The following is a 144,179-nucleotide window of genomic DNA, read 5'->3' as shown; positions in this document are numbered from 1 at the left end:
ATAAGAATGAGTTAAATTCATTCAAATTGCTGACCTCCATTAAGAATAACAAAGGAACTCATAAGGAACAATAATTGATCCTATTGTCAACTGAATAAACAAACACTAATCATAGCAGTATGTTCCGACTCACTCAAAATTCTCTGAATATCTGTCAGTCAGTTCGCGAGCGCTCCTTGTTAGAAACATCTACCACTGCAGTTCTGGGGAACAGTAATCCGATGGGTTTCAACGCAATTAACGTGTCTTACGTACAACTGCTGTCATTGCGCAGCTTTTTTGTTTGATGTATGTAGTTTGTTCTCGGTAAGTTCAGCCCGTTCAAGTGCTGTATAATATAGTACAATGGTGGCACGTCCCTCGTGGGGCGTGGTAGACTCGGTGTTCCCAAAAACGTCGCCGTGGTTTGAATATAGGTCAATGCGTATGAGATTTGTAAAATGGAAAATCACGTCTCTGTGATTCGGATATCACCTAATGATCACGATAGCGATTGCAAAATAAAACTACAAGATATTGAGTTATAATCAATCAATCAATCAATCATCGATGATCTGCATTTAGGGCTGTCACCCAGGTGGCAGATTCGCTATCATTCCTTTTCTTAGACATGCCGTGTCAAGAAAACAAGGTAAAATTATTTACGTTTCGCAGAGAACTTTGCTCTGCGTCCTCAGAAGAAAATCTCGACTGTTCACAAGCACGACAAAAATCCAAAGGCTCACTATAATGTCTACAATTATACAATTACGGACCTTTTCTTAAAAGTATTCGAAAAAATTGGAAATTTTCCTTGATAAATTGTTCCCTTGCTCTTCGTCCCCTAAAACAATATTTGCCCCAATTTGTCTCTTGAATTCCAAATTTACCTTCATATTATGGTCTTTCCTACTTTTGCAAGCTCAGCTCAAGCCTCCACCTCTAACACGAGTTGTCTATGGGATTTCTGAAGTAATGATAATCGTGTGCATACATCTTAATTTGATTCTATCTGGCTGTCTGCTCGTCAATTTCGACGTTCTATTTTACTCTAGGCGTACTAGATGGCAAAATGAACCGAATATCTCTTGGGCGTATATGACTGAGATTTAATGAATTTTATCGGGTAAACACTAAATGTGTCACCAGAGATCTTGTACAAGCCGACATTGTACGACATGGAATGTCGAATGGACTCATCTCCACCCTTCAAAAATCCGACTACTTCTGCCACAGGTCCTCAGAGGCAAGTGTGTTCTTACGACAATGTATAGGGATATTTCTTGATCTAAAAATCCATCTCCACTGTGGAGGAATCCTAAACATCTGTTGTTATTTTGTGACAGAGTCCAGAACACCAATTGAGTTCTCTATATAATCCTACTCCTCCACGAATTTTAATTTCGCGCCGTTCATTTCTTACATGTGAGAATTATGTTTACCAAGGGAGTTGACTTCGTGGTTTAAGTCGAGCAGCTGTGAGCTTACACTCGGGAGACAATATTTTACATTCAATAATTATTTCTTTTATTACCATCTCCATATTTGCTATAAGTACTATATTATTTTTTAGATATTTGTTGTATTTAAAAAATTATATGTATGTTCATTATTTTAAATGTTGTGGTTACGTGTAAGAGAGGGCCTTGAGCCCTAACTTCGCAACGAATAAAGACGACTTGCTTGCTTGCTTGCTTGCTTGCTTACTTACAATGGGTTCCAAACCCAGATGGTTTTGCGTGGTTTCCTATTGTCAAATCACTTCGTTCATGGACGAATCATCCTCAACAGCGCAATATGAACACTGCGCAGAGGTTTGAAATCAAAACATTCTGTTGTGGGCTACAAACAACTTCACGAAAGCAAAGCTTACTCTGCACCAACAACTGAATCGGTACCCTCAGTGCTAAGTGAGGTAGAGTAGTTAGCTCCACACCCGACTACCTTTACCCCTAGGAGTTAACCTGGTGCTCGTTTCTCGTGTAAACTGAATGAGCTTCAAGGTCGTGTGCCTCTCTAGAACTGGAAATCTCGTAGGAACTGCGCCGGCATTTGCGTGGAAATGAAAATGGGAAACCGGAAGGAAATATTCTCAGGACAGCCGATGGTGGGTTTCGAACCCACTCGTCTTCCAAATGCAAAACTTGGCTCCATATAGGCGTAAAGCTTGGACAACTGTTTTATTTATAATACATTATCTTTCGATAATATGGTACCCTCTCCCTGTATTGAAATCTATTGACTTTTCATCATAATTTATGTTACTGTTAATTGAAGAAGATTTATGTATTTTGGTGATGATATTACATAATTACTACTTTTTTTCTTCTTTCAGGTAAGAATATCACAGTGTGCTGATCACTTTTACTTCCCTGCTGCTTGATCCTCTGTATAGCAGTCATATGGCATCTTCCGGTAAGGTTTATTCGCATGCAATTATCTACAATTCTTAAAATATGGATCGGTGAAGTCTGGTCATCCTACTCCTGGATTATTCAGTGGTATTTAAAAGGTAAACAAATTGAGGAGAACCTCCAGTTCATATTACTGGACCCATCACAAACAGAAAATAGCTAGTTCTCTGAAGGAAATCCGGGGAAATTGCTGAATGGTATAGACAGAGTCTTAAGGAAGGAGTAAAAGATGAAAATTCATAAATCCAAAACAAGTGTACAAACGCTACGTTACAAATCAAACAAGTTTTTGACTCCTATGATTTAGTCGAAATGTGGCTCAAGGTTTCAATTATAGGCACCTTCTTGTGGCTTTATCATACACCATATAACAATTGTAATGGAGTGCAGTCGAACGAAGTCGGGTGATGCGGGAACTGTTAGATTATTAAATGAAGTCTTAAATGAAGTAGGTGAATATTATTACTTGGGTAGTAAAATTACTAACGATGCCAGAAGTATGGAGGACATTATATCTAGGCCAATTTTGCTCACTTCGAACATTGATATAGCAATCAGAAAGAGTCTCAATACATCTTATATCCCATGTTAATAGAGATCTGAAAACTACGATTATTTGCGAATTGACGTAACTCCAACGTGTACTTACTTCCAATTATTCCCCATTTGTCTTATATCCGTTTTGACCAATCCGGCTCCCTGGTGGTTACCTGATATTACGCAGAAACAGCTGGCAGAGGAATGGTGTTTGTGACGTATGCAGATCGCATATTTGAAAGGGTTGGAAAGAAAGTAAGGAAAACTGAAATATTTCTGGAGAAGTTGCCATTGTGCATTCTCTTGGCAGGGACTGGCATCTGTACTCGTTGAACACATTAACTCAAAACTGCATTTTAATATCTCAGAGTTGAAATATCATCATCATCATCATCATCATCTGTTTACCCTCCAGGTTCGGCTTTTCCCTCGGACTCCGCGAGGGATCCCACCTCTACCGCCTCAAGGGCAGTGTCCTGGAGCTTCAGACTCTTGGTCGGGGGATACAACCGGGGAGTATGACCAGTACCTCGCCCAGGCGGCCTCACCTGCTATGCTGAACAGGGGCCTTGTAGGGGGATGGGAAGATTGGAAGGGATAGGCAAGGATGAGGGAAGGAAGCGGCCGTGGCCTTAAGTTAGGTACCATCCCGGCATTCGCCTGAAGGTGAAGTGGGAAACCACGGAAAATCACTTTGAGGATGGCTGAGGTGGGAATCGAACCCACCTCTACTCAGTTGACCTCCCGAGGCTGAGTGGACCCCGTTCCAGCCCTCGTACCACTTTTCAAATTTCGTGGCAGAGCCGGGATCGAACCCGGACCTCCGGGGGTGGCAGCTAATCACGCTAACCACTACACCACAGAGGCGGCGAGTTGAAATATACTCAGCAAAATGCAAACAAAATATTCTGCAAGTCCACATTTTTGGGGCTGACAGGGTGTTTTCTCACATTAGTGAATAAAGGTAAAAAGTAGTAGTCTCTCAAGCCCAGATAAGAACAGTCAGACCACCCAGTAAAACAGGAGAAGGTATAATAATAATAATAATTTCGTGTGGCTATTTCTAGCCAAGTGCAGCCCTTGTAAGGCAAACCCTCCAATGAGGGTGGGCGGCATCTGCCATGTGTAGGACACTGCGTGTTATTGTGGTGGAGGATAGTATTATGTGTGGTGTGTGAGTTGCAGGGATGCTGGGGACAGCACAAACACCCAGCCCCCGAGCCATTGGAATTAACCAATGAAGGTTAAAATCTCCGACCCGGCCGGGAATCGAACCCGCGACCCTCTGAACCGAAGGCCAGTACGCTCACCATTCAGCCAACGAGCCGGACACAGGAGAAGGTAAAGCCTAAAAATGCTTCTAAACAAACTCGACATAGCGGAAGACCAACGTGAAGTGCATTTTAAGCAAGCAATAATGATAGTGACAGTGATGGCGATGGTTGAAGACGATGCATTCCATGTTTTGAATATTACTTTAAAACGTATTTTGCTCATGTAAGAACCGTAATAAATGGTGTACTTCCTTTATGATCAATGTTTTAAAGTGGTGACGGTGGTGAGTATTGTTTAAGAGGAAGTACAACTAGGCAACCATCCTCTATATAACACTAATCAGAGAGAAAAAAAGAAAGGGATATGACACTTCGAAAAATGAAGGTATCGGTCAAAGAAAGATAAGCCCACGAAGGGCGTGAAAATAAAAGAACAAGATTTGACTAAGGGAGGTCGGATAGGATAGGTGGAAGTGAGCAGCCCGGCAGAAGTAAGTGGAAGCAATACCAGGACTCAGCCAAGGACCCGTGGTCGCCAAACCACGTTCCAAAGTTCAGAGACCCTGGGGGCTCTTTTTAGTCGCATCGTTAGTTAGATAATCATTGTTGTGTTTAAGCAATGTCAATGTTCATAAATGTTACTCAAAACATATGTCAATAAATGATTTAGTTTCTAAACATCCTAACACCAACTTTCATGAGAAAATTACGACCTTTTGCACTGATAAGAAATTTCTAAAGTACTGTGTCAAGATGTGTGGAGAAGTAATGAAAGAATCTACATGACATTCATAATAGCATCTAAATGTGTCAGAAAATAAAAAAAGCGTGATTTCTGAAGTTTTGAAGCTCTTCAGTTTCTGTTGTTATCTTTCTTGATGTCTATTTTTTACAAGATGCTTTACGTCGCACCGACACAAATAAGTCTTATGACAGCAATTGGACAAAAAAGGGCTAGGAGTGAAAAGGAATCGGCTTTGGCCTTAATTAAGATACATCCCCCTACATTTGTCTGATGTGAAAGCGAGGAACCACTGAAAATCATCTTCAGGGCTGCTAACAGTGTGGGTCGAACCCACTATCTCCCAGATTCTGGATACTGGCCGCACTTAAGTCACTGCAGCTATCGAGCTCGGTGACCGATCTGATTCAACTTCTTGTCGACAGCACATAGCCTATATTAGCCTAAATCATATAATTAACATATAACTGGGTGCATAATTTGTAGCTGTGTACTTCGGTGGACAGTAAGTTGATATATAGCGGTATTAATTCAAGAAAAACTAGTGTGTGTTTCACTTTTCTGCTGATATAGTGACAATAACAGCAATATTTGCAAAAAATTAGGGACATGAATTTTCTTCCTAAAAATCGCGCATAAATTGGCTTCGATTGGAACTCTGTAATTTCGTGGCGATGTTATTTAAACAACCAAAAATCCCGCGCGTAATTATATTCAGTATTTTTGCTAGGGTCTTTACGTCGCACCGACACAGATAGGTCTTATGGCGACGATGGGACAGGAAAGACCTAGGAGTTGGAAGGAAGCGGCCGTGGCCTTAATTAAGGTACAGCCCCAGCATTTGCCTGGTGTGAAAACGGGAAACCACGGAAAACCATTTTCAGGGCTGCTGATAGTGGGATTCGAACCTACTATCTCCCGGATGCAAGCTCACAGCCGCGCGCATCTACGCGCACGGCCAACTCGCCCGGTCTATTCAGTATTTTAAAGTCCTTCTTTCACCTAAGCTTGTGATGCTTGTTGTTTAAAGGGGCCCAACATCTAGGTCTTCGGCCCTAAGCATTAATTAATATGCAACCTAAAAGCCTTTCAAGTGCTCCGTTCACTTGGGCATTTCGTCGTCTGTACTTGAGGTGGTGGTGGTGGTGATTATTGTTTTAAGAGGAAGTACAGCTAGGCAACCATCCTCTATATAACACTAATCAGAGGGAAAATATGGAAGGGGTCCGACACTTCGAAAAATGAAGATATCGGCCAAAGGAAGACAAGGGCCACGAAGGGCGAGAAAATGAAAGACTCCCTAGCCCTCGCAAACCTAATAGCTTCGGGGTCGGAAAAGAACAAGAGTTGACCAAGAGAGGTCGGATAGGATAGATGAAAGTGAGGAGCCTGGCACAAGTAAGTGGAAGCAATGCCAGAACTCAGCTGAGGGCCCCGTGATCTGTACTTGATTAATCCAGTGGGTGAGTTACGTCAGCGCTTTGTAATCGCGCAGGACACCGCCCGTTTGCTCCGCTCACCTTTACATGGCAGCGAGTCCACAACAACGTCACATCGTAAATTCTGCTTGACACTGCTCGGACTTGGAACACGTGTTGAAGTTTCTCGTTGCGTTAAGTTGCAATTTGGTGGGCCCGTCAGTCTGCGAAACGTCACTGCGTCAGTGATCGATCAATTAGGGAAGGGAGTACAGATTCCGTGTTTATACCACATCCATCACCCGTCTGTCAACTGCTTTGAGGTCAGCGTCGGTGGTTTGACACTCCACCGAGCAAATCACATCTTAAGTTTCCATTCCAGTGGAAAAAATGTTTGAATGATGGGGTTAAAGCGATTGAAGCACAACTTCACGTCCATAACTAAAGACAGAATTAGTTTCGGACCTTTCTCTTTACAATAATGAGTGGTGGTGGTGGTGGTGGTGGTGGTGGTGAAGGTGATTTTTCTTTAAAGAGCAAGTACAACAGGGCACTAAGACTAATCAGAGAAAACGTTGCAAGACGTTTGACCCATTCAGGAAAGATTTTACCAGTAAAGGAAGACAAGGGCCACGAGGGGCCTGAAAATGTGAGAGATTTCTTAGGCCTCGCAAAACCAATACCGTCGCGATCGGAAGAAAAAGAGCTGCCTAAGTGAGGTCGGATAGGAAAGATGAAATTGGGGAGTCTGGAACGAGTGAGTCGAAGCAATGCCAGACTCAGCTACGGGAATCGTCTAAAGCAAAATTAACTTTAAATACATCATTCTCTAGGAGTGCGTAAACATGCCCTGCAAACAGATATTACTACAGTACGGTAAGGTTCATTTTCCTTCTCACACTCACATAGGAAAATGAACTCGACGAAAATTGGTCTGATGCACTGCTGGGAGGCGTGACCAGTCTTAATGAAAATAGTGGACGGAAAAAAGCATTGTCCCTTTCGCGGTTTTGGCTCCCCAGCAACGATGTCTTCTTGAGATCTGTATGTATGTATGTATGTATGTATGTATGTTGAGTGCTCAGCTCCGCCATCATCCATCATAAGTGGTCCACACATCACTGACGAGGCGTGTTAGGGAAACGAGGAGTAAGGTAGATTCCCGTTGGTTTTCTCATTGAGCCAGAAGTTGCTATTACATGTCAGTCTACCAAGCCCACTGAAATACTTGTACCAACAGACCTGTTGAGCAACATTTTCACACCATTCACAACAGGGACTGGCTGTATAAGTAATGGCATTACTAACATCACTCATACCCCGGTCACTTTCATGATATCAAAGCCAAAGATGAAATTGAGGCAGGCGAATGAAAGTAACGAATTTGCTCTAGTGGTGGTGGTGGTGATTACTGTTTTGAGAAGAAGTACAACTAGGCAATCATCCTCTATATAACACTAATCAGAGAGAAAAAGGGAAGGACCGGGCGAGTTGGCCGTGCGCGTAGAGGCGCGCGGCTGTGAGCTTGCATCCGGGAGATAGTAGGTTCGAATCCCACTATCGGCAGCCCTGAAAATGGTTTTCCGTGGTTTCCCATTTTCACACCAGGCAAATGCTGGGGCTGTACCTTAATTAAGGCCACGGCCGCTTCCTTCCAACTCCTAGGCCTTTCCTGTCCCATCGTCGCCATAAGACCGATCTGTGTCGGTGCGACGTAAAGCCCCTAGCAAAAAAAAAAAAAAAAAAAAAAAGGGAAGGGATTCGACACTTCGAAAAATGAAGGTATCGGCCAAAGAAATACAAGAGCTGCGAATGGCGTGAAAATAAGACTCCCTAGCCCTCGCAAAGCTAATAGCGTCGGGGTCGGAAAAGAACAAGAGTTGACCAAGAGAGGTCGGATAGGATAGATGAAAGAGAGGAGCCTGGCACAAGTAAGTGGAAGCAATGCCAGGACTCAGCTAAGGTTCCCGTTGTCGCCAACCCACGTTCCAAAGTTCAGAGCCCCTGTGGCGCCTTTTAGTCGCCTCTTACGACAGGCAGGGTATACCGTGTGTGTTATTCTACCGCCCCCGCCCACAGGGGGAGGAATTTGCTCAAGCCTAGACACAGTGAAGAGTGTAAACACTAGAGTCTAGTCAGCACCGAGCTCGATAGCTGCAGTCGCTTAAGTGCGGCCAGTATCCAGTATTCAGGAGATAGAGGGTTCGAACCCCACTGTCGGCAGCCCTGAAGATGGTTTTCCGTGGTTTCCCATATCCACACCAGGCAAATGCTGGGACTGTACCTTAATTAAGGCCACGGCCGCTTCCTTCCCACTCCTAGCCCCTTCCTGTCCTGTCGTGACCATAAGACCTACTGTGTCGGTGCGACGTAATGCCAATAGCAAAAAGAAAAAAATGTCTAGCCAGCAATGAAACATAAACGTGCATTTCTCTCGTAGCATTTTTCAATGAATTGTCACGTAGCGAAAATCTGCTCCTATCCTAACACTAAATAGAACGAAAGTAAAATGTTAACTTAACACACTCGTAACTGTTCCATATTTTTAAGCATTTCCGCAATGAATGCGTTGCATTTAGTGATTGTCACCGATATCTGAATGTTCACCGTGTTAAAATTATACCGGGTAATGAAATCATATATTCACCGTTTATGGAACATTTATGAAGTTTTATTTACGAGTTATGGATGGGGCATCATTTATGTTAACTTACTATTAGAACGAAAATATATGTTGTTAATTATGGCTATCAGTTTTCCAAAATAGCACACAATCCTTTACTTTTTTTTTCATTCTAAACTCACTCATTAGCCGAGTGGCCAGTTTAATAGCGCCAGTTACCGCACAATTGAAATTCATTACGGGACATAAATCATCCCGTAACACAGTCGTTAGCGGAGTTTGTCGTCTTCGTTGTGAGCGTGTGTTTGTGGTACAGTTGTCCAGATTTTAGTATTCCTCCATATATGATCACATTAAGGGTAGCTCAGAACGTTTATTTATACGTATAAGTGTCCGGCATACACTAGTGACGAATTGGATGTCGAATAAATGATTTTCTCAGGATTATTATTACCTGCAAGTAAGTTACGTCAGAATACGAATTTCGAAAGCTCAGAAGTAGGCTACAGTTGCTGTCAACATATCGACAATGGTTGGTGTGTTCAACAAAGAGGAATACACAGACATAATATTAATCTATGAAGAATCTGGGTTGGAATACAAACGAAGCTCGCAGACGGTATGCACAACAGTTTCCATACGACTGCCTGCCTTCTATACAGGTATTTTGCCGAACAGAATTACAGTTAGGAGCTAATTGGTCATCCAAAGCTCATACCACATGGAGCGTAATGTCTGCACATGTATAAATAAATGAGTTTAGTTTCTGAATCCTTGGCGTATTTCCAGACTCACCCTTTTACAAAAAGTATGAAGTAAAATGACGGACATTTGTTTCAAAATATAGCACGTTGTAGCGCTCCCTTGAAAAACAGCGATTAGGCATCCCATTCATCATTAGTGCATGCGGAAAACATATAAGTAGAAAGTACGGAGCTAGAGGGCCACCTAGCATACTAGCATGATATACAAATGTCAGTGTGCCTCAGCTCTTCAAAGTACCGCATAGCAGGCTAGTGTTGTTATATATTTTTTGATGAGGCTAATGGAAACAGCATTTGTAAAGACTTCCTGGTGGCAACCTCGCTCCTTTTGGGTTTTGGCCGGGAATTCCTTCCTGACATAATTATGATATTTCAGTTGAAAAATTCAACCGGGGATAGACTCGGAATCGAACCTTTGTCTTCCGGATTTCAGCAGCTAAGCGTCTATGCTAATCACCTCCCACAATCGCAGTGATATTACTAGATCCTACTTAAAATAAATATTTAACGAAATTAATTACTCTCACGCCCGATGGATTATGATACAGATCTTTTAGGTGGTTTTTGATCTGGTAATCACCTAACTGGGCCGGGCTGAGTGATTGATTGGTTGAATCGCTGGCCTTCTGACCGCAGCTTGGTAGGCTCGATCCTGGCTCAGTTCGGTGGTATTTGAAGGTGCTCAAATTCGTAAGCCCCATGTCGGTAGATTTACTGACACGTAATAGAACACCTGCGGGACAATATTCCGGCACCTCGGCGTCTCCAAAACCGTCAAAAGTAGTTTGTGGGACATAAAAACAATAACATTATGAAAATTCACCTATCTGGATGTTATATACAGCAATGTTTTAGGATAAAAGCATTCATATTGGCTTTCGTCTCCCTAACATGATATAGAAATACCATCTACTATTAGGCTGTTGTTTAATCTCCACCATTACGTTTCCATCAGGAGCATTGCCACTGATTTCTTTAAACAATGAATGTGGATTATTTTTCTGACTCATTTGACGCATGTCTCCTAATAAGACAATAGTTCCAATACAATTCTCTCCACAACAGCAGCAACATCTGAAGGGATATACGCGTGCTTGAAAAAATGCATTAATTGGAAGGTAAATTATTTACACTGAAACTAGATAATTCAATATTCTTCTGCTGCTTATATAATCGTGCCCGCTCCGCGGTGTAGGGGTAGCGTTCCTGCCTCTTATCTGGAGGCCCCGGGTTCGATTCCCGACCATGTCAGGGATTTTCACCTGGATCTGAGGGCTGGTTCTAGGTCCACTCAGCCTACGCGATTACAATCAAGGAACTATCTGACGGTGATATGGCGGCCCCGGTCTAGAAATCCAAGAATAATGGCCGAGAGGATTCGTCGTGCTGACCACACGGCACCTCATATTCTGCAGACCTTCAGGCTGAGTAGCGGTCGCTTGGTAGGCCATGGCCCTTCGGGGCTGTTGCGCCATGAGGGGTGAGGGACTTGTATAAACCCTTATAGTAGTGTGTCTGCGACAAACAAACGAATTCAGTAGAGTATTTATATTCTACACCTTTCCCATGGTGGTACACCATAAAATATGAAGACTCTAATTCTGATTTGGATAGCATTTTCCTTGAAATTCAGTCACTTTTATAGCAAATACTTGTTTATGCAAAAGCCAAGGAAAGGGATCTATTGCGTTACGAGTGAGATGCTAACGTAATTTCGAATCGAGTAAATTAAGTGACTGTTGCGTACAATATTTTATTTCATACTATCCTAATTTACTTATATAAATATTTAATTAAAATAATTTTTATCCGTCAGTATGTAAATCATCTACGTTTGACTCATGCTGTGACGCTTTAAGTTTGGTTGTGTATGTGATGCTATGGTCCGCCTCCATGCTATAGTGGTTTGTGTGATTAGCTGACACCCCGGAGGTTCGGGTTTCGATTCCCGTCTCTGCCACGAAATTTGAAAAGTAGTTCGAGATCTGGAACTGGGTCCACTCAGTCTCGGGAGGTCAACTGAGTATAGGGGGTCTGTATTCTCACCTCAGCCATCGTCGAAGTGGTTTTCCGTGGTTTCCCACTTCTCCATACCAATGCCGGGATGGTACCTACCTCAAGGACATGGGCGCTTCGTTCCCTCCTCCTTTCCCATCCCTTCCAATCTTCCCATCCCTCACAATACCCCTGCTCTGCATAGCAGGTCAGGCCACCTGGGCGAGGTACGGGTCCTCCCCAGTTGTATCACCCGAGCCAAAGTCTTACGCTCCAGGACGCTGCCCTTGAAGCTTTAGAGGTGGGGCCCCTCTCTGAGTCTGAAGGAAAATCCAGCCCTGGAGGGTATACAGACTAAGAAAGTAATAAAGATAGGCCTATGTGTTGAAATGAAACATACAAGAGGTATGTATTTGGAGTTACATGGCAATAAAATATTAAAATTAATGTTACATGAAGCAGTGATCAGTCCACTAAGCTACCAGAGTCGTAAGTATGGCCATTCGGTCCTGGATTAATAAAGGGAGTACGAATTTTATGAAATACGGCAGGGCCTCCCAAACGCCCAAACTCTCACGCGTGCAACTCGAAGCGCAAGTGTTCCGTGCACTGTGCATCGGTGCCGCTCGGCTTGGTTCGGACCAACGCTTCGTCTCTGGGCTACTCGGCTAAGCTCGGCTCAGCTCGGCTCTACTCGGCGCAACTCAGCTCGGATTTGGAGCGCTACGAAGCAAGTGCGGAAGAGGGAGAAAGGGGGAGCGAGCGAGACAGGCGTGAGGAAAGAGAGAGTAAGCGCTATTGCTCCAAATAGAGGAGTGGGGGATTCTGCACTCTGGTCAACCAAGCGAAGTCGTCTTTTGCACCGTACACAGTGCATGCACCAAGCGCATGCACCCTGAGAGGCCCTGATATACTGTGATATATGCGATATTTATCTGTTGAAAATGGTTTAATCTACACATTAGTCAGCACTGTGACGGCGTCCGATTACTTGAGCTAGGAAGGCAGAAAAGCCATTTTTGGCTGCAATCAGGTGTAAATACAATTCAACGACGTTAAGTTTGATGTTCGTTGATTCATAATTTTGCTGACTATCCGTGTTTACATTATTGTAAAGTGGAATTCAACCAATCAGAGGCGATTTCTAATGAAGCACTGTGGAAATCAACTAGAGTAGGGTAAAGTATCGTTTTCCGTATTCATTACAGTTCGGAAAGAAAGCACTTACGCCCTTGTACTTCTCCTTCGGCCCTTTTTTCTTACCTGTCCTGTAATTTCGATTTTCTTCATTCTTTCGTCGCCTGTATTCTTATCTACTCTCCTCATTTTTTTTGCAGTAATTCACTTCCGCCGTTCGACAATCAGGTCAATTATCTCCTGCGTTAACCATTTATTCTTCACTTGATCTTGCCTTTCCTCGTAACTTTTCTTCAGCGGCTCTACTGATCTCATTATTCAGGACTGTCCAGTCTTCTTCTATTGTGATTCTTTCAGCCGTTTAATATAGTCCTTGTACAACATGTTCCTTGAAAACTCTCTTTTCCTTCAACTTGTTTACATCTCACATACTTGCATTCCTTCCTTCGTTCCTTCAATTTTTTTCAACTTCGGACGGTATTTCATGACCGCTATTTTGTGGTCAGAGTCCACGTATGCTCCTGGAAATTCAGCAATTCAGCACCTAGTTTCATAATATCTGCCTAATCATAATGAAGTCTATTTTATATGTACGACTGTCTCCAGGTATCGTTCACCTACACTACACACTTGTCCTTTGTGGTTTTTCAACATAATCACTGCAGAATTCAACAATCCAACTTCCTCTTTCAGTCCTTTGTCCTAGTCCATATTCTCGTACAGCACTGTTTCCTCTTCCTTCGCCTACCACCGCATTTCAGTCCCCCATCACAATCAGATTCTCATCTACTTTTCACATATTTTATTAAATAATCTATTATTTCGATTTCTTCGTCATTGTCTGAACTAATAGGCATAAAATTCTGCGCTATTGTGGTGGACATTGGCTCAGTGTCTACCTTCAAATCAATCCTTTCTCTATGCTATACATAGTTACCCGTTGCCCTATTTTCTTAGTGATTTCAAAAGTCGCTATTTCAACATATGGAACGTACACATGATCGCCCATGGTATCTTTAAATGATTACATATTTCTTATCTGGAATGCATCATTTTAACAGACACTCCTCAATTCTGTAGACGCCTGCCCGTGCAGACCATGAAGGCCCTTGGAGGAGTGGAAGGTAAAGGCTTCCACCATTGTTAACCTCGGCACGTGATGGGATAGAGTGGTTAGAGCTCTACGTCCGGCCGCCTTTGCCCCCAGGAATTAACCTGGTACTCATTTTTGGTGTAGGATGAGTGAACCTCAGCGCCATATGCACCTCCGGAAGTGGAAATCTTGTTTCTTAAATTTTACGACTTCCTGACGGGGATTCGAACCCACGTCCTTCCGGGCGAACCGAACACGCCTTTACCGCCTCGGCCAGGCAGCCCCTTATACTAACTATATCTAGCATATATACATATCTATTTCCATTTTCAGAATTTCTAAACTATAAAAACGATTGAAATTTCTAACATTCCACGTTCTGATTCACAGAATGTCAGTATTCATCTCCCTAATGATTGGCACTTATCGTGAAGATGCAAATTGAGGACTATTTTACTTACACGATACTTTTATCCCAGAGGAAGCCTTTGGATCGTGAAGGGAGAACTGCATGTCCTTGGGAGTCAGTTACGGCTGTGGTTTTCCGTTGCTTTCAGTCATGTAGCATTTTCGGCATAGCTAAACCATGTTAAGTATTGTTACAAGGTCATACCAGACCACCCTTGCAACTTCCCATAACCCAATACCCTCCACTCAATGAACCATTTGTTAGTCTGGTCTCTGGACAGATACCCATCCGATATGATTGCACCTGCGGCCCAGCTACCTGCTCGTTGAGATGGACAAGACACACCACCGAGGTAATGTCACATGGTTTACAGGGGAGGTGTAAAAAACGAACATAAATTAGGTGGATGATTTACCGTGGTTTCTCATTTTCACATCAGGCAAATGGTGAGGCAAATAGGGCTGCTTCCTACCAGGCCTAGGCTTATCCAACTTCACCGACAGTCTGTCTGAGTTAGAGCGACATTAAAACCACAACCGGTTGTAAAAAGAAAAACATAATAGATAAACTAAATAACTAGATTTAAATGGTGGAAATAGTTTCAGTGTTAGATTATACATTAATTAAAATAATAAATTACCTTCCCACAGCTCAAGGCTGCTCTGTAATTGTTAACCTGGATAGTACAAGTGTCATGAATGAGCCCGATGGGAATTAACGTCGCCTACGGTTTGGCAACAACATTAATTAGCTTAAACGGTGTCTCCTGGGGGCACTCGCTGAAGGAATTTACAACATTACAACAGTACATTAAACTAAAAATGGGAAATAGCACTGGTAAAAAATAGGCGGGTAATTACTGACCATGTAAACTATACCGGAAGTCCTGCTCTTCTTCTCCTAAGCACAGTGGTAAGACTACTGATCTTCGAATTTGACGGCTACGACTTCCATTCCCACAGGGTCGGGAATTTTAACTGTGTACGTTCAATTCTTCTAACTCGGGGGCTGCATTTTTGTGATCATCTTAATGCACATCTTCACACTACAAACCACCACAGAAACACGCAGTAGTAAAAATATCTGCCCTCGTAAGGTTGGCGTCAAGAAGGGCCAATACAATAACATAAGGAACACGAAGAATAAATTGGGTTTGAACACAGTGCTACTAGCTACACTAGCATTGCTGTACCTTGATTCAGTCTCACTTACTATACTACCATCCTTGGAGAATACACATCCTACATACTTGTTCAAATAGATGTTCAACAAACATGACACAGAGCGGATGAAGCAAGTGACGATTACAGCATGTCACAAAGTGGATATAGCAAGTCACAATTACAGAATATCAAAACGTGGATGTAGCAGTGGCGAATACAGCATTTTATTAAGTTCATGTAGATAGTGAAAATTACAGAATGTCAAAAAGTTCAAAAAGTTGATATAGTTAGTCATAACTATAACACGTCACAAAGTGATAGCAAGTGACATTTACAACAAGTCACTGACTAGGTGCAGCAAGTGATTATTACAGCATGTCGCCAAGTGCAAGTATCAGGTGACAATTGTAGCACGTCACAAAGTGGGTGTATCAAGTAACAATTACAGCATGTCACAAAGTGGATATATCAAGTGATATGCATATACAGCAAGTAATATTTACAGCAAGTCACAGAGTGGATGTATCAAGTGACACTTACAGCATGGCACAATGTGGATGTATCAAGTGATATACATATACAGCAAGTGAAATTTACAGCAAGTCACAGAGTGGATGTATCAAGTGACAATTTCAGCATGTCACAAAGTGGATATATCAAGTGATATGCATATACAGCAAGTAACAGAGTGGATGTATCAAGTGACAATTTCAGCATGTCACAAAGTGGATATATCAAGTGGTATGCATATACAGCAAGTGACATTTACAGCAAGTCACAGAGTGGGTGTATGGAGTGACAATTTAAGCATGTCACAAAGTGGATATATCAAGTAATATATATATATATATATATATATATATACAGCAAGTGACATTTACAGCAAGTGACATTTACAGCAAGTCTCAGAGTGGGTATATCGAGTGACAATTACAGCATGGCACAATGTGGATGTATCAAGTGATAGTTACAGCATAGCACATTTACAAAAAGTCACAGAGTGGACCTAGCAAGTGACAATTACAGCATGTCACAATGTGTATGTAGCAAATGACGCTTACAACATGCAACAGGCAACGGCCGCTTCGTTTCAATTCCTACGCCTTTCCTATCCCATAATCGCTATAAGACCTATCTCTGTCGGTGCAACGTAAAGCAAAATTGTAAAAAGAAAAACATGCAACAAAGTAGATGTAGCAATTGACAATTACAGCAAATCAAAAGATGGATGTATCAAGTGACAATTACAGCATGTCACAAAGTGGATGTATGAAGATGCATATCAAGTGACGTCACGAAGTAATGTTGCTACATGTCGATTACAACATGTCACAACGTGGTTGTAGCAAGTGACAATAGAGCATGGCACAAATTAGATGTATCAAATGACAATTACAGCATGGCACAATGCGGACCTATCAAGTGACATGCATGGACGGCAAGTGACATTTATAGCAAGTCACAGAGTGGATGTAGGGAGTCACAATTACGGTATATCACAGAAATTTTGAAGCAAGTAACAATTACGGCATGTCATACGAGCCTAAAGTGAATGTAGCACGTTACAATTACAGCACGTCAGAATGTGTATGTAGCAAATGGCGCTTATAACAAGTCACAAAGTGCTTGTAATAAGTGACAAATACAGCATGTCACAAATTATTGGATAGATCAGTTGACAATTACAGCATGGCACACTGTGGATGTATCAAGTGACATACGCCTACATGGACGGCAAGTGGCATTTACGACGAGTCATAGACTGGATGTAGGGAGTGACAATTACGGCATATCACAAAACTTTTGTATCAAGCGACAGTTACAGAATAAGCTAAGGTAGATTTGCAGCCAGACTTCCCCTTAAAGAGTCACCTGGAGAGTTAGATATCAATAAACTGTATCAAACCGTACAGGGCTACTCATCTCATTGAAAGCGCTGTTGACACATAGTTTCTGAACTCCGGAATTAGTATTAAAACTGTATGTCCGTCTTTACGGGGTAAGGCATGAGGCGTATGAGTTGAGAGGAATCTTCGTAGCGACTTTTTAGGGCGGTATGCCCATTCTTGCGTCCATCTTTATCAAAGGAGATGAATTGAAATGAATGACGTGATATATGATAGTTGGAAGGAAGAAGATGTGTCAGCACACAGCCTACTCCTGCTGAAGAGCACCAAGGTGTCTGCTCTCGGCTTAACGACCCCATCCGATGGTCGCATCACAGTCAACAGCGTCATATGGCATTAATCCAAATGAGCACTACGGGGAGGTTTGAAAATGAATGCAGGCAGAAACTGTACACCACCATCTCTCCTACCCTCCGGCTTCATGTAGTCCTATTCTTGTTGACAGCCCCTCTGTGAAGTTCGTAGGATGACAGTCAGAAACATTGTAGATTCCTGTGCCATGGAATGTGACAATGTGATTGGCCTCTTCTGCCAGCACTGAGTGCGGCTGAAGTACGCGATATCACTTTTCATTCCGTATGATGTGTCAAAAACTGAGCATGCTGGCTTCGCGGTTTGTGCTACGAAGTTGCGAACTTGCTACTTGCTTTCGAGAGTTTGCGGGTTCCAACCCTAGTATAGGCAGTTCAAATGACGGTTTTTCATGCTTTCCCATTTCCACACTTTAATAAATACGATAGTCGCTTCTTCCCCTTCCCCAAGTCCTGTCGTATCCCGTCGTCACGGTAAAACTTGTCTGTTTAATTGAGACATAAAACAAATATCAAGAAAGGAGGGTGTACGATAAATCTCAAATACTTCAGTTGACGCTGCTTAACAGCGTTCAAAAAATAATTCGAGATATTTGCATGGTTTTGTAAATATTCATGCAATAATTAATTACCCGGGAACTACGGAATTATACGAACAATTGCCCTGTTTATGATGTAGACAAAAAATATCATACTCTAATCATACTCTACGCTCTTCAGCTTGTCACAACTAAGTTAAATTTCAACAATTATAAAATAATAATAATAATAATAATAATAATAATAATAAAATAACAATGTAATATGGCTTCAGAAGAGGATTGATGGTGGTGATTTTTGTTTTAAGAGGAAGTACGGTACACCTAGGCAACCATCCTCTATATAACACTAATCAGAGAGAAAAATGGAAGGGATCCGACCCTTCGGAAAATGGTATCGGCCAAAGGAAGACAAGGGGCACGAAGGGCTTGAAAATGAAAGACTCCCTAGGCCTCCATACGTAATACCGTCGGGGTCTGAAAAGAACAAGTGTCGACCAAGGAAGGTCGGATAAGATAGATGAAAGTGAGGAGCCTGGCACAAGTAAGTGGAAGCAATGCCAGGACTCAGCTAAGGGCCCCGTGGTCGTCAGCCCTCGCTCCAACGTTCAGAGCCCCTGAGGCCCCTTTTAGTCGCCTCTTACAACAGGCAGGGTATACCATGGGTGTTAATCTACCGCCCCCCATAGGGGGGAAGACGACTTATGCAGGTCTTTCGAGCTGACGCCGTATAGGTGACCTGCGCGTCTGTGATGAATCGAACTCGGGACTCTTGGGTACGCTAACCATTTAGTCATGGAACCGGACAGAAAACAAAATATGAAAGTGAATAAGAATAATGTATTCTGAAGGAATTCGTTAGACGTTAAATTAGTAATAATAATGACGTATGGCCTCCGGAGAGGCCTGGTGCAGGTCTTTTTCTAGTAGACGGCCTGTTAGGCGACCTGCATGTCTGTGAAGATGAAGGCCCTACCTAGGATGATTTCTAATGTTGAATACGCCACACACAATCAGCCCCCGAGCCATTGGAGTTAACCAATTAAGGTTAAAATCCCCGACTCGGCTGGGAATCGAACCCGGGACCCTCTGAACCGAAGGCCAGTACACTGACCATTCAGCCAACGAGTCGGACGTTAAATTAGTTAAGCTTAAGAATTACGTAAAGAATGAAATTAATTAAGGCGCGAACTCTATTTAGCTGCAATAAATTAATATGGAAATATGATAAAATAAATTCTCGTAAATAATACGTTTTTACCAATCTGAACATTATTTCATGAATTGCACTGAATATATCTTTTTTTGTTTTTTAACCAGCATTTCACTTGCTGAACAATGAACATTTAAGATTTTGGAACGTGTATCTACTTCCTCCTTAAGAAAGGCAAAGTAAATCTAAATTTTCGAAGGACTGTATTAATTTTACAACTGTAGTATGGTCGAATGAAAACATATTGAAGTCTGATCTTGTCCTTCCTCTTTGGCTTTGAAAATGAATAATACCCCTAGAAGATAGGGGTAAGGAATGAAGGAGATCGGAAAAGTTCGATGTCAACAAATGGAATGGAAGGCAGATTGGTTTGCATTGTCTTTTTTGAGGTTCAAAGGGATTTTGTGGAAACGTTTTATGTAAATGATGAAGCCGGAGAGAAACCGAGATCAATAAATCAGCAGCAATGTTACATCCCCTTTGGCGCCACATTGCTCCAACTCACCCCTCGGCAAAACTCGCCAACCCCCATAAACCAGCCACAAAAGTAATGCAGAAGAGGGGGCTATGGCGGAGTGTTATTCTCAGAAATGGAATAGGCGAATCTTAAATCATGGCTGTACAATTCCCCTTCGTCAGCAAGATTCATGCTTCATGTTACATCCATGAAAATAGCTTGAGATACAGAACTTCTTATATTAACTAAAGCTGTTCCACGACGAAATATAACCAAGCGAAGAAATACGGAGTGACTCACGATGGGTATCTACCACTTAGGAAGTTTCTTTGTGAAGATGTTCTGAGTAAAATACAGGCTGTATCCGTGATGATGATTCAAACTTTCAGGGATGATGAGGACGTCAAGTAGGCCTATAAATTTGAGATAAGGAACCATATTCCGGAAACGGTTGAGTTAAAAGTTGCATTAAAGGTTATATTTTCGAAAATAGCAAAACTTAACAATTTTCACATAGAATTTCAAAGTTTGACCAATAACAACAAGTTAAAAAAATCAGGTACAAGATCAGGAAAAGCCAAGATCTAGAGATAATTTACCAATCTGGGCTTCAAGCCCCAAGTTTTACAATTTTTTGAGCTCACAGCTCATAACCACATATTTACAAAAGGGCAGAAATCCCCTAATAACATAGAGCACTAGCTCCCACCTTGCAATGTCAAGCCTCTCTGAGGCACATTTCCAATACCAAAGAGCTGACCCGCTCTCAGTTTCCCAAGCCTATTAAAGGTAATACCCGGCTTTACACTAAATTGCCATCAAGGCACAGCTTACATCAAATGAAACGGGGTATCTCGTACCCAACCTACTGGGCCTCAGTGGAAAATGAACAGATTAAGTAAATGGCCCAAAATACCAAGATGAATGGAGGCGTTGCTTGCACTCCTACATGAAGCCTTTTAAAACCTAAGAGGCACTAGGCCGATGAAACAGGGGCTATTCCCAAACTATGGAGGTGACTCGTATAAGAAAAATTTAAGACATTACAGAAAGGAAGAAAAAAATCACTTACAAAACGTAGTCACCTCAAACTAGTATGAAGGGGAGCTCGAGAGGGTAAAGCATTCTCTATCCCCGAATTACAGTTAAAGAAATTTGAAGTTTTACAAAACGATGAGAGATTACATGTTTATTATATAGCAAAGGTTTTGGACCTTCCCCGCGGATTAAACTGCTGAGCTAGCAAGAAATAAAGATGTTATGTGGCCATTACCTTGTTGAAGAGCTGCTGCCGGATGAAAGAGGCGCTTCCCGCCTCCTGCTACACTTCCATACACTATGCTAGATGTTGTTCGAGTGGCCGGGAGACAGGAAAATCAACAGTTTTTATACTCTCGGGGAAGATTCGAGACCTTTCATGAATAATTAAGACCCACCTACAGGCGTTTATTGGGTAGCTTACAGTTACACATCAAAATCGAAGAAGAAAGACACGACTGGTCAAAAATTAATTACAGAAATTCTGGATTGGCTAAGTTCAAAACGGGCTGAAAGAAAAGATTTATATTGCCAACCCACAAATGAAAGAACGAAATTTAGTAAAGAACAAACCTATGAATACAAAATTTCTTCAAATGTTGGAGGCACCGTTTACCTGCACAAGTTTCACCAGCTGCTCCATTTACAACAAATGTTCGAAATGGTGTCCCACTGCGTCAATGCAGACATGGCATCGTCGCAAAAAGTTCTGTCGTAGCCGTTCGAATATCCCCGGTGCCGTTTGAACAGCGTCGCAGGCAGCGAGAATACTTGCCAAGAGAACCTCTTCAGTCTGGCAGGTGCCTCGCGCATATGCAATGTACAGTACAGTCGGAGGGAGATATCAGACCGACTTTTGTTTTAACATTCGACTGCCGGTGTAGGGGAAACGGCGTTGGTCTACTAATTCCAAGTTAACGGGTTCAAATCCGTCAGAGGTCGGTGGCTTTTAAGGGTGTTTAAAGGTGACAACCCCATGTCGTTGGATTCTGGCAAGTTAAAGAATTATTGCGGAATGAAATTCCGACACCCCGGCGTCTGTTAAGAATGGACGGACGTTAAACAACATGGATTATTAATAACTTTTCACTAGAGCGTTTCCTGACTACGGCTTCTTATCTCAAATTGATCCTTTTGCCGTCTTCCATCATTCCTGAAAGTTTGTAATATCATCACGGATACATCCTGTATGCCATAAAATCACGGATCACATTCTCAACACCTTAAGGCGTACGCGAATACAAAAGTAGTTATAGTTAGTCGTCATCCTTTAGTCTGGAGAACAAATAATAAAAAGAAATAAGCAATAAATATGTAAAAAATAATTGACTAAAGCATGCCCATACGTGCCTCAGGTGGCAGCGCGCCCGGCTTTCATCGTTGAGTTCCGTGGTTCAAATCCCGGTCACTCCCTGTGAGATTTGTGCAGGGCAAAGCGGAGGCGGGACAGGTTTTTCTTCGTGTACTCCGCTTTTCCCTGTCATCATTCATTCCAGCAACACTCTCCAATATCATTTCATTCCATCCGTCAGTCATTAATCATTGCCCCGGAGGAGTGCGACAGGCTTCGGCAGCCGGCACAATTCCTATCCTCGCTGCTAGATGTCACTTCATATAAAATATAATATAAAATTTAGAAATAAAATGGGAAGGAAGAGAGAGTAATCCATGATAGGGTGCTTCTTTTATAAGTGGAAGGAATGTCTTCCACCGTCCTTAACCTCAACACAAGTGGGTTGGAGTGGTTACCTCTATGTCCAGCCGCCTTTGCCCCAGTGGTAGAGTTTCTCCCTTTTACCACGAGTCTCCGGCTCCAATTCCTCGCACCCTGACATACACAGGCTTCGTAGGTGGCCAGTAGTCAACTTGACTTGAGATGTATGTTGTAATTGGAGAAGGGATTACTATGGACAAAGTAGTTTCGTCAAAATGGTTTTTTTAATTTTTTATTTGATAATATCTGAATCCATTCTTCTTCACTTTTGATTCAGTTAATTTATTACTGTAAGGCTCTTCAGTATGCTGAAACTAATTTTTAGTAAATATATTTATAAACTTGAAAGAGAAGACATACAGTATGGTAACAGAATTACACCTGCAAAATAAACAACTTTATTTAGAATAGAATAGGTACGCCTCTGTGGCGTAAAGGTTAGTATGATTAGCTGCCACCTCCGGAGGCCCGGGTTCGATTCCCCGCTCTGCCACGAAATTTGAATACTGGCACGAGGGCTGGAACGGGGTCCACTCAGCCTCGGAAGGTCAACTGAGTAGAGGTGAGTTCAATTCCTTCCTCAGCCATCCTCGAAGTGGTTTTCCCTAGTTTCCCACTTCCCCTCCAGGAAAATGCCGGGATAGTACGTAATATAAGGCCACGGCCACTTCCTTCGCTCTTCCTTGTCTGTCTCTTCCAATCTTCCCATCCACCCTCCCCACCATAAGGCCCCTGTTCAGCATAGCAGGTGAGGCTGCCTTGCGAAGTACTGGTCTTCCTTCCTAGTTGTATTCCTCCGACCCAAAGTCTCACGCTTCAGGGCACTGCTCTTGAGGTGGTAGATGTGGGATCCCTCGATGAGTCCGAGGGAAAAACCAACCCTGATGGGTAAACGGATTAAGAAAGAAAGAAAGAAAGAAAGAAAGAAAGAAAGATGAACAGAATAGAATACTCCCTTCCCGTAGTTCCGGAACGCCTGAAGCTCGAGAGAGAGCATTCTTATATTGCAATTCGTTAAATACGGTACATGCATTACATTTTCCTCCTGAAATAATTAATACTCAGAGAAAATTACTCAGAGATTATTATTATTATTATTATTATTATTATTATTATTATTATTATTATTATTATTATTATTATTATTATTTGCGCAGAATGGAAAGCCAGTATACACCATTATAATATTTGTAATCCCTTACTCCACATTCAGAGTACGTAAAGAAGTTACTTGAAGAACATGATATGGCACTCCACAGACTTGATATATAAAAATCAAGTCTTCCCCCGAAGATCGACGGAAGAAAACTAGGTGAAATTATGAGAAATCGATCCTTTCACTCGTGGTTCCAGTTGCCACACGAAGAAAAGTGAGTGGTTTTATATTCAGACCGCTCGAAACCAAACTCCTGAATGACTCATAAACCACCTATATCCTCTTCTGAATACATAAATGCAGTCAGATTGCTTCCCGGTAAGTTATTCTGCAAAACCCGTTGCCGCCAAAATGGCTGCAACGAGACAGAAACACTTGGACGTGGGCTGGGATTCTGCCGGAGCACTGAACTAATGCGCAACCACCGCCACCCCCGTGTAAGATCGTCGATTGCTCAAGACTTGAGACAGCGTGGATGGTAGGTGCACGAGGATGTTGGCTGCATCTCTACCAATGACTCTAATCGGAGTGCTAACATCATAGCCAACAACAGAAAGGACAGTAAAACAATGATCTTAAATCCCACCATTCGCTTTCAAGAAACTCAAATCATGCTCGGGATATGGACCTAGAAAAGCAAGCTACTGTATTTATGTCCCGTGCTTGCCTTACCTGTCAGCAAAGTATAAAATACATATCGATCGGTGGCTTCTGAGAGGCCTGCTATTCGGAGCAAGAGACACCCTCCCTACTCAGAGTGGTGATGGTGATTATTGTTTTAAGGGGAAGTATAACTAGGCAACCATCCTCTATATAACACTAATCAGAGAGAAAAAAATGGAAAGGGTCCGACACTTCGAAAAATGAAGGTATCGTGTGCGGACATTTCAATTTGACGCCATCTGGCTGTCTGCTCGTCAATTTCGATGTTCCATTTTCTTTAGGCCCACTAGATGGCAGAACGAGTAAATTGAACTTGGGCGTCTATGGTTGCGATTTAATGAATTTTGTCGGGTAAACGCCAAATGTGTCACCTGAGATCTTTTACATGCCGACATCGTACGACATGGAGTGTCGTATGGACTGTTGTGCGCCCTACAAAAATCCGACTACCTCTGCCGGGTTTGAACCCGCTATCTTGGAATCCAGAAACCGACAGTCTACTAATGATCCACAGAGGCAGCTACCATTAGTGCTAATTGAAGGCGATTGTAAACTTCAACGGTTTCCCGCAAAAATCCCGCAGAATGGCAGCTTGACGCTTCTCTCTTTCTGCGTAAGGAACAACCATGAGTTTACAGGAATGATGTCGAAAATAGCGATACGTTACTTCTCTGATGTCAAGTAGCCAAAGACGTTGCCATGGTAACTTGTAGGTTCGTTGCCACTCTTCTACAGAGCACCAAACCCGCAGAAAATAGTAATTTTCTCCGCCATTTGAAGAGTAAAGAAAATTATGGAAATGACAAAAAATATTTAAAACCAAGGGATGCTTCACATGTAGTCTACAGATTTTAGAGAAAATCAACAGTGTATGAGAGAATATCAAATACCTCGTTTGATCTCCTTATAAATCTCCAGTCAGTTCCGTGACTTTTAAATCAAATACAAATGACAACTCCTCCTGGATGAGTATACTCTAAATATGAAGTTTGGTCGAGATATATCCAGCTGTTTTACCATGGTGGTGGAACAGACAGGCAGGTAGACAAAGCTAAAAACAACTGATTTGGTCCTGAGTTGATCTAAAACGGAAAAATATCTGACGAATTGGCAAAATATACTAAATTACAGGCATCGGGCCCCCCTACAACTTTATTTATATAGATTTAGAGGAAACGTATAGTACATAAGATAGATAACAGTAAACAAGGAATACATACGGTGTATATCAGTCAAGGTGCCATTTTAAATTCCATGAAACAGGAAGCCACTTTCGTTCGGTCCATGATATCAGGAGGTGTTTATATGTGTGTGCGATGCCCAGCCAAATCTACGGCACTCATAAATCTGAAATGTTTGTCATAGGTGGACACAGCATTTCACAGATTACGCACGGCTGTGTCAAAGAGCAATTATTGCTCCAAGAAATGAAGCTATCTGCGTCATCAAGAAGCAAATTTTGCAAGAATTACCCGGTGTTCTACAAATTTACAAGTCAACATGATATGTTACACAGACGAGACTGTCAACTGCACGACAGAGCATTTGAACAACTTGGAGTCACCTAGAGTACTGTATAATATTTTGGAGCGGGCGTTGTGACATCGATTATGCTTCTCGGGATTATGAATTCTCCTTCCCTCTGCAAAGGAACACAACTCTCAGTAAAGGAATTGATGCCGAATAGTATTGAAGTCACCAACATGACTGGACATGCCACGGACGAAGTTGTATTCATTCCTCGGATTCAAATCTTCTCTTCGGATATAACGTTTCAATTTAGATGGAATTTCCCGTTTGTTTTGAGTTTCGCTAAGCGCAAGGCACAACGAAATTGCCTAAAGTTGCAGGACTCGATCTTCGGAAACCGTATTTCTCCGATGGTCAAATGTACGTGGATTGTTCAAGAGTTGAAAAGGCAAACACACTGTACATCTTAGCTAGAAATGGGAGGATGCTAAATACAGTTTATCCGGAAGCTCTATATATAATATTGTCTTAGTGAGCTTGCCTCCGGGAGATAGGGAGGTTCGAACCCCACTGTCGGCATCCCTGAAGATGGTTTCGCATTTTCACACAAGGCAAATGCTAGGGCTGTACCTTAATTGAGGCTACAACCGCTTCCTTCCCACTCATAGATCTTTCCTATCACATCGTCGTCGTAAGATCTATCTCTATCTGTGCGACGTAAAACAAAGTGTAAATATATATACTTTAAAATCATTTATACCATCCACCAACCCGATATCTTAAGCATTGAAAGTAACAATATTATTAAAAATAAAATAATATATTCCAAGCGATTTGTGTAAAAACTGTGTACTTTTAAATAAGTGGTTGAAAAACATCTAACGGTTGAATTAATAAACGCGGGAGAAGCCGTGGGTATCCGCTAGTAAAAATTATACAATAAATCTACTCATACGTGAGGAAAATAGCTAATAATTCGGAGAAGAAGGATTGCATTTTATAGTCACAAGGAAAAATGAGCCCAGAGAGATTGGCATATAGACCTTGACCTTTCTTCTAGAAAACAAAGTCAAGGTTACCTGGTTCCATGATATGGAAATAAACTTACAAGAAGTTGGTATTACACGTAAGATTAATCGAGATTCGGAGCATCTCAAGGAAAGGAAAAGCCTAGGCTTAAAACAGACGAGACCTGCGCTGAAGCAAATGTTAAATCCCAAGGATGAAAGGAGCTAAAATAAAGTGGTGGATAGCTCACCAAAACGACAGTATTTCAACTTTTCTGCTGTTTGTAAATTGGGCAAGTCCTTCCAAGGCTACCACAAAATTGACTTGTCAACTGCCTGTCCTTGCTTACTGAGAACCTTGCGGTGTTGCATAACAAGGCCTGTTCCCGGCAAGTCGCCAGCATTCCTGTGGATATGCCGATCGATCACAGGCTCCTAGAACAAAGATAAACGACGCCCCCGTAACACCTGGTATGCTTTATCAAAACACAGAGCGCGCCCTATCTAAATTAGCAAGTCTGGCGCAGGACCGCTGGTCCTATCCAATTTATACATATTTTATGCTACCACGAGCACTGAAAGAAAAATGGCTTAATAATGTTATTCCCTGATAAATATACAGGAAGGGTAAAAAAAAACACATGGTGCGCTTACACCGCAATTTATAGATTATGGGTTTTTTCATCCAATCTCTTTTTCCTCTACAAGAGCTTTGAACTGATATTTTTTGACCGAGGGGAAGCACAAATTTCCGGTATCATGGCGATGTCAAAAGCATACCTTCTACTTATCTACCGCTATCCCGTGCCTGGTCGCTCGGTATGAACGTGTTTTTGTCACGTAAATCCATTCCGTGATTACCAAGTGTTAGTGGATATCGTCGTACGACTCGTTGGCTGAACGGTCAGCGTAGTGGCCTTCGGTTCAGAAGGTCCCGGGTTCGATTCCCGGCCGGGTCGGGGATTTTAACCTTAATTGGTTAATTCCATTGGCACGGGGCTGGGTGCATGTGTTGTCTTCATCATCTCATCCTCATGATGACGCGCAGGTCGCCTACGGGAGTCAAATAGAAAGACCTGCACCTGGCGAGCCGAACCCGTCCAGGGATATCCCGGCACTAAAAGCCATACGACATTTCAATATGTCGTCTAGCGGAAGTACGGTACAGCACCAGGTTACCATCTTGCGACTTAACCATTGATATTTAATTTCCTTATTTTCTTCGTGCGACTTTCGGAGAGGCCTGGTACCAGGAATTTCTAGTTGACGCCTTATACACGATCTGCGTGTCTGTGAAGATGACTATTTTCAATTCTAATGCTGGAGGCGGCACGCAACCCAGCTCTCAAGCCATCGGAATTAACCAATAATGGTTAATATTCCCGATCCGGCCGGGAATCGAACCTCGAACCCCATAGATCAAAGGCCAGTACACTAAACATTTAGCCATGGGACCGGATAAGTGTAAATACGTGCCCTCACTCCGACGTGGTGCGGCTCTTTTCAGACTCCCCCCACTCCTTCTATAGAGAGCATATACCCTTTTAACCACATACCATCACTCCCGCCTTACATTCCTGACAGTACCGGGAATCGAACGTGGGACCCCGATGATGGCAGATAATAGTGTTAACCTTTACACCAGGGAGGTAGGTAAGGGTTATTCTGCCCGAAGGCAGGTCCGAACCTCCGCAGAGGTATTCCTGAGCCGGAGTTTACGTGCGGTAGGGTGGCCAGTTCCTTTCCGCTCCTCCATTCCCTTACCCCCCACCAACAGCGCGTGGCAACCCATCCAACTCCTGACCACGCCCAATGTTGCTTAACTTCGGAGATCTCACGTGATCCGGTGGTTCAACACGGCTACGGCCCTTAGCACCAGGGAGGTGGACATTAATAATAATACAGAGCCATTTCCGTCCTGGAAAATATGAGGCAGCATCGCACGGTTATTCAACCAGATCCCTGGCCAAAAAAAGAAAAAATCTGTGATTCAAAAGAAGGGGCAAAATATCCTCAGGAAACTGACAGAAGTATTTACTTTCCACCTGATGTCCAAGAAGGAGTTACTTGCGAGAATCGAAAAGATCACCATCACATCGAGAAAGAGAAGATTGAAATTGTAATCACATCTAAAGAGGATGAACCCAAAGTGACTGACTCGCAAAATACTCATTTTTCAGTAGAAATGGAAAATCCATCCACGCTGGCTGACAGAGGTACATAAAGAGCTATGTGAAGGTGGCATGAAATCCATGAAATGAAATGTCGTATGGCTTTTAGTGCCGGGATATCCCAGGACGGGTTCGGCTCGCCAGGTGCAGGTCTTTCTATTTGACACCCTTAGGCGACCTGCGCGTCGTGATGAGGATGAAATGATGATGAAGACAACACATACACCCAGCCCCCGTGCCATTGGAATTAACCAATTAAGGTTAAAATCCCCGACCGGGCCGGGAATCGAACCCGGGACCCTCTGAACCGAAGGCCAGTACGCTGACCGTTCAGCCAACGAGTCGGACCATGAAATCCATAAAAATAACCTACTAAGTGTCGGAACATCCAGGAGGAAAAATGACAGAGTAGAAGCTAAAAACAGAAAAGCTCTGGTGAGCATGTAAACAAATAGATGTAAGACTGAGAATAAATGACGTCATATAGAGTAGCTTGGCTATTCATATAATAATAATAATAATAATAATAATAATAATAATAATAATAATAATAATAATAATAATAATAATAATAATAATAATAATAATAACAATAATAATAATAATAATTCACCGAGGAATGGAAAGCATAAAATACCTAGATTTCTCAGCTCACACAGATGACATAGTGATGATACCCAGCAACGACATAGAAACAGCGAAGAATAGGGTTGAGAAGGCAAGCAAGACTGGGCTGCAAGTTTTATACGAGAAGACACAGTTCTTGCCCAGCATCAAATAAGCTCCCAACAGCTATAATTTGAAAGAAAAGAGGATCAAGAGAGTAGAGAGCTTCATCTACTCGTAGTTGGGAGAAAGAATACAATGGAACGAGTCAGAAAACTATGCAGTTCGAAACCGATGTGAGAAGAATGGAACTAGCCTAACAAGTGACGGAGGACACCTACAATCAAAAGGTTGGAGCTAAATTAAGATATACTGCGACAGCCGCAAAACCGGAATACTTCTACGCAGCAGAAACATTGGATATGATTGGAAAAAGTGGGCTGCAATACATTACGAAGAGAGAAATATATAAAAATGCTTAGGGAAATTCTGGGTTTAAAGATAAAAATTAGATAATTGTCTCGTGATAAGCGTGCATACGTACATCAGATAGAAAAAGATACCAAAAATTAAAAATTGCGTTTCGTTGTTACTGTGGACACAGCCTATGCAGAAATACATTTTTTTAATTGGGGTAACGTACAGACTAAACTCTTTATATACTGTAGACAGGCTTTCATGTGATCCATAAAAGCCGAGTTATCTTGTTTAGAGAAGCCAGAAATTTGTTTTATTTGAGTTAAGTTGTGAAAAGTGACCGGAATTGGAATATGACACGTCATAGAAATACGAGCTCTAGAAAGAATTATGTTTTCTCACTTCCAAACTCGGTCTAAAACGACCGCACTTGTTCGCAAGATCCCTCAAGGTAGAACCACGCTATCTTGATCACTATACCGGCCCCGTCACATTTCTGCTCCTCAGTTAACTGAAATGAGCCTTCCTGGAGGTTCACTTCACGACACGAGTGCAAGTGAGCGCGGATCATTATGTGAGAGTGCTCATGTCCCTAACAAGCTGGTGCTTCAGACACCTCGCACCACAAAACTGGGTTAAGTGCTGTCAACACGGCTCCGTCCAATCCCTACATTCACATCGAGAAAGAACCGTGTCCGAGTTTCACATAATTAGGGCCATTTATTATAAACCTTTAGAAACAAGAAATATTACATATGGATTTTATCCTATTAGTTTCTGGTAGAAATGTTCAACTTGTCATTAAACGTTTGTATGCCAACACGAATTTTATGTTAATACTATCAATTTCCTTCTGGCTTCACCCGGAACGTATCATATTGTTAATTAATATACCCAGGCATGTACTTGCAAAGTTTCGAGACAATGAAATAATACGCATGAATTTTTTAATTTTTTTAGTTCCGTTTGGGCCTGCTACGGACTACGTGGTTCTTATCTCTAGCAGCTTTCTTCTTTGACCAGTACTCCTTCTTTCTTGCACTGTGAATGTCTTTTCGCTCCTGAGTCCATTTCACACCTCCTCCTGGACGTACTGTTTTTTCTGTTAGTGACTGGAGAGAGTTTGATGTTCTGATCAATGTTCTGTACCTATTCCTGTCCTAAATTTCACTGGGAGCAATGTCCAATTCTTGAAGGTCTTTTCTAACGAGTCTTGCCCACTTGACATTACTCGCTTTCCCTCTAGAGATGGTGTGGAAGATTCTGGAGGTGAGCCTCTGATTGTCCATTCTCATGACATGACCGTAGAAGTTCAATCTCCTCTTCCTCATAGATATTGTAATGCTCTCCTATTGTTGGTACAGTTCGTTGTTGTGCCTGATTCTGTACTTGCCTTCTTCTTTAATAGGGCCCATGATTTTTCTCAGGATCTTCCTTTCCTTCAGCTCCAGTTTTCTAAGTTGCCCTTTTCTTACCATGTTATTATTATTATTATTATTATTATTATTATTATTATTATTATTATTATTATTATTATTATTATTATTATTATTATTATTATTATTATTATTATTAACAAATACATCGCAATTGGGAAATATCCCGGTGGCAATGATCACTTACAGTAGTGTGATAATAAAGTTAAATGTAAACCATAATTACCCAACAACAACAATAAACAAACAACAAGATTACAACAAGCAATACCATGGAAAAAAATAATACAAGTAATCCTACTAGTTTAACATTCTAAATCCAGCATCATCATATACAATTTCACATACAACTTAAGTATTTCCAGTGCTTAACACTACGGCTTACAATACTATAGATTGAGCTTACTGCTAGCTTAACATTTTTTTTCTTAAAGTTATTTGTTCGGGGCGTCGACCAATGTGGATCTCTTGTCCCTACTGGCACCATATTGTATGAAGCTGCGTGTTATTGGAATGGCGGTAGTGTGGAATGTTGTGTGTGAGGAAAGGAACATTAAGGACGTCATAAACTCCCAGTCCCCAGGCCAGGGATATTAATCATTACAATTAAAAACCCCTGAACCGGCCGCGAATCCAAGCCGGGTCCGCGTTACCCCGCCGGACTAGCTTAACATTACAAAGTGATAATAAAGTAACTTTAAAACACAATTACCCCTTATTATCGACAACTTTCCCTTCTAAAATTTGAACAATATAGAAACCTGGCAGTATTAATCTTTCGAGTATTACTTATCTTCACAACTCAATTTCCTATCCTCTTTCCACCAGCATAACACACGCTCCGGCAGTACACTTGCTATCACTCTCAGCAGGTCAGCAGCATTTAGCCGTTCCTTTGTTGCAAATGGAGCTAGAATATGGAATTCTCTCCCCCCACAACATTAGAGCCATAGGTAGGTAAGGGTTGTTCTGCCCAAAGGCAGGTCCGAACCTCCGCAGAGGTATTCCTGAGCCGGAGTTTACGTGCGGTAGGGTGGCCAGTTCCTTTCCGCTCCTCCATTCCCTTACCCCCCACCAACAGCGCGTGGAAACCCATCCAACTCCTGACTACGCCCAGTGTTGCTTAACTTCGGAGATCTCGCGGGATCCGGTGTTTCAACACGGCTACGGTCGTTAGCTTAGAGCCATAAAATCCTTAAATTCCTTCAAGTTGTCTTGCCGTGAGCATCTCCTCGATGTGTGCCGCCGACGTGTGTGTCTGAATGTATGTTTACTGTGCTAATGGTATTTTGTGTCATTCAACTTTTAATTCCTAACGGTAGTTTAAAGACATGACTAAGAATATTTATAGAGTTTATGTTATTTTGTTTCATAGTTTGTAATGGTAGTTTTAAGATAAGATTATGAATATTGCTCTCAGATGTACAATGTTAATGAAGTGTGGTTAAGTGTAAGGGAGGACCATCAGTCCTAACTTCGCCACTACAAATGAAGGCAAATATAATATAATAATAATAATAATATAAAAACAAGAACTACAACAACAAGAGTACAACAAGTAATTCCATGGAAAGAAAATATTACAAAATATACTACCAGTGTAAAATTCTACATCCAGCAGCATCATATAAAAATTCGCACACAACTTAATTATTTACAGTGGTAATTGAATGCAGTAGTCTATTGTATCACGAACAGGAATGCAAAACTATGGTCTATGACTAACACGAAGTCTGTATAGGTCCAAATAAACAGTGTCAACAAAATAAGTCTGAAAGCAATCACTCAATACTCACATCGGACGATAAAATGCTACCTTGAATTCCAGAACAAAATCCGCCACCTATATCATTTGGTACTCATTTGTGGAACAGACGTTAATTTTTCAGAGAGCGCTACATTTCATCACAGATATTCCTTGCTATATTAAGTTTCATCTTGCATCATAGAGAAAACTTTGCCACCTACAAGGCCGTACCCAGGTGGGGTAGGTTAGGGGGATTCAAACACCCTCCGAAATAAAAACGAACCTGACAAATTTAAACAGCTTACAATAAATTAGAAATATTATACAAATAAGCCATTGCAAAATAAACAAGTGAATTTAATCTACAAAATCTGCGTCATCCCTAAATGTTTCTCTGTGAATATAGTCAACAAATTTACTGAAAACATAAATAGAAATTTTAATTTTGGTGAGATATAGGGATTTTTTTATCTTCGTATTACACTCTGCACCATACAAATCGATTTCAATTAACACATATAAACAGGTACATGTTATCGAACCGCTAGAGGATTTTTAAAAAGTAATCAATTCTCTAAATATTTGAACACTTACAGTGAAACTTATAGGTTTTTTTTTTTTTTGCTTTACGTTGCACCGACACAGATAGGTCTTATGGCTACGATGGGATAGGAAAGGGCTGGGAGTGGGAAGGAAGCGGCCGTGGCATTAATTAAGGTACAGCCCCAGCATTTGCCTGGTGTGAAAATGGGAAACCACGGAAAACCATTTTCAGGGCTGCCGACAGTGGGGTTCGAACCTACTATCTCCTGAATACTGGATAGTGGCCGCATTTAAGCGACTGTAGCTATCGAGCTCGGTGAAACTTATTGTTACCTCCATTTTTAAACAAATCTTTGTGTCGCACTGTACGCACGTGTTCAAGCGTGATCTTCCCGCCAAGAATTTGCCTTTCCACTCCACCCGTTAAGTTGTAAAAGGTACTGCCTCTAAAATTCAAACTTTTCTTTCCGTAAAACATATTTGAAAGTAAAAATATATTCGTTACTATAGCTTTTGTTTTCGGACCCCCTCCCCCAAATCCTAACCCCCTCCGAACAAAATTCCTAGTTGGGGCCTTGGCCACCTGTATGCAATCATTTGATACTCATTTATGTAATTAAGGTTAATTTTTCAGATAATAAATCGCTAGTTATTTATTTGTACTTCCTACAATGATAGGCTGCCTGAACCTGACAAAGTATGCCACAACACTTAAATAGTGAATACATGTTCAAACATGAAGAGTTTCCCGGAGTTAATCCTTTTCCTATGAAATACTATAGAGGTGATTTATAAAAATGTGGACGGGGATATTCTTTGCTATTTTAAGTTTCATGCTATTCGTCCGTCCAGTCTATCCGTTAAGAGTTTTGGTACCAAAAATTGCATTAACACATAAAACTTTCTACCCGATCACATGTTATGACCAATTTTATGAAATCTATGACGATATCTACGACCATTCCGGCTCATTTATTTGACCGAGGTTAATTTTCCAGAGAATATATCGCTAGACTGTATCGTAGAGAAAAATTCAGGGAAGTCACAACGAACAGTTCAGTCCTTTATCTCTGTATTAGGTCTGACCACATTCCCTGCTGTTACGTCGTGGGGTTTGGTAGGATTAAGATGACTTACTATCAATCAATCAATCAATCAATCAATCAATACTGATCTGCATTTAGGGCAGTCACCCAGGTGGCAGATTCCCTATCTGTTGCTTTCCTAGCCTTTTCCTAAATGATTTCAAAGAAATTGGAAATTTATTGAACATCTCCCTTGGTAAGTTATTCCAATCCCTAACTCCCCTTCCTATAAATGAATATTTGCCCCAGTTTGTCCTCTTGAATTCCAACTTTATCTTCATATTGTGATCTTTCCTACTTTTATAAACGCCATTCAAACCTATTCGTCTACTAATGTCATTCCACGCCTTGTCTCCGCTGACAGCTCGGAACATACCACTTAGTCGAGCAGCTCTTCTTCTTTCTCTCAATTCTTCCCAACCCAAACATTGCAACATTTTTGTAACGCTACTCTTTTGTCGGAAATCACCCAGAACAAATCGAGCTGCTTTTCTTTGGATTTTTTCCAGTTCTTGAATCAGGTAATCCTGGTGAGGGTCCCATACACTGGAACCATACTCTAGTTGGGGTCTTACCAGAGACTTATATGCACTCTCCTTTACATCCTTTGATCGTATTCCTCTTCCTAGCCTTTTTTCCAATCCCTTCCTGTATCTCTGCATTAGGTTTGACCATATTCCCTGCTGTTGCGCCATGTGGTTTGGTAGGATTTGATCGTATTCCTCTTCCTAGTCTTTTTTTCCAATTCCTTGAGGTCAGTGTGGAAATCGCCCAGGTTTACGCCATGACACCCTTCCCATATGGAGAGAAGTATTCACCATTGTGTCTATCTGTGGAGATTGGTATTGTGGTATGTTGTGAGTAGATCAACAGATGTCTCGATCAAGGTAGGTTTCCACTCAAAAACCCAAGTACTGGAAAGAATGTAACTTAATACAGAAGAAGACAGTTTCACATATGCTGCATGTATGGTCGCTGTTGTAAGGGAAGAGGCATTATCTTGTCGTTGGGCGCACTTTTAGAGACATTCTGCTTGTCTCGAGACAACAAGCGGCGCCATTATTTATTTAAGGTTCAAGATCTCTCGGAGAATTTCTCTCTTTTTCTTAAACAAGTTGCGGAGTTAATTCTTCCACTGTTCATGAGGCTCAACTTCGTTACTCAAGTCACAATTTGATTGCTTCTTTTTAACGAGTGGAAAGAGAGAAAAAGTTCTTTCTTTATAGCTCTCAGCAGAATGAAAGAGTTTAGAAGTAAAGATAAAAGAAGTGGGTAAAGTTGAGGAAAATGTCACAATGTGTAACAGGTAGATTATTCTGAACTAGAAACAAGCAATATTTCTCTTCTAGAACAGTCAGCTTCTAGAACGATACTGATAAAAATGTATAATAAGCTTATCAGAAGGGGGTGATAAAATTGCAGAGGTTCCCAGCCCTCTGTATTTCTGGAAATGCTATAAATGTTCACTAAACCTTGAAGAACCTTGGAACTGTGATAAACCAATGAATTGGCTATTTTGATATTTTACTCCATTTAATAAAACTTAATCAACTTTGCAGAGTATTTCACGAAAATTTAGAATTCATTGTTATAAAACACATACAATAATCTATAATTGTGAGTATTCTCATTCCGTCAAAACTAACGCAAGTTAAATGAAATAAGAAATTACCTTAAATAGGTTTAAAAACAGATCATATCTGAAAATTATATAACTTAATTAAATCATAATGGCATGTTTCATTCTATAAAATCACGATTTTGTACGTTAAAATTGTGTGCACATTTTCTTAATAGATAATTGTAGTAATGTTTGAAATTATTTTAATAATGTACCCCTCCTGTGCCTCATCACTCCTCATTGGTCCAACCAGGACCACAGTTTCCTGTGTGTAATATTTTTAGACCACTGCTGATATCGGTAATTTGGTGGATGATATCATCTATATGTTCACAGAAGGCTGAATGTCCTTTGTGTCTAATTGGATTTGTGTTCTTTGTACCTGGTGTAGAAACTAGGTCTTTTCCGATATATATATGGCATTAGAATTTGGTTCTTGGCATCTGAATTCGTGTATTCTTGATTTTATTTTAGAATGCTATTTTAAAACCTCGATTTTATAATACATTGGCTATTTTATTCATTTGTCGTTTTAGGGTGAGGGTTTGTGTAGGCTTATTCGTTCTTTCCTAAAAAAAACTGTCTACTTTGTTGGTTGGATGGATATTTTCTCCCGCGATTGGTTTTATTATTTTAATTTCGTTCTTAAATTCAGTTTTGTACATCGGTATGGTGATAGCTGTGTGTATCACTGTATTCAGCCCTGCTCATTTCTGTACGGTCGGGTGATTAGAATCCTTGTCTATTCGGTGTGATTCCTGAACTTTCTGTATGAGAGTTTATCTTTATTTCTACTGATTGTTTTGTCTAAATAATTGAGCTTCCGATTTGTTTCTAGTTCCATTGTGAATTTGTTTGAACTGTGTACAGAGTTTATTAGTATGTCTAGTAAGTGCTGTCTGTGTGTTTGTGACATCATTGTCATAAATGCATAATAGGTCATCAACGTATCTGCTCCAGCGCAAGATCCATTTGGAACGTTGGTCAATTTCAATGTTGTTGGGGAACATGTTCACTATTATTCCTGATAATTGTGAAACCATAGCTAATCCTTCATTTTGATCATATATTTTATTAATGGGCATAAGCATCTTTTGGTTTAAGGTAGTTTTTAACAGACTGATTAAGTCTTTCGGTGAATTGTTTTCTTTTAGGTGTTTTTCTATAAATTTAACCCATTTTTCTATTGGTATATTAGCGTACATGTTGGTGACGTCAAAAGGTATCATTATTGTGTTTTCTGATATTTTCAGTTCATGTACTCCTTCTGTTAGTACTAATGAATTTTAATCGACCTGCCGTTTTTGGTCTATATATTTTCTTTTATCATGAGTAGATTTTAACATTGTAAGTTGATTGTTTTTTATTACCTTTACTATTGGCCTGATGAGAGTGCTCTTAGTGTTGGAATCTTGAAATTTGCGATGATAAGTTTTCTTTTTTCCACTATAGTGAGGAGAAAATTTGGCTTTAACCACTGTGAAACACTTCACAGTAATGAATTATTTAAGTCTAAAATGAAAATAAATTGCTTGCACTATAAAAAACATAATACATTCATTCAGCAGATAGAGGTATTCAGTATTTTATTTCACAATTTATGGATTTATAAGCAGCTTTATTGTGACATCGAAAACCAGTATTATGGCTTCCACAATCAGTTTCTTAACACCTCTATTATTAAAAATAACTCTCCACATAATAAATCAATGAAAATTTATCAAGGTACAGTTCTTTTATTGGTTTACGTATTATGACCAATGAGAACTACAATTTCTTGTTAAAGATATTAAAGAGAATACGCGTTTGAATTCATTCATAGTCAAGTTGTGTTCACATAAGTAACGATACAATGTACAAGTTCTTACTGTGATAAAATGGCTCTTCAAAATGTCCTAACAAGCAAATTTAGTGACAAGTTACTAAGTTCTAAAAACGAATGTCCAGTTCAGCTGAAGGTCACTATATTTAACTTGGGTTAAATTGGAAATAGTATTGTACAGTATATGAGTCGAATTGCAATTCGTATATTTAAAAAATAGGACAGTATTCATATTTTCCTAGTCTTCATACGAAAGGAATACTTTATGTTTATAGGAAAGCAATTCATGTAAAGAAATGTAAATTATTACTGTCTCTGAAACACACTTTAAAGATTAAAACGTAGTCACATAGGTAAACAGTTTTTCAAAGTAAAATTCTATTTGGGCCGATGACCTCGATGTTGGGCCCCTTTAAACAACAAACATCAAAATTCTATTTACACTAACAGATCAATGTGATATTTTGGCCTGTCTCTTGGTCTCAACTATGACAAGCAAACGCATATCGAATCATCAGAGAAATTCACGTGCATCGTCCGATACAGAGAGAGTACAGTTGAATGATCACGGTTCTTGAAATATGTTATGCATTTTTTCGGAAACCCAGATTGGAATCACTGCTATGGTAGAAGTAGACAGGACATAAGTACAAATTAGTGGAAGCCAGGAAATCATTTCTTAAAAAAATAAATGCACTTACTTCAAACATAGATATGCAAATTAGAAATATATTTATGAAGAATTTTATGAGGAGCATTGTAGTGAATGAAAATAAAAACATGGACAAGTCTAGCGCAGATGAAAAGAGAAAAAACCTTTTGAAATGTGGTATTTCATATAGGCGTGTTGAAGGAAGGATGGAGAGATCCAATCCCACAAGAAAATATGCGGAATCGAATATATAAGAAGAGAAGAATTGATGAAATTTTACCAGAAAGAGAGACAGACATCCAGGACTTGTTCGGTTAATTCTTGAGTATAAACGAAGTTAAATAAAACTATGAATAACATTATAACAAGACATTGTTACAAAGATTGTCAACAGGGGATAATATTACATGAAATTCAAAACAATTAATTTCTTGATAGCGAAAGAAGGGGGATTCAAAGAATTCTATTAAAACGAGAAGAAAACACCACATCGCAAATAAAAGTTACTCTCGACTAGTGTAATGTAAAAATTACAACACGATTACAAATCACCAGTAACACAAATATTTCCAATACCACAACACTATGATGTAGAAATTAATATAAATCTATTGGGTACTGGGGTCCTTCCTTGAATCATGGTACGCTTTTGGTAATGCTCAAAACAGCTATAGGTAACGTATTCCAATTATTAGTTTACCTATTTTTATTATTCATTTATATATATGCGAATTATGAAGCCCATTAGGACTACGCAAAGTACATAGAGGCTTGCATTTGCCTTTCTTTGCGCCTATATTTATTTCGTTCTCTTACTGTGGGTTTCCGTTCTGTCCTCAGGTCAGGTTGTTCCAGTCTTCTCTCTTGGTCAGTTTGCCATTGATGTATTTTGGATCTGAAGATTACCCTATCTTTTTTAAATCTGTTGGTGTATTTCTTGCCTGTTTCAAATCGGTTTCCATTTCATCGTGTCTGTTCTGTCTTTACTCTTGTTTTCCTAGAATTCGGCTATTTGCTTTATAAGCCTATCTGGGTGCATTATTTTAATATGTCCATAGAATCTTAACCCCAGTTCTTTCATGTCCTTGTGAATATTTGCGAATTGTTTGATTCCGTGTGTGTCTCTGAGTCGGTATTGTCCGTCGGCGAGTTTTGGCCCAAGAATTGTTCTTATGCTTTTGCATTCCTTTTTTCTCAATGTTTTCAATGTCTGCTTTCCTGTTCAAAATAACACTTTCCGAACCATAAAGACATTCTGGTTAATGACTGTATTGTACTGTCTTGGTTTTATGTGCATGGAGGTACATCTTTTGTTGTAGGTATTTTGGGGTAGTCGGTATGCAGTTTCCATCTTTTGGCACAACACTGCTTGAGACCCTGGGTTGGGGGCCCTCAACCCCGACCAGCGCGTCCCAGTGGCTGATAGGGGAAGTTTCTGAAGATATGTAGGACAGGCGTGAATAAGACGTAGCCAAATTAGCACCCGCGGATCAACTGAGGTACAGGAAAAAATGTCGTCAACGACCTTGGAGGTAGAAGAGGACATATCCCAATGGCAGAGAGGTCGGAATAACCAACTCAAATCCACTTCGCGTCTGACTTGCAGAAAGCGACAAAGTGGCCAGCGTCCGATCACCAGAGGTGCGGCTTGAAATTCATGTTCTGGAACTAATCTCTCCAGTCCTAAAAACTGGACTTTGGTCCGAACTTGTGATAATCAGTATGTTCCCCGAAGTGGTATCCGATCCACTGCTGTCAAGAACAGTACAACCAGGCTGTCGGATTCTGTGGAGTCTGGACTGACATGCAAACAGAGGAAGTCAGAGACTTCTGGCCAACTTCGCCCAAATTATTAGTTTTGTTAATTCGCTATGCCCACCCAAGAAGCGAATTCGAGCTTATTTTTTCTTTTATTCACAGCATCTCCTGATTCGTTCATTGAGTTACCTTTTTCCTTTCTTCTGGCCACCCTATATATTTTCTTTCTGGTTTTCTGTGAATTTTCGTTAGATTACTAGGCTTCTAGACATTGTTTAATCTTGAATAGTTTCCTCGCTAATGCTAATTTTTGTACATCTAACTAAACAATTATTGTGGTTTCTCAGGGATAATGTTAGGTTTAGAAGTTTCTTTGTCAGCCTGTCCTTGTCCATTCTGTGTACATGTCCGTAGAATTTTGATCACATTTTGCTAATTGTACCTGTGATTTTTTTTCTCTAACGAAAATTTCCTGTGGTTTCTTTTTTATCCAAATTCCACTTTCATATTTCGGTCCTAGTTTGTTTTCTGAGAATATTCCTGACTTTTTCTCGATGTTTTTATTTGTGATCTGCCACCTCTTATCAGAGTTTTGATGCATTAAGTGCCTTTGCTATGATGACTGTGTTGTAGTGTAGTAATTTTGCATTTTTAATATTTATTTTTGTAATAAATGCTCCATGTGATTTTGTAAACTCTTTGCAGGTAAGCAGTTCTTTTTTGTTTGATTCCTAATTTGTCCCTGCAACCTGAATAATTTCATCTAGATACTTGAATTTATCTACTCGGAAAGTTTTTTTGTATTTGATGATTAATTGCAGATTGACGAATTTTGATTTTGTTCCTTCCATATATTGCGGCCAACGGTCGTAGCCGTGTTGAGACACCGGATCCCGTGAGATCTCCGAAGTTAAGCAACATTGGGCGTGGTCAAGATTTGGATGGGTTGCCATGCGCTGTTGGTGTGGGGTAAGGGAATGGAGGAGCGGAAAGGAACTGGCCACCCTACCGTACGTAAACTCCGGCTCAGGCAAACCTCTGCGGAGGTTCGGACCTGCCTTCGGGCAGAATACGCCCTTACCTTACCTCATATACTTACCTTACCTCAAATTAAATTTGGAATCCGGTTTTGGCAGCTCTTTCATGTTTTTCCATAGACTGGATTTCTTCTTGAGCCGGCCCCATGGTGTAGGGGTAGGGTGCCTGCCTCTTACCCTGGTTCGATTCCCAACTAAGTCAGGGATTTTTACCTGCATGTGAGGGCTGCTTCGAGGTAAACTCACCCTAGGTGATTACATTTGAGAAAGCTGATAATAATGGCCGAGAGGATTCGTCGTGCTGACCACACGACACCTCGTAATCTGCAGGCCTTCGGGCTGAGCAGCGATCGCTTGGTAGACCATGGTCCTTCGCGGCTGTTGCGCCATTCTTCTTGACTGTTGTTGGAAAGGATGGCAAGATCATTTGCCAAACCTAAAGTAATCGAGGTGATTTTTGTTTTTAAGAAGTCTGCCAATTTTTATCCCATTAGTTCATTTATTATTATTATTATTATTATTATTATTATTATTATTATTATTATTATTATTATTATTATTGTTACGGAGTTTTCCGTGGTAGGTAGAGGTGAAAGAAGGTGCGGGTGTGAATAGGTCTCCAGCTACGAAAGCAAAATTAATTTAAAATTTAACAAGGTTATATTTTCTTTTCAAAAACAAAGAAATAACAAGCATGGCAGGTACAAGGTAGCAAATCAAAAAGGGTAGTTACAATATTTACAGGAATTGGGCTTCGCGCCCTGATTTTACACTGCTTGGGCAATCAGCTCAGTTTTACCCCAAACACGAGTTTTAACAGAGGGGCAGAAAACCCCATTCATACCTAGGAGCCCTTGCTCCAAATTACACAGAAAAGCCTCCACGAGGCATACAACACTCAATTTTCAAAAGAGCCACTCGCTCTCAAAATTTAAGCCTCTCCCAGGCCACACCAAACTCCACCTTCAAGTTGTCCTCACTGGACATAGACACAGGGGTAAAATACCCAACCTACTGAGGTCTATTAAATAAAAATGGGCAATTACATGACCTCTAAAATAACAATTTGAGAGGAGGCGATCTTGCACTCCTAATACACTTGTTTTTAAAAACCTAATCTGGCTCTAGGCCACTAATGCAAGGGCTAATCCCATACTACCGAGGTGACTTTAGAAAAGAGCAATTTGTTTTACATTAACGAAGAATAGGTTGAGAAAATAAGTTCACCTCAAGACAATGTGAGTGGGAGCTCGAGAGGGTTAGCACTCTCTATCCCAATATGCAGCTTAAAAGAGAATAGAAGAAAAGATCGTTACATTTTAGGAAAAGGTTACATGGAGGAACGCTTCGCACCCGCCCCGAGAGTTAAACTGCTGAGCTAGCAAAGAAAGAATTTATTAATCGGCCATTACCTTATTGATGACCGCTGCCGAGGAAAGAGGCGCTTCCCGCCTCCTGCTATGTACTTTATACACTGAAAGATGGAACAGAAGTGGCCCGGAGACCCTAAAATCAGCAGTTTAAATACTCTCGCAGAAGGTTCTAGGCGTTAGGGGAATGAAAACACCCTCCCGCGATGATTTTATTGGTAGATCAATAAACCCCCTACACAATACTAAGAAGAAACACATAATTGGTGGAAAATTAATTCAAGAAATTCGGGATAGGCTAGATTTAAAACAAGGGGAAAGAAGGGGTTAATATTGCCAACTTAACCAAAGACTGAAAAAAATTTAGCAAAGAACAAACATTTGAAATAAAAATTTCTCCAACAAAATAGTTCTTTGACTCCGCACTAGGTTGCACTATTGTTGATCTTCAGTAGTGTCCTCTAGAAGAGAAAGTTCACACTTCTTACTTCAAGCGAAACAAAACCACATCAAAAATGACACAGTTCAAAAACTCAAAATTTTCCACGTGGTGACATCTTCTGAGAAAGTAGAGAATTAATAGCGTAGATAAAGTTCAGACTTCCTCCAGCAGAGGAGTTTCAACTGGCGCACATTTTAAATTAGCGGAGTGGAGGTGTACCGCCCGGTACAATTATTATTATTATTATTATTATTCGCTGGGGCCATCGAGGACCACGTTCAGTCCTGTTACATTTGGCAGTGAACTTAACTTTCTTTTGAGCCCAGAATTCCCTCATTCTTTCTGAGTGAGCCTGCTTGCGTACCTCCCTCCAAGCGATACCGTGTCTTCTTTTCGGTTGTTCGCCTCGGTTTAGTCCATTCGTCTCTATCTTTCTTCGAAAATACCTCGGCCAAAGCCATCTTCCGGTTTGATCTGCAGCACTTTAAGGTCTTCTTAGGTATTCCTAAACCAAGTCATTGTGGTTGTATATTTTGAATCAAACAAGTGAAAGAGCTGTTTGGTCAACCTGCTTCGGTCCATTCGTTTGAGGTGACTGTAAAATCGTGCCGGTCCTTTGCGGATTGTATCTGTAATTTTCATATTTTGTTATAGACTTCCTTATAGATTACTTTTGGTTGACCGGGCGAGTTGGCCGTGCGGTTAGAGGCGGCGGCTGTGATACTGCATCCGGGAAATAGTGGGTTCGAATCCCATCGTCGGCAGCCCTGAAGATAGTTTTCTGTGTTTTTCCATTTTCACCCCAGGCAAATGCTGCGGCTGTACCTTAATTAAGGTCAGGGCCGCTTCCATCCAACTCCAAGGCCTTTCCTATCCCATCGTCGTCATAAGATCTATCTGTATCGGTGCGACGTAAAGCTACTATCAAAAACAAAGGCTTTTGGTTGAAGCTATTCTTGTAGTTGGATCCCATGACTCCCATAATTATTCTGCGCTCTTTTTTTTTCTCCAGTTCTTCGAGTAGTCCTTTAATGGCATTTAGTGATAGTTTCGGGTTCACACATAACTAATGGCTTCATAACCGTTTCATAGCGACGTACCTTAGTATTTTTGGGAAGGAATTTTCTTGTTGTAGATCGTGCGTGAAGTTTGGTAGGTTATTTCAAGTTTGCGTATTCGTTTCCTAAGTGCTTTGTTGTCCAGTCTATTTTTCATGATATCTCAGCAAAGTACTTAAATTTTTCTGCTCGACTGATGTCCCCGTATTTCTTCCGAAGTTTTGGTGGTGTGTCTTTGATGTTAGTCATTACTTCTGTTTATCCAAACGATATTATTATTATTATTATTATTATTATTATTATTATTATCATTATTATTATTATTATTATTATTATTATTATTATTATTATTATTATTATTATTATTATTATTATTTTCATTGGAGGTACATGAACATTTACTAATCCTCTTTTATAATTTAGAAGCAGAAAAGTATATACCCAAACTATACTACGAATCTGATTGCAGAATTGAAGCTATTCGCCGATGTATTGAAGATAAAGAATTGATAAATCTGCCCCAGTACTGACAATGGGGAAATTATACCTAGCTAGCTCTCTAAATGATTCCAGAATAAAGAAAGAGTTCCAATTTGGCTTCCGACCTGAGCAAGCGAATCTAGCTGGAGTCGCGGTTCCATTATTCAATCTCTACACAACGTCGATCCAGAAAAGGCGGGTTACAAGGGCTGTTCGTCAAATATTGACAACCTCTTTCGTGAAATAGGTCTGTCTTTCAGCCTTGCGGCCGAGTTTTACACTAGTGAATAGAATTGTTAAAGCGAGCAGAGAGAATTTGCTGTTAATAATGTAACAATTAAAGTCGGTAGGTAGACAACGAATATCTCTCAAGGTCTCTAGGAATATTGTATAAACCGACGGTAATATGACCTCGTAACTGAATGAGTCATGAGTATCAATCACTCAATCAGTTAACACTGATCTGCATCTCCCGTCGTAAATTATTCCAATGCCTGACTCCTGTACTTATAAACGAATACTTACACCAATTTGTTCTCTTACTTTCCAATTTTATCTTCACATTGGGACCTTTCCTACTTTTAAAGACACCATTGAAACGTATTCGTCTACTAATGTCATTCCACGACATCTCTCTAATGACAGCTCGGAATATACGACTTTGTCGAGCAGCTCGTCTCTTTCTCCCAAGTCTTCCTAGCCCAAACTTTGCAACAAATCGAGCTGCTTTTCTTTGGATTGTTTTCCGGTTCTCGAATCAAGTAATTCTGGTGAGGGTCCCATACACTGGAACCATACTCTATTTGGGGTCTTACCAGGGTGTTATATGCCCTCCCCTTTAAATCGTTACGACAACCCCTAAATACCTAAGTAATCATGTGCAGAGATCTGTGCCCTTTATTTACAATCTCATTTATGTGATTAACCGAATTATGGTATTTCCTCATATTAACACCTAAGTACTTACAGTGATCCCTATAAGGAACTGTCACCCCATCAACGCAGTAATTAAAACTGAGAGGACTTTTATTATTAGTGAAACTCACAACTTGACTTTTAACCCCATTTATCATCATACCTTTCCCTGCTGTTCACCACACATTATTGTCGAAGTCTTTTTGCAGTTGCTCACAAACTTGTAATTTATTTATTACTCTGTACAGAATAACATCATCCGCAAAAAGCCTTATCTCTGATTCCAGTTCTAGATTGCTTGATTACTTATGTCTACAGTCGATTGCCTGGATTAATGGAACTGTATCACAGCTCACTGTTGGTTATATTCCTGACTTGCCTTGCTGTAATGCTAACTTCAGAACATTGAATATGAGGTGTCACTTTGGCTGAAAAGAGAACAAAGTCATCAACATCAGCCACTATCAATCCAAAGCTCGAAGGAGGCCTCTTCCATTGTTCATGATCCTTTGCCCGCTCTTAGCAATTAGCCCGCGCGAATGACATGGTCTCATCGACCTGTCTGGTGAGGTCTGCCTCCAGGTTGCTTATTGACCAACCCTGATGGCCCTTGGCCTACCAAGCGACCGCTGCTCAGCCCGAAAGCCAGCTGATTACTTGCCTTCAAACTGTTTGAGATCCTTATGGAGAAGACGTTGTCTTGCCGGCCGATCAGGCGCAACATCTTCCAACTGTTGATGTCAATATGCCACTTCTTTATATTAGACTTACGACAGTATAGAAGCTGTATGTAGTACTCGACACTCACGTGACAATCAATTAGCATGTACCAACTCTCCAGCTCCAATATTAAGGCACGCAGTGTAATTCCATCTTTCGGAGATGAGTGGTGGCAGAAGAGACAAGACACATTACAACAATGGTCAACGTAATTTATTTTTGATCAGTTTTAGGAGCTTTCACTTATTGTAGACCTTCATATTTATTTTTCTTCCGACTCTGTGATATTAAGGTTTCTTATTTAAAGTGAGTCCTTGCTTCTTTCGTCATTCCCTATTCTCTTATCATTCAATCGATCGTTCCTTTACGATTTTTCCTCATCTTTATGATCATCCTCACAATTTTCCTTGTCGATATGGACCGATGACCACGTGGTTTTACGCCTTAAGACAATCATGACAATTAATTCTGTTATAATAATCGGTACGTTAAACTGTACTTAGACATAAAGGGTCGGAAACTGTATTTATAACTTTTGTTATGTTGTACTTTCCGATAGGACCAATAACGTAGGGATTTAAAAATTAAATTTTAAGCTCTTTCCCTTAAATTACTATTTCGTCCAATGCGAATAAAAGTATTTGTATCCAAGACTGTAATGTCTTATTCCCTACATACCGATTTTCATCAGATAATGTTCACAAATTTTCTCTTGGTTCCACGCTGATATGGACTTTGCAACAACAACAAAAATCGAATTCGAAAATCATGAATATCTTTGTTATCATAGCCGGTACAGTAAAAATATTTTTTTTTTCGCTATTGGCTTTACGTCGCACCGACACAGATAGGTCTTACAGCGACGATGGGAGAGGAAAGGTCCAGGGCCTTAATTAAGGTACAGCCCCAGCATTTGCCTGATGTGAAAATGGGAAACCACGGAAACCCATCTTCAGGGCTGCCGTCAGTGGGATTCGAACCCACTATCACCCGAATACTGGATACTGGCCGCACTTAAGCGATTGCAGCTATCGAGCTCGGTGTGAAAATGAATAAGACATATATGATCGGGAATTTAATTCTATATAACTTTAGTTATGCAGTATAAATAAATAGAACACTCACCTGAACTACCATTTCACTCAGCGCGAATAAAATTATTATAGCCTAGATTGTAATGCCTCATACCCCGACTTTCGACACCGGTTTTCATTGAATTGTCTTAGGCTTTTTTCTGGTGATGCGCGTACATACATGGTCAATGAAGTGTTACCTTGTTGATCATTATTATTATATTTTTCGATTATTGGAGGCCTAACTGTACGTACAGACAGATAGACAGCGATGACGGAAAATTAACATGTGCATTTCCTTCTTACTGTGGACACGACCAGTGCAGAAATATCATTATTTTTAAATTCTGAGCAATGTACGGACAAAACTCTCATTTTATATAAGTTATATATATTGTTAGTCCCTGTCAATACTTACATTGTGGGAAACAGATCATCCGTTGCACATCTTGTTCAAGAAATGTTTGCGGTGGTACAGTAGTTTTAAGTGATTCTCCCAGTACAGGCACCTGGAATCCGTGGTCTACCTCCCACAGACAATTCTGGGTAAGTTGGGAATTAATGTATCTGACACTCAAGAAGAATGGTGTTACTGTCCTGATGCGATATCAGAAATTAACTCTTCTGAATTATCCCTTGGCTCTAGTGTCGTGGATTCGAATTCTTTCGAGTTTGCTGTAAAATCTTCAAAAGGTCCAGGACGTACAGCTTTAAATGCTCGATCAAATCAGATCCTCCTCTTACACTTCCGTTCAATTGGGCTGGGAAGACTTTTGAGTAAGGAGACAAGATGCTCTACTACGTGGTATGTTTCCAGCTGTCAGTCGTGAGCTGGCTTGGAATGACATAAGTAGAAGAATAAGTTTGAATGGAGCTTTTGAAAATAGGAAATATCATAATATGAAGATAAAATTTGAATTCAATAGACAGATTGGGGAAAATATTCATTTCTAGGATGAGGAGTAAGGGAATGGAATAAATTATCCAGGGAAATGTTCGATAAATTTCCAAATTTGTTGAAAATATTTGTTTAAAATATTTAAGAAAAAAGCTAGGTAAACAACTGATAGAGAATCTGCCACCTGGGCGACTGCCCTAAATGCAGGTCATTGATTGATTGATTGATTGATTGATTGATTGATTGATTGATTGATTGATTGATTGATTGATTGATTGATTGATTGATTGATTGATTGATTGATTGATTATGCACTCTCTTTAGAGGTCACATATAGTTACCAGTTCGAAAGAATGCGTGTCCTCACATCAAGAATTTAATAACACATGTCCATGCACACGAAACAGGAGCTTTCCCACAACGAGTCTGGAGCTTGGGTTTAGCTTGCGCGTCACTACAGAACCTGTTGCGTCAGATTGGATACTGTAGTGGGATAGCTTCAACATCAGAGAATTTGGACGCGTATTGTCACTCTTTCATCTCAAAATATCTTATGACCAAACCCCACTCCACTCTTGCTGTCTGCCTGTTACGCGTTCATCCCAAAATCAGGTTGGATCCTCAAATATCACCTCCGGAGTTTAAGTTTGTAGCAAAACCGATGTCAGCGCCATAATAACGCATACAAGTCATGATGAGAATTGAGGAAATTCACCACACTTTCCTCACGAGACTAGAATGTGCTATTGCAGCACAAGTGAGACAATGACTCTTCAAAACACCCAGATACACTATTTGTACCCTGAATAACACTACACAGCACCAGTCATACCTCGGCAGCTTTCATACTGTCACACCTGACGTGTCGGTGAAACGTATGTTTTCCTCTGACCTGTGTAAGATACAAATGTAAGAATACTGTATCTACCTACCTGGCTACGTAAAACATTAATTGATTAATAATAATAATAATAATAATAATAATAATAATAATAATAATAATAATCTCTTTTATACAGTGTGGTCGGAAATAACGTAAGCCGAGTATATGAGCGTTAGAACGTTGGTCATACTGATAAGTAATTTGAAAAACGTACGTCGATATATCACACCGTTCTCATTTTATCAGCTGCTGAAATTAGCCAATCAGATCGCTTTGCGGGCAAATTCAAATTGGCTTTACAAGGCAATGTTGATAAATCAGCACGTGGCTTGGTCGGGCTTGAGAGCCATGCCGAGAAAGGATCATCCAACACTAACACGCGGTAGGTTTCAGCTAGTGCCACCGTAGTGTGCTTGCTATACGCCGAGCCTAACATCAGGGATTTCCTTGTTCAAGTTCCTCCCCTGGAGAAGTTTATTTCTTCTATTGGCTCTCTCAAGCCGGCCATAAGCCAGGTGCAGATTTAGCAACATCGCCTCGCAAAGCCCATCTGAAATCCGCGATCTGATTGGATGACTTCAGCAGGGACAAAGGCGCGATATATCGACCTTTTTTTTTTAATTACTTATCAGTGTAACCAACACTCTGACGATCATATACCCGGTTCACGTTGTTTCCGACCATCCTGTATAAAAACGAAATTCCTGACTCAGTCACTTATCACTAATTCAAAGATTTGGCACAGGTGTGCCTAATAAGCTAATTACCGGGCGAGTTGGCCGTGCGCGTAGAGGCGCGCGGCTGTGAGCTTGCATCCGTGAGATAGTGGGTTCGAATCCCACTATCGGCAGCCCTGAAGATGATTTTCCGTGGTTTCCCATTTTCACACCAGGCAAATGCTGGGGCTGTACCTTAATTAAGGCCACGGCCGCTTCCTTCCAACTCCTAGGCCTTTCCCATCCCATCGTCGCCATAAGACCTATCTGTGTCGGTGCGACGTAAAGCCCTTAGCAAAATAAGCTAATTAGGGAAAGTAAATATGTTTTATCCTCATGTTTTGTGGTAAATGTGGTGAATCGGAGGTAATCACCCAAAACAAAATGTCACTAAATTGGACTCTTTCCACAAAGGTAGAAGGCTGGAATTTGGCACTAATGTCTCTTAAAAGCTAGTTCATTAAAGTAAGGATGTTTTATTCCAATATTTTGTGAGTAAGGGGATGAAATGGGGTTAGCTGTCTTAATTAGAATATTTAATTCCCACATTTCCAACGAAGCTAGAAAGCTCCAGTTTGGCACAGATGTATCTCAGAAAGTGGATAGGAAATTTAAAGGTATTTCGTTCCGATACTTTGCGACTAAAGGGGTGAAATTGGGGCAAATATTCGAATTAAAATATCATTATTTCTTACACTCCCTACGAAGGTAGAGTGCTATGCATTGCCACAGGTGCCCCTTATAAACTAGTTAGGAAAATGAACGATATTTCATTCCGACATTTTTTGATAAACAGGGCGAAACTGGAGTAACTACTCTGAACACAATGTCAATAAATTGCACACTTCTCACAAAGGTAGAGGACTGAAATTCAGCACAGGTCTTATAACCTAAGTAAGGAAAGTAAAGATGTTTCATTACGATATTTTTTCTTTCTGAGGTGTAAAAAAAGGGTAGAGTAGATTCCTCTAATTACAATATTTAATTCCCGCAATTCCTAAGAAGCTAGAGAGATTAAATTTGGCACAGGCGTTGTTTACAGTTTAATTAGGAACATTAAATATGATTAACTGTGTTTTGTGGTTAAGGGGGTGAAATCAGGATGTACTTACCTAAACAATAATATAACCAATTCTCACGCTTGCCACGAAGGTAAAGGCCTGCAATTTGTCGCAGGTGTTACTTACAAGTTAATTAAAATGTGTGTCGACACCTTATTCCTGTCCTTGGTACGTGGTTTGGAATGAGTCAAAATGAATTTCTATCGTATGTTTTACGGCCGGCTGCCCTTCCTGACGCGAATCTCAGTTGAGGAACTAATGAACATTAAATTAATGATGGTGAATGAGAGTGGTCGAAGGATGTGAAAGAAATCGGCTGTGTCCTATGAATAGGAACTGTCCTCTCACTTGCCTGCAAGGGAAAATTGGAAACCAGAAGAAACCATTCTCAGGACAGTCGACGGTGGGGGTTGAACCGACGCGTATCTCAAATGAAGAACTTTGCTGCATAGCCGTAACGCGTTACACGCCTGGCCATTCCGCTCTGTTCTTATAAACTCATTATAATCAGTAAAGGTACTTCATTCCGATGTTCTGTGGTTATGAGAGAAAACAACCTAGTCAACAATGTAACTGATTTTCATCTCACATTTATTACCAGGCTAGACGGCTGAAATTTGGCGCCAGTGTTTCTTTGAAGGTAATAAAGAAGTGTAAAAATGTTTAATTCCAGTATCTTATGAAACTGCTTCATAAATTCTTTTCATGCATTTCGATGTAGATAATCCGGTGAGTTGGTTCTACCAATGCCCTAGAAGAAGCATAGCGGTCATCTTTTTTCCTCCGTGTCCGGCTCCATGGCTGGCCTTTGGTCACAGGAGCCCCGGGTTTGATTCCCGGCGGGGTCGGGAATTTTAACCATGATTGGTTAATTTCGCTGACACGGGGGCTGGGTGTATGTGTCGTCTTCAACATCATTTCATCCACATCACGACGCGCAGGTCGCCTACGGGAGTCAAATCAAAAGACCTGCACCTGGAGAACCGAACTTGTCCTCGGACACTCCCGCCACTAAAAGTCATACACCATTTCATTTCCTTTCATTTCATTTTCCTCCGTGGGTGCTTCTGAAGGGTGCAAAAACTAATACAGTTATTTACTTAAAGTATGTACTTATTAAGAAGTATCTACGACAGACAGTATAAACTTGTAGTTTATAATATGTTGCTGAATTTAGTGTTTTTTTTTGTTTTTTGTTTTTTTGTTTTGTTTTGTTTTTTGCTAGTGGCTTTACGTCGCACGGACACAAAGATAGGTATTATTGCGATGATGTGGTGCTTGTAGTTTCTGTGTGAGTTGTATGGCCTTGCCCGGAACGGTATGCGGTGGTGGGCAGGACATGACCAGTGGCGCTCAGCTGATAATGTCGCCGTTTGCCCAAACACCGTCACTGACTTCACGTGTTGTTCTCCGTTCTTCTCATATCCGGCCGCTTTTCTTTGTGAGCAGTAATTAATGACGGTACCACTCTTGATGGCTCTTTCCGTTCCCTTTGATGCCGACTGGGATCTAATAAGCATCACCTTCCGAAAGTAAAATTCCCCTTGAGAAATGGTAAACAAATATTCCTCGTTAACATCTAAAAATAAAAATTTAACGCAATATCCCCTGAGAATAACATATATTCAACTACTAATAATAACGGCACTGATAAACATTTAAAAGGAGGGAATAAATCGCAGACATTCTTCTCTCCTTTTAGCATTGTTGATTCCCATTTGTTTTACACAGCTCTTGATTCTTATCACTGCAAACGTGAAGAAACGTATTAAAATAATGTCTGTGTCTACAAGGAAATGTTTAAGACCTAAAACCGCAAATTCAAAATTGCTCCCGTGTGAGTCCAGGTTGTATATAACTTAATCAGACGTACACATTTCCGAAACGTTTAGATTTTTATGGGCAAACCAATATTATTTCTTACCAGTCTAAGGAAACTAACCTCGACGGAGTCTTTCTGAAAGGAGATAAGATTGGAGAGTATTGGGGTAATTCCGTTCAGTCTCCAGTGCACTGCTCGCTGGCATTAAATTTATGTACCGGATGAATTGTAAGGGACGGACCGAAAATTCGTCGTGTAATGAAATTGGTGCTGAGCAGCCGTACTATTTGAGAATTCAGCGCTGCACCTTCCCCGTTCGTCGTGAAAGGCTCTCGGCTTGGGACGTGCAGAATGCTGATTGCACCCGTTGGAGATACCATAGAGCTGAATTATTGAAGACTACCGTAGCTACTTTGAGATAAACTCCAGTGAACACACAGTATCATCGTAAACGGGTCTCATCGCCCAAGTTGCTGAATTCAGCGAAGCAATCCTTTGTTCCTCAACAAATAGAATACTTCCTCGGTGAGCTGGAATTCAAATGTAGAGGAAAGAATCTGAAGGTAATATTTATTGCCCAAATCCTTTATATGACCAAGTGTATCTCTCTTTCTATCTCTTGCACTACATCACGTATCTCTAACGTCTTTAACCTTCACCGTTTCACAAATAACACAAACTGTACTCAACTAAAACAGTCCTTAATATTTATCTTCCTGGAGGAATACGCAAGGAGCTGAGATCGGACATTCTTGTGTCTAACAATCAGAAATATGTATATTTTATTTCTCTCTTTTAGCTTTAGATTCATAGGTTCTTGTAGTCTAAAATAATAAATAGGCTTAATGTTTTACTTTCTTGCTTATTATATAATGTATGTTTTAAATCTACTGAATTTGGTATCTGTATTTTAATTTATCTAAGTTTAGTGTTTAATTTAATATTAGGTAAGGTAAGGGTGTATTCTGCCCGAAGGCAGGTCCGAATCTCCGCGCCAACGCCCAATGTTGCTTAACTTTGGAGATCTCACGGGATCCGGTGTTTCAACACGGCTACGGCCGTTGGCAATTTAATATAGTAATATTATAAAAATGTAGTTAGTGTGTTCATAAATCTGTATTGTATTATATGAAGACGCTACTTAAAGGGGCTTTTCAGCCTCGATTGAATGCAAATTATCAATAAATTAATTTAAATTTTTAAAATTTCAATTTTCTCTCTCGCTCTTATTCCATATATTTATTTATACCTCAAAAATCTTTATAATTCTGTATATGGCACCGGTGTTTACTATAAGGCAATAAAGACGTGTTAAAATGTTTAATTCTAGTATCCTATGATACTGCCTCATATTTCCATGCTTTTATATGTAGATAATCCGGTAAGATGGTTCTACCAATGCCCTAGAACAAGCTAGCAGTCAACTTTTTCCTCCGTTGGTGCTTTTGAATGGTGCAAAAACAAGTACTGTACAGTCATTTAATTAAAGTATGTAACAACGTTTTAAGAAGAATCTCATAAAGACAGTAGAAAGGTTATTAGGAACACCTGTTCCAAATTTCAACCCTCTATCTTCGAATTAGTGATGAGTGACTGAGTCAGGGTGGTCAGAAACAAGGTAAACCGAGTATATGAGCGACAGAGTGTTGGTCACACTGATAAGTAATTTGAAGAAAAAAGTCGATATCTCGCATAATTCCGTTATATTAAATACACTAGAGACAATACGCGACACTCAGCGAGATATCGAGGGACAGCTATTAGAGCTCTCTCTAGCGGGTACACCTGAGAACTACTGATTCTGTCATAAGAGCACGTGTATTTATGTGTGAAGTTTTTGGTGCTATTTATGCGTTTTCAGTGAGTTGACGTAATTAAATAGTAGCGTGTGTGTCATTCCTTGATATCTCCTCTCAACCTGAGGGAAAAGGTATGTGCTGTGTTTGGCTGCAGTAACTGTGAAGTAGAGAAGAATGCGCGGTCTTTCTTTCGCTTCCCTCGTGACAAGAAAATGTAAGTAATATTGTGTTTGCATATATATTCATCCAGTGATAAAGAGATTTTTATATTACTTCATAATCTTCTAGCCGGCTCGACCCATATTTTAACTGGCTTAAAATGTAATACGCAGACTTTATCGTGCAGCAGTTAATCTTCAATACCGATGTGTTGTTGTAGGTGTGATCTGTGAGTTTTGAAATGTCACAGAAGTGATTTGGATAAGGTGTACAAGAAAGAAGGGAGGTTACGCCTATATAAGTATTATAAGATCTGTTCAGATCATTTACAGGCCAGTGACTTTAAAAATCTTCGACTATACAGCCAAGAGTATCTTACATTTTTACTATAATTGTACGTAAATATTCCTCAAAGCATCACTACCGACAACATTTTCATACTTTTCTTTCTGTCATCCCTCTTCTCAGATTAAAGCCTGGATTTTATAGAATTTCTTTCTGTTAGTAGGCTTCATGTTAAGAGGAAAATTGTCCAGCTTTTAAATGTTAGTTCATTGCATCATGTGTATAAGAAATGTGCCGATATTTTTATTGATGAGTGTCTTAATGTGATGATACAATGTTTTTTAAATAGAAAAAAGACAAATCTAACCGTAAAAGTTCAGCCAGGAATGCTAAAGCAAAAAAAGTAATGCATAAATGAAAGATCAACCCATTTCACAGCAGTCCATTTCACAACTCGTTTATATGTCTAATTTCAGTCTTTAAATAATTACCTGTTCAATAACTCTTGATTTATTTCTAGACGTAATTTATTTATCCATTTTCGCATACGCATTTCCGTTGATATTCGAATTTAGCGCGACTTTTCAGGTTAAGTCACTAGAAGCGCCACCGTCGAATTGTCTCCCATTTTAACAAGGCTAAATCCTTAAGTGTCGCCTATTGCCTCTACTGTATTTGCTAAAATCTACTAATTTGGGGAATTTGCACTTCTGTGATGTTCCGTCACCGCCACCTGTTGCCGGTAAAACAATATCGAGAATACAACTGTCGTCTTCATCACGATTGACATTTTCATCATCATTAGGATTACTTGAACTCTCACTTTCACTAAATAAATCATTATCACGATACAATTCTCGTTCAGTATAGTAATTTAGCAAAGAACACGAAACAGCACGTGATGAGAAAGCCATAGTGTGAACAAACGGCAGCTAGCATCGTTCTTTTGTCTGTAGCTCGGCAATGTAAGGAGGATAAATACTTAGAGCAGCGTTCATTTTCGGCTACAATCAAAACAATTAATGCAAAGCTGCACAAGCCCGAGTACGTATTCGGGCTGGCACCATGCGCCGGTAATGCGCAGCCCGAGTGCGTACTCGGGCAGACAGCGAAAGAGTTTAAAGCGTGGATGAGAAAAGCTGAAGTACGAGCTGTTTGAAGACAGGTGACTAAGGAGGCCAAGGTTCTACATCGGGTATAGAGGTGACTAGTAAATAAGGTTCTAACTGAATCAGAAGTACAGTACAAAGTGCAAACTAGATTTCTATGTCTTCACGCAGAAATGAGAATAGAACATTCTCTCATTGAGCTGTAGACAATATTCCTTGAACCGAACACATCAGGTAGGGCTCAACACCTCTTAGAGTGGGCGGGAGGTGTGGAGAGGCCTTCATTAGGATGGCTGGCCACATTAGCTGCGCTCACTCGAAACACAACGGGATGGCTGAAATTAACTTGCCCTCTGTTTACACAGGCCGCTTTATACACCCCACTCTCACACTCATTGTTTTCCAGCTGGCGAGCGTGCCGTACGCCGTAATAAGAGGGGGCAGCCTCTCACTCACTCAGCTACACAATAAGACTAACTGCCTCTCTCTGGAATAATAACAATAATATATCATTCTTACATATTAAGTATTATTTATTTAACCAGCCCCGTAGTGTAGAAGTAACGTGCATGTGTCTTGATCGGAGTCCTCTGGTCCAAGAAAAATGATTATGATGATGATAGTCTAATGATGATGATGATGACGACGATCATGGTGGTTATTTAAAGGTACCTAATATCCAGGTTATCGGACCCTGACGGTGGTGGTGGTGGTGGTGGTGGTGGTGGTGATTACTGTTTTAAGAGGAAGTACAACTACGTAACCATCTTCTATATGATACTAATCAATGAGGAAAAAATGGGAAGAGTCCGACACTTCGAAAAATGAAGATATCGGCCAAAGGAAGACAAGGGCCACGAAGGGCTTGAGAATGAAAGACTCCCTAAGCATCGAGTGCTCTAATACCGTCTGGGTCGGAAAATAACAAAAGTTGACCAAAGGAGGTCGGATAGGGCAGATGAAAGTGAGGAGCCTGGCGCAAGTAAGTGGAAGCAATGCCAGGACTCAGTTAAGGGGGCCGTGGTCGCCAAAACACGTTCCCAAGTTGAGAGCCTCTAGGGGCTCTTTTAGTCGCCTCTTACGGCAGGCAAAGGATACCGTAAGCGTTATTCTAACGGGGAGAGGTACGAGATGAAGGGAAATGAAATAATAATTAGCTTTAAAATTTACCTGTTGACTAGGATTTTAAAAATGATGACGATGAAGAAATTACTATGAGTTTAAAATAATCAGTGGATTTAATTGGCATTGCCTTATTTTCCTATAGATTTACAAATAGATCGAAACGTAATAAAACTGAAGTGAAATCAATTTAGTTCAAAATTTCAAACCATATTAAAATATACAAAAAGATAGGATACCTCAAACAATATTCAGAAGAATAAAAGCGTAATTAACAGTAAAAGTAAAATATTACACATTCATTCCTAAAGACGTAAAAACAGGCCACTATCCCTCATAAAACGGATGACGAGGCCTAGTCACTGCTCGTCATCTCGTAGAGAACGGCGAAGATCGGCCATTCCGCGCACTTCGTAAGGATTACTACTGTTAGATGACCGCCGCAAGTAAACACTAGTTGGGAGTGGGTCTCACTTCAGTAAGTAGGAGTGTGTTGCTATACCATGGCCGATCTTAAGTCGACATTATACCAATGCTCCTCTGCGATAAACTCGAAGGAATGTCTTCCATAACTTCGTAGTCCCCTTAATTGTCCTCAGCTTATTTGAAAGGCCTGCCACTCCAACTCCCTATGGGACATTACCAAATGTCTCAGCTGAGAACAAATATCACTGGCTGGAACCTTGTAATGCAACGGGGGAAATGCAACTGCAGGTTCAAGAAAGGAAGTGAAATTAGCTTGTGGTTTTTCGTTAAGGTTGACACCGTGATTCCGTGATCAGTTGTACTTTCAGTTGTACGTGAAATCCGAAACACAACTATGTGAATATATTCATATTTTTTTAATCCTCGTACCTTAACAGGGATTAATACCAATGACAGAAGCCAATGACAGTGCACTTCACCACTAACATGAGTTCAATTCCCTGTCATTCCAGGGATTTTGATTCTGGACTGAGGACTACAACAAGCTTCACTCAGCCTTGTGAGGCCAACTGAGGATTTGTGTGATGCAAGAGGCAATGATCCCGGTCACCAATTAGACTGAGGAGGTGGTGGTTATTATAGTTTTAAGAGGAAGTAAAGCTAGACAACCTTCCTCTATTAACAACAATCGGACAGAATAATGGAAGTGGTTCGACACTTCGAAAAATGAAGGTATCGGCCAAACAAAGACAAGAGCCACGAAGGGTGTGAAAATGATAGACTCCCTACTCCTCGCAACCTAATAGCGTCGGAAAAGAACAATAGTTGACCAAGGATGATGGGATAGGATAGATTAAAGCGAGGTGCCTGGCGCAAGTAAGTGGAATCAAAGTCAAAGTGTCCCGTTGTCGCCAACCCACGCTCCCATGTTAGGGGCCCATGGGTTCCTTTTATTCGACTATTACGACTGGTAGGGAATACCACGGGTGTTATTCTATCACCCCCACTCACAGGAGGATTAGACTGAGGAATCACCACGCTGACCTAGTGGAACTTAAATATCTGAAGACTAGAAAGCAGTAGTCTTGGCAGGTCAAGAGCCTCAATGGCCTATATGCATTATAGTTTTATTGTGTATTTATTTATTTATTTATTTATTTATTTATTTATTTATTTATTTATTTATTTAAACATGAATCTTAAAGGAACTTACTTTATTTTTACTGAGGATTTGGAATATTATGATCTGAAGAATGTCCAATCTGCCAAGAAAGTTTGACGTCTTCGTTATGGAATCAAGAATAATAATAATAATAATAATAATAATAATAATAATAATAATAATAATAGTGAAGTAACATAAAGTTAGAACCTTCGAGGTTGGCGGCCCATTTAAGTTCCGCAGCTACGCCAATGGGTTCACTGATCAGGCGCTCTCAGCAGGATACAATTAATTTCCGGTTCCTCAATATTCTGAACACATTTCTGTGAACTGAGAAGCAAAACTTCTTCTTACAACTCCTCGCGTCAAATTATTCAACCAATGAAAGTATTTCTCTCCCCCCCGTTGAATATCAGAGTGTTCCTGATAGGTAATAGAATTGACTTAAGATGAGGTCATGAAATATGCACTGGATGCGAGGTCACTTGGGAATTCAAGCGGCTTCATTTCTATCGCTGCATCCCCTTTAATTTATGGTGAAGTTATTCCACCCTCTTTTCTATCTCTTCTTCACTTTCGTGCCTTTCCTTATTATCCCGCTGCGTTCGGAGCAGATGTAGACCGCCGACGTAAGTCAACTACTCGTAAATCAAGAAATGTGCATGAAGAGGTGTTCCTTAAATGACCTAAAGATAAGTAAATATTAATCATTTATTTTAGAAAAACAATTTAAGTAACCTTTTTCCTGGAAATTTTGAGTTAACGGTGAAGTCACTTTCTATATATGTATACTCATCGTCATAATTTTAAACATAAAAAGCATACGTTCGGTTATTATTGAGATTTTTAGACGGCCATGGAATATGATTCTTAGAAAGTCATTGTTTCTACACTTAACAGCCCATACATGGAGAATGCTAAAACCTACTCCCAGATTGTTCTGATATAATAGACCTTGAGTTGGTGGCGAAGGTATTACGAGAAAACTGTGGCATCTCTTGAGCATCAGGAATACGAGTTCCAATTATTCAAAATCAGCCAACATGTTTTCGCATACAAAACGACACTTCGTATCACACAATGCTCTTCCTGTCCGTTATTTTCATTAAGACTAGTCACGACTTCCAGCCCCGTAAGGATATGCAGTCCGTCAGAACAATTTCCATTGTCTTCATTTTGGTATGCTTGTGTACAAAGGAAAATTAACACAAAGAAAATAATTGTTCTGATGTATTTAATATCCACAAGAGGCTGGGAAGCGTGACCCGTCTTAATGGGCATCATGGATAGGAAGAGCATTGTTGTTCTTATTGTTGTTGTTTTGTTGTTGTAATTCATAGTGTAAAATTTTTAAATACTTAAGGTACGTGTAAATTTCTGTATGTTAAGCTAGTTTTAAGCTGAACCTGTAGTACGGTAAGCCGTAGTGTTAACCATTGGAAATACTTCAATTGTGTGTGAATTTGTATATGATGCTTCCGGATTTAGAATGTTAAACTAGTAGTATTTCTTGTAATATTCTCTTTCCATGGAACTGCTTGTTGTAATCTTCTTCTTGTTGTTGTTGTTGTTGTTGTTGTGTAATTATGTTTTATATTTACTTTATTATCACACTACTGTAAGTGATCTTTGCTACCGGAATTTTCCCAATTGCGATGTATTTGTTACTAATAATAATACGAGGTATTGCTTCTTAGGTGACGATAGACACTTCAGCTTCGTTGTAAGTAGTGACAGAGTGATCACTATTTGTGGCCTACGGTGTCCTATGCTCCGTATACAAATTGTTGATCAGGTTTTATTCCTACCTGAAGGGCATTCATGGAGTGGAACAATTAATTTGTAGGAAGTAATATATTAGATTTGTACTTACCATATTTTTCATTTTCATTGCTGTTACTGATTTGTAGAGTTTCTACTGTATGTTTAAAATTATTCCTTAATATTTTTAAAATCATTATTAGCTGAACCATGTGTTTATTTCAGAAACAACTTTAGTCGACGGTTTTTTAAAGGTAAAGGGATGGTTTGAAGTGTGGAAAAGCTAATGGAGCTAAGTGCCACAAAAGTAGTTTTTTGATACTCAACAAAAACTGTTTAAACTTGAAACTAAAGCGGTATTATAGCTGAAAACTCGAACTCATAACCTTAACCATTTGAAGAGCCAGGGCCACCTCGGTGGATTGGGTAGTCAAGACCCAGACAGTAGCACAGATCTCTCCCACAAAACACTCGCATGCCCTTAACACACAACGCATTCCCCTCCCTCGTGAGCATCTGTACTAGTTCCCCCCCAACCCCACCCCACTCTAAAAACTCGTCTTGCACTAAAGCTAAATTCAACCTCACTATACCCCAATCGTATGCGGTGGAACAAGAAACATCGTATTTGAAGCTAAGATGGCTCGTCACCTCCCACTCGCTGCTAGTTGCTTTACGTCGCAACAACACAGATAGGTCTTATGGCGACGATGGGATAGGAAAGGGCTGGAAGCGGGGAGGAAGCGGCCGTGGCCATAATTAAGGTACAGCCCCAGCATTTGCCTGGCGTAAAAATGGGAAATCGGAGCTTCCGATAGTGGGTTTTGAAGTCATGATCTCCCGAATGCAAGCTGATAGCTACGTGACCCAAACCAAGCAGCCACTTGCTCGGTTGACGACAATTATTCGAATCCCAGCCAATACATATAGGATTCCTAAATGAAAATCCTCGTCCCTCTGGTTCGGATTCTACGTAAAACTGGAGGTTTCGTGGCCCTGATCTCGGTTGAACAGTCACGTAAATCTATAAGTTTGCTTGTTTACTTTAGAACTTGGCTGGCGGTATAAGTCCTGATGCCACGCACAAATTCAAGTGAAAATCTCTTCCAAACATGTTAACATTCGAACCCGAGACGTTTGAATTTGAAGATGTCAGACTGGACCACTGAATTTCTGTGACAGAGCTGAGAATTGAAACTCACCCCTAACATAATGGTGGACATGGTGCACATTATATTCAGCATTGGTACGTTCCATGCAGCGCACTATCCTCTTGAACTTAAATTAACTTCCACGCGTTGGTGTTTAAAGAGACTGACGGACATTCTTTCTTTTAAAGTAACAGTTGAGGAAAAGACGAGATAACTTTCCGATTGCGGCCCTCCGGTTGTCTGACTTCACAAGTAAGTTTCAGTGTTTTATAACAGAATGGAAATTTGTTCGCTAAATTTAGAATGACTTGTCTACCAGGAGTTTCTCTTGAGGCAGTGTTTCACAACTTCTATAGGAAAAGTTGTTCAGTTAAACTTGAGAATATATAACTGCGAACAATTATTTTCTGAAGCTGAATCTTACCGAACGTATCGGTCCTTACAAAGTACTTGTCAAAACATTAGGTTGGAATTAACACCATGTTTCTCAGTATGTCACTTTGCAAAGTAGAGGTTGAGTCACATGCCATGAATACAATATACGTAGTAGTCGTTAAGTTCGTGGACTGGCCGTCTGATGTCGCAGTGGTGCACTACAGTGGAGAGTTTGCACCACAGAGTGTTGTCGTGACAGTTCTTCGCTGCTCCTAGGAAGAGACAAATGCGTGCATTTAAACAAAACTACGGTCTCTGTTGTGAAGGGTAGTTTAATATCAGTGACGGAACTTGGGGATGTAGTAGTTTGAGCAACGGGCAGATTTCAAGATTTGACAAAAATTAGGCAAAAATCAGCTAGCGAAACGTTTGATATGATCAAATCGAAATCCCTCGGATCACCACGACGGTAAAGAAGACGCGGAAAGACAGGTTGAAAGACTATATGTAATCCTTGAACTATTACCGGTAGCCCACGATCATATTGACTGCGGTACGTACATATGTGTACAGTGCGTTGCCTGCACTGTAGGCGTCAATCCAAGAAGTTATTGACTGTAGTATATGAGTGTACGTCGTATTGATTGCACTGTAGGCGTCAGTCCACGAAGTTATTGGCTGTAGCAGTATTACACAATACAAAGACCGAATAACGGGGTGGCAGGAAGTGCAGTGGTAATAATATAAGTGGAGCGAGGCGAAACGGAAGAACTTTTGAAGCAGGACAATGAGGAATTTGGCGAGTTCCTTCGAAGATGCTGGAAGCAGGCTAACAATGGAGAGGTGACTGGAATGATCTGGAAGTGGAAATTGCGAGAATATTCTGCTCGACAATTTAAAGAGCGAGAGCATGTCAGTCACGAGTCAGTGACGAGGAATTTGGGACAGCGTAAATCAGAAGACTAGTGAATGTCATATTCTAGTAGACGGCCTATATGCGACCTGCCATGTCTGTGAGGGTGGGGCCCTGCCTTAGATGACTTTTAATAATGGAGGCGGCACAAATACCCAGCCCGCGAACAAGACGAATTAACCAATTAATGTTTAACCCCCGGTCCGGCCGGGAATCGTACCCGGTATCCTCTGGTCCAAAGGCCAGACCGCTAATTTTTTAGCTATGGAACTGAACAACTAGTGAGGCAATCAGCGGTTGACTTCTGCATGGCGTGTGAGTCGAGTTCCTGTGTTGTCGGGTGAACTGTTCTGAGGTGGTGGTGGTGGTGATTATTGTTTTAAGAGGAAGTACAACTAGGCAACCATCCTCTATATAACACTAATCAGAGGGAAAAAGGGAAGGGATCCGACACTTAGAAAAATGAAGATATCGGCCAAAAGAAGACAAGGGCCACGAAGGGCGTGAAAACGAAAGACTCCCTAGCCCTCGCAAACTTAATAGCGTCGGGGTCGGAAACGAACAAGAGTTGACCAAGGGAGGTCGGACAGGATAGATTAAAGTAAGGAGCCTGGCACAAGTAATTGAAAGCAATGCCAGGACTCAGCTGAGGGCCCCGTGGTCGCAAACCCACGCTCCAAAGTTCAGAGCCCCCGAGGCCCCTTTTAGTCGCCTCTTACGACAAGCAGGGGATACCGTGGGTGTTATTCTACCACCCCCCCACAGGGGGAAGAACTGTTCTGATGACGACAATACACTGTGAAGGGTTATGTTGGAAAGCATTTGTGAAGTGAAACTCCCAAACTCAAGTGTATTTTTAAACAGTAGTTTAATCAATTTAGTCTGTACTTAAACATGCTGCCTATGTGAATGGCCAGTTTAGTTTTAAGGAACCTCATGACCCGCGAGAACTGGTGTCAGGAGTGGGACAGAGTTGGAACACAGACAGTATGGAACTAAATAAAAGTGTGACAATGCACTTGCCTCCACGGATATTATAAAGAATTCGTTATTCGTATCGTATAAGGAAATATATTTTATTTCATACTATGACGTAATTGCCTTCTTCCTCTACTCAAAGGAGTACGGAAAATAACATATTACCGTACTGTAATTACCTTCTGTACTGTTTTATTAGACGTCGTCTCTGATTGGTTTAATTGCAGTCCATTATAATTTAAACACAGATAGTCAGAGGGATCCTTAATCAGAGAACATCTAACTGAACCTTGTTGGATTGTTTCCTCACCTGATTGCAGCACTGTGGTTCCGTACTCAAATACACAAACAATGGCGTCTCTGCCTTCCCGGCTCAAGTAATCCACTGCCATCACAATACTAACTACTGTATAGACTAATCTATTTGAAATAGATAAATATCGCATTTATCACAGCATATCATAAAGTTCGCATTACGTCCATTAATCCACGGTCAGAGGAAAACGTTTACGACTCTGGTAGCTTAGTAGACTGTTCACTGCTTCAGATAACATTTAATTGTTATCATTTAATACAAAGTAACTCCATGTACACAACTCTTATATCGTCCACAGGAAGGCATGAACAACAAAACAAGAATACGACAATGCATGGATCAAACATGAAAGATTTGTTTTGCAACGAATCAATATTATTTAATTTAAGATAACCAATTTCTCCATAGCATGAATTAAAATATTGTACCAACCTGCCACAAAAAGCTATATTTTACGTAACGTGTGAGGAATTTCGAAACGAGTAACGTAAATGTATATATATTGGATCGTAAATCTTCCTTTGCCCCGAAGGGGAGTGATCTTACAAAGGAGAGGACTCCAGGGCTGTTGGAGAGAGGGGAGGGGGCTTGCTGTGCTAATTGGGTAATTAGGTGGCCAAATACGATGACGTTATTATGACAGAACATGTCTTGTGCAGCGGAGCGTGTGAACAGCTGACCGCAGACCGCAGAGAAGCCAACTCCAGCGGCCTACTGGACCTGATTGATGTTACCCTGCTCTGAGGTCGATAAGACGACCAGTGATTATAGTTTTAAGGGGAATTACTACAAAATCACTATTCCGTAGATTAGAGACACAAAGTTTGTGATAGGTTTGATGGGGAGGTACACGTTTCTCGAGTGTATATAAGTAAAAATCATTTTTGTTATTACTCAGCTATGGCTAAATCTATCTAAAGAATGTTTGTACGCTCAACCCACATTTGTTTTCATTCATAATTAAGGCTGAGATATTTGCGCAGTAATAGGTTAGAATGCAAACTCCTTTGGGTAGGTGGCCGATGACCTCGATGTTAGGCCCCTTTAAACAACAAGCAAGCCTTTGGGTAGTAGGAAGTATCTTCTAACACGTTCTTCCGTAATGTAGTGAGAGAAACATAAATTCTAGGGGATCAAATAGGCTGGGCCCCAAGTGTTTATGCAAATCACAAAGCAGACTCTTGTCTGATATACTTCATTCGCTTCAGTAGGATTGAATTCTAACTGCGCTCTATTCATAACACAGTATAATGTTTAGTTATTAAAGAAAGCTACTATTTATCTGATGCCTTCGCTGGCGAGATATAGTATTTACTGTGCACTATGTCTTCTGGTATGGGCTAGAATAAATTTGTTACTGTCATTGACCTGTCTCAGTCTCATCCTTGGCTTTAACAATATGAAAGTGACTGAGGTATGAGCGATGCTAGTAATACCATTCCTTATGCAGCCAGTCCCTGTTATGAATGGTATGAAAATATCACTCATAGGGTCGGTTGATGCGTGCATTTCAGTGGGCTTGGCAAACTGATATGTGAGCAACTTTTGGCTCGGTGAGGAAAGCAACGGGAAACTACCTCACTCCTCATTTCCCTAGTACGCCTCTTCAGTGATGCCTAGGCGATCTATGACAGCTGTTGGCATAGCTGTGGAGGATCAAACCAGCCTTCGGGCTGAATACCCAACATACACTTTTAAACATCAAACTTGTAAACTGTCCACCTCTGTGTAGTGGTTAGTGTGATTAGCTGCCATCCCCGGGGGCCCGGGTTCGATTCCCGGCTCTGCCAAGAAATTAGAAAAGTGTTACTAGGGCTGAAACGAGGTCCACTCAGCCTCGGGAGGTCGATTGAGTAGAGGAGGGTTCGATTCACACCTCAGCCATCCTCAAAGTGGTTTTCCGTGGTTCTCCACTTCTCCTCCAGGTAAATGCTGGGAAGGTACCTAACTTAAGGCCTCGGCCGATTCTTTCCCTCTTCCTTGTCTATCCCTTCCCATCTTCCCATCCCCTCCACTAGACCCTTGTTCAGCGTAGCAGGTGAGGCCGTCTGGACAAAGTACTGGTCCTCTTCCCAGTTGTAGTTCCCCGGCTCAAAGCCTCACGCTCCAGGACACTGTCCTTGAGGCGGAAGAGGTGGGATCCATCGCTGAGTCTGAGGGAAAACCAACCCTGGACGGTAAAGGATTTAAAAAAGGAAGAAAAAAATTGATAATTCATTTTCTTTATCTGAATTAGGTCTCAACAATAATTGCACTGAATATCTACATGATTTCTTTTTAAATTAAGACATATCAAGGACAAACACTATGGTCTCTAAGATATTCGTTTCGAAAATAATTTTTTCTCTTAATAGTTACCTTCCACATCACATATTTTCACTTTTGCAAAGCATTTAATTAAGTGGAAGAATCCGGAGAATTTTGATTATATAATTAAAACTGCCAAGCACAATTTGATGCAAATTAATTATAATGAAAAAATTGGATAAATGAAGGTAACGTGCGTATGACAGAATGGGAAGTAGGAAGTGTCATATATGGACATTTACAAACATTTTTGAATCAGTGGAGATAATTATTTTTTCACCACATGAAAGATAAAGGATAATATGGAGAGATATTTTAACCCATAAATGTGTACATCCATCATAATGCTCCTCGGCCGAATGGTCAGCGTAGTGATCTCCAGGGCCAGGGGTTCCATTCCCAGACGCGCCGGGAATATTAACCCCTTTCTTTTAAATTCTACTGGCTCAGAGAATGGGTGTTTGTGTTCGTATTAATACACGTGTCTTCATCTATACAGAACATAACACGCCACACTATCGACCAACAGTTAATATATCCTTTCACGAACGGTCGGTGTGAGGAAGAGCACATGGCGTAAAACATCGCCAAATTCACGTCAAGTGCCGATCCCAATAAACTGAGGAAAATAAAGGAACAGAAAGAAGAGAAAGGAAAAACGAACCTCTCTGTTAAGTGGAAATATAACCTGATAAGGGATCAACAGGGCAGAAGTGTCGATATTTTGCTGATTGTCTTCAACACAGCTTTTGTACAGACTACCGTACCTCGTTATTACAATTGGCTTTACGTCGCACAGACACAGAGAGATATAATCGCGACTATGGGATAGAAATGTGAAGGAAGCGAACATGGCTTTAATTAAGGTATATCCCTAGCATTTTGCCTGGTGTGAAGATGGGAATCCACGGAATACTATCTTCAGGGCTGCCGACAGTATAGGACAGAATACACTATCTCCTGAATAACAACCACGTATCCACTTGCTCAGTACTATACTTCCATGTTCCCACCAGCATATGTTACGAATTAAGCTCCATTGTTCTACTCTGAACAGAGTCATCTTGAATATAATTTCCGTGAAGTATATTTATGATTTATTGTTTTAGGTAGCAATACAATGACATAACAATTTCCTCTTAACTCTAATCAGAATCAATAAAGATAGAGGTCTAGCTCTTAGAGAAACCAAGGTACCGTCGCCCCTTTGCGAAAATCATATGATTAAATATACGTCTCCTGGTCATGGCCATCCATCAACGGCTGCTCATTTCAGATGGCAACCAGCCATAATACATAGCCTCGACGGTTGTTAGGTAAAATTGTCTGACCATGCATCCATACCTTCCATCACTGTCTGCACAGTTGCTAGGTAACATTGTCTGACCATCCATTCATATCTTACATCACTGCCTGTACGGTTGCTAGGTAACATTGTCTGACCATCCATCCATACCTTCCATCACTGTCTGCACAGTTGCTAGGTAACATTGTCTGACCATCCATTCATATCTTACATCACTGCCTGTACGGTTGCTAGGTAACATTGTCTGACCATCCATCCGTATCTTACATCACACACTGCATTGTTGCTAGGTAAACATTGTTTGACCATCCACCCATACCTTACACCGCAGCCTGTACGGTTGCTAGGTAAACATTGTTTGACCATCTACCCATACCTTACACCGCAGCCTGTACGGTTGCTAGGTAAACATTGTTTGACCATCTACCCATATCTTACATCACAGCCTGTACGGTTGCTAGGTAAACATTGTTTGACCATCTACCCATACCTTACACCGCAGCCTGTACGGTTGCTAGGTAAACATTGTTTGACCATCTACCCATACCTTACATCACAGCCTGCACGGTTGCTAGGTAAACATTGTTTGACCATCTACCCATACCTTACACCGCAGCTTGTACGGTTGCTAGGTAAACATTGTCTGACCATCCATTCGTATCTTACATCACACACTGGATTGTTGCTAGGTAACATTGTCTGACCATCCATCCGTATCTTACATCTTTGTCTGCACAGTTGCTAGGTAACATTGTCTGACCATCCATCCGTATCTTACATCACACACTGCATTGTTGCTAGGTAACATTGTCTGACCATCCATCCGTATCTTACATCACACACTGCATTGTTGCTAGGTAAACATTGTTTGACCATCCACCCATACCTTACACCGCAGCCTGTACGGTTGCTAGGTAAACATTGTTTGACCATCTACCCATACCTTACACCGCAGCCTGTACGGTTGCTAGGTAAACATTGTTTGACCATCTACCCATACCTTACACCGCAGCCTGTACGGTTGCTAGGTAAACATTGTTTGACCATCCACCCATACCTTACACCGCAGCCTGTACGGTTGCTAGGTAAATATTGTTTGACCATCCACCCATACCTTACATCACAGCCTGCACGGTTGCTAGGTAAATATAGTTTGACCATCCATCCATACCTTCCATCACTGTCTGCACGGTTGCTAGGTAAACATTGTCCGACCATCCATTCATATCTTACATCACTGCCTGTACGGTTGCTAAGTAACATTGTCTGATCATCCATCCATATCTTACATCACATACTGCATAGTTGCTAGGTAAAGATTGTTTGACCATCCACCCATACCTTCCATCACTGTCTGCACGGTTGCTAGGTAAACATTGTTTGACCATCCACCCATATCTTACATCACACTTTGCACGGTTTCTAGGTAAACATTGTTTGACCATCCACCCACATCTTATATCACACTTTGCACTTTTTCTAGGTAAATATTGTTTGACCATTCACCCATATCTTACATCAAACTTTGTACGGTTGCTAGGTAAACATTGTTTGACCATTCATCCATACCTTACATCGCAGCCTGTACGGTTGCTGGGTAAACATTCTTTGACCATCCACCCATACCTAACATCACAGCCTGTACGGTTGCTAGATAACATTGTCTGACCATCCACCCATATCTTACATCACACTTTGTACGGTCGTTAAGTAAGATCGTCTGACCATCCATATCTTACGTTACTGAATGCACGATTGCTAGGTAACAATATCCGATCGTCCATCCATACCTTACATCACTGCTTGCACTGTTGCTGGGTAACATTGTCCGACCATCCATCCACACCTTACATCACTACCTGCACGGTTGTTATAATTACAAAATATGTGGTTTCTTTATATATGTAGGGAAGGGTTGGTTCTAGGTCCTTAAAAAATGGTTTTTCCGTAAGGACAAATCAAGTATTGTTTTAGCACCGAGGGGCTTAAATTACTGAGGTTAGTCCGGTCCTTCTGTGAAAAGTTCTATATTTTATCGATTTCCTTCCCCCTTCCCCTAATCATAAAACATCTCTAATTTTCCTTTTATGTTATAGAGAACTCCTGCGCCAAATTACAGCCCTTACTCTTCAAATAACTACGGGCTTCATGTTATGCAGCCTGTGACGGAACACTTGCAGACCAATAGTTATTTGAAAAATCCATAGCAGGAGAAAATCAGAGGATGCAGAATATTTCGCACGGCTTGACAATTAACCCCATATAATATAAGTGAACACCGAGGAAACATGATATAGAACTTTTTGTATCGTACAATAAATTCGGAAATCGTCATCATTCTCTCTCTACTTTGTTCACCTCCATCATAGTTCACGTCACTGCTACGCGCTTTCTTAGGTAAACATCACTTTAACATGTCTCATTAAATGTGTGAATATAGCCATGTTACTTCACATTAATTCCTGAAGGAAACACGTAATCCTCTGCAAATTCCCGTGCGAAGAACGGGTAAAAATGCTAGTTAGTTAATAACAGCAGTCTAATTTTTTTAGGATACAAATATATATTGGTTTACAACGCAGATTCAGAGAACATGTTGGCTGGAGCTGCGCTACGTAATTACAGTGGACATGGCGAAGCAAACAAATGTTCATCAGTCCCCAGAGTGCCCATGACCACCATGCGTAATTAACTGGAGTCAGCATGTTTCCGACAGTGATTGTTGTGTGTGGGCGGAGTCAGGGAATTATTGTTCACGAGTATTGCACTCAACAGGGTAGGCGTTAGGTAGGTGTGGCCCCTCTTACATTACTGAAGACAAGAATGTTAATTACAGTCCAATATTCGCGAGAAAGAATGTAAGAGATGTAGCGCGAGAGTAAAAGAGCTAAGATGCAATGTCAAAAAAATGCGTTTGAAAACATTGATCAGAGTGTTCTTCACAGAAAGCATTCTGGATTTCGAATTATCACTCTTATTCTAATCGAGATCTGTTATTGTCAGATCAATTTAGGTAATCCTCATGGTTCAATGCAGGATCTCCTTTTATAGTATAATGTACCAGATATATATTTTTTTTGCTAATTGATTTACGTCGCACTGACACAGATAGGTCTTGTGGCGACGATGGGACAGGGAAGGGCTAGGAGTGGGAAGGAAGCGTCCGTGGCCTTAATTAAGGTACAGCCCCAGCATTTACCTGGTGTGAAAATGGGAAACCACGAAAAACCATTTTCAGGGCTGCCGATAATGCCAGATATAATTATAAATGCAAAATGTTTCATGTTTGCCGATGATCTTAAGTTGACTTTTTCTAATTTGCTTTACGTCGCACCGACATAGTGCAACCGTTAGGGCTTTAATCGTCGCACCTAAACTAAGTATGAACCAGCTCTGAGCACATCGGGCGACAAAATGAAACTGGCCCCAAAAATTGGGCAACAAAATGAGGCTTGCATTAGGTATATCAGGGCAATATTACTTAATTTGGTTTCACAAACAGATGTACAGTTGGAACATTTGGATGAGAACCGCCAGAAGTCACTTACCAGGCTTGAAGTCTCATCCTCCCTACTTTCATAAGATCACCGGCTGAATTCGTAGAGCAATATGGGTAATGGAATGTCCGATAAAGAAATAAAATAGGCACTATCTAAAATAATGAAAGTAGGACTCTATAATATGAGAGGGATATGCTAATATTGCTAAATGAGAAGAATCTCCGTTCAAGTATATATTCTAAACATATTTATTATACTGATATGAACCACACAAATAATGTTGTATCTCAACATATGAGTGAAGAAACAATTAAACTGATACAATTATATACATTATATGCCCTCTTTTCCTGAAATTGTCTTGGCATAATTAATTCTTGATGTACACCAATTAATTCGCTGAACATACACTGATACATGATATTTAAAAAAAATGGATATTGAATTTATTTCTTAAACTGTCGTCACAAATGGATATTAAATATGGTTCCGGTACCGAGGATCGAACTCGAGACTCATGGGTAAGAACCAGGTATCCTTTATTTGTTAGTCATGATTTGGATAGAAAGAAGAGAAAAAATATTTATAACACAATATAAGCACATCTGTTATACACACGAGATTGCATTGGCGAGTATCGAACATGTGATCCATTTGACCACGACAAATGTATATTTACAACACTTACGATGAACATACACTCTGAACATATATGTGCGTATCCTGGGTTTACCTAACAAATTATATATTTAAAGAAAATCCGTCAAAGCTGGAATCAAACCCATCACCATATCACTTTGGGAAATAATAAAACACACAGAAACATATATATATATAAAAAATCAAATATATTTACACAACACGTCTTGAAAATATGGCTTAACCAAGCCATAATATCTGGTTAAATCTTCGCTCCAGCATCATTCGAACCAACAGGCTTCGGCATCCAAGGTAAAAATTTTTGGACTCCAATCAGAGGCTAAATTAATGCTTAGCACGAGAAGGGATCTATCCTTCACAAAATCCGGAAAATATCCGTGTTACTTGCAACGTATAATTAGAATGGGGTTGAGATTACTTTGGTAAATGAAAAGAGCTTGGCCCGTTAACATCGCTTTGCTAGAGACTGCAAAGTTTGCTCGGCCTACGGTCGACCAGCATATACCTGTCCATCACAATAACAGCTGTGACTAGTCCTGGGTTGTGGATACCATAAATCGTCCGTCACTCTCCCTTTCATTTCTCTTACATATCATCTCGGCTCATTGTCAAGTATGCACTCACTTGAAAGCCATTATTTCTTATTACTCGTTATCTGGCTATATATTCAGCTCAATTTTATATCTCACAACAGCTATAATTATTTATTCTTCCTTATCACTCCAACAACAAAACATGTTACAGCTCCGCCCTCTCATGTCTTGGCATCGTATCTCAATCCGTTCATTTAATTCACAGAGAAAACCCCATTATTTCAGGTTATTTTATTCTCACAATTTCATATATAATTATAAATTAATTACACCTCGGTTTGGATCAACTCCAATGATTATCTAATATTATCCGGGATTACAAATACCCGAATTTCAAACGTATCATTTATATCCAAACTACTCTGAAGATCTTTACCAGACGAAGAAATATAAATCTAGCAAACTTGCCGTTCTTCCCAAAGATAGTTCATATAAGCTAAGAACTTTGAAGTCTATATAACAATTCATGCAAATGAATTTTTGTTAAATATCAATGATTATCTTAAAAATCACTTGATGATCCTAACTAATAGTAATAAATCTTTCCCAATCATACGCGCATAATGTTCCCTACATATTTAATATTTAATTATGACATTATAATATTTACAAATATTATTATTACTGGAATGCATCTCTCGTGTTTAGGGTATATTAAAGTATGTACTTAACACTTGGTGAGTAAGGCTTGCTGTCATCTAGGGTACATCTTAGATCTTTACACGAACATGATGAATATTCTTGTTCCTAGTAGTCCTTGGTTCTTCTTCATACGACGATCCATGACACGAACTGCTGTTTTCTCAGTTGAATTTCGTGACGATCCTTGTAAAGCTGATTGCAGGCACTCAGGCGCGACTCTTGTAGGTTCCGAGTCTTGGGTTCGACGACCACTCACGAACATACAGAAAAATGGAGAATGAGTTATCAAATACTGTTTTATGCACTTTCAAAGGGGGCCTACTTGTAACAAGATCCACTCTTAAGTTCAAACAGATTAACGCAAGTAGTGATAAGTTGTAAAATCACTGTTCATTCCCTGACCGTCACACAGACTATCACAACGAATGTCCCTAGAGGATGCGAATATTAATTTTGTCAAGAACAGTTATTTAATTTTTGCTAAATGTCACTCGTTCTCAAATGCTCAGGAGCGGTGATAATTAGCCCCTGCATATATTAATTAACTGTCTCACCACGCTAAATAACCTGAAGCGTTTGATCTCCGTTGGTGATTGCACCATAAGTCATAATTAACTATCTTCGTCGATTGTGATGTTGAAATGCCAAATTAAGGATTCTATTCGGCAACTATGTACATTAACTCGTACACACGACTTATTCCGTAAATATATTTACATCACATTGATGTGTTTCTTCAATGGCACAACACTTTGTACACTGATATCCAAATCACTGATATCCAAGTTCCACTTCTAATATGTTGGGTTGCCACTACACAGACGATAATGAGGTAACGTGTTACCACTGCCGGTACACGGATGAGAATGAGATGCAGTGTCTGGGTCTTGGATATATTTATAGCCTACGGGCAAAATGGTCAGGGGGGAGGTGAATTATGCCCCTGTTGGAAATGACAGTCCGGTAATCGAAGTTTTTGAACGACGTGATAACAATCGAATTAAAGCTCATGACCTCTACTTTCTACTGAACATCTGTGAAACCAAAGCGATCAGTAGGTTATTCATAATTTCCAAAGCGTCCTTTAGGAAAATCATACGTCATGTTTCATCATGCAATATCTCCCACTTTTTTCCACATGTTGTCAGATTTCAGTAGTCGCCTTTGATCTGCGTACTACTGTATGATAGGCGTCATTACTGATCCATATTTAAAGTATTGTGTTTATATGCATTGACAGTCAGCATAAAACACACTGGTTCGAATGGGACCCGTTTTATAAATTTAGAAAAATTATCTCATATAGAAGTATTCTTCTTCTTCTTCCTCTTTTTCGTAAATTATGGTGAAGTGGTACTAATGAATGCGGTGTTGAATTTATAGTAGGCATTTATTTTTCAACGGTTAACACACCTTAATTTGGCTCTGTCTCAAAAAACCTCCATCTCCGTGCGTAGCGTTATCATCTCTTCTCGCTCGCTCGGAAAGAGAGCGCGGTTTCAAGGTTAACAATACTGCGCTGTCTTCTTCTCGTCACAGCGTAGGGAAACTGCTCCCTCCGGACCGGCGCGTCGCGGATCATACCCCGCTTAAGCATACAGAATGCTAACTACTGCGTTATATGTCACAGGATGTTGCGGAAAACGGCATATATAATTAGCTAGACCTCCTAACATCTCCATGGCATGATGGTGAACGGTCACAATAGATACGTCATACGGCGAGGATGGGATAGAGAAGGGCTAGAAGTGGAAAGGAAGCGGCCGTGGCCTTAATTAACCCTTAAAAGCACAGCATTTCCTATGTGTTAAGGAAAATTTACAGGGCATTCACTTACTCTATTACGATGTTACAAGAATGCATTTACTTCTACCTTGCAGACGAACTCGCTAGGGGTCCCGAGTGTATTAAAAGTAATCAATCTGTTATGTTATGATGTTTCTTGCTAATCAGCTGGAGTGAAGAAATTCAAACAGTTAAGGTAATAAAATGTTCCATACCTGAGATAATTCGTGAACAAGGACATCCTTAAGAGTGAAGTGTGTCAGTAGCTACAGTAATCGTACAGCTTTGCATATACCGGTACGTAAGACATTCAAAAGATAACATTTTAACTGGTCCAAACAAGTAAATAAACCAATAAATAAATAAATTAAATAAATAAATAAATAATGCATAAGTAAATAAATAAATATTTTGGCAAATAATATTTTAATAATGTCTTGGTAATAATGTATTACTTTTGGAATTATATTTTAAATAAATATTAAACTGAGTATTTAAAGGTTAAGGTAAAGCCAACGCATTTGCCTGTTGTCGAAATGGAAAAGCATGGAAAAAGTATTTTCGAGGCAACCGATAGTGGGGTTCGAACCCACTATCTCCCGAATTCAAGCTCAGAGCTGAGCGACCCTAACCGCACGGGCAAATCGCGCTGTCAAGTATGCCCTAAAACTAGCTTCTCTTGTTGGATCTCTATGTTTCCTTCTTTTTCTACGTTTTAAACATTCATTACACAGGTCTTCTTTTTCCGAGGTCTGTTCACAGGATTTTAATCAAACTGGGCATTCACTTACTCTATTACGTGGTGTAAATTTCACTGGATGGTTTCTTTGATATGTCCATTGTGTTCCAAACAAAAGTGTTACGAACGGGAAGTTCTGTGGCAAAATATTAGTAATGACTTTTAAAATTCGTCTAATAAAATATAAGAAATCCTTCCCAGAAAATGAAAGCTCTTATGTCATAAACCATTCTTTACCAAGCAAGTTGGACGTGCGATTAGGCGGGCACAGCTGTGAGCTTGCATCCGGGACATAGCGGGTTCGATCCCACTGTCGGCATCCCTGAAGGTGTTTTCCGTTGTTTCTCATTTTTACACCAGGCACATGCTGAGGCTATACCTTAATTAGGGCCACGGCCGCTTCCTTCCCACTCTTAGGCCTTTCCTATCCCATATTCATCATAATACATATCTGTGCCAGTGCGACGTAAAACGAATTGTAAAAAAAATCATAAACCATTTATACAAATTTTCTGTGCAATATATTGTAAATCTGGATGTTTCAAAATATTTACAATCCGGGGCACGGAATCATGACGGTGTATCTAGTTTGCAATAGTGTTTTCTATTATAAGTTGCCATAACCCCCTTTAACATTTTATCGGTCACATCATCCCCTCAATGAGGTGGTGGTGGTGGTTATTATTGTTTAAGAGGAAGTACAACTAGGTAACCATCCTCTATATAACACTAATCATAGAGAAAAAATGGAAGGGGTCCGACACTTCGAAAAATGAAGGTATCGGCCAAAGGAAGACAAAGGCCACGAAGGGCATGAAAATGAAAGACTCCCTAGGCCTCCATACGTAATACTGTCAGGGTGTGAAGAGAACAAGAGTTGACCAAGGGAGGTCGGATAGGATAGATGAAAGTGAGGAGCCTGGCACAAGTGGAAGGAATTCCACGACTCAGCTGAGGGCCCCATGGTCACCAACCCAAGCTCCAAAGTTCAGAGCCCCTGAGGCCCCTTTTAGTCGCCTCTTACGACAGGCAGGGTATACCGTGGGTGTTATTCTGCCGCCCCCACCCGCAGGTGGATTCCCTCGATGAGCAAGTCTCCTGTTGAATTGAAGTAAGTCCCTGCACACAAGAAACACTAACCTATAAACAAAGGGGAGGAGTAAAGAGAAACGCACCTGAGTGATTCAAACGGACTGTGTTGTAACTTGATCCTCAAGCTACCTTCAGCTCGTTAGATGCTGTGAAACAAGGGTAAGTGTAAACTCCCGATCAGTACAAGAGTATTGCTAGAACTAGGCAATAATAGGGTTAGACATGCTATAAGATTCCATTACCAACCTAAATCACCGTTTCTCTATCGGCAAGATTCCTTGCACACGAATGTAACTGAGTTGCCTGATAATTAAAAGGAAAACTGGCTGGAAGATTACGAAATCGGCAAAAATATAAAAAATTATCCCTCACAGTGCTTAGCCTATCGCGAATGTATGTGCAAAAATTACCTTGGTCGATCCAAAATATTTTATCTAAGCCTACAGAAGATCTAAAGAAATTGTTGAATTGAATGGACACTGACTTGGAGATGGATTACAGGATAAAAGAAAACAAGTCCAAAAACAAAAGTAATGGAGTGAAAGAAGTCAGGTGATGCAGGAAATGTTAGATTAGGGAATGAGGTCTTATAGGAAGTAGAATAATATTTTTTATGGGTAACAACGATGACAGAAGTAAGGAAGAGATAAAATCAGAAATTTGATCACTTCCAATTAGGAATTAGAAAGATGTTTTTGAAGACGTTTGTCTGGAGGTTCATCGTTCTCAATGCAATTTTATTTGTCTAAATAAATATAAATTGATTGTAAGAAAACTTTATTGTCACTGAGTCTATTCCTCACAACACACAATTACTGTATATGCAACGTTGCAACACTAGTAGGGGAAAACACTGAAGCAATTTACTGCCGATTCTGACAAGTACAGGTAACAACAGTCCACACACTGATTATTCACTTTACCATCACAAGACAAGACTGTCTACCCTCTAACTCACTCAAGTCGATTCTCACAAGTACAGATATCAACCAAATCCTCAACTCACTGTAACCCATACTCTCACTTCTCGACCTGTCAGCTCGATATTTATACCGTTCGACAAACAGTCTGGAAATATCGACTTCTGGAAATGTTCCTGCTACCCTCTAACTGGAACATATTCGAACATACAATGAGCAATCGATCGACCGGCCTCTCGATTGGAGTAGATAAAACTCGAATATTCGATTGCATGTACACAAACCACAATGGCGGAGTCTACAAAATTCCTAATGTTTCTACATGTATCTGGATAATAAATATTAGTGTAAGTTTCCAGAAACCTCCATAAATATCAGAATGGTAGTGAATTATACCCAATGCACGAGTATTATAGATCTCTCCACAGTTATCGACTATACAGATTTTGGTTAGACGTATTCACAATACGTATTTGAGGTTATACAAATTTGCAATACGCTTAGCATTCAATACAAGATAATTAAAATATATAAAACATAATATTTGAAGGTTTTGCAAGAGGTAGATTATGCGTAGGATGGCGTACATACAACCGGGTGGCATTGTATATAGATGAAACATGGTCGGTAAATGGCTCATAAAGAAAGAGAATATAATCTTTTGAAATGTGGTGATACAAAGGAATGCTGAAGGTGAGGTGGGTAGATCAAATAACTAATGAAGAATACTGAATTGAATTGATGACAGGAGAGCGATTTAGCGAAATTTGAGCAGAAGAAAACATATAATGGTGGAATTCAACTTACTGTAAAGCACCCGGAACTCTTCAAGTTAGATTTTGATTGAAGTGCTTGCGATAGTGCTTGTTGTTTAAAGGGGCCTAACATGGAAGGTCATCGGCTCGTCTGAGGGAGGTGCAGACGGTAGGAACGGTAGAGATACACCAAGGCATGAATATGGTAAACGTGTCAGAGTAGATCTTGGAGGTAGTAGTTAGATAGAAATAGCACAGGATAGGGTGGCATTGAGGGCTGCATCAAATCGGTCTATTCTAAGGGTTTATTGTCTTAAGAGGAAGTACAACTAATATAACACTAATGAGAGAGAAAAATGTGAGGGAAACGACACTTCGAAAAATGAAGATATCGGTCATAGGAAGAAAAGGGCCACGAAGGGCAGAAAATTAAGGACTCCCTATCCCTCGCAAACCTAATAGCGTCGGGGCCTGAAAAGAACAAGAGTTAACCAAGGGAGGTCGGATAGGATGGATTAATGTGAGGAGCCTGGCACAAGTAAGTGGAAGCAATGCCAGGACTCAGATAAGCGCCCCGTGGTCGCCACCCCACGCTCCAAAGTTCAGAGCCCTTGGGGCCCCTTTCAGTCACCTCTTACGACAAGCAGGGGTACCGTGGGTGTTATTCTACCGCCCCCACCCACAGGGGGATCGGTCTATCGACTGATAACCCAATCAACAATATTTCACTATTATTCAGTCATTGCTTCCCCTTACATTATTCAATGAACCCGAGAGGGCACTTATAAGGTAACCTATTACAGCATACTGTACTGTTACAGATAACAGGAACACGAAGACACGCGCTCTCTGTACTGTTAATAATCTGATGCTACTGAAGCTGCACTGCGGGTGGCCTGTTAACAGGCGAGACGCGGCAGCTGCTCTGTTCTTATCACATGGAAGTGACGTGCACAAGATGGGTACGAGATTGCGGCTTTATGAATCGTTTATGAGCTTTATTTGAAGTAGAAGGTACTTAACACGAAAATGGGAGCTAATTATTGTCGTATGACAAGCAATCTTCTTGACAGCCTTGCCAAGAGATTGATCTGTCCAACATCATAGACTGTGTCTAACTTCCAAGTTTGCTTTCTCGTACCCCTGGATGGAGGATAATTAAGTTTACGGTGATGAAATTTGATGCTGGAGTTCAAAGTTTACCCAAGGAGTAATAAACTATCGATCTAGAAAAGTGGTCAGGGAAGTATTTTGTAAAATGCACTGATTACAGTGAAACATGTATCCAGTGGCAACGTGCAATACCATATTTATTTTCCATTTAGCACAAGTTTCTGTTAAGAACAAGTACTGTAAACGTAATATACAACGTATTCACTCACATTTTGTGCAGTATTCGTTGAGTAAACTGAGATGCTGTCTGGCTAATTTGCTGCAATTTGGGCCACTTAGGAGATAAAATAGGCTGTACCATGCCAGATGAGCAACGAATCAGCGCCCATATTATACGTCCGTCTGGCTTGAAACCCCGGTAAATAGGTAGATCTTCATGATTTTTCTGAATTCTGACGTTTTAAGCCGCGGAAAAAAATGCAAGTCGCGTAACTGCACAGAATTCGAATGACTACGTATATAAAGCCGAATAGATTGGTCCATCAATAGTAATATTCCCTTCTACAGGGAAATTTGCTTCAGTTCGAACATTCCCACCTTATGCTGTAAGAAGTTGCGATAGTGCTTTACAAGGAAAATGAGAAAATCCCAAATGAGTCTTAACTCTAAATTGCTTAAGGGGACAGGTGGTGGTGGTGGTGGTGATTATTGTTTTAAGAGGAAGTACAACTAGGCAACCATCCTCTATATAACACTAATCGGAGAGAAAAAATGGTGGAGGTCCGACACTTCGAAAAATGAAGGTATCGGCCAAAGAAAGACAAGGGCCACGAAGGGCGTGAAAATGAAAGACTCCCTAAGCCTCCATACGTAATACCGTCGGGGTCGGAAAAGAACAAGAGTTGACCAAGAGAGGTCGGATAGGATAGATGAAAGTGAGGAGCCTGGCACAAGTAAGTGGAAGCAATGCCAGGACTCAGCTGAGAGCCCCGTGGTCGCCAACCCACGCTCCAAAGTTCAGAGCTCCTGAGGCCCTTAAGGGGACAGTGTGTAGATAAACAGATATTTTTACCTAATGCATCGCTTTTCACGAAACATTGTGGGAATGTCACATGAATAAAAGTAGGGATATCACGAAAATGTTTTTCTTATACATTTCATAGTTTTTTAGAAAATAACTTTTTACTTTTTATTCCATTTTTTCATGATTCTTAATTGAGAAGTTAGCGGAAATTTGCACTTAGGTAGATAATGCGCCTTTAAAAAGGTCTGTATATTGATTTTTCTGTACATAATTTATATAAGGAGGTATATTGTACTAAAATTTGTGTATTGTTTATGTTCTAAAATTTTGGATTTAAAGATCCCTAGGCCTACTACTTGAATAAATTCTGCAATCAAAAATTCCATACATGAGTTCCCTAATATAGCTTTGACACATATACCATACAAATTTTGTTACATTTGTCAGAATATTAAGGGAGGAAATGGGAATTATATGCAAAATTATAATAGCCGATGGTAAAATGAAAGTGAAGCATACGCCATGACCATTTTTGCTCCATGCAGACTGGCAAACAAAGCATTATTAAAGTGATAAATTTTTTGAATTCAACGGAATAACTTCGTGACAAGAAAGAAGAAACTCAATCCTTCCAATTTCAGTTTATTTCGCCAAAATGACCAAAATATCGATTTTTATCTCCAGACTTAAGAAAATTGTATTCAATAAATAAATTAATAAGATACTCGCCTGTAAATGCATTGCCGTATCCATTGTTTAATTTTTGAAACACTGTTTGTTCCTTTATAAAAGAAACACTTATCTCTGTTTTGTTTTCTAAAATACCTTGATATAAATTCCTTTCGGACTACACTGATACGGTATTCTAATCTCCCGTCTGTACTTATTCTAATCCTCTAAGCGTGTAAGACTCAACCATACTCCACATCCCTCAGTTTATGTTCCATGCTGGTCGGCTGTAATAAATAATGTTATTGGTTCTAACGTCCGACCAATTACTACACGGTTTTCAAGCACGCCAAGGTTCCAGAATTTAGTCCCACAGGAGTTCTTTCACGTGCCAGAAAATCTAACGATAGGAGACTAACCTTGAAATACCTGATTGGGACGGGATCAGGAAGCCAGCGCCCTACCGTCTGAGCTACTGAGTCCGGTAAGAGTCCTGATATAAAAACCCACAGAATGTATCATGCTTTTATAAAGTACCGATGCTCACACTGACCAACGTTTAAATCGAAGAGTTTTCAAAACTGTTGTTAGTCGGCATACTGATTTGATGCAGATGTCCACGCCACCCTATCCTGTGTTCACCTTTTCATGTCTACGTAACTACCACATTCCACATCTGCCCTAATCTGCTTGTCATATTCATACCTTGGTCTACCCCAATTCTTCATACCGCCCACACTTCCCTCACAAACCATCTGAACAAGTCTTGGGTACCTTAAGATGTGTCCTGTCATTATATATCCTCTTCTAGTTAAATATAGCAAAAGAGGTCTCCTCTCACAAATTAGATTCAGTATCTCTTCATTCGCTATTCGATATATCCATCTCACCATCAGCATTCTTCAGTAACACCACATTTCAAAAGGTTCAATTCTCTTTTTTACTGAGCTAATTATCGTCTATATTTCAATTCCACACCATTCCATGCTCCATACGAAAGCCTTCAAAAACATTTTTCTAATTATTATGTCGACGTTTGAAGCGAGAATATATATTTTTTTTTCTTAAGAAAGGCCTTCTTTGTTTGTGCTAGTTTGCATAATATGTCCTCCTTACTTCTGACATCGTTAGTTATTTCACTACCCAAGTAACAATATTCATCTACTTCCTTTCCTAAGCTAATATTTCCTGCATCACGTGACACCGTTCGACTGCACTCCATTACTTTTGTTTTGGACTTATTTATTTTCATCTTGTACTCCATCCCCAAGACTCTGCCCATACCATTTAGCAATTTCTCCAGATCGTTTGCAAACTCAGCTAAAATAATATTATTGTCAGATGTCAGAGTGTTGATTTCTTCCTCTTGGTTTTGCAGGCTAAGGGCTCTATTCAGGATCAGAATTCAGGACAGGTGTTTGTGCGAAATCGGTACGAGTCACTCCAGGTAGAACAACAGAGGGAAGATGAGGGACAGGGAACTGTTGCTAAGATGTGTGGAAGTAGGAGGAAGGGAAAAGGTAGGAAAGGAAAATGTAGAGTAGAGGATAGGAAAAGACAGGTGGAACAGGGTCATGGGAAGGAGAAAAGGGAGGAGGAAGTAGCTTCTGCAGCTATCAGGAAAGATAGGGCTGACCAGGAGGGGAGGGGATCAAATAAGGTGGGTAGGGTTGAGGCTCTGGTCATGGGGGATTCCATCGTTAGACACGTGGGGAAAGTGTATGGAGGAAAGGGTACCAGGGTAGAGTGTTATCCAGGAATTAGGTTGAGGCAGATGTTGAGGAAAGTAGAAGAGAGGGAGGAGGGGAAGAAGAAGGTGGTAGTGTTTCACGTTGGTACCAACAACGTAAGGCAAGCTGATATAAGTACCAACATAGTTGGAGATGTGTGGGATCTGGTAAATGCAGCACGGGTGAAGTTTAAGAAAGCGGAGATTGTTATTAGTGGAATACTGTGTAGAAGGGATACTGACTGGAGGGTGATTGGGGATTTAAATGAGACTATGGAGTGGGTATGTGGGAAACTGGGAGTGAAATTTCTAGATCCTAATGGGTGGGTAGGAGATAGGGATCTGCGCTCAGATGGCCTTCATTTAAACCGCAGTGGTACGTATAAGTTAGGAAATTTGTTTGGAAGGGTAATAGGGAGGTACGTTCAGGGAAACGGGATGGCCTAGGGAGCGGTGATAAGGGAACAGGGAACAGGAAATCAAGTAGGGATGACATAAAATTGTTAGTGTTGAACTGTAGAAGTATTGTAAGGAAAGGAATAGAATTAAGTAATTTAATAGATATATATTTACCAGATATTGTAATAGGAGTTGAATCATGGCTGAGAAATGATATAATGGATGCAGAAATTTTCTCACGGCACTGGAGTGTGTATCGTAGAGATAGGATAGGAAGGGTGGGAGGGGGAGTTTTCATTCTGGTGAAAGAAGAATTTGTAAGCTACGAAAAAGTTAAAGATGAGACACATGAAATTCTAGGTGTAAGGCTCATTTCTAAAGATAATAGGCAACTTGATATATTTGGAGTGTACAGATCGGGAAAGGGTAGCACTGACGCGGATTCGGAATTATTTGATAGGATAGTCAGCTATGTGGAAAACGACATGGAAAGAAATGTGATTGTAGCGGGAGATCTGAATTTGCCAGATGTCAATTGGAAAGGAAATGCGAACGACAGGAAGTATGACCAACAAATGGCAAATCAGTTAATATGGGAAGGACAGCTGATTCAGAAAGTGATGTAACCGACCAGAGGGAAAAATATCCTGGATGTCGTGCTGATAAAACCAGATGAGCTCTATAGGGAAACTGAAGTAATAGATGGTATTAGTGATCATGAAGCTTGTGGTAGTTAAAAACAAATGTGATAGAAAGGAAGGTCTTAAAAGTAGGACTGTTAGGCAGTACCATATGGCTGATAAAGCAGGCATGAGGCAGTTTCTAAAAAGTAACTATGATCGGTAGAAAACGGTAAATAAAAATGTAAACAGACTCTGGGATGGGTTTAAAGAAATTGTTGAGGAATGCGAAAATAGGTTTGTACCATTAAGGGTGTTAAGGAATGGTAAAGACCCACCTTATTATAATAGAGAAATAAAGAGACTAAGAAGGAGGTGCTGACTGGAAAGAAATAGAGTTAGAAATGGCTGTGGAAGTAAGGAGAAATTGAAGGAACTTACTAGAAAATTGAATCTAGCAAAGAAGGCAGCTAAGGATAACATGATGGCAAGCATAATTGGCAGTCATACGAATTTTAGTGAAAAATGGAAGGGTATGTACAGGTATTTTAAGGCAGAAACAGGTTCCAAGAAGGACATTCCAGGAATAATTAATGAACAAGGGGAGTGTGTATGTGAGGATCTTCAAAAGGCAGAAGTATTCAGTCAGCAGTATGTAAAGATTGTTGGTTACAAGGATAAGGTGGAGATAGAGTAGCAGACTAAGGCCAAAGAAGTAATAAAATGTACATATGATAACAATGACATTTACAATAAGATACAAAAGTTGAAAACTAGAAAAGCGGCTGGAATTGATCAGATTTCTGGGGATATACTAAAGACAATGGGTTGGGATATAGTACCATATCTGAAGTACTTATTTGATTATTGTTGGTCGGAGGAGCTATACCAGATGAATGGAGAGTTCCTATAGTAGCCCCTGTGTATAAAGGAAAGGGTGATAGACATAAAGCTGAAAATTACAGGCCAGTAAGTTTGACATGCGTTGTATGTAAGCTTTGGGAAGGCATTCTTTCTGATTATATTAGACATGTTTGTGAAATTAATAACTGGTTCGATAGAAGGCAATTCGGTTTTAGGAAAGGTTATTCCACTGAAGCTCAACTTGTAGGATTCCAGCAAGATATAGCAGATATCTTGGATGCTGGAGGTCAAATGGACTGTATCGCGATTGACCTGTCTAAAATATTTGATAGGGAGGATCATGAAAGACTACTGGCAACAATGAGTGCAATTGGACTAGACAAAAGAGTGACTGAATGGGTTGCTATATTTCTAGAAAATAGATCTCAGAGAATTAGAGTAGGTGAAGCTTTATCTGACCCTGTAATAATTAAGAGGGGAGTTCCTCAAGGCAGTATTATCGGACCTTTATGTTTTCGTATATATATAAATGATATGAGTAAAGGTTGCCTGCTGCCCTTTCTTGATGGATACAGTACTTTTGTATCCATCTCTTGGCACAGGCCAGAGTAAAGTGTAGCTTTCACCGAAGTCCCAGTCTCATCCATGGCTGTGACAATATGGAAGCTGCTGGGGTATGGGTGGTGCTGAGTAATGGCATTCAGAGCACGACTAGTGGTGCTGAGTAATGGCATTCAGAGCACGACTAGTGCATCTGAGTGTTGTGAAAGGTGTTGCTCATAGGGTCACTCGTGCTGCAATAGCACATTCTGACCCAGTGAGGAAAGCAATGGCAAACTACCTCACTCCTCGTCTTGCCTAGTACGCCTCATTTTGATGCTGCCATTGGTTTTTGCGGTTTCCTTATAACCGCATAACCTTTGGTGGTGCTATTTGAGGATCCAACCAGCCTCTGGGCTGATGACCTAACAGACAGATGAGTAAAGGAGTGGAATCGGAGGTAAGGCTTTTTGCGGATGATGTTATTCTCTCTATAGAGTGATAAATAAGTTACAAGATTGTGAGCAACTGCAACGTGACCTCGAAAATGTTGTGAGATGGACAGCAGGCAATGGTATGTTGATAAACGGGGTTAAAAGTCAGGTTGTGAGTTTCACAAATAGGAAAAGTCCTCTCAGTTTTAATTACTGCGTTGATGGGGTGAAAGTTCGTTTTGGGGATCATTGTATGTATCTAGGTGTTAATATAAGGAAACATCTTCATTGGGGTAATCACATAAATGGGATTGTAAATAAAGGGTTATGAGGGTGTTTAGGGGTTGTAGTAAGGATGTAAAGGAGAGTGCATATAAGTCTCTGGTAAGACCCCAACTAGAGTATGGTTCCATTGTATGGGACCCTCACCAGGATTACCTGATTCAAGAACTGGAAAAAATCCAAAGAAAAGCAGCTCGATTTGTTCTGGGTGATTTCCGACAAAAGAGTAGCGTTACAAAAATGTTGCAATGTTTGGGTTGGGAAGAATTGAGAGAAAGAAGAAGAGCTGCTCGACTAAGTGGTATGTTCCGAGCTGTCAGCGGAGAGATGGCGTGGAATGACATTAGTAGACGAATAAGTTTGAATGGCGTTTATAAAAGTAGGAAAGATCACAATATGAAGATAAAATTGGAATTCAAGAGGACAAACTTGGACAAATATTTATTTATAGGAAGGGGAGTTAGGGATTGGAATAACTTACCAAGGGAGACGTTCAATAAAGTTCCAATTTCTTTGAAATCATTTAGGAAAAGGCTAGGAAAGCAACAGATAGGGAATCTGCCACCTGGGCTACTGCCCTAAATGCAGATCAGTAGTGATTGATTGATTGATTGATTGATTGATTGATTGATTGATTGATTGATTGATTGATTGATTGATTGATTGATTGATTGATTGATTGATTGATTGATTGATTGATTGATTGATTGATTGATTGATTGATTGATTGATTGATTGATTGATTGATTGATTGATTGATTGATTGATTGATTGATTGATTGATTGATTGATTGATTGATTCATTCATTCATTCATTCATTCATTCATTCATTCATTCATTCATTTTCCAAATTCCTCTTTGATTTCCTTTATCGCGTGTTCTATATAAACATTGAAAAGGAGGGGGAAATCTTCAGCCTTGCCTCACTCCCTTTTGGATTGCTGATACTTTTTCTAAGTCGTCGATTCTTATTACTGCAGATTGATTTTTGTACAGATTGTAGATTATCCTTCGTTTTCGGTATCTGATCCCGATCATCTTCAGAATCACAAATAGCTTGGTCCAATCATAATTATCGAATGCCTTTTCTAGAGCTACGAACGCTATGTGCGGGATCTGAATAATTTAAGACAAGCTCAGCAAAGGAATTGCATCTCAGACAAGCGGAGTGGTCTATGAAAAGACTGCAATAGGATAATGCCGAGTCACGTATGCCCTCAAGTGCGAATTGTACTTTGTGCATGGAAATGCAACAAGTGAATCTCACTCCTACACCGACGCATTCAAACACATGCTACAGCCGGCATCTCTCGAAATACAACTTGTGCATCTACACTAGACAACGTTTTTTGTGCATATGACAAGACGGAATAACCGACAGAGGAGGATAGTGGGTTGTATTTTATGTCCTGAAAGTGATCACATTTACTCTATCACATAAAATAAGACGGTGCAAGTGTGGTGCGAAAATTGCGACGGTCAAAATAAAAATTGTGAGATTTAATATTTTTGCTGTCTCATCACTAGACATCGGTTTTGTATACAAATGAATATTTTGTTTTCCGATATGTAGATTCCCAAAACAGTGCGTTTGAAGGTGAAATTGAAAGAATTATTAAATTTAATAAATAGTGCATATATATGCATATTTGCATATATTTGATATTAGTGCATACATTTCAAATTTCGGATTTATTTTGCATATATTCTACATTTATTATGCATATTTCAACGTGTTTTACAACCAATCTTCAGAGAAAATGTAAAGTAATCCATGCCGTTAACTCTTTCAGCAATCAAACTTATCAAGACACACTTCCAAATCATACCAGAATCGATCAAGAAGCTAGAAACAAGTGGATTGCGTCTTGGAGCTTCGCTGCACATTATGAAGAAGGTAAAGCGTGAAATAGAAGATGTAGCAGTAAACCTTTGACTCCGTCTGCAAACAAAATATCGTGATGTCCTTAAACGAAATTCAGGCTACGACATCATGATAGCTATAAACAGATATTTGGCTGGTACTGACGATGTGGGTCTACCACGGACTGTTTAACACCTACACTCGCTCTCCAATTCAAGTGCTGTCCTTTCACATCCGTAGATGTACATAGACCATTCTCCCCATTGAAACTAGTTTTAACAGACAAACGCCACAAATGTAAACATGAAAACTTGGAGAAGACTGTTGCAGTGTATTGCAAAGCAAATTATGGACAGGAAAATCAGGGTTTCAGTGTAAAATGAAAGAAGAATGTGTATTTAAGTGTGTTTCTTCACGTTTGTGATTTTTACACGCTTTTCTTAAAACCTTGCTCATTTATTTATCCACAGCCTGTTTCCAGTCATTCATCCAGGTCAGGAATGGAATGAATGAAGCCCCTATCTAGCGGCGAGGATTGGAATTGTGCCGGCTGCCGAGGCCTGTCTCACTCCTCTGGGGCGATGATTAATGAATGACAGATGAAATGAAATGATATTGGAGAGTGATGCTGGAATGAAATATGACAGGGGAGAACCGGAGTACCCGGAGAAAAACCTGTCCCGCCTCCGCTTTGTCCAACACAAATATCACATGGAGCGACCGGGATTTGAACCAAGGAACCCAGCGGTGAGAGGCCAGCGCGCTGCCGCCTAAACCACGGAGGCTCTGCTAATTTATTTTTCATGTGTATTAATTAAGTTACTGTGTCCTATCTAGGAGAAGTGTGCACATAACTGAACAGTGAACACTAATATATTGACACGTCTCACAAACTATGCACGAGGTGGTGGTGGTGTTTATTGTTTTAAGAGGAAGTACAACTAGGCACCCATCCTCTATATAACACTAATCAGAAGGAAAAAAGGAAGGGGTCCGACACTTAGAAAAATGAAGATATCGGCCAAAGGAAGACAAGGGCCACGAAGGGCGTGAAAATGAAAGACTCCCTAACCCTCGCAAACCTAATAGCGTCGGGGTCGGAAAAGAACAAGAGTTGACTAAGGGAGGTCGGATAGGATAGATGAAAGTGAGGAGCCTGGCACAAGTAAGTGGAAGCAATGCCAGGACTCAGCTAAGGGCCCCGTGTTCGCCAACCCACGCTCCAAAGTTCAGAGCCCCTGGGGCCCCTTTTAGTCGCCTCTTACGACAGGCATGGGATACCGTGGGTGTTATTCTACCGCCCCCACCTATAGGGGGAAACTATGCACGAATTGTCTGGACAAGTAGAACAGCCGTAGCTCTAAATAGTGTGAATTTTCGAGTTTTTTCATTCAGCTGTTTATTCATGATCAAGATTTTATGTATTGGTGTGGTTGAATCGCGCATAACTTGTAAAGGAATGTTACGTTTTCATAAGCATGAAAATAAGTGCATACTTAATTTCATAATATGAAATTAAGTAATATTATTACATCACTTTTTGCAGCTTGTATTGGTGATTTATATAGGGTGTAAATCAGATGTCTACTCATCACTTATCCTTGCCGTATGACAGGAACTTCGTTCTTACTGCAAAGAGGAAGAATGGTGTCCAACAATGGCCCCAGAAAAAGTTGCAAAAATGGTCAGAGAGGCTAACTCCTTCAACCATTGCATGAAACCACGTTGACGCTTGATGATGTTTCTGACTTTGCTAAGGTTTGAGGCGGATATCTTAATATTGGGTCCATAAAAATTAGCACTCTCTGCTTAACTAAAGATTTCAATAGTCCCTTTAATAAAGGCATGAGAGCCATTCAAAGAGGAGGAAACATGGAAAGAGTTGAACATCTTCAAAAAACAGCAGTCTTTTCAGGCCTTCGAAAATATGTACCCATTACAACCGTTTAGAAAGTCCGATAATATGTGAGAACAAAAAAGAAGAACCTATTAACCATGCAGCATTTTCTTGACAAGACGTACCACGAGTTTTATAGTAAAGTTTGAGCTTGAAGAATAAGAATGCTGCCTGAATTGTATTTGTAAAGCTTATAAATTTTACTTTTATTATTAATTCGTTTCTAAAGGGAAGAAAAAGTTATGTTAGATAAATTCTGATTGCTGGTGTTCTTTCAGAAATAATAGAGCTTTTCTTGCAATCAGGCAAGTTTTGTGTTATTCTCTAAACAATGATGTATATTTTGTAATATAACATACTTTCTGGTGTTCCCAAAACTGTTTTTGCTTCTCAAGTAAAGTTCTATTTCAATTACTTTACCTTCCTCATTCCAGTGCCTCAGTTTTCTTAACATATTTACTAGTTTGAGACATATGCCAAGGATTTTTCAAATTTTGAAATATTTGAAGTAACAGGCATATTTTAAATATCTGTTAATTAACGAAACGGCCGTAGCCGTGTTGAAACACCGGATCCCGTGAGATCTCCGAAGTTAAGCAACATTGGGCGTGGTCAGGAGTTGGATGGGTTGCCACGCGCTGTTGGGGGGGGGGGGGTAAGGGAATGGAGGACCGGAAAGGAACTGGCCACCCTACCGCACGTAAACTCCGGCTCAGGAACACCTCTGTGGAGGTTCGGACCTGCCTACGGGCAGAATAACCCTTACCTACCTTAATTAACGACACTACAAGAATATTTAGAAAAAAATACTTCGTGCTGAAATATTTGAAAAATATTGAAGTTTTACTTCAACATAATTAAGGCATTTTTCTTCTTCAACTTTTTCTTCTTCTCCTGCATATCCATTAATGTATGCTACGACCAAATATTGCATTTCTGTCCAGTTGGTTACTATGTGCTCCGAACGAGTTGGATATGCGGTTAAGTTAGCGCAGCTGTAAGTTTGCATTCGGGAGGTTGTAGGTTCGAACCCCACTGTCGGCAGCTCTGATTATGTTCTTCCGTGGTTTCCCATTTTCAAACCAGGCAAATGTTGGGATTGTACCTTAATGAAGGTCACGGCCATTTCCTTCCCACTCCTAGCCCTTCCCCATCCTATCGTTGCCATATGACATATCTGTGTAGGTGCGACGTAAAGGCAGTTGTAAAAATGTTAATGTGTGCTACAGACTGTCAATAGTAAGTACCCCTATAAAATGCTGTATGTGGTGAATCCATGATATTTTTCTTCTCCCTTTTCCTCTTTTGGCTTCGGCCTTCCCTTCTAGAATCAACTTTAGAATGTAATATTTGTAATTCTACAGGGTTGGTTCCAGGAATGCAGTCTTTCCCCTTTTAATTGTAACTAGAAATTCCAAATCTCTATTCATACGTTTCAGAAGTTCTTCATTAGGTATCCTCGCTATCCATGGTTTTCTTAAAAGTAAATCCACACTCGTTCTAGCCATTTTTAGCTTCCACAACTCAACATCATACAAGAATATAGACCAGATTCAACATTTTACAAATACTGCCCTAACAGTGGCGTCCAAATCTGTACATTTATGGGACAGGAGATTGTGTTAGGAGAACAATCGGAGTGAAGGACACAGACACACAAATAATAAGGATAGAATGTAACAGCAAAGAAACACTAGTAGAATTTTATAGAATAAATGAAAATTTGGCAATAAGGACGCAATCTTAACAAGAAGAGAAATGACAAGAATAATTTGACCGTTGAGTGGAGGTGGTGGTGGTGGTGGTGATGATTGTCTTAAGAGGAAGTACAACTAGGCAACCATTCTCTATATAACACTAATCAGAGGGAAAATTGGAAGGGATCCGACACTTCGAAAAGTGAAGATGTCGGCCAAAGGAAGAGAAGGGCAACGAAAGGCGTGAAAATAAAAGGCTCCCTAGCCCTCGCAAACCTAATAGCGTCGGGGTCGGAAAAGAACAAGAGTTGACCACGAGAGGTCGGATAGGATAGATGAAAGTGAGGAGCCTGGCACAAGTAAGTGGAAGCAATGCCATGGCTCAGCTAAGGGCCCCGTGGTCGCCAACCCATGCTCCAAAGTTCAGAGCCCCTGGGGCCGTTGAGGGGACTATACAAAAATAAAGCATATGGAGAAACGTAGCGAAAATCAATTCATTTTATGCAATACATATATGGAAGTAGCACATGTGCTAAAAGACTAAAACGAAACGAGTAATATATTCAGAGTGGTCAGAAACGGGTAAATGAGCGTTAGAAGGTTGGAGAAAGTAAATGGATATCCGTACCGTTGTCATTTAGGCGATCTGATCACTTCCCGGGTGACCTCACAGGGGCATTGCGAGGTGGTGTTACTAATTCTGCACGTGGCTTATGACAGGCTTGAGAACTCCAATAGCGGAAATAAACTTCTCCAGGGGAGGGTCTTAAACAAGGACCTCCCTGCTGATTGGCTCCACCTATAGCAAGCACGTAAAGGTGGCATTTACTGAAACTCACGGTGTGTTAATGTTTGATGCTCATTTCTCGGCATTACTCTCAATGCTGACCAAGCCACGTGCAGATTAAGCAACACCGTCTCGTAAAGTCCATTTGAATTCATGCGCGAAGCAATGTGATTGGCAAATTTCAGTAGCTGATAAAATGAGATATCGATGTATTTCTTTCAAATTACTGATCAGTATGACCAGCGCTTTAACGCTCACATATTCTGTTCACGTTGTTTCCGACCACTCTGTATATGAGAGATAGGTAACACTGAAAATGTTACACACTTGCTAAGCTATTAAATATAGAATGGAAGAAAGCAGGAAGAACGGAAAAGTTATACAACATCAGAGGAATATGGGAAATGAATTCTAAATGTGATTAAAACAGAGAAATATTACACGTAGATAATGAGGACTATATAACGTAAAGGCGCAGAAGACTTTCAAAAATATGTCTAAATTACGTTTATGGAATAGGTACTGAAAGAGTAAGTTCTCTCTTTCTTTCCTTCTTAATCTGTTTATCCTTCAGGGTTGGTTTTTCCCTTGAACTCAGCGAGGGATTCCACCTCTACCACCTCAAGGGCAGTGTCCTGGAGCCTGAGACTTTGGGTCGGGAGATACAGCTGGGGAGAATGACCACTACCTCGCCCAGGCGGCCTCACCTGCTATGCTGAACAGGGGTCCTGGTGGGGGATGGGTAGATTGGAAGGAATAGAAAAGGAAGAGAGAAGGAAGCGGCCGTGGCCTTAAGTTAAGTACCATCCCAGCATTTACCTAGAGGAGAAGTGGGCAACCACGGGAAACCACTTCCAGGATGGCTGAGGTGGGAATAGAACCCACCTCTACTCACTTGAGCTCCCGAGGCTGAGTGGACCCCGTTCCATCCCTCGTACTATTTTTCAAATTTCGTGACAGAGCCGGGAATCGAACCCGGGCCTTCGGTTGTGGCAGATAATTCCACTAACCACTACACCAGAGAGACGGACAAACAGTATGTTACACTTTAATTACGTTTTGTGATATTTTGTAAATGTGTTCTTTATTTTCTAAATTTAAGAAAATGTTAGCTCATGTTATGTCGACGGTTGCGATGAGTGAACGCCCTCTTCCCCAGTTGGTGGCCATCCGTGATTGAGAGAGAAGATCATTCATTCATTCATTCATTCATTCATTCATTCATTCATTCATTCGTATTAAAAATTAATATATCTGCGTACACGAAGTAAATACGCCTAATTGCTAATAAGTTTATTGTAATTTACCTTGCTAATCCCGACTACCATTTATTGATCATTACGTAAGACCAGAGAAACTTTGATAAATTTTCTTTTCACTTCTTTGGTCGTTCTCAAGAAACTTAAATCGTTTGCAACGATTAGTGTGATTTATTTTTGAAATATAAAATAAGCAATTTATAAACATAATTTGAAGCACCTAATAAGTATTTTTGGTGATATTATTACTTTTCTGAATGCTTCAAATAGCTCGAAACCTTAGGCGTGCAAATCATTCAGCTCTTATCACAGGCCTAAGTAAAGAATTAAATGGTCAACGTAGTATAATATTTGCATCTATAATAAAAATAATAATTGTTTTTGACTGTTATTAGTACGTTGCAGCCCTTGTAAGGCAGACCCTCTGATGGATGTGAGTAACCTCTGGTGTGCATGGAAAAGTGTGTATTAGTACAGTGGAGAGGAGGTTAGTGCCCTGTCTCCGTCAGTCCCCTGTCACAGCTAACTAACCATTTAAGATTCAAATCCCTAGACGGGAATCGAATCCGGAGACCCGAGAACTGAAGGCAAAGTTGCTGACCAGTCAGCTATAGATCCAGACTTATATTCTGCTCTATTACATCAAATCATATGAGGGGTTCACATTCATAGTGAACCACGTCGACATTTCTTTTTATTTGCATTGACAATGCAAAAGTTTCAGCGAACACTGTTCTATTCACTGCCATAGTGAACCATGTCATCAGTTCACAGCTGTACTCAACCAAGTGGTGATATATTACAATAATTTAAATCAATCAAATAGCTAACGAAAATGAACAATGATTTTGAATTATGTGGCGAAGAATGCGTTTCTCATTCATCAATAGAATCCTTAGATGAACTTAAACACTATTAAGTGACATTGTTTTAATTCTTTAATTCGTAAATAATATTGCAAATAAGATGCATTAAAAATAGTTTTACTGTATATTGCCATACTGGTTGTATGAACATAAAGAGGAATATATTAAGGTGAACATAAACACCCAGTCCGCGGGCTAATCATACGTAATTTAAGAGATCATGCACATGAAAAGTCATTAAAAATCCACATTTCGGTTTTCATTTCTTCCAATAGAATAAATCTTTCTGACTCCAAATATATATAATATGAATGTTCCTGCGAAAAAGGTTTCTTTGAAATGGCTATTGAAATAAAGTAGCATCATTTCAGAAAGGGGCATTCTTTTATTTTGAAACACACTTTCCTCAGGAACAATAACAGCTAAACTCAGTAAACATCTTTAATTGTCTAAAAGATAAAATGAACACTTTCACAATATAATATCTCCCTAATATTTTAGTATCATAAATTAAGTTGTCAGAAGGAAATCATAATTTAATTTAATCGATTGCAAATCTTAAAAACATCGAAGCTCTTCTGGCCTTTTTAGCCCTGAAATGACCAGCCTTTCGCCCCAGTGCGACAGCAGGATCATCAGTTCCATTATTACAACTTTCCAAGACGCTGGCGACCAGTGCGCCGTTTGCGCACCGCGGCAAGCCTCCTTTGAAGTACAATGCAGTGACGCTACACTAGGGGAGATACGTACCTCAACGCACTATGGCCTAAAGAGTTAAATTATTTTCAAGATTTAAGTAATATGGCAAAAACCACCTCCAAACATCTGAACGAAACTTGTACAAAAGGAATGATCTTTCATAACGTAACATCTTCCATGAAAATTTTACCTGAATTGGCAGAAACATGAACTTTCAAATGTGATTCGTAGTTATATGTATTCTTTCTGATGACATACGGATGCTACGAAGTTGATATTAAGTATGAACTTTGTCCTTCTTTTTTCAAACGGCTAAGCCTTAACTTCGTAGCCACGCTTTCCTTTCCTCTGCAGTTCTTTTCATCTCAAAGTAGGAATAATACCCTATCTTACCGTTCTTGGATAATGCAAACATCGACAGAGATGTTAGCAATCGGGTCAGCAGTGGCTGGGTGAAGCAGCTACCAGTGTTCTATGTGACAAGGAAGTCCCTCTTCACCTGCAGGGCAAAATTGACAAAATGGTTGTCCGTCCAGCCATTATATATATAGTTTATGTCGATGAGAAAAAAACGCTCCGATAGGCCCGTGGAGTAATCAGTCTAGATAAAATTCCAAATGACACCATTCGTCAATCTCTGAGAGTAACACCAATATACGGAAAAATCGACTGTGATTATTTCAGCGAAGACCAGAAGATTATGTGGCGCACAGAGTGGACCGGCAGGTACTAGAAGACCAGAGAGCGCTGGGCAGACATAAATTTAAATGGAAAACCTGCATCAGGAAGGAGATGAAAGTAGAGTACAAGTTCGAAGTTACTGGAGGAGAGTTACCCCTTCTGAGCAAAGAAGAAGAAGAATAAGAATAAGAAGAAGAAACTCTTGGTCGTTCCCTTGCTTTCTTTCGTAAGATTCTGACTTCGAAAATGTTCTGTAAAAAGTATCATGCCTAAGTAAGTGTCCAATGAATGTTGCTTTGCGTTAAGCTATTACTTTAAGTAGATTTTTCTCTCCTATTTTTTTCAGAACGATCTAATTGCTCTTTCTGTCAGTCCAAGTAGTTCTGATAATTATCTTCCAAAACTCCATTTCCCCTGCCTTGAGATGAACTTTCTCCTGATTTGTTAACGTCCAGGTTTCACACCCATATGTCATGACACTCCATACAAAGCTTTTTAGAAGTCTCTTCTACCGGGCGAGTTGGCCGTGAGCGTAGAGGCACGCGGCTGTGAGCTTGCATCCGGGAGATAGTAGGTTCGAATCCCACTATCGGCAGCCCTGAAAATGGTTTTGCGTGGTTTCCCATTTTCACACTAGGCAAATGCTGGGGCTGTACCTTAATTAAGGCCACGGCCGCTTCCTTCCAACTCCTAGGCCTTTCCTATCCCATCGTCGCCATAAGACCTATCTGTGTCGGTGCGACGTAAAGCCCCTAGCAAAAAAAGAAAAAGAAGTCTCTTCTTGTGTGGGCGTTGATGTCTTTGTTCAACAGAAGGTTCTTTTTATTCTGGAAAGCGTTCTTGGCCCGTGCCATTCTTCTCTAGATATCCTTGAGACATCTATTGTTTTCCTCAACAGAGACAGCAATACTCGGCTGCTCCCTCTGCCTATTCTTATTTCAGTCTTTCTTCCACTTACCCACTTGTCTATGACCATGACTTTTGTCTTCTTTATTTTTAGCTTGAGCTTCGTTATCTCTTGGTTCAAGTCTCTAAGCATTTTATTTAGTTCCTTTTCTGAGCTTGCCATTATTGCAATATCATCGACAAATCTGATACAGTGAATATGTATTCCATTCAGAGCCGATGACCTAGCTGTTAGGCCTCTTTAAACAACAAGCATCATCATGCATTCCATTAATTTGAATTCCAGTCGTCTTTCCATTTATGGTCCTAGTTAGTGTTAAAATGTGAGCCAAGTTTGGAACTCTTCAAATACTTACATATGAACCTAAAATATGTACCTTTAAACCTAGTGATTTCTTCTTTCTTGCTGTCGTTTCGGCCACGTACGGACCACCTTACTTCAGCTGTCCGTTTCCTTTCGCTTTTGCTTGGGCTTTAACATTCGCCCAGTATTCCTGCATTCGGATCCTATGCTGCTCCTTCCTCGCTTCAGTCCATGTTTAGTCAGTTTTTAGTTTCGGCTTTTCTTGGAACCTTCGATGCTCTTGGGGTTTCTTTTTGAGCGGCACACGTTTCTGGATATCCTCCTGTGTTGTCCACACTTCTTGTAAGTCTTTCTCTACTCGGTGAACCACGCCTCCTTGGTTTTTTGTTGTACTACTTTGTATTGCTCAGCTTTGTAGGATCCATACGGGCAATGTGGCTATAGAAAACAATTCTCCTACTGAGAATTGTGTCTGAGATCTTTTCTACATGTGTGTAGAGTTCATGATTATGTCGTCTTCTAAATTCACCATTGTCTTTGACTGGCCGTAGGATTTTTCTTAAGATTTGCCTTTCTTTTATTTCTAATTTCTCGATCAGACCTTTCTTATTCAGAGTAAGGCATTCTGCAGCATATAAAGCCTCCGGTCTTATTACTGTGCAGTAATGTCGTATCTTGGCGTTAATGGTTTATTATTATTATTATTATTATTATTATTATTATTATTATTACTATTATTATTATTATTATTACTATTATTATTATTATTATTATTATTATTATTATTATTATTATTATTATTATTATTATTATTATTATTATTATTATTCGTTTGGTTCTTGCCATCTAAGGACCACGTTAAACATCTTAGCTTTCTTCTTCCTCCCCCTCCCCTTCATACTTTCACTTGCTAGCCTTTTCCTCTCCTCATTCCAGATGTTGTTTTTCTACCCATAGACTCCTGGAAATCCATCCACATTTTGAGTTGTTGTCTGAATCTTAGTCTGTTCTGTACGTCTGTCTCTCGAATGTTGGCTTCCTCCATATTTTTACGTATCTCTAGTATCCAGGTGGATTTTGTCTTTGGGTTGTGTTTGAAGTGTCTCTTGGTTGAGCTATTTTCATTCCATCGTAATAAGTGTCCGTAAAACATCAGTCTCCTTTTTTCGTTGTATCCATTATCCTCTCAGTCTGTCTATATACTTCTTCATTACTTCTCTTACGGTATATATCACCTTTCTTACGTGCACCTAAAGATTTTTATCGATATTTGTCTTTCTTTATGTCTTTCTTTATTTCCGTTATCTTCAAGTTCGTTTTGGCTATCCATTGTCAAGCATACTTTTGCATATAGGCACTTTAGCTTGATCACCGTGCTGTAGTGTCCGATTTTTTCATTGATGGATAGAGATTTCTTGTTGTAAACATATAAGGTCAGTTGGTATGTCAGTTCCATATATATTTAATTTCTTAGCTCCTACTTAGTATTTTTTATGTCGAGTCCATTTGGCTGCAAGATCTCGCCCAGATATATATTTAAATTTGTACACTCTTCAAAGTTTCTCAAAACGTGTGTTGATATGGTTAGGTGCACTTCGTCTTTTCGAAGGAGACCTCCAGTCCTGTTTTCTTACCTGTCTCTTTCAGTTAGGTTTATCGGGTGTTTTGATTGTCGTACGGACTGCTGGGTGCAAGTCCGCCCACTTGTTGTCACTGAGAGGTAATCCAATTACACGAGCATGGCAAGTCCACACAGTGAACGGGGGAATTTGGTTTGGAAACTTTCTTCATTACCGATCCAGGGAAAAGCAATTTGTAAACAGGAAGCTGGGAGCATCATAACAACGTTAAGAGAGGGCGAACACAATATAAAGGCTCGGTGCAATGAATAACATTATGTGTAATTACTGCGATTATCGCACAGTCCCAGAAACGGCGGACGAGATAAAGTGTGAAAGGGGAAATTGCTCGATTATCTTGATGAAGAATTTCCACAGCCTAGACAGCACCCAAGCGTGTTAGGGAAGACTATTAGTGCTGAGGTACTGGTGTTAAATTCTTACTGATACCTTTCTCTACAATTATTATTATTATTATTATTATTATTATTATTATTATTATTATTATTATTATCATTATTATCCGTCTCTGTGGTGTAGTGGTTAGTGTGATTAGCTGCCACCCCCGGAGGCCCGGGTTCGATTCCCGTCTCTGCCATGTAATTTGAAAAGTGGTACGAGGGCTGGAACGGGGTCCACTCAGCGTCGGAAGGTTAACTGAGTAGAAGTGGATTCGATTACCACCTCAGTCATCCTCGAAGTGGTTTTCCGTGGTTTCCCACTTCTCCTCCAGGAAAATGTGGGGATGGTGATGTGACCGTTCACCGTTATGCCATGGAGATGTTAGGAGGTCTGGCTAATTATACATGCCGTTTCCCGCAACATCCTGTGACATATAACGCAGTAGTTAGCATTCTGTATGCTTAACCGGGGTATGATCCGCGACGCGCCAGTCCGGAGGGAGCAGTTTCCCTACGCTGTGACGAGAAGAAGACAGCGCAGTATTGTTAACCTTGAAACTGCGCTCTCTTTCCGAGCGAGCGAGAAGAGATGATAACGCTACGCACGGAGATGGAGGTTTTTTGAGACAGGGTCAAATTAAGGTTGTTAACCGTTGAAAAATAAATGCCCACTATAAATTCAACACCGCATTCATTAGTACCACTTCACCATAATTTACGAAAAAGAGGAAGAAGAAGAAAAGTTCTATATGAAATAATTTTTCTAAATTTATAAATCAGGTCCTATTCGAACCAGTGTATTTTATGCTGACTGTCAATGCATATAAACACAATACTTTAAATATGGATCAGTAATGACGCCTATCATACAGTAGTACGCAGATCAAAGACGACTACTGAAATCTGACAACATGTGGAAAAAAGTGGGAGATATTGCATGATGAAACATGACGCATGATTTTCCAAAAGGACGCTTTGGAAATTATGAATAACCTACTGATCGCTTTGGTTTCACAGATGTTCAGTAGAAAGTAGAGGTCATGAGCTTTAATTCGATTGTTATCACGTCGTTCAAAAACTTCGATTACCGGACTGTCATTTCCAACAGGGGCATAATTCACCTCCCCCCTGACCATTTTGCCCGTAGGCTATAAATATATCCAAGACTCAGACACTGTATCTCATTCTCAACTGTGTAACTGCAGTGGTAACACATTACTTAATTGTCGTCTGTATAGTGGCAGCCCAACATATCAGAAGCGGACTTGGATATCAGTTACTTGGATATCAGTGTACAAAGTGTTGTGCCATTGAAGAAACACATCAACGTGATGTAAATATATTTACGGAATAAGCCGTGTGGTACAAGTTAATGTACATAATTGCCGGATAGAAGCCTTAATTTGGCATTTCAACATCAATCGTCGAAGATAGTTAATTATGACTTATGGTGCAATCACCAACGGAGGGCAAACGCTTCAGGTTATTTAGCGTGGTGAGACAGTTAATTAATATATGCAGGGGCTAATTATCACCGCTCCTGAGCATTTGAGAACGAGTGACATTTAGCAAAAATTAAATAACTGTTCTTGACAAAACTAATATTTGCATCCTCCAGGGACATTCGTTGTGATAGTCTGTGTGACGGTCAGGGAATGAACAGTGATTTTACGACTTATCACTACTTGCGTTAATCTGTTTGAACTTAAGAGTGGATCTTGTTATAAGTAGGCCCCCTTTGAAAGTGCATAAAACAGTATTTGATAACTCATTCTCCATTTTCTGTATGTTCGTGAGTGTTCGTCGAACCCAAGACTCGGAACCTACAAGAGTCGCGCTTGAGTGCCTGCAATCAGCTTTACAAGGATCGTCCCGAAATTCAACTTAGAAAACAGCAGTTCGAGTCATGGATCGTCGTATGAAGAAGAACCAAGGACTACTAGGAACAAGAATATTCATCATGTTCGTGTAAAGATCTAAGATGTACCCTAGATGACAGCAAGCCTTACTCACCAAGTGTTAAGTATATACTTTTATATACCCTAAACACGAGAGATGCATGCCAGTAATAATAATATTTGTAAATATTATAATGTCATAATTAAATATTAAATATGTAGGGAACATTATGCGCGTATGACTGGGAAAGATTTATTACTATTAATTAGGATCATCAAGTGATTTTTAAGATAATCATTGATATTCAACAGAATTCATTTGCATGAATTATTTTAAAGACTTCAAAGTTCTTAGCTTATATGAACTATCTTTGGGAAGAACGGCAAGTTAGCTAGATTTATATTTCTTCGTCTGGTAAAGATCTTCAGAGTAGTTTGGATATAAAATGATACTTTGAGATTCGGGTATTTGTAATCCCGGATAATATTAGATAATCATTGGAGTTGATCCAAACCGAGGTGTAATTAATTTATAATTATATATGAAATTGTGAGAATAAAATAACCTGAAATAATGGGGTTTTCTCTGTGAATTAAATGAACGGATTGAGATACGATGCCAAGACATGAGAGGGCGAAGCTGTAACATGTTTTGTTGTTGGAGTGATAAGGAAGAATAAATAATTATAGCTGTTGTGAGATATTGAATTGGGCTGAATATATAGCCAAATGATGAATAATAAGAAATAATGGCTTTCAAGTGAGTGCGTACTTGACAATGAGCCGAGATGATATGTAAGAGAAATGAAAGGGAGAGTGACGGACGATTTTTGGTATCCACAACCCAGAACTAGTCACAGCTGTTATTGTGATGGACAGGTATATGCTGGTCGACCGTAGGCCGAGCAAATTTTGCAGTCTCTAGCAGAGCGATGTTAACGGGCCAAGCTCTTTTCATTTACCAAAGTAATCTCAATCCCATTCTAATTATACGTTGCAAGTAACACGGATAATTTCCGGATTTTATGAAGGACAGATCCCTTCTCATGCTAAGCATTAATTTAGCCTCTGAGTGGAGTCAAAAATGTTTACCTTGGAAGCCGAAGCCTGTTGGTTCGAATGATGTTGGAGCGAAGATTTAACCAGATATTATGGCTTGGTTAAGCCATATCTTCAAGATGTGTTGTGTAAATATATTTGATATTTTTTATGTGTATGTTTCTGTGTGTTTTATTCTTTCCCAAAGTGATATGGTGATGGGTTTGATTCCAGCTTTGACTGATTTTCTTTAATATATAATTTGTTAGGTAAACCCAGGATACGCACATATATGTTCAGAGTGTATGTTCATCGTAAGTGTTGTAAATATACATTTGTCGTGGTCAAATGGATCACATGTTCGATACTCGGCAATGCAATCTCGTGTGTATATCAGATGTGCTTATATTGTGTTATAATTTCTTTTCTTTTCTCCAAATCATGACCGGTAGACAAAGGACACTATTTAATATCCATTTATGACTAACACATGAAGGATATCTGGTTCTTACCCAGGAGGCTCGAGTTCGATCCTCGGTACCGGAACCATATTTAATATCCATTTGTGACGAGAGTTTAACAAATAAGTTCAATATCCATTTTTTTAAATATCATGTATCAGTGTATGTTCAGCGAATGAATTGGTGTACATCAAGGATTAATTATGCCAAGACAATTTCAAGAAAAGAAGGCATATAATGTATATAATTGTATCAATTTAATTATTTCTTTTACTCATATGTTGAGATACAACATTATTTGTGTGGTTCATATCAGTATAATAAATATGTTTAGAATATATACTTGAACGGAGATTCTTCTCATTTAGTAATATTAGCATATCCCTCTCATATTATAGAATCCTACTTTCATTATTTTTGATAGTGCCTATTTTATTTCTTTATCGGACATTCCATTACCCATATTGCTCTACGAATTCAGCCGGTGATCTTATGAAAGTAGGGAGGATGAGACTTCAAGCCTGGTAAGTGACTTCTGGCGGTTCTCATACAAATGTTCCATCTGTGCATCTGTATGTGAAACCAAGTTAAATAATATTGCCCTAATTATACCCAGAGTAAGCCTCATTTGTTGCCCAACTAACGGGGCCAGTTTCATTTTGTCGGCTGTTGCGTTTTGAGCTGGTTCATACTTAATTTGGTGCGACGATTAAAGCCCTAACGGTTGCAGTACCTAACTTCAGGCCATGGCCACTTCCTTCCCTCTTCGTTGTCTATCCCTTCCAATCTTCCCATCTCCCTGTTCACGCTCCAGGACACTACCCTTGATGCGGTAAATGTGGGATCCCTCGCTGAGTCCGAAGGTAAACCCAACCCTGGAGGGGAAACGTATTAAGAAAGACAAATTGTATTATTATTATTATTATTATTATTATTATTATTATTATTATTATTATTATTATTATTATTATTATTATTACCGGGCGAGTTGACCGTGCGGTTAGGAGCGCACAGCTGTGAGCTTTCATCCGGGAGATAGTTGGTTCGAGCCCCACTGTCGGCATCCCTGAAGATGGTTTGCCGTGGTTTCCCAGTTTCACACCAGGCAAATGTTGGGGCTGTACCTAAATTAAGGCCACGGCCGCTTCCTTCCCTCTCCTAGACCTTTCCTATCCCATCGTCGCCAAAAGCCCTAAGACCTACCTGCGTCGGTGCGACGTAAAGCCAATTCTTAACAAAATTATTATAGCCCAACGTGTTAAGGCGTCAAGTCTATAAGGTCTGACACCGAGGGAAGCTGTTTCGAGTCCCGTTATTGTAAAAAGATGTCATCATCAGAATGTTGGCCTGCAGGCTAGGAGAGGGCCTTGTGTACAACTAATCGATAGATTGTGTACAAAAAGCCTGGATTTCAATTCCAAAAATTTCTTCCGTGTATTCATACTAATTTAGGCGTATGACGGTGTTGATGGTCATTCGTCTGTCTGATGGGGACATAAGGCGTTCAGAAAAACCCGTGTTGTTATTCGACTGGAGCATACTATGTCCCCAGGCTGATGTTGGTGGTGATTATTGATTTAAGATGATTATTGTTTTAAGAGGATATTGTACCCTGATGAGATAGGCCCTAGTTTCATGATTTGATTTTGATATGAGAAATACAGATATATTGGAATATTAAATAAATACAGTGTCAGTTTTGTGTGGACGGGAGAATTTCCACATGATCGCGACAGTCCGGCGCCACCGTAAGCTTGTCATAAAGGGGAAGAAGGTTTCCTGGTCAAAAGATAAGAGGATTTAAATCTAGAGCTCACAACAACAGAATAATGACTACAAGGAAGTGAAAGAGTATATATTTCGGACCAAGGCCGAGCAAGATGCATCGCCAATACCGAGAATATGACGTACGGGTTTCGTCCACGCCCGAGGCATTTGGTGTGGCCACGTTTCACAGGGAGAGATTTCAAACTAACCAAAGCGGTCCTGACCAATGAGAAAATGTATCGTAGGCCCGCAGATAAACCAACATAAGAAAAACTCAGAGTGAACTCCAGTTAGCTTCTCCGATAACAATAATTAAATTATTCCAACCACATAATTGAATAGAGGGGATTTTTGTGATATCGTTCCCATGTTGAATAATGGTAATCGTAATAAATTAAAGTAATGAATTCGTGGAAATGACCCACGCTATCTCGCCATTGGTCGAGATGAGCACGCCATCAGGGACGCCGAGTTAGCGCGCGAAAGGTGGAGGACAGAAATTAAGTGATATTTCCATAATCACCGAACGATAGGAGTTCAGAATACGACACATGAATGTGTATCGCCAGTGTATTAAGTAGGATAAAGCAAGAGATCCAAATCCAGCTGCATATGCCAATTTAGGAAACCAACCCCCCTCTCCAGGAAGTGACCGCGGATGACCCCGGCGGGAAATCAGATCGTCCATAAAAGTCCAGAAGCGGACCTCACATCACTCAGTTCCTACCAGTACTCAGTCGTTTGAAGTCACCAGTTGTGACCGAGCGGACCTCACATCACTCAGTTCTTACCAGTCACCAGTCGTTACCAGTCACCAGTCGTGTCAGTCGTAATGAAGTAGTTGAGACTCTGACACGTTGACTCTGTAAGTCAGTACCTCGGGACGTATTCGAAGTCAGTTAGAGCTGAAAGTACGTGAATTATTAGGAGAATGAATACGAACAGTGAAATTATCCATAGTACCGAGTGTGTATAATCAGTACAATTGTATGTTGAAATTAATGAATGTCATGTGTTTAAATAATAACTAACTAACGGAACGCCGATAGTACCTTTGGAAGGCAGTGTGCGGAGCCTGAAGTAAACACCTCAAGATAGACGGTGAATAACTATCCGAGCAGGGAATTATAGGAGCTAGGCGATGATCAAGACGGCTTGAAAATAAACTAGGAAGTGCCGGCTGAAGACGCGATACGCGCCGGTTCAAATGAACGACATTTCGTCGTAATGTGTCACGACGTGTGTTTCGGGCGTATATGAAGAGTATATTGTGCGAGTGTCAGGGGTCTAGGAGCACCTATAAGTGTTTTTTTTTGTTATTAGTATTCTTGTGTAAATTAGTGTAATAAGGTATTAATCATGGGTAGTCACCCAGAAGTGTTTTATTGTGTAAAATTTGTATTGTGCGACATGATGGACGTGTAAATCACCATGGGGCCGTAAAGCCTATATCTCCTCCGCTACGAGACAATGGAATTCTACATAGGAATGAGTACACAATTTTGATATTTAGGGGATGTTATCGCGACTAAACGGGGTTCAGTGTAAATTAATTATGGTTACTTAACATGGTCCGCTTCCCGAGTCCATGATTTTTATTTTTTTGTTAGACGGACGAACTAATTTATATTAACGTAATAATGGGTTAGATTAATTAATTTGAGTAATTGTTTGTTGTATATAATGTAAAATTGGGATATATTTCTTTCAATTAATGCATGCTGTTTATAATACTTTGAATTAAGTTAATTTCAAGTGTTAAATTCTTTTTTTGTGCTAACCCATTTATTTGAATTTCATTCACTGCGGTGATCATTTGTAATTTAATTAGGAATAATTTCTATTAGACAGCCAGATTATGAAAAAGCCAGAGTATGGAAGATTTGTGTTGCGTACGGAAGGTCATTAAAATACTAATAATAATCATGTTTGTGAGTCGACAAAGGAAAGTATAATAATAAGAATATTTGGGCGTGTGCAAGTTAAAGTATAATAATAATAATGACAGTGCTTCGTGAGTTAGCCAGTGCAAATATAATAATCAATGTGGAGATGACATGTAGCGTTAAAGACTTTCATTCGCGTAATCAGTTTGATTTTACGTAAATTTTTGATTTTACGTTTTTGGACTTTAATTTAACCATTAAAATTTTGTTTAAGAGCGATATAGGCACGTGAATTAGAATGGTCACGATATGTTAAAAGCCCAGAATGATTTGAGCCCATATTTAGAGTTGGAAGTCATGAGGGACGAATATCCGGCGTGAAATAAGTTGAGCCGTATTGTTTGTAATGATGAAATAGATGAATCTCAAGGCCTAAGATGATATAAATGCATATGCCGGTGTTCTTAGTGGTAGAATCCACGCACCGAGGATTATTTTATGAATTAAATGTTTGAAGAGTTCCGATGAAAGGAAATGGACTTCAAATTTGAAGGAATAGTTTAGCAATCGCCGGCATTGGAGGTATTTGCCCAGCCGCGATGTGCCATAGGTTGTGAGATGTGTCTTGGGAGGACAGGTGTCCCCATATAAAATTAACGGCAGTACGAAGTTGAAGGTACGGTCCCGAATACCGTGTTGTCCCGACCAATATAAAGCAGATCTTAGTGGTTCATAACGGGATTTAACATATGTGACTAAATTCTAAAGAGTGGAAATTAAAATATCATCTTTCCCTTTTTTTAATAATAATAATAACAATAATCATACTCCAAGTGAATCTTGTCTTAAATCGAGTGCTTAGTGCCAAGATAAATCGGAATTGTAAAAGGGGTTATGCGTTAAACATGTTAAGAGTGGACTACCGTGTAACAGGCGAATTTAAGTTTTTTTAATAATAATAATAATAATAATAATAATAAAAACTAAGCTACTTTTTTTTTGAAGAATATTTTTTTTTTTTATTTTGGACATAATAATGAAGTTGGGAGATGAAATGAAAGATTTGAGATTTTTAACTAATAATAATAATAAATAAAATATTTGAAGAAGGAGAAGAAGAATAACCAATGAAGGTACTTTTTTTTAAACTTATTTTTTTTGATGAAATTAATAAGAGCGAGACGTTGAAGTATTATAGCGAGGTTGATTACGGGTTACGATAATCACGATTTCCACTATTAATAATAATACTAATAATAATAATAATAATAATAATAATAATAATAATAATAATAAAAATATTTATGAGGAAGCTGATCATTATATTGTGCGGATAATTTAGGAGGAAGAACTAACCTTCGTTTGAAACGTCGGCAAGGGTTGGCATATAATCATCCCGGATGACAAATGATAATAATCAAATACCGGATTATAATTGAAATTAATGATAATAATAAATTAATTGATGGTAGTCAAAGTATATGCTAATGATCAGACAGAGAATGGTAATGATATTATTTGATAATCATAGGAGGGTATGCTAGGGACAGTCATCCTGTGTCGAACTGCTCCGAACCACATGTTGGGTTTTCACGGGGAGATAGCGGTAGATACGTAAATAACCCACGGACGGCACATGTTTGCAGGGTCAGAGCAGAGTAATGAACCTTTCCGTACGTCTTGTCGTATTGACAAGTGTAAATATTAAAGTAGCTTTTGAGTTAATGAACTCTACCTGGTGTGTTTGTGAATCTGGAAATAATAGGCTAGAGTTTGTCCGTATTATAAATTCCCGTTTTTTCAAGGCGATAACATTTTCTACGGTGGGTGTCCGGCTCACCAGAATGTACATACCGGAAGTGTCTCATGTCCAAACGGAACGAGGAGACGACAGTAAAAAGTTACTGTCGTGCCTTCGTTTCCGAAAGAAGATCTCCAGCGGTGAAACGTCCAATCATACGGATGTGAATTCGATCCCCAGTAACCAATTGGGACGAATTCACCAGATGTTTTACACTACCAGAGTAGTGAGGTAAAATCCAAGTATTATGTCATTTATTTTTCAGGATTAAAGTGTCACAATGTAAATTTGTCATCATGTGTAGTATGCAAAATAAGTGAATAAATTGCTCCTCATTGCAATTTCAATAGGAAACAGCTTCCATATCTTTTCATTGTAGTTAGTCTAGTATGCCCATGGAATTTAAGTTGTCACTTCCCATTCCTATTGTGGAGTCAGAATTTTGTATCCATGAATGAGTCGTCCCCCGTAACCTTAAAATTTCATGCCCCGTTCATCCCTGTGTTCATTTGATGCGCCGATATATATTTTTTTTTATAGAAAATTTTTTTATTCGTTTTCGAACTGATCACCCCTGAGATAAATGCTAGTCTGGGACTCAGGAGGTGGGCGGGTGCATAATGGCGCCCAACGTGGAAGGGCCTATTGCATCATGTTTGAGCAACGTGTGACTTTAATTTTTTACGAAAAAAAAAACCATCTGAATTTTTTTGTTGTATTAGCGACGATATCATTAGCGAGCAGCTCAGTGCCCGATTGCATTATAGATAGGCCCAGTTGTTTAACTTCAATGTAAACCCAATCGGGATATTTAATTAAATTTTGACCGCATCACGGTTAAGTTAAATAGTGGTTTTTGATATGTCAAGTAGTATTTCCTGTTAAAGTAAGGTTAGTTTCGAACGGGGCTAGACTTGATAATTATACAATAGTATTTTATTGCTGTAAAGACTCATTAAATTAATAATTCCCTATTCTATGAAATTAAAAGTTATTGTGATTTAGTGAGACTCCACATAAATGTAACTATCCATGGGCAGGAATTTTGAATAGGCAAAATTTATTAGGAATACTGTATTTGGTAAAAATATGACTGAGAACCAGATTCAAGCATTAATAAAAAGATAATGGAACTGTGTAAGTTAAATTTAAATTATTTCAAGACAGGTGACTTCAAGGTTTTCGTCATGGTATTATCGATTGTTGTTGTTGTTGTCATATTCGGGAATGACTGATGATATATAATTCAGGCATAATAAGCACGTGATGGCAATTAATATGCAAATTTGAATTACGTTATATAATAATTCGCTATGTGAAAGCGAAAAATATTGTTTTGGTTTTGAATTTGGAAATTTAAAATTTTTAGAAAATATTAACGAGGATATAACCGTATGATAGGGCCTAGACCCAAGATTGTCGTAATCGTGTGCGATAGGATGAGAGGCTGATCGGCCCTCTTTTCTCATTTATATAATGTCAGACGAAGGTGGGGAGCGTCCCCAAGGTGAACAGTTAGAAGGACAGGGAGAGGTGAAAGCTCTCACTTTGGAAGACTTAATGCGAGTTATGGTTCTAAATAAACAAGAACTCACGGAACAGATGCAGGCCGCTAATGTTTCTACTAAACAGGAACTGACATCTATAGTTCAGGCCGCTAATGTTTCTACTAAACAGGAACTGACATCTATAGTTCAGGCCGCTAGTGTTTCTACTAAACAGGAACTTACATCTATAGTTCATGCCGCTAGTGGTGCGCTAGAAAATAAAGTGGACAGGGTTCAGGCTGCGAGTGTTTCTTTAGAGCGTAAAATTGAGGCTAATAGACAGGAACTGACGGAACAAATAAATGCCGCTAATAGTTCATTAGAAATTAAAGTGGACAAGGTGCAGGCCGCTAGCGTTTCTTTGGAGAATAAAGTCGATATGATACAGGCCGCATGTGAAATTAATAAAATGAAACTCACAGAACAAATAGCTGAGGTTCATGCCGCCAGCATTTCACTGGGACAGGAATTACGGGACCAAATGACCCAAGTCCAAGAGGCGTGTCATGTCGCTAAGGACGAATTGAAAGGGCATATCGACTCTTGTATTATTAGTGTCAATGAAAAGGTTGACCGATTCAGGGATGAGGCGTTACTAGAACGTAACGAAATTAAGGAGAAATTAAAGGCCAGTATTCAGGAGATTTCAGCTCAGAGGTTGGTCGACCGCGAAGATTTAAAGGCGCACATCGAAGAGGTGAGGGGTGAATGTCGCAAGGAAAACGATATCATCCGAAGCCACGTGGAAAGTAAAGGTGCATATACTGCAAATACTTTGGACAGGCACGAAAAGGGAATCGATGAGTTACGAGGTGAAACTGTTCGTTCCCTAGTACTAGTAGCCGGTCTCAGAAATGAAATTCAGGATATAAAGACGAATTCGGAAGATCGTAGCCGTAGACTCACACAGTGTGAGGAGGCAAATATAGCATTGTTCAGAAAGACTGATGGGTTAGCGGAACAAAGCCAGACGATCGCTGACACAGAGGTCAGAATAGTGGAACAATTTAAGGTCCACACGGGGCAGAATTCAGTGTCCAAGCAAATGCCCGACAGTAATAGCGAAAGGCTGGAAGAAATTAGAAAGGATCTGGAACAGGTCAAGGCCAGGTTAGAACAGCCAGGGTCACTTCAGGACTTCCATCTCCAGTACCGAGAGTTCGAGACCCCAGACAATCAGGGCTTTCATAAAAAGGAAGGCATGTCACAAGCCGATACGACCGGACTTAAGTTTGAAGTAGGAGACGGATCGTCATCATCATCAAATGCCCTTCCGACATCTGTGGTCCACGTCATCAAAATGTCAGACGACAAACCACCTAGATACGACGCCCGAGGACATATAACCCCTAAAGGCTTCATCCGCGAGATCACTAACTATATTAGTGAAAATAAAATTCCGGCGGAGCGGCAATTACGAACTGTAGAGAAGTTTTTGGACGGAGCACCTGCAATGTGGTTCAGGGCCTTCTTATACACATTCGAGGATTTCATAGGATTCCGACAGGCGTTTTTACAAAAATTCTGGAGTATCCAAGAACAGCAAGATCTTAGGTTGGAGTTGTATTCTAGACGTTATTCAACATCGTCCCCAACTAAATATTCAGAGTATTTCGTATCCCAATTTCATAAGATGCGGGAATTAGATAATCCGGTCAGTGAAACAGAACTCATTAGCGCTATCGGGAAGCAGTTACCATTTGAGGTCCAACGGATGATGATTGCGTCGAATATTCAGACTGCAGTGCAAGCGGAACCTTTGTTACGTCAATTAGATCAGACCACGTATCACTCTAACCAGAGGCAACCCAGGCCTAGAGAGCAACAGATAAATAACGTCGAGAGGCAGACGGAAACTAGAACCATCAGTACTAGAAGCCAAGGAACGAGTACCGATCCAGAACCCAAGAGGATGTATGATCCAGGATGGAGACCCCGACAATGGAATCACCAAGGAGGATTCGCGGAAAGCAACCGGCAAATGAATCATGATAAATTCCGAGGAGAAAGGGGATACCGTGGATATCGGAATGGAAGGAGCGAAACTCAGCCGTACCACCGAAGAAATCAGAATAACCGAGGGCCTTACACGGAGGAATACCGTACAAATGGAGATGATCGACACCCAGAAACCCAGCAGTACCTCGATGAGCTGAAGAAGAGGAAATGGAAGGAGGCAATCCAAAATCATGACCGAAAGGATGACAAGCCATGTAGTGTTTGGGACCGAGACGATGGGAAACCATACATAGAGGCGACGATACAAACTATGGAGGAGCTACATCAGGAGACCAAGCAATATTTAGAAGACAAATGGAAGAAGGAGGCAAATTGTGGTCGCAACGGTGAAAGGAACGCGCCGTTGTCACATTCTCAATATACTGTAGTAGCCAGCTAAATCCAAACGCCCCTAGATTCGAGGACGAACGACAACTCGGAGCTAGGAGGAAAACGACAGAGTTTCAATAAGGCAGAGGACGACCAAGAAGAAGATGAGGACGAAGGAGAGGATGATGAAGAAGAAGATGGAAGAGAAGAAGAAGTCCAACTGATCCATAGGCAAATAGAAGCAAGACCATGCCCAGAATGCGGAGAGATCGACAGTGATGTCCAAGATTTCGTTAACAAGATCCACCTGATTCAACGAGAGAATGAAGAATTGAGACTCAATAACCAGAATCTGCGGGACAAGATCAATCACCATCGAAAAGGGAACGAAAGCAGTAATCAAATCATGATGAAAGTATGATGCGGATATATAAAAAAATCTCATGATTATCACAAGATTTTTTTTACCGAGAAACAGGAAAATGTACCCTGATGAGATAGGCCCTAGTTTCATGATTTGATTTTGATATGAGAAATACAGATATATTGGAATATTAAATAAATACAGTGTCAGTTTTGTGTGGACGGGAGAATTTCCACATGATCGCGACAGTCCGGCGCCACCGTAAGCTTGTCATAAAGGGGAAGAAGGTTTCCTGGTCAAAAGATAAGAGGATTTAAATCTAGAGCTCACAACAACAGAATAATGACTACAAGGAAGTGAAAGAGTATATATTTCGGACCAAGGCCGAGCAAGATGCATCGCCAATACCGAGAATATGACGTACGGGTTTCGTCCACGCCCGAGGCATTTGGTGTGGCCACGTTTCACAGGGAGAGATTTCAAACTAACCAAAGCGGTCCTGACCAATGAGAAAATGTATCGTAGGCCCGCAGATAAACCAACATAAGAAAAACTCAGAGTGAACTCCAGTTAGCTTCTCCGATAACAATAATTAAATTATTCCAACCACATAATTGAATAGAGGGGATTTTTGTGATATCGTTCCCATGTTGAATAATGGTAATCGTAATAAATTAAAGTAATGAATTCGTGGAAATGACCCACGCTATCTCGCCATTGGTCGAGATGAGCACGCCATCAGGGACGCCGAGTTAGCGCGCGAAAGGTGGAGGACAGAAATTAAGTGATATTTCCATAATCACCGAACGATAGGAGTTCAGAATACGACACATGAATGTGTATCGCCAGTGTATTAAGTAGGATAAAGCAAGAGATCCAAATCCAGCTGCATATGCCAATTTAGGAAACCAACCCCCCTCTCCAGGAAGTGACCGCGGATGACCCCGGCGGGAAATCAGATCGTCCATAAAAGTCCAGAAGCGGACCTCACATCACTCAGTTCCTACCAGTACTCAGTCGTTTGAAGTCACCAGTTGTGACCGAGCGGACCTCACATCACTCAGTTCTTACCAGTCACCAGTCGTTACCAGTCACCAGTCGTGTCAGTCGTAATGAAGTAGTTGAGACTCTGACACGTTGACTCTGTAAGTCAGTACCTCGGGACGTATTCGAAGTCAGTTAGAGCTGAAAGTACGTGAATTATTAGGAGAATGAATACGAACAGTGAAATTATCCATAGTACCGAGTGTGTATAATCAGTACAATTGTATGTTGAAATTAATGAATGTCATGTGTTTAAATAATAACTAACTAACGGAACGCCGATAGTACCTTTGGAAGGCAGTGTGCGGAGCCTGAAGTAAACACCTCAAGATAGACGGTGAATAACTATCCGAGCAGGGAATTATAGGAGCTAGGCGATGATCAAGACGGCTTGAAAATAAACTAGGAAGTGCCGGCTGAAGACGCGATACGCGCCGGTTCAAATGAACGACATTTCGTCGTAATGTGTCACGACGTGTGTTTCGGGCGTATATGAAGAGTATATTGTGCGAGTGTCAGGGGTCTAGGAGCACCTATAAGTGTTCTTTTTGTTATTAGTATTCTTGTGTAAATTAGTGTAATAAGGTATTAATCATGGGTAGTCACCCAGAAGTGTTTTATTGTGTAAAATTTGTATTGTGCGACATGATGGACGTGTAAATCACCATGGGGCCGTAAAGCCTATATCTCCTCCGCTACGAGACAATGGAATTCTACATAGGAATGAGTACACAATTTTGATATTTAGGGGATGTTATCGCGACTAAACGGGGTTCAGTGTAAATTAATTATGGTTACTTAACATGGTCCGCTTCCCGAGTCCATGATTTTTATTTTTTTGTTAGACGGACGAACTAATTTATATTAACGTAATAATGGGTTAGATTAATTAATTTGAGTAATTGTTTGTTGTATATAATGTAAAATTGGGATATATTTCTTTCAATTAATGCATGCTGTTTATAATACTTTGAATTAAGTTAATTTCAAGTGTTAAATTCTTTTTTTGTGCTAACCCATTTATTTGAATTTCATTCACTGCGGTGATCATTTGTAATTTAATTAGGAATAATTTCTATTAGACAGCCAGATTATGAAAAAGCCAGAGTATGGAAGATTTGTGTTGCGTACGGAAGGTCATTAAAATACTAATAATAATCATGTTTGTGAGTCGACAAAGGAAAGTATAATAATAAGAATATTTGGGCGTGTGCAAGTTAAAGTATAATAATAATAATGACAGTGCTTCGTGAGTTAGCCAGTGCAAATATAATAATCAATGTGGAGATGACATGTAGCGTTAAAGACTTTCATTCGCGTAATCAGTTTGATTTTACGTAAATTTTTGATTTTACGTTTTTGGACTTTAATTTAACCATTAAAATTTTGTTTAAGAGCGATATAGGCACGTGAATTAGAATGGTCACGATATGTTAAAAGCCCAGAATGATTTGAGCCCATATTTAGAGTTGGAAGTCATGAGGGACGAATATCCGGCGTGAAATAAGTTGAGCCGTATTGTTTGTAATGATGAAATAGATGAATCTCAAGGCCTAAGATGATATAAATGCATATGCCGGTGTTCTTAGTGGTAGAATCCACGCACCGAGGATTATTTTATGAATTAAATGTTTGAAGAGTTCCGATGAAAGGAAATGGACTTCAAATTTGAAGGAATAGTTTAGCAATCGCCGGCATTGGAGGTATTTGCCCAGCCGCGATGTGCCATAGGTTGTGAGATGTGTCTTGGGAGGACAGGTGTCCCCATATAAAATTAACGGCAGTACGAAGTTGAAGGTACGGTCCCGAATACCGTGTTGTCCCGACCAATATAAAGCAGATCTTAGTGGTTCATAACGGGATTTAACATATGTGACTAAATTCTAAAGAGTGGAAATTAAAATATCATCTTTCCCTTTTTTTAATAATAATAATAACAATAATCATACTCCAAGTGAATCTTGTCTTAAATCGAGTGCTTAGTGCCAAGATAAATCGGAATTGTAAAAGGGGTTATGCGTTAAACATATTAAGAGTGGACTACCGTGTAACAGGCGAATTTAAGTTTTTTTAATAATAATAATAATAATAATAATAAAAACTAAGCTACTTTTTTTTTGAAGAATATTTTTTTTATATTTTGGACATAATAATGAAGTTGGGAGATGAAATGAAAGATTTGAGATTTTTAACTAATAATAATAATAAATAAAATATTTGAAGAAGGAGAAGAAGAATAACCAATGAAGGTACTTTTTTTTTAAACTTATTTTTTTGATGAAATTAATAAGAGCGAGACGTTGAAGTATTATAGCGAGGTTGATTACGGGTTACGATAATCACGATTTCCACTATTAATAATAATACTACTAATAATAATAATAATAATAATAATAATAAAAATATTTATGAGGAAGCTGATCATTATATTGTGCGGATAATTTAGGAGGAAGAACTAACCTTCGTTTGAAACGTCGGCAAGGGTTGGCATATAATCATCCCGGATGACAAATGATAATAATCAAATACCGGATTATAATTGAAATTAATGATAATAATAAATTAATTGATGGTAGTCAAAGTATATGCTAATGATCAGACAGAGAATGGTAATGATATTATTTGATAATCATAGGAGGGTATGCTAGGGACAGTCATCCTGTGTCGAACTGCTCCGAACCACATGTTGGGTTTTCACGGGGAGATAGCGGTAGATACGTAAATAACCCACGGACGGCACATGTTTGCAGGGTCAGAGCAGAGTAATGAACCTTTCCGTACGTCTTGTCGTATTGACAAGTGTAAATATTAAAGTAGCTTTTGAGTTAATGAACTCTACCTGGTGTGTTTGTGAATCTGGAAATAATAGGCTAGAGTTTGTCCGTATTATAAATTCCCGTTTTTTCAAGGCGATAACATTTTCTACGGTGGGTGTCCGGCTCACCAGAATGTACATACCGGAAGTGTCTCATGTCCAAACGGAACGAGGAGACGACAGTAAAAAGTTACTGTCGTGCCTTCGTTTCCGAAAGAAGATCTCCAGCGGTGAAACGTCCAATCATACGGATGTGAATTCGATCCCCAGTAACCAATTGGGACGAATTCACCAGATGTTTTACACTACCAGAGTAGTGAGGTAAAATCCAAGTATTATGTCATTTATTTTTCAGGATTAAAGTGTCACAATGTAAATTTGTCATCATGTGTAGTATGCAAAATAAGTGAATAAATTGCTCCTCATTGCAATTTCAATAGGAAACAGCTTCCATATCTTTTCATTGTAGTTAGTCTAGTATGCCCATGGAATTTAAGTTGTCACTTCCCATTCCTATTGTGGAGTCAGAATTTTGTATCCATGAATGAGTCGTCCCCCGTAACCTTAAAATTTCATGCCCCGTTCATCCCTGTGTTCATTTGATGCGCCGATATATATTTTTTTTTGATAGAAATTTTTTTTATTCGTTTTCGAACTGATCACCCCTGAGATAAATGCTAGTCTGGGACTCAGGAGGTGGGCGGGTGCAATATACAACTGGGCGATCAGTCAGGGGGGAAAATTGAAGGGATACAACCGATAATGAAGATATCGTCCAAAGAAAGGCAAGGACAAGAAAGGGCGTGAAAATGGACGATATTCTAGGCCTCGTAAATGTAATAATGTCAATCAAGAAAGCAAAAAGCAAAGTCATCTCCGTACAGCCCATGAAAACCCCGAGAGTGTTGCAAGGCAAAGTCCTCCACAATCCATAACCTCGGCACTTGGTGGGTTCAGTGGTTAGCTCTACGCGCGGCCACCTTTAGCCCAGGAATTAACATGGTTCTCAATTTAGTATAATCTGAGTGAACCTCCGGCTCATATGTACCACCGGAAGTAGTAATCTTGTTTCTTAAATTTTACGATCCCTGACGGGGAATCTAACCCACGTCCTTCCGGGCGTAATAATGTCGGGGTCGGGAAAGAACAAGAGTTAACGAAGGGAGGATTGAAGAAGGACAGGAGCCTGGCAGAAGTAATTGGAAGTAATGCCAGTATTCAGCTAAGGGGCCCGTGGTTCCCAACACACGCTCCCAAGTTAAGAGACCCTCGGGGACATTTAAGTCGCCTTTTACGATATGCAGGGGATAAAAAGTAAAAATCATGGCGCAACAGCCCCGAAGAGCCGTGGCCTACCAAGGCCCGAAGACCTGCATATTATGAGGTGTCGTGTGGTCATCACGACGAATTCTCTCGGCAATTATTCTTGGCTTTCTAGACCGGATATGCAGGGTATTCCGTTGATATTATTCTACCGCCTCCACCCACAAGTGGATGTCGACACTGAATTTCATTCTCTCCCTACCCCAGTACCTTCATCTCCATTCAGTGTAGCTTGTGATAAGCGTAGTCGCCTTCGATTCAGAGGGCCCCGGATTCGATTCTTGATAGGGTCAGGGATTTTAATATCAAATGGTTATTTCCCTTGGCTCGGGGACTGGGTATTTATGCTGTCCCCAACATTTCTGCAACTCATACACAACACTATCTTCTACTATACGCAGTTACCTATACATTGCAGATGCCACTCACACTTGCCGGAGGGGCTGTCTTACAAGGGCTGAACCAGGATAGAAATAGCAACCACAAAATCATTATTACCCCACATTATTACTCAACACCTAGCGAGCCGAACGTGTCCTCAAACCATCCCTGTACTAAAGGACATATAATAAATAAATAAATAAATCTACATACATACATACATACATACATACATACATACATACATACATACATACATACATACATACATACATACATACATACATACATACTGAACCCGAGTGACTTAGGCCCATAGTCAGTCATGATTTGATTGATAAAATAAAATATGGTAACATTTATTGAAATACAGAAGTGTAGTTGATAATATTTCATCTGTGTAATGTCGAAATATGAGCGAGGAAGGACGACAGACTGGAGCCTGACGGATTAGCTCGACACAACAACATTTAGCTACTTCACAGTAGGGGATCTCATTAGTTGGCGAACAGGGAAATACAAGTCCACAAATAAGTCTTGGTCAGAAAGAGAAAGGGGGTAGGTGATACAAAGGAAGCTCGCAACATGAGTAATGCGCTGGGATATTTTTGGCAGGACGGAAATTCCGTGACTTCATGGAAAGCTACAGCGGTTGCGAGGACATTCGCTAGCCCAGGTTCGGGCAGGTGGAGATTTAAATCACGTGACCGCTTGTCGGCCAATCGCTAAAATTTGATGGAAGACTCAGGGATACCATCTTAAGGAATGATGGATGAGATATTCTCGTAACTTCAAAAGTAATCAGTAATAAATTATTGTGAGTACACGGATCGATGTGATGAATTTAGTAGATGTCACGCATGGAAAAATAATCAATAATTGTTGGCAAATTAAATAAATCGAAGGCTGGATTTCTTGGAAACCAGACAGCTTGAATCTCATTGGCTGGACGAAGACCACGTTGTAAGGGACGCTTCCGAAGGCGCGAAATGTGAGAAGCTAAATCCACCCGTATCTCCTAAATCTGTGATCGTTAGGAGTTCATATTTAATCCAGCAAATATGCTAGCGGAGTGGATTAATTTGATGTAAATTTTAACGTCCAATTCGGAGTGCAAGTACCGATATTAAAAAGCCACCCCCTCCCTAAGGGGTATGACGTCAATGAATCCGCGAGGGAAAGCTTCATCCATATATACGGGACAAGGGATCCTCGCCACCACACTTGAAATGAAGCTCTGGAGTTGAACCGTCGGCCGCAACTAACTTAGAATTCTACGGGCGTACAGTAACTCAACATTTAATGGCGCGAGCATCCGCCAGTGTTTAGAAAATGTGATCGCGCTCAAGCAAAATGAACTGGAAATAGTTAACGTAGGACAGTGTTTGCCAGTTATAAATATCAGTGAAGTAAAGTAATTGCACTGTAGGAGAGTAATATAAATTGTACCACAATAAGTACGTAAATAACATGCTGTGTGACGAACAGTACTTTAAGGGAATAATAGCCTGTACTTTGCAATATCGAACCGCTATCATGAACACTTCAAGAGTGCCGTATGAAACCGGCGTATCGCGTCGGACGACATAACTCGCGACGGGCGTAAAATTTGACACCTCGTCGTACGTGTCCAGGTCCATTGTGCGGTAATTGGACGAAGATTAAAATAGTGTAAAATATTAAATTTTTGGGTCTAGGATAATAATTTGTTGTATAAAAGTTAAAGTGTTCAGTGTTAACGTTGTCAATGGTGAAGTATCGTGATAATTAAGGTATTAGTGTAAAATGGTAATGTGCCAGGAAATCTTTTGTGGAATTACGCCATCAAGAATGGAGGAGTAAATAGCAAAGAGGGGCCGAAAGGAGCCTCTCATCTGCAAAGCTGTAATGGAATACCGAGAAACTAAGATGAGTACATAATGTAAATAATATTTCGGAAATGTTATCGTGATGGGAAAAATGGGAATAATTTGATTAGACTTGGTTACCTTCTGTAACAAGATGAGTCGCTTAACGACCCCATCCTAAATTTGTAGCACGGACAGTAGTAAATATAACAATGTAAATAATCGGGTCTTTTTATGTATTCAGTTTGTTGGAGATGTAAATTTTGTAGATATAGGGTAGTACGTTAAGTCATGCATGCATTTATATTTTCTTTGTAGTCAAGAATAATTTTCTTTACATTTGATTTTGGTTATTATAGTTAAATAGACCCGATATGTCTTTTTTTTCTTTGTCATCTTAACGAGCTATGTAATGACATTAAAGGAAAGTCCAGCCTCGTCATACCAGTGGTGTTTGTTGTTGATTAGTATGTTCATATTTTCAAAGTGAAGTTGTTAAATTTGGGAGAAGCAATAATAATAATAATAATATTCAAAGTAAATCATATCTGGATTGATTAGTGCCAGAATAAATCGAAATTGTAAAAGGGGTTATGCGTTAAACATATTAAGAGTGGACTACCGTGTAACAGGCGAAATTAATTTTTTTTAAATTAATAATAATAATAGATATAATAAAACTACTTTTTAAGAAGAATTTTTTTTATAAATTGGATATAATAATAATTCATGAGATATCGGAAATTTAGTGAGCCGTGCGTAATAATAAATTTAAGTGATCAGGTGTTGAGTTTATCGGGAATTATTTAATGACGGGATGTCGTTTTTAATTCGGAATTAAAGTGTGTGGTAATTTAACTTGATAAATTAATAATATTGAAATTTAAGATCGGTGCTAATAATCCGTTGATGTTAATGAACGTGTGGTTTAAATTACGGTCCAATATTTTTTACGTATAAATGTCGTGTTTTAAATTTGCAATTCATTAGCCGGAACACGTCGGACTAATATTACGAAACCATGATTGTCAAATTTTGGTAAATATAATTTCAAGATGTTACGATTATTTGTGGAGAACGAACTAAGGCGTAGATCAAAATGAGATAGAAAATGTTAAAGAATCTGCAGTCAGATAATAAAAGGTCGTACGATGTCAGAAGTGAATAAATAAGTCAGTTGATAATTCTGTGAGAAATAAATGAATCAAGGAATATTGAGATAGAAAGGGATATAAATTCCGTACGAGAGACACTTAGGATGTAAATGAGTGTAAAATGTACGGGCAGTGTCACAGAGAAATACTGAGTTACGCAGCGGGTAGAATTCGGACCCGTGACAGCATGTACGAAATAAATAGACTGCACAGCTATTTCGTCGAGATACTATGGATCTAAGGATAATGAGAGTTCAGAGTCCACATAAATGATCGTATATTGTAATCATTGTAATGACGAGTAATGACAATCATGATGTCGTGATAATAATAATAATAAATATTGCAGATAAATGATTGGACCGCCTTACTTAAATGAGCGTTGATGAAGATGTTAAACGGGAATCTAAATGATAATATGCAACCGATAATGATAATAATAATGTAAGGACGATGTTAAATCATCGCGGTCAGATTAATAATAATTGTCATAATAATAACAGTAATGATGCCGTTGGTCGATCAGTGAAATAATTGTGATTGCGACCGATATCCTAATGCATTTTTGGCGGAAGTGACCGGTTCATTAATAATAATAATAATAATAATAATATCTTGAGTGACGTTAATAATAATAATAATAATATATGGCGTCACCTATTCATTAATAATAATAATAACCTCAAGAGGGAGATACTAATAATAATAACATTAATAACCATCTGTGTTTGCGTCCCGCATAATAATGACGATATTAAACAAACGTGACAGTGCCAGGAACCGATAATAATAATAATAATAATAATAATAATAATAATAATAATAATAATAATAATAATAATAATAATAATAATAATAATAATAATAATAATAATTTCATGGATAAATTCATATAATGACGATAGTGAGTTAATTAATTAATTGGTGACAACATCCCTCGATTCGTATGTTTGAATAATAAGAGTGATAAATATTATAGTCATTTGTTACCTCGTTATCGTACGGTTTCCGCACGGTATTTCCCACCGCTTCTCGTTATCTCATCTGTGGCAGTAGTCTACTGAGGCTACTTTGTAACATTTCAGATCATGTGTAAATAAAATATAAATGCTAATTCAGTGGTATGGCATCAGCTGGACATCGTAAGATAGGAACTGTCCGTGTAATCCATTTTTCGTAATTCACGAGAAACATTACCCAGTCCGAGTACCGGTCTCGGAAAAATGTATATAGCCGGGGTACATCATCTTAGTTAAATCGAGAAGCCGACCGTAACATGGGTTATGCTCGGGCTCCCGATAGAAGGAAGCTATATCCTTGAACAACGGTTCGATTCAAATGGAATCGACCCATAAGTTATACTCCAATTGTAATTTCTTTCAGAAGCAACCCAGCAACATATTGATACCACTTGCGGTATAGCAAGTGATTTTATTTATGTAACATGTGTGGGAATTTAAATATCGTTGCCAAATGTATCAAAGTTTCGTACGTCGGATGGCGTAATAAACTGCTCCTTCTGGCAAATTATTTCAAAGGAAACCATTCTCATAATATTTTTATTGTAGTTAGATGAGACCCTTTTTAAAGTGAGCAGTCACTTCCTAGTCCTATCATGGAGTCCTTAAATTCAAGTCTACAATCGAGCCTTCCCCATTTTAATTTTAAATTGCTCCGTTCATTCCCGTGTTCATTGATGCCGCTATATTTATATTTGATGACTTAAATAATGAACCGACACCCCTGAGATAAATGCTAGTCTGGGACTCGGGAGGTGGACGGGTGCAATACATACATACATACATACATACATACATACATACATACATACATACATACATACATACATACATCATATATCTTCATTATAGATTGTTATGCCCTTCAGCGCTCAGTCTGTAAGCCTCTGTGAATTTACTTATCGCCGCCACAATCGTCTGTTTGTAGCTAGTTCTGTGGCCTCATTTACTGTAGTTCTATGCCTCTTATCCTTAAATCGCTGGAAACTAGTACAACTAGGCAACCATCCTCTATATAACACTAATCAGAGAGAAAAAATGGAAGGGGTCCGACACTTTGAAAAATGAAGGTATCGGCCAAAGAAAGACAAGTGCCACGAAGGGCCTGAAAATGAAATACTCCCTAGCCCTCGCAAACCTAATAGCGTCGGGGTCTGAAAAGAACAAGTGTTGACCAAGGGAGGTCGAATAGGATAGATGAAAGTGAGGAGCCTAGCGCAAGTATGTGGAAGCAATGCCAGGACACAGCTTAGGGCCCCGTGGTCGCCAACCCACGCTCCAAAGTTCAGAGCCCCTGGGGCCCCTTTTAGTCGCCTCTTACGACAGGCAGGGGATACCGTGGGTGTTATTCTACCGCCCCCACCCACAGGGGGATTTCCTATGTAAACTGTCGCTTCACATGACTCCACCATCCAAGCCGATTTATGCGTACAGCTTCATCCATCGAGTTCATTCGTAACATAGCCTTTATTTCTTCATTCCGAGTACCCTCCTGCCATTGTTCCCATCTGTATGTACAGCAATCATTCTCACTACTTTCATGTCTGTTACTTCTAACATATGAATAGAATATCCTGAGTCCACCCAGATTTCACTCCCATGAAGCAAAGTTGGTCTGAAAACAGACCGATTTAATTATAGTTTCATCCGGGAGCTGACTTCCTTCTTACAGAATACTGTTGATCGCAACTGCGAGCTCACTGCATTTAGCTTTACTGCACCTTGAATCAATCTCACTTATTATACTACCATCTTGGGTGAAAACACATCCTAAATACTTGAAATAATCTACTTTTCTAGCTTTGTACCCCAATTTAACATTCAGTTCTCTTGGATTTCTTACCTACTGACATCAATGTAATCTTAGAACGGCTAATTTTCATACCATACTCACTGCACCTATTTTCAAGTATCAGGATTTCTGATTGTAGGTTTTCGGTACCATCTTTTATTAAGACCAGGTCGATGGCATAGGGCTAGACTGCTTACTACATTTTCACCTAACTTAATCCCTATCTGCCACTTAATACCTTTCAGCAGATGATCCAAGTAAACTATGAAGAATAAAGGTGAACGATTACAGCCTTGTCTAACACCTGTAAGTACCTTAAACCAAGAACTCATTCTACTATCAATTCTCACTGCAGCCCAATTATCAACATAAATGCCTTTGATTGATTTTAATAATCTACCCTCAATCCCATAGCCCGCAGTACGCCAAACATTCTTTTCGTCGGTAATCCGTCATATGCCTTCTCTAGATCTATGGAACATAACTGTCTATTCCTCTCGTAGCATTTTTCAATTACCTGCCACATGCTGAAAATCTTATCCTGACAGCCCCTCTGTGGTCTGAAGCCATACTGGTTTTCATCCAACTTCCTCTCAACCAGTGATCTCAAATAAATAAATAAATAAATAAATAAATAAATAAATAAATAAATAAATAAATAAATATTTTTCTACGCGTTATTGTTTCGTCTGCTCCGGCGTTTGCTAAAGTTGTAGAATCATGATGTTCACCTCGCACGTTGTAGTGTGATCGAATAGATAGGTGGTAGATCGCGAAGGTACTCTTAATCTCTCTTCTTGAAATCGGTACCTAAATCTACTATCGTCGACAGATAATAAACACGAATAAAGATTGCTAGGAAAGAACTAACTGAGTGAAAAAACGGATATACGAAATACCTAGAGTTGCTTTCCACATTTACTCAATTTGAAGTCGTTAAATTACAAATATTACAGCATAGATAGCCAATTTATATCTAATCATCTGTTGAAAATGGAAGGAGTTCATTAAACAAATTGTCTATCAACAATCGACAATTGCGATTCACATGCCACGTTAAAAATGATGTTCAACCTTAACACAGTAGACTGTCGAAGAGCACATTCCGTCGCTAAAAATCCTCCTGTGGGTGGAGGTGGTAGAATAACATCCACGGTATTCCCTGCCTGTCGTAAGAGGCGACTAAACGGGCCCCAGGTGATCTTATCTGCGGAACGTTGGTTGGTGACCAAAGGGCCTTTAGCTGAGTCCTGGCATTGCTTCCACTTACTTGTGCCAGGCTCCTCACTTTCATATATCCTATCTGGCCTGCCTTGATCAAATCTTGTTCTTTTCCGACCTCGACGCTGTTAGGTTTCGTGGCCTAGGGAGTATTTCATTTTCACGACCTTCGTGGCCCTTGCATTTATTTGTCTGATACATTCATTTTTCGAAGTATTGGATATTTTCCATTATTTACTCTATCTGGTGTTATATAGAGGATTTCTGCCTAGTTGTACTTCCTCTTGAAACAATAATGACCACCACTGTCGCTTAAAACACAAACGTTAATCCAAACAGTTCTCGAAATCCAGATTAAACAATCCCATCACCATTTACAAACATTGATAAAAGCACAAGATAAAGTTGCAATTTACTGTGATACGCAAACCAACATTAATATGGTGTTCCATTAAAATCCAATTTTATTCTGCCTAGCACTGTTTATATTTGGTTTTACTATTCCATTGGCTTGATTGCACGAGGTAGACTGTAAGAGGTCGCAATTACATCCCTTCATATTTTCATTATCCGTCCGTTTACAGGAAAACAAGATTAAAATGGAAAGTGATAACTAGTACCTGAGTGGATAAAACACTGGATAAAACAAGGATCAATAACATTGAAAAAACCTGAAATGACAACAACATACCACAAGGATGCCGTGAGACTTAGATCGGGTTGAGTCGAACTTCGTGGTTAGAGTTGGTAGAGACTACAACTCTTGCGCATAACGTTTGCGACCTTCGGCTGCACGTATGTATATTCGTCGTTGCTGAACACAACAGCGACTGTCGATATTTTGACAGAAACTGTAGTGCTGTCATACCAAATACCAGCTTTTTTAATGCTATTTGTTCGGGGCGTCGACCTAGAGAGATCTTTTGCCCCTACTTGCACCATATGTGGGGAACCTATGTGTATTTTTATTTTGTAAATGGCGGAAGTGTAAAGTGTTGAATGTGAGGAAAGGAACCTTAAGGACGACACAAACATCCAGTCCCCAGGCCAGGGATATTAATCATTTATAATTAAAAACCCCTGACCCGGCCTGGAATCGAACCCGCAGGAACATGCAGTGAGCTGCCGGCCAGTTGTTATCTCTTCGTATTCTGATGAAACCTTCCTGCAGGCAGTAATACCCATGTAAAAATCAGTTTTTAGACATCCCATTCATTATCAGTGGATGAGGGGCCTCTCAGGGTACATGCACCGGTGCATTGCATGGCGCAAGGTGTAAAAGACTACCTCGGTTGGGCAGAATGCAGGCCCCTACTGCTCGATGTTAAGCAATAGCGCTGTCTCTCTCCTTCCCTACGCCTGTCTCGCTCGCTCCGCCTGTCTCCCCCTTCCTCACTTGCTCTGCAGCGCTCCAACATCCAAGCAGATTTGAGCCTAGCTTAGCCGAGACGTCCCGAGTCAAAACGCTGGTCCGAACCGAGTAGAGTCGGGCCGATGCCCGGTGCACAGAACCTCTGCTCCTCGAGTTGCAGGCGTGAGATTTTGGGCGTTTGAGATGCCCTGCCATAAATGAACATTTGCTCCAGTTTGTTCCCTTGAATTCTGACTTTATCTTCATAATGTGATCTTTCCTACTTTTAAAAGCACCATTCAAACTCATTCGTCTCCTTATGTCATTCCACGCCATCTCTCTACTGACTGCTTGGAACATACCACTTATTCGAGCAGCTCGTCTCCTTTCTCACTAGTCTTCTTAGCCCTAACTTTGCAGCATTTTTGTAACGCTATTCTTTTGTCGGAAATCACCCAGAACAAACCGAGCTGATTTTCTTTGGATTTTTCGGTTCTCGAATCAAGTAATCCTGGCGAGGGTCACATTCATTGGAACCATACTCTAGTTGGGGTCTTACCAGAGAGTTATATGCCCCCTCTTTACATCCTTACTACAACCCCTAAATACTCTCATAATCATGTGCAGAGACCTGTATTCCTTATTACAATCCCATTTATGTGATTACCTCAATGAAGATATTGTCTTATATTAACACTAGGTACTTACAGTGATCCCCATAAGATACTTTCACACCATCAACGCAGTAATTAAAACTGAGAAGGCTTTTCTTACTACTGAGACTCACAACCCGACTTTTAACCCCGTTTACCATCATACCATTGCCTGCTTTCCATTTTACAACATTGTCCAGGTCTTTTTGCAGTTGCTCGCAATCTCACAATAATCTTTTTGCTAAACAATAACACATTAGAAAATACTTCAAATTCAACCAAGGCTGAAGAGGATAGTTACTATTTTACGTGCTAAGACCCAACCCCCAAGGAATTATGTGACTTCAGCAGCGCTGCTCTCAATGTATCTTCCACTAATCCCATACACCAGCAACCCTTGAGTTTACTTCCGCTTTATCTCACTGTTTTTCCTTGTTCTTAGTTCCGTCCGTGCGATGTAGTCCTCGTATCGGGGTGGAAGAGAGAGACGGAGGGAATAGAGAGATATACTGTGCCGGATAAAGGCGGAGATACAGACAGATGAGCTCAGTGCTCAGGGAAGGTAATGGCATAAGCGTTTATGGTTAGATAAGGCGCATGTTGACGGCGAGGGAAGTTTAGTAAATAGCTGGGGATAAAAAAAAGGAAAGCCATTCCAGTTGGAGGTGGAGTGTCTTACGTCAGAGATGAGATCACGCTAGTGTAAGCGGAAAGAAATTGCAATTTTGTTGAGCTTCTTTTGAAGTCGTTGAAAGACAACAATCATAGAAAGTTCTTCCTCAGTCCAACAAAAGGTTTGTTTATTCTCTCTCAAGTTTCAAATTCATAACTTAATAATTATTGACTTTCATTTGAATAACATTTTATTCCACATTGATTCAGTATTTCGTCGCTGCCGGGACAAAACCTCCTATGTGAAATATTTTAGCTTAGAACTTTGTCCGGTAAGGTTCTGTCATCTAAGGTGCAATATTGTGTGGATACTGTCAAGGCATTCTCGCTCTTCATAATATGTGTGCTTCGGGTCAGTATATCTCCAAAAATATTATAACATAGGATATTTTGTAGCCTCCGTGGCTCAGACGGCAGCGTGTCGGCCTCTCACCGCTGGATACCGTGGTTCAAATCCCGGTCACTCCATGTGAGATTTGTGCTGGACAAAGCGGAGGCGGGACAGGTTTTTCTCCGGGTACTCCGGTTTTCCCTGTCATCTTTCATTCCAGCAACACTCTCCATTCTCATTTCATAGCATCTATCAGTCATTAATAAATCACTTTGGGAGTGGCGACCCCATCGTACTAACAGCCTATATATGATTCATTCATTACATCCCTGACCCGGTGAATGACTGGAAAACAAGTTGTAGATTTTTCATTTTCAGGAGGTTTTGTTTCGGCAACGTCGATTTATTAGCGCAGATTTTTGAGTGTCAAAGGCGGTAAACAGACAGCGTTATACTCCGTTACGATGAAGGGAATAGAGAGGTGCCGTACGAGATGAGCGTTGATTGTTGACCATGGGGACCTTAGCTGGGTTTGGTACTGCTTCCCCTTATGCCATATTTCTTATCCGACATACTTCGTCTACTCATGTACATTTTTCTGCTGGTATAACGTCGCATTAACACTTCGAAAATTTTCGGCGATGGTAAGATTAAGTGTTAGGATTAGGTAGGATTTGGCCGTGGTCTTGATTAAGGTACAGCCTGGTTGTAAAATGGGATACTACGGATAACCATCTTCAGGGCTAGTGACGGTGGGATACGAACCCACCATCCCGCGAATGCAAGCTCACAGCTACGCGACCCGGACCGCACTAGTAACTCGCTCGCTCAGCTCGTTTTGTCCTACACCGACGTTTTAACGTTTTGTGAGGCATAGGCTGTGTCTCAGATTCATGCCGTTTCAGGTCTCTCCCTTCCTTTTGCCGATGCCGTCATTCCTCGAACTCCTCCGCTTTTGTCTGGGCCGGGTTGAGTGGCTCAAAAGGGTAAGCCGCTGGATTTCTGAGCCCTAGTTGGAATGTTCGATCTTCGATCCTGGCTCAGTCCGATGGTCCTTGATGATGCTCAAATACGTCTGCCCCGTGTAGGTATATCTACCGGCAAGTAAAAGATATCCCGTAGGACAAAATTCCGTCACCTCCGGGTCTCCGAAAGCCGTACAAGTAGTTTGTGGGACGTAAAAACATTATTATTATTATTATTATTATTATTATTATTATTAGCCTATTAGTATTATTATTATTATTAGTAGCCTATTATTATTACTATTATTATTATTATTATTATTATTATTATTATTATTATTAGCCTATTAGTATTATTATTATTATTATTATTAGTAGTAGTAGTAGTAGTAGTAGTAGTAGTAGTAGTAGCCTATTATTATTATTAGCCTATTATTATTATTACTATTATTATTATTAGAGGTAGTAGTCGTCGTCGTAGTAGTAGTAATAGTAGTAGTAGTAAGTAATTTCCTGGGGTTCGTATGGTAACGTGTGTCCGGCCCCGCGGTGTAAGAGGCAACGCGTCTGCCTGTCACCCGGCGGCCCCGGGTTCGATTCCCGGCCGAGTCAGGGGTTTTTAATTGTAAATGATTAATATCCCTGGCCTGTGGACTGGGTGTTTGTGCCGTCCTTAACGCTCCTCTCCTCACATTCAACACGCTACACTTCCGCAATTCCAATTACACGCGGGTTCAAATCATATGGTGCAAGTAGGAGCAAAAGATCTCTATAGGTCGACGCCCCGAACAAATAGCATTTTTTTAAATAAAAAATTATGGTAACGTGTAGTAGGGCAGGTACATGAATGCACTACTGGTACCGTTTATTCTAAGATTTCTTCTTCTGCCTCTTCTACAGCTTTTCCCACATCTGTGGGGTCGCGGGTGAGAACTATGCTGCACATGTGGGTTTGACCCTGTTTTACGGGCGAATGCCTATTCTAAAATTTATTAACTAACACTAATTGCTGTACAACTACACAGGCACTCAATTACACTTGTTTAACCTGAGCCATGCTAAAATGGCATGTTCATAAAAATGATGTTTCCCGTATTGCAAAGGGCTTGTTTCGGCCTCAGCTCGATTGAGTCAAGTGTTTCCATGATTGTACCAGAGAGGGCAGCTCGCTCGGCCATGAGCACGGAAGATCATTCTTTCGGCGAGACTGTTGTTTTATCTCTTTGGAGCGAATCTTTGCATTGTTATGTGTGTGGAATATAAACATGGATCCCACGCAGATTGGAGTGGCGTTATTATGCCATAAATGGGTTTCTAACAGATTTAAACTTGACCCATACTACCATTCTTCCTGTTATTTTGATTATTGATATTACAGGTATGGTAATCTTTGTATTAATATTATTTCTACGGTTCTGTTTTGCCATTCGCCTCTTTTAATGATGGCCAATTGATATGCATCCTTCTGCTCTACAGCGAGAATGGGCTGTGTGTCTGTTGTTGACGTGATTGTGACGTGTTCATAGCTGGGTCTCTGATTGATTTTATTTACGTGCACTACATTGTAAAGTATTTTGCCATCGAATGAATGTACGCCCTGCGTGTCGACGCGGAGATCCATTCGTGTCGTAAGAAGTGAGTAATCTGATGGGTTTATGCGTGACCGCTGGGTCCCTATTATCCTACTGTTAATTGTCTGCGCCGTGCACGCTACCTCTGATATATGTGAGACCTTTCTTTCTGGCCATGACAGTCATATTATATGATTTGGTGTTCAACTTATTAACTGGAGCAACTGCTCGTATTGTTTGTCGATACCGGCAATGTCTGAATGTTTGGATGTGTGTTGGAGAGAAAGGATGACGTATCGGTCAGCTCAATTTATTTATTTTGACTTTGTTTCTGAGCCTCATGTTTGTTGGCGGTACGGTGATATTTATTTTGCCTTGGTCTCCATCATGGCCGTTTGCTTGCCCACTAGGCTGCCATATTTGTTTTCTTATATTCAGGCTATGCACATGCCTGTGATACTCATTGGGTTTGAATATTGTTTCTTTGGTCAGATATGTTTCCCTCTGTGTTACGTTGTGATCTTTCACATTTTATTTTACCTTCTCTGGGGTTTTATTCTCCTTGCTGCGTGGGAACTTTGATCTGTGGTAATTGTTGAGATGATGTGGAAGTTAAAAAGACGCGTACGTAAAGAATTTTATTAATCTCGCGGAAAGAATGACCGAGTTAATCCGTGTGGATTGTATTCACATTACCACATTATGTTGCGAGACTGCAATTGAGACGGTGAGCCCGTCGTATGAATAATTTAAGCTTGGCGTTTGAAAAGCTGTGCTCAGGCATTAATGTTAGGACTCCAATTGGATGAACTCTGCACATGTACGTATCCTTTCTTTTAACTGCTGGCTCCATTTCTTGTTTCTTTTTTTGAATTTTATTATATCAATAAATCCTCATTTAAATTTAGTTCGAATTTTATTGCTAGTAGCCCTAGTCTGATTCCTGTTCTGCATTGAAATGAGGGTCGTTTCCAGATCTGGGCTGTGTCTTTGGCCTTTCCTAGTTGTGGTCCACGCCTCGAATCTCCAGACGTGTGTGTGTTATGGTGACGTAGATTGTCGGTAAGGGAGGGGGTGCGGCTCAAATCTTAAAGTTCAGTCACGGTAGTTATTCACTAACCGGGCGAGTTGGCTGCGTGGTTAGGAACGCGCAGCTGTGAGCTCCCATCCGAGAGATAGTGGGTTCTAATCCCACTGTCGGCAGCCCTGAAGAGGGTTTTCCGTGGTTTCCTATTTTCACACCAGGCAAATGCTGGGCTTTACCTCAATTAAGGCCACGGCCGCTTCCTTCGCATTCCTATGCCTTTCCTGTCCCATCGTCGCCATAAGACCTATCTGTGACGGTGCGACGTAAAGCATCTAGCAAAAAAAAAGTTAATCACCATGGCACCTACAAGCTAAAAGTATTGGCCAGGCTGAAAACCATTTAGTCTTAACTACTTTTCAGGAGAGAGAGAAGAAGTGTAAATACTTGAATAGAACTTGATAGGTCCGCCTCTGTGATGTAGTGGTTAGTGTGATTAGCTGCCACCCCCGGAAGTCCCGGTTCGATTCCCGGATCTGCACCATATTTGAAAAGTGGTACGAGGGCTGGAATGGGGTCCACTCAGCCTCGGGAGGTCAACTGAGTAGATGTGGGTTCGATTACCATCTCAGCCATCCTAGAAGTGGTTTTCCGTGGTTTCTCACTTCTCATCTAGGCAAATGCCGGGATGGTACCTAACTTAAGGTCACGGCCATTTCCTTCCCTCTTCTTTGTGTATCCCTTCAGGTCTCCCCATCCCAACACGGCCCCTGTTCAGCATAACATGTGAGGCCGCCTGGGAGGGGTTCTGGTTCTGGTGGTGGTGCTGGTTATTGTTTTAAGAGGAAGTACAACTAGGCAACCTTCTTCTATATAACACTAATCAGAGAGAAAAATGGAAGGGGTCCGTCACTTCGATAAATGAAGATATCGGCCAAAGGAAGGCAAGGACCATGAAGGGCGCGAAAATGAAAGTCTCCCTAGCCCTCGCAAACCTAATAGCGTCGGAGTGGGAAAAGAACAAGAGTTGACCAAGAGAGGTCGGATAGGATGGATGAAAGTGAGGAGCCTGGCACAAGTAAGTGTGGGGTACTGATTATCCTGTCCAGTTGTATCCTCGACCCAGGGCCTCACTCTATAGGACACTGCCCTTGAGGCGGTAGAGGTGAGATCCCTCGCTGATCCCGAGCGAAAAGTTAATCCTGAACGGTCAAAGGATTCAAAAAGGAAGAAATAACTTAAAAAACGCTCTATATTGTGAGGCAGCTGCTCGGGTTATATTTTTGTTACTGGAAGGTCAACTTTAATTTAATAAACTACTGGTATGTTTAAAATGAATTTTAATAAAGTGGCGTAGTCACTTTCAGCTCCGTGGTCTGTTTGATATGGCGTAAAGCAATCTGTAATCAATTTTTCACATGATATTTTGTCTAAAAGTGTATTTGTAAATTAAAAATCCCCTACATCCTGTACAAATATAATGTACACCACCACTCATGGCATGGAACATTATAAAGATTCCCTTTCATTTGCCGTGTTTACTTGCACAAAATTAAACGCTATGAGAACAATATTTTCTAATAATAATAATAAATATAATAATAACAATAATAATAATAATAATAATAATAATAATAATTGTTACGGAGATTTCCGTGGTAGGTAGAGGTGAAAGAAGGTGCGGGTGTGAATAGGTCTCAAACTACGAAATTAAAGTTAATGTAAAATTTAACAAGGTTATATTTTCTTTCCAAAATTCAGAAATAACACGAATGGCAGGTACAGAGTAGCAAGGCACCAAAAGTACAATTACAGTATTTACAGGATTTGGGCTTCGAGCCCCGACCTCGCAATTCTTGGGCAACTAGCCCAACTTTACCTCAAAACAAGATTTAACAGAGGGGCAGAAGACCCCAATCAAGCCCCGGAGCACTTGCTCCAAATTACACAGTAAAGCCTCCTCGAGGCGTACAACAACAACAATTTACACTAAAGAGCGACCCGCTCTCAAATTTAGGCCTCTCCCAGGCCACACCAAACTCCACCTTCAAGCTGTCCTCAACGGACATAAACACAGGGGTAAAATACCCAATCTACTGAGGCCTATTAAGTGAGAAAAGGTTAATTATATGGCCTCTAAAATACCAACTTGAAAGGAAGCTCTCCGCACTCCTAATACACTTTATTTAAAACCTACTTGGCACTAGGCCGTTAATGCAAGGGCTAATCCCATACTACAGAGGTGACTTCAGAAAAGAACAATTTACATTATATTAAGGAAGAATCGGTTGTGAAAAATAAGTTCACCTCAAAATAAATAATATGAGTGGGAGCTCGAGAGGGTTAAGCACTCTCTATCCCAATATGTGACTTTAAAGAGAATAGAGTTAAGAGACGTTACATTTTAGGAAAAGGTTACATGGTAGGAACGCTTCGGACCCGCCCCGAGAGTTAAACTGCTGAGCTAGCAAGAAAAGAAGATATTAAAAGGCCATTACCTTGGTGTAGAACTGCTCCCCAAAGAAAGAGGCGCTCCCCGCCCCCTGCTATGTACTTTACGCACCGAAAGATGGTACTGAAGTGGCACAGAGACCCTAAAATCAGCAGTTTATATACTCTCGCGGAAAGTTCGAGGCGTTTCAGGAAGGAAAACACCCGCCCACAATCATTTTATTGGTTCACCGAGAAAACCCCTACACAATACGAAGAAGAAACATATTATTGGTGGAAAATTAATTAAAGAAATTCGGGATTGGCTGGATTTAAAACAAGGGGAAAGAAAGGGTTAATATTGCCAACTTAAACAATGACAGAAGGAAATTTAACAAAGAACAAACTTTTGAAATTAAATTTTCTCCAAAAGAACAGTTCTTTTTCTTCGCACTAGGGTGCACTATTGTAGTTCTTCAGTAGTGTCCTCTAGAAGAGAAAGTTCACACTTCTTACTACCGGTAAAACAAAAATACATCAAAAGTGGCACAGTTCAAAAACTCCAAACTTTCCAAGTAGTGACATCTTCTGAGAAACTTGAAAATTAATACCGTCGATAAAGTTCAGACTTCCTCCAGCAGAGGAGTTTCAACTGGCGCACATTTTAAATTAGCGGCGTGGAGGTGTACCGCCCGGTACAATAATAATAATAATTGTAATAATTCTTCGTCCCCCTAACTACGGCTTTCAGAGTCACCGAGGTGACGGAATTTAGTCCCACCGGAATTATTTTACGTGTCAGTAAATCTACCGACACGAGGCTGGTGTATTTGAGCACCTTCAAATGCCACCGGACTGAGTCAGGTTCGAACCTGCCAAGTTGGGGTCAGAAGGTCAGCGCTCCAAACGCCTGCGCCACTCAGTCCGGCAACAATATTTTCATTACCTTGGCATAAATTTTTCATTTCCTGCAAACATCTATGCAATTTAGCCCTACGACTCCTACTTCCTCCATTGAATGAAATGTCGTATGGCTTTTAGTGCCGGGATATCCCAGGATGGGTTCGGCTAGCCAGGTGCAGGTCTTTCTATTTGACACCTGTAGGCGACCTGCGCGTCATGATGAGGATGAAATGATGATGAAGACAACACATACACCTAGTCCCCGTACCGTTGGAAGTAACCAATTAAGGTTAAAATCCCCGACCCGGCCGGAAATCGAACTTGGAACCCTCTGAACCGAAGGCCAGTAAGCTGACCGTTCAACCAACGAGTTGGACACTTCCTACATTAATTAAGGAATACGGCGCTGAAAGGCAGCAACACATTGACTTAAGGGGATAGGTAGAGTAAACAACCTTCAAAATTCGGGTAATTTAAATATTTTTATATCAGCTGCTACTATTTGTAGAGCAATGGATCTTTCTAAATGAAGTATCCTACGTGTTTACTAAGCATGTACATATCTCAGAACTGAGTTTAGCATTATCAAACTCATTAATTAATTATTCAAAATGACGACTATTTGTATGTCGGTTCTCTCCGTTTCATTCATGACTCCGCCGTATCAGCACATTAGTGTTCTGCTTTTTTAAATGTACTACAGTGTTTAAAGTTGCATCTACAAAATTTGCCATATCCAGATTATTTGAAAATTAGTATTTTTAATTTTGCGATAATTAAATATTCACCATTTTGATAACCTTTTTGCATATAGATATCGACAAAACAATTTATCAACCCATGGTACATGATTTTGATCAGTTTTGTAGACTCTGCCACTAATAACATGATAGAAATAAATCATTTTAATACACCGTATAGTTTATGAGTTAAAAGGGAAACGTATTTGAAAAATTCAGTTTTGAGATAATGAGGTGCGTGTGCTACAGAACTCTTTAAATAGACTATGCAGTTTCCTGAACTAGTGGAGATATTTAAATAATAATTCCAGAAATATGAACTAGAAGAGTAGGTTCATACATTTAAAAATAATTTGAAAAATCGAATTTGGGAATGTGTTATGCTGTACCGAACCCCTTAATTTTTTCCGCCTCCGATCGTGCTACACGTAGCAGTGTTTGCTATTATTGTACAAAGGGCTGGCTTAATTCCTTCTTATGCCTTGGTTCAATACTTTCGAATATTGAATGCTTAAATACAGTATGTGTTATTCTGACTTAATGCTTTTCAGCTCTGGCCGATTCAATTACACTTCACACACTTCTGAAACTATCACCTGGGCCCTACGGCAGTTCAGACTAAACTCACTGAACAAATACATATTGGCCACACATTTCAGAGTTTGAATTTTTGCATTATGTCAATGTATTAGTGCACGCAACACATTCTCACAATTCTGTATGTGGTATACAGTCCCTACACTCATGGCGGTCTTCGTTCACTATCCCTCGTCACTATGCTGCACTGTCCCGCATTCGCCGTCACTTGACCCATAGAGCGCTAACAGAACGACACTCCCGCTGACCGCTGTAGTACTCCACAGCTTTACTTGGAAACTAACTGTCGCAATCGCTAGCTGAACTCATCCTAAACTAAACTACTGAAGTTCGTCCCGCCTGTCTTATATAAGGAGAGGCCCCTCCAAATAATTTGGATGCGGAGAAACCTCTAGAGTTTTCTAGAATCTGAAAGCTATCGTCCTTCCTTGTGCCGTCAGGGAGACCTGCGATGAGGTCACCGAATCGTGGCAGAGGGACTGCCCTTGGGCGCTTGCTTGATGTTGACTGGTTGCTGCACTGGCGAGCGGGCGGGGCCATAACTCGGTAACGTCTCTCGCGGCCGTTCAAGGCTAACTTGCTCCTCCGTAGGATGAAATGGTGGACGCCGTCGCGGTATGAATTGAGAATGGTTGCGCAGTTACAACTTTAAAGCACAACAAAGCTAGCGAAAACGAACAATTACTCCACCATTTATGATATGACTGATTTCCGAACGAAATGAGACTAAAAATAGCTCTTCAGGACAAAAATTGAGTGCGTACAGATCAAATGAAGTAATGATATATCACTCGCTAGAAATATTTATGTAATCGCTAAACCTTATTTCTCATGCTTCTCATATCATTACCCTGTATATAATAAATGTCTGTTTCACTTACGTCAATTAAAATGAAGAAATAATAAATTAATGACCTTACACTGCTATATGATTTTTCACGAGAGTTTAATCCTGATGTAAACAAGGCATGTCCACGCCTCAGCCAAAGACAGAGTTGTGATTCGCTGAGCGTGTAGTATCGACCTCCGCCCCGTCAATGTCTCGTGTTCGGACATACAGTGCCGCGCATATTACCTAAAATAGAGGAGGAACAGTTTTGGAGCTATGTGAAACTAAACGGAGGGGTTTGAAGGGGCATCTACTGCTGAAGATTAGGGCCTACGTTATTTATTTATTTATTTATTTATTTATTTATTTATTTATTTATTTATTTATTTATTTATTTATTTATTTATTTATTTATTTATTTATTTATTTATTTATTTATTTATTTATTCATTTCTGAATATTAAAGAAAGCTATCGTAGGCTAGAACACAAAATTACACGCATAGGAAGGTTTATCTTAGGACAGCTGTTTGAAATGTCCGCCCGGTAGACTGTAACCTAATAGAATACCAACTTTCGAATTGAAATGTATATCTCTTATCTTGTAGAGTTCCTATCATGATAGAGCATATAGCATTATGGGACATGTCAGACGGAACTGTTGATAATTCTGTAACAACATCTATCGAATAGAAGCAACTCAAAAAGACAATACAATATCCTCCCTATCCATTAACACAGGTTTACGTTCTTTTTTAACAAACTGGAACACTATGTATGTCCTTTAAAAGTCTGTACAATGTAGTTAAACTGAAGGTGGGTAAAGTTTTATCTTTATTCACACTGTCTAATACTTTGCGTAAAGTAGGTGGTTCATTCCGAAAGAAAAAAAAAACATGAATTTTCCTTCTAATACCACTTTTGACGATATCGTCGTACTTCTCGATTCCTTGAGGTCGTTTACGTTCCTTTCCCGTCGTTGTTAATTTCCCTGTCTTTCTAAAGTCTGTCCGCACGTTATGAACCGAACTAGCCGACACACCACACAACTCTGCACTTAGTTTCTCTACCTCTTTTACTGCTAAACCTGGATTCTGTTCACTTATTTTATTTTAAAAAACCACAACGCACTGCCTATGGTCACTTCTGAGCGGTATTCCTCTTTTGTGCTTCACTACACGCGATGGTCCTACCTCTTGCTCCATTTCTCTCACTATGAATACTGACACTGACAGCTGCTGCAAGATGCAACACCTTATCTCCACACTGTACAGCTTGGGACTTTCCCTCACTCTGAGAAGACTTCCTGCATTACACCACGCCTTCTGCCTTCATATCTCGTTATTTAATCACTGTTTTATTTTTTTTTTAAACATAGATATATACCGGTATATATGAGAACCTTATTTTAATTTGATTACGTACTCTTTCAGACTATCTAAATGTAATAAACTAAGATAAAATTTAATTAATGCGACGTACTAGTTTTCTTCGAGCTCGCATACAGTCAGGTGAGTGCGACGGTTCCTTCTCCAATCAACTACGTTCATGTCCACGTGCAAAACCAAGGTGCTCCGCCTATTTGTTTACATCAGGATTAAACTCTCGTGAAAAATCATATAGCGTCAAGTACGGATGAAGCTACACACAAACTCTCCTCCCTAAGTCAAACAGCAGCTAAAGTAGGGTTGAGGATTGCCATTAACAAAACAGAGTTCATTAACAACATCAGAGATGCACCCAACTCAGTCCCACACGGGAATACATTTTTCTGAAACGCTAACTGTTACAATTACGATTCTGAAACTATACATAAAATCTACGTCAAGACTAACCCGTCAACGATTGGTATAACAGCTCTTAATAGATACTGCCGAAGTTTTATTGTGCGCTGGTATGTTATTTTCCGGTTTATTTGGCCTCATTTGGTAACATGCCATATAAAAGAGCACGCCACCACCCTCGGTGTAAGCACGTGAAATAGTGCTACTTTTCGACTTCAGGGCAACAATTGTCGTTAGTTAAATGCCAGTAACCTCGCCGTGAGCGCACAATTAGCCGTTAAACTCGCACTGTTTAAATTACGGACGTTATTTAAATGAAAATCGCTTAACGTGGCCCAGTAATACAAACGATAGGCCATTACTGGTCAATAAAATCTTGTTCGCGCCGCCGACTAAGACTGAATTACTGGGGCTGTAAATCCAATCCCTGGATATGATCGTATTCTCTAATGAGTTTTAAATTAATTTCATCCACGTTATTCTAACAAATTGAGCGTCCTGCGCTACTAAATGAGGCGCAGCCCCCATTACTTCCAGTAATTTAAGCATGTGAGGTGCAGTGTTTGAGACTTACGGTTATAAATGTCCTGTCATCAGCACGCGTCAACCTTCCTTAAAATCGCTTTATATTGCCTTTAACGTTGGAAAACAAATTTTTAATGCGTTTATTGCATCTTATGCGAAAGCACTCGATTCTCACGTATTTTTATCTGCTGAACTCGGTAATGGCCGTGAATCTGTTCAGTTGGTTTGCAATTCCAATGTACTGTACCTTGGTTCAAAATCATACAATAACTAACAAATACCTGCACGATCCACACACAATGTATCATGTTCTTTTTAATATACCCACGGATGTACTTGCGAATTTGCAAGGTAATGAAATACCGAGCTCGATACCTACAGTCGCTTAAGTGCGGACAGTATCCAATATTCAGAAAATAGTGAGTTCGAATCCCGCTGTCGGCAGCCCTAAAATGATTTTCCGTGGTTTCCCATTTTCACACGAGGCAAATGCTGGGGCTGTACCTTCATTATAGCCACGGCCACTTCCTTCCCATTCCCAGCCCGTTCCTGTCGCTTAGTCGCCATAAGACCTACCTCTGTGGGTGTAATGTAATGTAACTTGGTAATTAAATAAAAGAAAATAAAAATAAAGAAAACACTTCAAAATACCTCATAGATTGAAATTGTATTACTTTTATTTGTTGCACTTTGGTAACTTTTTGAAATTACTGTGAATTATTGATATCGATTCGTTAAGTTTGTATACCTTTTCTAGTTGCGAAATCATTAATCCAGTGCTTCGTTATAAACAATATTATGTTTCATACACACTGATGAAGTACAATCTCACAAACCAGCGACAGATTCTACTACTAAGCATGCAGTTATGATTTCCTCTAATGATGAAGTTCAGGTGAAAGGGTATATAAAGCTGACTTTACAATTTACAACTAAAACAAAGTCTCTAAGGCTATCTAACAACATCAAGGAAATACATATTCAATATTCTTTGTTTAAGAACCAAGAAACGAAGAAGAATTCAAAACTATGATACATACGATGGAAGCAGGTAATATGCACCTGAAAACAATCATTCCATAGGCCTGCTTATTCATAGAAGTGAGGTTCATTTTCCAGAGAATAAATCTCTATTCCGTGCTATTTTTAAGTTATAGTTCTCCAGTCTATCCCTTACGAGTTTTGGTATACAAATGGCATCGACACACAAAACCTTCTACCCGTATATCGCATATTATGACCAAATTTTATGAAATCCTTGATGATATAAATGCGCCCTCTCCGACTCATTTATGGGACTGTGGTTAATGTTCCAGAGAACAAGTCACTAGATAATATCACAGAGAAAAATGCAGGGAAGTTCCAACGGAAAGTTTAGTCCTGTACATCATTATGTGGTTTGAACATATTCCTTGCTATTCTAAGTTCCATGATTCTCATATTTCCAATTTATTATTTTTTTAAATTTAATTTCGTGTGGCTATTTCTAGCCGAGTGCAGCCCTTGTAAGGCAGACCCACCGATGAGGGTGGGCGGCATCTGCCATGTCTAGATAACTGCGTGTTATTGTGGTGGAGGATAGTGTTATGCGTGGTGTGTGAGTTGCAGGGATGTTGGAGACAGCACAAACACCCAGCCCCCGGGCCATTGGAATTAACCAATGAAGGTTAAAATCCCCGACCCGGCCGGGAATCGAACCCGGTACCCTCTGAACCGAAGGCCAGTACGCTGACCATTCAGCCAACGAGTCGAACACTTTATTATTATCTGATATTCTAAGTTCCATGCTTTTCGTGTACAGTCCATTCCTCAAGACCTTTGGTATAAAAAATGGCGTCAACAAGTTAAATCTTCTATCTTCTATGTCAAATATTGATGCTTGATGATGGTTGTTGTTTTAAGGGGCCTAACATCGAAGGTCATCGGCCCCTTGTCAAATATTATGACCACTTTTACTTTATTAAACCTTTGACGATGTAACTACCTCCACGACCCGTTCGATTGCATCATGATCCTTGCTGCAAATTTTGGTGTTCATAGGTGGAGACATGTAGATTTCTGTAACGAACTAACTTACTTTTGGTATTAATAGATATAGATTACGCGTTACTGAGTCTAAAAGTCACTTTATAAAAGTATATTTACGAATTCTATACTCTCGATTATGCACCAAAGTAGAGAGAAACATTTCTATATGGAAACGGTCTGGATCCAAGTTTCAGTTCAGAAATGTGCTAACAAAAAACAGAATCTCTTTACTTGCATGAATAATTACGAAAGAGTTCTTGACAATCTTAACCCATTAAATCCAAAAATTCTTTGTTATGCGGGATGCGTAAAAGCTTTGTTTCTTAAGTTAAAAGAGTGTGGGTGGGTGTGATGCATTCTGCCCGAAGGCAGATCCGAACCTCCGCAGAGGTGTGGCTGAACTGGAGTTTAGGTACGGTAGGGTGGCCAGTTCCTTTTTGCTCCTCCATTCCCTTACCTCCACCAACAACGCGTGACAACCCATCAAAATCTTGACCACGCACAATGTTGCTTAACATCCGAGATCTCACTGGATCCGGTATTTCAACACGGCTACGGCCGCTGGCTCAAGGAGTGTTAGAGGGTATAAATACAAGTGTTATGAACATAGGAACCATAGGTCTGCGATGAATACATTCGGCTGCCTACCTTACAGACGCGCGAGCGTAAACGAGCCACACTGAGGCGCTGTTCGCGTGACCTCCCTCCTGTCTGTCTTCTAGTCGAACATACCTTGAGGTGTCCGAGAAACGCCAAGGATTTTCCATAGAATATGGGAATCGGTGTTGCGTTGATGTTAGTTTCACAGCCACGTTGGATGGAGACATTTCGAAGATCTGCTCTCAGATAGAGCAGTTATGTCTGCAATTAAAGTGTGAACAAAACGTAAACAGTGCGACACGTTTCCACTCGAGCCCTGGGAGGTAGGCAGCCCGAACTATTAATCGCAGGCCTATGGTCTCAATGTTCACAATACTTTCCCTCGAACACTCCTTTAATTTAGGGAGCAAAGTTTTTCCGCATTCTGTATTATAACAATGGCAGCGCAGTGGCCGACAGTGTAGAGGGGGCCAGCACTGGGCTAAAGAACAGAGCCGGAGAAAAGCGATAAGGAAGCCCTTATAAGAAGCTGTAGTTGATTAAATATGGACCAGGTGCCCAGAATGATCTGAAGGTAGCAGCTACCAGAACCTTCTGCTGCTTTGTATAAGAGAGCAAATGTGGGAGCTGTAGTGAATTAGAAATAAGCAGTAGCGAGTCCGTGAAGAGTCCTCATCGGGAGTGAGTCCGTCAGTCGGGTACGCGGAGTTCAACGAGGCTTGCTACTATGAATTGTTCTGGAACAACACTGCTCTGTAAGCAGCCGTGTTGGGAACCAAGAGTGAATTGGAATCGCTCAAGTGAGTATGAGTTACGAGTTACTTGTAACTAAAAATGGTGTGAAATTTCCCTTTGGGGAAATTAAATAATCATAAATATGTCTTTCAAGAAATGAAACTCAAATTGATAGGGGTTAATTTATTTGCATAATTTTCGAGACATATCTGTATGGAATTTGGAGTCGACAGTGTAGGATTCAGCGCATCGAAGGAGGCTAACTGACTCAGGCCCTATGAAACTATGTGTATGTTCAGTCTTCAGCCCTAAGGCTCGTTGAATCCTCAACAGCTCCACCATCGGCTGTCATAGATTGTCTAGGCATCACTGAAGAGGCGTACTAAGGAAATGAGGAGTGAGGTAGTTTCCCGTTGCTTTCCTCTATGAAACTACGATGAATGAAACAATCAGTTCTCTAGAGTATGATGAGATGAGTCTTCTTTGATAAAATTGTGGTTGGACATCCGCGATACAGCGACAATAATACTGAAAATACACCATACGAAGAGTTAAGGCATGATGGTCGAAAAGTTTCTGTGAGGATACTGAGCGTTCAGTATATAGCTACCGGGCGAGCTGGCCGTGCGGTTAGGAGCGCGCAGCTGTGACCTCGCATCCGGGAGATAGTGAGTTCGAACCCCACTGTCGGCAGCCCTGAAGATGGTCCGTCGTTTGCCATTTTCACACCAGGCAAACGCTGGGGTTGTACCTTAATCATGGTTACGGCGCTTCCTTCCCATTCCTAGGCCTTTCCTCTCCCATCGTCAACATAAGACCCGTCTGTGTTGGTACGACGTAAACCAAATAGCAGTATATAACTTGGTTTAATGCAGCTCTTCATACCACCC

This window comes from Anabrus simplex, chromosome 1 (assembly GCF_040414725.1).
Source record: "Anabrus simplex isolate iqAnaSimp1 chromosome 1, ASM4041472v1, whole genome shotgun sequence".
NCBI classification, from domain to species: Eukaryota; Metazoa; Arthropoda; class Insecta; order Orthoptera; family Tettigoniidae; genus Anabrus; species Anabrus simplex.
This window is presented reverse-complemented; position numbering follows the sequence as displayed.